The sequence below is a fragment of the Salmo salar genome, chromosome 11 (assembly GCF_965601325.2).
Source record: "Salmo salar chromosome 11, fSalSal1, whole genome shotgun sequence".
Lineage (NCBI taxonomy): Eukaryota > Metazoa > Chordata > Actinopteri > Salmoniformes > Salmonidae > Salmo > Salmo salar.
Window position 1 is genome coordinate 72812275 of NC_138301.1, and position 144179 is coordinate 72956453.

At 43.6% G+C, this 144179-nt stretch overlaps 1 protein-coding gene across 1 annotated transcript; it reads left to right on the plus strand.

Moving 5' to 3' along the window:
* Nucleotides 1-4034: 4034 nt before the first annotated feature.
* Nucleotides 4035-66724, plus strand: LOC106591035 (asc-type amino acid transporter 1). Its single transcript, XM_014182208.3, has 11 exons — nucleotides 4035-4269; nucleotides 12987-13191; nucleotides 27289-27440; nucleotides 36184-36309; nucleotides 43640-43793; nucleotides 45577-45700; nucleotides 53153-53256; nucleotides 53896-53992; nucleotides 56117-56266; nucleotides 57674-57851; nucleotides 59225-66724. The coding sequence occupies exons 1-11, from the start codon at nucleotides 4092-4094 to the stop codon at nucleotides 59326-59328; spliced, it is 1572 nt and encodes a 523-aa protein (XP_014037683.1). The 5' UTR covers nucleotides 4035-4091; the 3' UTR covers nucleotides 59329-66724.
* The last annotated feature ends 77455 nt before the right edge of the window (nucleotides 66725-144179 follow it).

Below are 144179 nucleotides of genomic sequence, written 5' to 3' on the forward strand. Positions count from 1 at the left end.
AAGGAATCTCTACTGTACAGCGTACCTCTGAAAGGAATCTCTACTGGACTGTACAGCGTACCTCTGAAAGGAATCTCTACTGTACTGTACAGCGTACCTCAAAGTAATCTCTACTGTACAGCGTACCTCTGAAAGGAATCTCTACTGGACTGTGCAGCGTACCTCTAAAAGGAATCTCTACTGTACAGCGTACCTCTGAAAGGAATCTCTACTGTAGTGTACAGCGTACCTCTGAAAGGAATCTCTACTGTACAGCGTACCTCTGAAAAGAATCTCTACTGTAGTGTACAGCGTACCTCTGAAAGGAATATCTACTGTGCTGTACACCGTACCTCTGAAAGGAATCTCTACTGTGCTGTACACCGTACCTCTGAAAGGAATCTCTACTGTAGTGTACAGCGTACCTCTGAAAGGAATCTCTACTGTGCTGTACACCGTACTTCTGAAAGGAATCTCTACTGTGCTGTACACCGTACCTCTGAAAGGAATCTCTACTGTAGTGTACAGCGCACCTCTGAAAGGAATCTGGACTGGACTGTACAGCGTACCTCTGAAATGAATCTCTACTGGACTGTACAGCGTACCTCTGAAAGTAATCTGGACTGGACTGTACAGCGTACCTCTGAAAGGAATCTCTACTGGACTGTACAGCATACCTCTGAAAGGAATCTGGACTGGACTGTACAGCGTACCTCTGAAAGGAATCTCTACAGGACTGTACAGCGTACCTCTGAAAGGAATCTGGACTGGACTGTACAGCGTACCTCTGAAAGGAATCTCTACTGTGTTGTACAGCGTACCTCTGAAAGGAATCTGGGCTGGACTGTATAGCGTACCTCTGAAAGGAATCTCTACTGTAGTGTACAGCGTACCACTGAAAGGAATCTCTACTGTACTGTACAGCGTACCTCTAAAAGGAATCTCTACTGTACAGCATACCTCTGAAAGGAATCTCTACTGGACTGTACAGCGTACCTCTGAAAGGAATCTCTACTGTACTGTACAGCGTACCTCTGAAAGGAATCTCTACTGTACTGTACAGCGTACCTCTGAAAGGAATCTCTACTGTACAGCGTACCTCTGAAAGGAATCTCTACTGGACTGTACAGCGTACCTCTGAAAGGAATCTCTACTGTACTGTACAGCGTACCTTAAAGGAATCTCTACTGTACAGCGTACCTCTGAAAGGAATCTCTACTGGACTGTACAGTGTACCTCTGAAAGGAATCTCTACTGTAGTGTACAGCGTACCTCTGAAAGGAATCTCTACTGGACTGTGCAGCGTACCTCTAAAAGGAATCTCTACTGTACAGCGTACCTCTGAAAGGAATCTCTACTGGACTGTGCAGCGTACCTCTAAAAGGAATCTCTACTGTACAGCGTACCTCTGAAAGGAATCTCTACTGTAGTGTACAGCGTACCTCTGAAAGGAATCTCTACTGTACAGCGTAGCTCTGAAAAGAATCTCTACTGTAGTGTACAGCGTACCTCTGACAGGAATCTCTACTGTGCTGTACACCGTACCTCTGAAAGGAATCTCTACTGTGCTGTACACCGTACCTCTGAAAGGAATCTTTACTGGACTGTGCAGCGTACCTCTAAAAGGAATCTCTACTGTACAGCGTACCTCTGAAAGGAATCTCTACTGGACTGTGCAGCGTACCTCTAAAAGGAATCTCTACTGTACAGCGTACCTCTGAAAGGAATCTCTACTGTAGTGTACAGCGTACCTCTGAAAGGAATCTCTACTGTACAGCGTAGCTCTGAAAAGAATCTCTACTGTAGTGTACAGCGTACCTCTGACAGGAATCTCTACTGTGCTGTACACCGTACCTCTGAAAGGAATCTCTACTGTGCTGTACACCGTACCTCTGAAAGGAATCTCTACTGTGCTGTACACCGTACCTCTGAAAGGAATCTCTACTGTAGTGTACAGCGTACCTCTGAAAGGAATCTGGTGGACTGGACTGTACAGCGTACCTCTGAAAGGAATCTGGACTGGACTGTACAGCGTACCTCTGAAAGCAATCATGTAAAGCTGAAAGAAAGGCTAGGATCAGACAATACTGTAGCTTATGTGTGTGAAGGCCAAGGACAACTGGCTTTAACAATGATATAGCTGATTGGACAGAATGCCTGCAGATATAATCTATATAGTTCAGATCATTTTATATATACAATATATTTTAAATGAATAGGCAGCAGTTTCATGGAATATATCGATATAGAAGAGACACAAGGTAAAGCCTAATGTATATGTTTAGTGTCCCATACCACCGCATAGGTGAAGTGTGTTGTTCTACAGGGTCAGCCCTGGAGCAAACTAAGGTTAAGTGTCTTGTTCAAGAGCACATCAAGGTTTTTCACCATGTTGACTCAGGTACTGGAACAATCCACCATTCAGTTACAACACTCTTACCGCTAGGCTACCTGCTGCCATACGGGTTATAACACTCTTATCGCTAGGCTACCTGCTGCCATACGGGTTACAACACTCTTACCGCTAAGCTACCTGCTGCCATACGGGTTACAACACTCTTACCGCTAGGCTACCTGCTGCCATACCTGTATACTGCAGAGACACACATTTAACTACGAGTATTACATCGTTTATTGGCCAGAATACCTGCTGCATTTTGTACATTGCAGATTATTTTAGCCCTTTCTTTCTGCCGATGACCAAAAGTGCCGTCTTTGGCCTGATGGGTGAAATGTTACTAAGATTCTTCATCATTTCATAATTAATAAAAATTAAAAATAAACGAAATTCTGGTGTTTCTATGTCAAAAAGTGTTGTTATATTCCAGTCTTCAGTGATGCATTATAATATATAATATATAAAGTGTTATATTGGGATGAAAACTCAACATTGAAGACGTTTCAACTCTGATGGTAAAGCTGTCTTCTGTCTTTAAGCCCATAGCCATGTATGTGAAGTGGATATTTTGGTTTCAAAGTAGACTGCCAACAATCTCTTTGTGTGACCCTGGTTTAGCCCAACGCAGTAAAAATGGTTAAAGAGTAGCTTATATTATGTTCAAAATAACTGGCTACAAATTCACAATGATAACGATTGAATAGGCCTTAGTGCATTCAGGTCATAAACGAAATGGGCTGCAGTTTCAGTACTGCTGCAGAAACTAAAGGAAAGTTACCTGGTGAAGAAGACAGGCAGGTAGCAGTACTGCTGCAGAAACTAAAGGAAAGTTACCTGGTGAAGAAGACAGGCAGGCAGCAGTACTAATGCAGAAACTAAAGGAAAGTTACCTGGTGAAGACAGGCAGGCAGCAGTACCGCTGCAGAAACTAAAGGAAAGTTACCTGGTGAAGAAGACAGGCAGGTAGCAGTACCGCTGCAGAAACTAAAGGAAAGTTACCTGGTGAAGAAGACAGGCAGGCAGCAGTATCGCTGCAGAAACTAAAGGAAAGTTACCTGGTGAAGAAGACAGGCAGGTAGCAGTACTGCTGCAGAAACTAAAGGAAAGATACCTGATGAAGAAGATAGGCAGGTAGCAGTACTCCTTAACAGTCATAAATCATGCCCTCGAGTGTGTCACAAATGGAAAACAATTCCCTACATAGTGCCCTGCTTTTTACAAGGACCCATAGGGCAGGGCACCCTATTCCCTATATAATGCCCTGCTTTTAACCAGGACCCATAAGGCATGGCACCCTATTCCCTTCATAGTGCCCTGCTTTTAACCAGGACCCATAGGGCATGGCACCCTATTCCCTTCCTTGGACAATTTTCCTGTCCTGCTAAACATTCAAAATACAACTACTACTTTTGGGTGTCAGGGAAAATGTACTGAGTAAGAAAATACATAGTTTTCTCTGGGAATGTAGTGAAGTAAAAGTAGTCAAAATAATTAAATAGTAAAGTACATATACCCCCCCCCCCAAAAAAAAATATACTTTAGTACTTTAAAGTATTTTACACCGCTGATCATTTGCATGCTATTCAAATCAAGCACACTGTCCTACCGCCGCGCATGCGTGTGATGTCCACGGACCTTGGCGTGCATCGATGCTGTATATGAGCTCAGCTGAAGGGACTGAGTGAGGCAGTGTGTTTAGTTGCGCCTCTCAGACATGGATGGGACAGAGAGGAGTCGGCAGAGCTGCGCTGCAGCTCCGCAGGCTGAGACGGACCAGGCGCAACAACAGCCCATGATGGAGCTGAACGGGACGGATCACAGGGACTCGCCGTCTGATAGAGTCACGCTTAAAAAAGAAATCGGACTCCTCAGCGCATGTGCCATTATTATTGGTGAGAAAATAAACAGCTTTTTATTTTTTATCATAGCCTACTTCTTATGTATGTGAACGCAGTGGCTTTGAAAGAGTAAGCAAGGTTGTTGGAGGAAATGTGTAGTTGACTGTCTGGCTGACGGTCTATTGAGGGTTAAAGGAGAGTAGTATAGACTCTAATCTGGTTTCTGTTCTTCCGCTTCATTTCAGACACGCGGAGTTGGTTGTAGTTATGGCGTTGATATCCCGTTGTTTTAGTCTACGTTATTACAGATAGATCATTATCCACGGAGAAAACAACTAACTGTGTGGCGCAACATTACGCACAGACAACATTTTTTTTAGTGGTTCATGAAATCTAATCGTTACCATTGAGGCTCTAGTTTTAACGGTAAAGTACCGGCTACCGGAATATCAGAGTGTCTCTGAATAGGCTACAAGTTCTGGTCGACATAAAGGGGAAACCTCCTAACGATGTTGCATCATGTGAGAGGTGTAGTACGGAGACTTCAGGACTACTTCTACTGTTACAGATAATGCTTACGTGGCTGGATATCTCTCCGCTGATCTCTATGTGGTTGAATGGCCAACTCGACCAGGCAGCGGACTGTATTATAACACGCCGGTGGCCTTTATGATCTGATCTGATGTGAACTGGAGGGATACCTACTTAGAGGAAATGGACCGTGTTCAATTTAGCTGTTGGCGCTAAAAACAAACCTATATATTTTTTGACCATTTTAGTCATTTAGCAGACGCTCTTATCCAGAGCGAATTACAGTAGTGAATGCATACATTTCATTATTATTTTTTTGTCTGTGCTGCCCCCCCGTGGGAATCGAACCCACAACCCTGGCTTTGCAAACACCATGCTCTACCAACTGAGCTACAGGGAAGGCCGTATCCTCTCTGATCACGTTAAAGGTCATTGTTGATCAAATATCATATTTAGGGTATTATTTTTTTAAGTATTCTAATGGTATTGAACACGTATTATTCCACACTTTAGACATTGTATTTATCATTGAACACATTATTCCACTTATCTACTTTGTTGTAACAGCCTGAATTTAAAATTGATTTAAATATATATTTTTCTCACCCATCTACACACAATACCCCCAATAATGACATTTTCTCAAATTTATTTGAAAATGAAATACAGAAATATCTACATGTGTGTGTATATAAGTATTCACACCCCTGAGTCAATACTTTGTAGAAGCACCTTTGGCGGCGATTACTGCTTTGAGTCATCTTGGGTATCTCTATCAGCTGTGAGTCATCTTGGGTATCTCTATCAGCTTTGCACATCTAGATTTGGGGGATTTTCTCTCATTTTTCTTTGCATATTTTCCTCAAGCTCTGTTAAGTTAGATGGGGAGTGGTGGTGAACAGCAATCTTCAAGTCTTTACATGGATTTTCAATGGGATTCAAGTCTGGGCTTTGGCAAGGCCACTCACTTTCACATTGTTGTTCTGAAGCCATTCCAGCGTTGCTTTGGCTGTATGCTTGGGTTCATTGTCTTGTTGGAACGTAAAGTCTTCGCCCCACCCAGTCTAAGGCCGTTTGCACTCTGAAGCAGGTTCTCATCAAGGATTTGTCTGTATTTGGCTCCAGTCATTGTTCCCCCTCTACCCTTACCAGTCTCTCAGTCGCTGCCACTGAAAAGCATTCCCCATAGCATGATGCTGCCGCCACCATGCTTCATGGTAGGGATGGTGTTAGATGGGTGATGCTGCCAACACCATGCTTCACAGTAGAGATGTTGTTAGATGGGTGATGCTGCCACCACCATGCTTCACAGTAGAGATGGTGTTAGATGGGTGATGCTGCCACCACCATGCTTCACGGTAGGGATGGTGTTAGATGGGTGATGCTGCCACCACCATGCTTCACAGTAGAGATGGTGTTAGATGGGTGATGCTGCCACCACCATGCTTCACAGTAGAGATGTTGTTAGATGGGTGATGAGCTGTGTCTGGTTTTCTACAGACATAGCACTTTGCATTCAGGCCAAAGAGTAACATATTTGTCTCGTCAGACCACAGGATCTTTTGCCTTATGATCTCAGAGTCTTTCACGTGCCTTTTTTTGCAAATTCCAGGCGTTCTGTCATGTCCCTTTTTCTCAAGAGTGGCTTCCGTATGGCCGCTCTCCCATAAAGGCCAGATTGGTGAAGTGTTGTAGAGACTGTTGTCCTTCTAGCAGGTTCTCCCATTTCAGACGAGGAACTCCGTAGTTCTGTCATAGTGGTCATTGGGTTGTTGGCCAACTCCCTGACCAAGCAAGGCCCTTCTTGTCCGGTTGCTCAGTTTGGTCGTCCGGCCAGCTCTAGGCAGAATCTGGGTAGTTCCATGTTTTTTAATTTCCCAATAATGTAGTCCACTTTGCTCTCGGAAATGTTCAACACTCTAGAAATTGTTTCCTACCCTTTCCCCCAGATATATGCCTCATCACAATTCTATCTCAGAAATCTACGGACAGTTCCTTGGACTTCACGGTATAGTTTCTGCTCTGACGTGCACTGTCAACTGTGGGACCTTATATAGACAGGTGTGTTTCATTCTAAATCATGTCCAAACAGTTTTAATATGCCACAGGTGGACACCAATCAAGTTGTAGCGACGTCTCAATGATGATCAAAGGAAATTGGACGCACTTGAGCTTAATTTGGAGCGTCATAGCAAAGTGGTGTGAATACTTATGTAAATTAGATATTTCTGTATTTCAATTGCAATACTTTAGAAAAAATATCTAAAATCATGTTTCCACTTTGACAAAATTGAGTATTGTGTGTAGATGGGTGAGAATTAATGGGTTAAAACCCATTGTGAATTCAGGACGTAAAACAACAACATGGAATAAGTCAAGGGATATGAATACTTCCTGAAAGCACTGTACATGTTCTATTCATTATTCCTTACTGTTATTCCTGTTTCATTATTTATGCCTTAGACTACACTAACAGTGACCTGTTTCATTATGAACATCTCAGTAATCATTCCTGCTGTCCACGTTCCGTATAAGGTCCACGTTCCGTATAAGGTCCACGTTCCGTATGTAACAGTATAGCTTCCGTCCCTCTCCTCGCCCCAACCTGGGCTTGAACCAGGGACCCTCTGCACACATCAACAACTGACCCCCCACGAAGCATCGTTACCCATCGCGCCACAAAAGCCACGACCCTTTGCAGAGCAAACTACTTCAAGGTCTCAGAGCGAGTGACTGTCACCCGATTGAAACGCTATTAGCGCGCACCACCGCTAACTAACTAGCCATTTCACATCGGTTACGCGTATAAGGTCCACGTTCCGTATAAGGATCCTATCCTGTGATATCATTGTGATCTCATGATGTCTTGAGATGAGTTCAACAACCTCTTAGAGTGGATGGATTTGCTTGCTATAGAAAACCTTGTTTTGATCGAGCCAAAGACAAACTGAGACAGTATTACTTAAAGACCTTGTTACAAACAGATTGGATGATTTTTGGAGTGAATGTTTTATTAACACAGGCTTCCATCTTTTCACTCTGTCACACAGGCCAGTAATGTGGTGTGAATGCAATGCTAACCCTGGGAATAGAGTTTTTTTGTATTTCAGCAGGTTAATTACACAAATTGCAATGCCAAAGACTCCTGTCCATCAATGATGCCCAACCAAATGTACTGAGCTTGAGCAATTGTGACAAAAACAATGAATATATGTTGCCCTAAAGGAGTTGGTAGAATCGTAATCAAACTGATTCCCAGCTGTAATGGCTGCCACACGTCCGTCCACCCACCAACTATTAACTTTGTGGTGTGAAGACATACACAATCAATACATCTTAATACTGTATATACTGAACAATCAATACATCTTAATACTGTATACACTGATCAATCAATACATCCCTGTTAATTACATTCCTGTTAGTTACATTCCTGTTAGTGTTAGTTACATTCCTGTTAGTTACGTCCCTGTTAGTTACGTCCCTGTTAGTTACGTTCCTGTTAGTTACATCCCTGTTAGTGTTAGTTACGTTCCTGTTAGTTACGTCCCTGTTAGTTACGTCCCCGTTAGTTACATTCCTGTTAGTTACGTCCCTGTTAGTTACATTCCTGTTAGTTACATTCCTGTTAGTTACGTCCCTGTTAGTTACATTCCTGTTAGTTACGTTCTTGTTAGTTACGTCCCTGTTAGTTACGTCCCTGTTAGTTACGTTCTTGTTAGTTATGTCCCTGTTAGTTACATTCCTGTTAGTTACATTCCTGTTAGTTACGTTCCTGTTAGTTACGTTCCTGTTAGTTACATTCCTGTTAGTTACATTCCTGTTAGTTACATTCCATCCTACAATCTAAGCTTGATGTCCTCAATCTCACACAAATTATCAATGAACCTACCAGGTACAACCCCAAAGCCGTAAACACGGGCACACTCATAGATATCATCCTAACCAACTCGCCCTCTAAATACACGTCTGCTGTTTTCAATCAAGATCTCAGCGATCACTGCCTCATTGCCTGCGTCCGTAATGGGTCTGCGGTCAAACGACCACCCCTCATCACTGTCAAACGCTCCCTGAAACACTTCTGCGAGCAGGCCTTTCTAATCGACCTGGCCCGGGTATCCTGGAAGGATATTGACCTCATCCCGTCAGTAGAGGATGCCTGGTTGTTCTTTAAAAGTGCTTTCCTCACCATCATAAATAAGCATGCTCCGTTCAAAAAATGTAGAACCAGGAACAGATATAGCCCTTGGTTCACTCCAGACCTGACTGCTCTCCCACCACTGCGACCTGTATGATCTCGTTGGCTGGCTCTCGCTTCATACTCGTCGCCAAACCCACTGGCTCCAGGTCATCTACAAGTCTCTGCTAGGTAAAGCCCCGCCTTATCTCAGCTCGCTGATCACCATAGCAGCACCCACCCGTAGCACGTGACCCAGCAGGTATATCTCACTGGTCACCCTCCAAAGCCAATTCCTCCTTTGGCCGCCTTTCCTTCCAGTTCTCTGCTGCCAATGACTGGAACGAACTGCAAAAATCTCTGAAGCCGGAGACTCTTACCTCGCTCACTAGCTTTAAGCACCAGCTGTCAGAGCAGCTCACAGATCACTGCACCTGTACATAGCCCATCTGTAAACAGCCCATCTATCTACCTACCTCATCCCCATACTGTATTTATTTATCTTATAGATTTTTCATTAAGGACAGTGTCCCAGTGCTCCTAGTCGTTGTTTGATGTTTGTACCTATTTACTTCAGAATTTGTGCGCCGCTCTACGGGACTCCCGATCATGGCCGGTTGTGATACAGCCCGGGATCGAACCAGGGTCTGTAGTGACGCCTCTAGCACTGCGATACGGTGCCTTAGACCGCTGCGACACACGCGAACAAAATTAAATTCTCTCTGTGACGCTGGTTTCTTGTTGTTGTTGTTGTTGTTGTTATTGACCCTAGAAGAGCTGTCAGGTTCAAGAACCTCTTCTCTCCTGGAAACCTCTTTTTAATGCAACTGCAACGCAGAAGGCAGAAAATGCAGGAGGAGAGCAGTGTAACGTCACTCTCTTCATCTCCATAGCAAATATACAGTACAACTTTTCCCTTCTCTGGTTGAAGGGCCTCATATTCAAAGGCAGAGAGGCAGGAAGTGGTGTAGAACGCTTGTTCTTGAACAGGAAGCTATGATCACAGAATGTATATTAAACCCCTATAGGCTGTGATGTAAATCTATAAGGCTACGTCCGTCTCCACCCAGGCTCAGCAAAGCATCAACTCATTCACCTCCTTCTTCTCATCTGAAGTCCTCAACACAGCTTCAACACAGAGGAGGAGGAGGATGATGATTGGACCACAACAGACATGATCTTCTTCCTGGCTTTCTATCTCTTTCCTCAACTGTCCCACTAAGTACTGCTTCTCAGCCAGGCTCCCCAGCCGTCAGTACAGGCTCCCCAGCCGTCAGTACATCAGATCTGAGCCAGGCTCCCCAGCCGTCAGTACAGGCTCCCCAGCCGTCAGTACTGTAGACATCAGATATGAGCCAGGCTCCCCAGCCGTCAGTACTGTAGACATCAGATCTGAGCCAGGCTCCCCAGCCGTCAGTACTGTAGACGTCAGATCTGAGCCAGGCTCCCCAGCCGTCAGTACTGTAGACGTCAGATCTGAGCCAGGCTCCCCAGCCGTCAGTACTGTAGACGTCAGATCTGAGCCAGGCTCCCCAGCCGTCAGTATTGTAGACGTCAAATCTGAGCCAGGCTCCCCAGCCGTCAGTACAGGCTCCCCAGCCGTCAGTACAGGCTCCCCAGCCGTCAGTACATCAGATCTGAGCCAGGCTCCCCAGCCGTCAGGACTGTAGACATCAGATCTGAGCCAAGCGTTTGTGGGCCACCCATTAAATCTCCACGCCGATGCAACGATTCGTGATGAAAACACAAAAACAAAACACAAGAGCGTTATGTAACATCCTCTCCTCTCCTCCCCGCCCCGCCCCTCCCCTCCGCTCCTCCCATCCCCTCCCCTCCCCTCTCCTCCCTTCTCCTCTCCTCTCCTCTCCCCCCGCTCCTCTCCTCCCCTCTCCTCCCCTCCCCTCTCCTCTCCTCTCCTCTCCTCCCCTCTCCTCCCCTCTCCTCACCATACTCTCTCCAATTCTACTGTTCAGAGTTGTTTCACTGGGAGCATCATTACATTTAGAGAGCTGTTTGTTTCCAGAAAGGCACTGTGATGGATGGCGTGCTTCGCTGGGCCCTCGCTGGAGCTCAGAGCCCCCTCGCTGTCTCACATCAGACAAACTGTTTACAGCGAGGTGACTACCAATTAGACACCCCTATTATCCACGTACTTCTTCTCTTGTTCTGTTCTTCAAAACTTCCCTCTGAGATAGCGGTGATGGCCGTGTCACAAATGGTACCCTGTTCCCTATATAGTGCACTACATTTGACCTGAGCACTATGGGCCCTATATAGTGCACTACATTTGACCTGAGCACTATGGGCCCTATATAGTGCACTACATTTGACCTGAGCACTATGGGCCCTATATAGTGCACTACATTTGACCTGAGCACTATGGGCCCTATATAGTGCACTACATTTGACCTGAGCACTATGAGCCCTATATAGTGCACTACATTTGACCTGAGCACTATGGGCCCTATATAGTGCACTACATTTGACCTGAGCACTATGGGCCCTATATAGTCCACTACATTTGACCTGAGCACTATGGGCCCTATATAGTGCACTACATTTGACCTGAGCACTATGGGCCCTATATAGTGCACTACATTTGACCTGAGCACTATGGGCCCTATATAGTGCACTACATTTGACCTGAGCACTATGGGCCCTATATAGTGAATAGGATGCCATTTGGGGACACGTTGAATGTCTTGCCCGGGGGTCTTTGCTTTGACAGCTGTTTGTTGGATCAGTTGAGGATGTTGTGGACGTGGAAGAGATGGGAACCTCAGCCAGCCTCGGACGCAGAGCCAGGGTTACGTAGTGTAGTAACAGACCTCAGTGTTAGCCAGGGTTACATAGTGTAGTAATAGACCTCAGTGTTAGCCAGGGTTACATAGTGTAGTAACAGACCTCTGTGTTAGCCAGGGTTACGTAGTGTAGTAACAGACCTCAGTGTTAGCCAGGGTTACGTAGTGCAGTAACAGACCTCAGTGTTAGCCAGGGTTACGTAGTGTAGTAACAGACCTCAGTGTTAGCCAGGGTTACATAGTGTAGTAATAGGCCTCAGTGTTAGCCAGGGTTACGTAGTGTAGTAACAGACCTCAGTGTTAGCCAGGGTTACATAGTGTAGTAACAGACCTCAGTGTTAGCCAGGGTTATGTAGTGTAGTAACAGACCTCAGTGTTAGCCAGGGTTACGTAGTGTAGTAACAGACCTCAGTGTTAGCCAGGGTTACATAGTGTAGTAATAGGCCTCAGTGTTAGCCAGGGTTACAGTAACAGACCTCAGTGTTAGCCAGGGTTACATAGTGTAGTAACAGGTCTCAGTGTTAGCCAGGGTTACATAGTGTAGTAACAGACCTCAGTGTTAGCCAGGGTTACATATTGTAGTAACAGACCTCAGTGTTAGCCAGGGTTACATAGTGTAGTAACAGACCTCAGTGTTAGCCAGGGTAACATAGTGTAGTAACAGACCTCAGTGTTAGCCAGGGTTACATAGTGTAGTCCAGTCCAGTTCATTGACCCTGCAGAACAGAGCTCTGTGGTCATTTCAGTCCACTGTGGTGATAACCCAGATCAGAAACAGCTGTGTGATGACATGGGGGTGTTTATCAAATTGATAACAGAAAACAGATTTCTGTCCTCATAAACCCCCTCCAACTATAAAAACAAGGGGACAGGACTGGGAGGTTGTGGAAGTCCAACTATTAGAGTTGATATGAATGTTTTTCTCCACTGTGTTCTTCTTCTCCCTCACAACAAGGGGACAGGACTGGGAGGTTGTTGAAGTTCTTCTTGTCCCTCACAACAAAGGGGACAGGACTGGGAGGTTGTTGAAGTTCTTCTTCTCCCTCACAACAAGGGGACAGGACTGGGAGGTTGTTGAAGTTCTTCTTTTCTCTCACAACAAGTGGACAGGACTGGGAGGTTGTTGAAGTTCTTCTTCTCTCTCACAACAAAGGGGACAGGACTGGGAGGTTGTTGAAGACCATAGGAAACTACTATACCTGATAATAACGTATCTGTCTCTCTCTCTCTCTCTCTCTCTCTCTTGTTCTCCACTCCCCCAGGTAACATCATTGGTTCGGGGATATTCATCTCTCCTAAGGGGGTGTTGGAGCATGCTGGTTCGGTGGGTCTGTCCCTTATCGTATGGGTGTGTGGAGGAGGCATCTGTGCTTTGGGCTCCATGTGTTACGCTGAGCTGGGGGTCACCATTCCCAAGTCAGGAGGAGACTACTCCTACGTCACAGAGATATTCGGAGGACTGGTGGGGTACGTGTCTCTATTTTTATGTCCACAATCCTGATTAGGGAACAATCCAGAAACTTTCCCAGAATTCCCAGGTTTTATCAGAAATGTCCAAAGGCCCCGTCTCAGTGTAGAAGGGAAGGAATTTCATTCCAAAACGCGATATATACATTTTCAGAAATGTCCAGAGCCCGTCTCAGAGTAGAAAGGAAGAATTTCATTCCAAAACGCGATATATACATTTTCAGAAATGTTGGTAAATTGACAATTAAAACACATCTAGTAAAACATATAGAGCTACTATTGTTTCATCTGACTACAACGTGGACTAGTGAGAAGACTGGCAGGATTAATCTGACTACAACATGGACTAGTGAAAAGACTGGCAGGATTAATCTGACTACAACATGGACTAGTGAGAAGACTGGCAGGATTAATCTGACTACAACATGGACTAGTGAAAAGACTGGCAGGATTAATCTGACTACAACGTGGACTAGTGAAAAGACTGGCAGGATTAATCTGACAACAACGTGGACTAGTGAAAAGACTGGCAGGATTAATCTGACTACAACGTGGACTAGTGAAAAGACTGGCAGGATTAATCTGACTACAACGTGGACTAGTGAAAAGACTGGCAGGATTAATCTGACTACAACGTGGACTAGTGAAAAGACTGGCAGGATTAATCTGACTACAACGTGGACTAGTGAAAAGACTGGCAGGATTAATCTGACTACAACGTGGACTAGTGAGAGGATCTGCAGAGGAGAATGTGAGAAACTCCCCAAATACAGGTGTGCCAAGCTTGTAACGTCATACCCAAGAAGACTCGAGGCTGTAATCACTGCCAAAGGTGCTACAACAAAGTACTGAGTAAAGGGTTTGAATACTTATGTAAATGTAATATTTGCGTTTTAGAATTTTTGTATTATTATGCTCAAATTTCTAAAAACCTGTTTTTGCTTTGTTATTATGGGGTATTGTGTGTAGATGTTTTTAAATCAATTTTAGAATAAGGCTTACAGCCAAAATATGGAAAAAGTCAAGGGGTCTGAATACTTTACGAATGCACTGTATACAAAATGTGTTTTCTTTTCAGACATTTAAGCAACTTTTGGAACAATTGTATTGGGGTTTTACTTTTTTAAATTAATTTGCTGGTTAAGGATGAATTGATTTGTGTTGTTGGAGTGACATTGCCCCCTATTTGCCACCTCAGTATGTTTACAGTGTTTCCTGTCGTTGGATCTTGGCTCTCTCCTTTTCATGAGCTGGTTTAGAGTGTTTGCTCTTTCGGGTCAACAGGACCAGATATCACAGTCTCCAAAAGGAACAGATATCCCAGACTCCAACAGGACCAGATATCACAGGCTCCAACAGGACCAGATATCCCAGGCTCCAACAGGACCAGATATCACGTGCTCCAACAGGGCCAGATATCACGTGCTCCAACAGGACCAGATATCACAGGCTCCAACAGGGCCAGATATCACGTGCTCCAACAGGACCAGATATCACAGGCTCCAACAGGACCAGAAATCACAGGCTCCAACAGGGCCAGATATCACGTGCTCCAACAGGACCAGATATCACGTGCTCCAACAGGACCAGATATCACGTGCTCCAACAGGACAAGATATCCCAGGCTCCAACAGGACCAGATATCACAGGCTCCAACAGGACCAGATATCACAGGCTCTAACAGGACCAGATATCACAGGCTCCAACAGGACCAGATATCACAGGCTCCAACAGGACCAGATATCCCAGGCTGCAACAGGACCAGATATCACGTGCTCCAACAGGACCAGATATCACAGGCTCCAACAGGACCAGATATCACAGGCTCCAACAGGACCAGATATCCCTGGCTCCAACAGGACCAGATATCACGTGCTCCAACAGGACCAGATATCACAGGCTCCAACAGGACCAGATATCACGTGCTCCAACAGGACCAGATATCACGTGCTCCAACGGGACCAGATATCACGTGCTCCAACGGGACCAGATATCACGTGCTCCAACAGGACCAGATATCCCAGGCTCCAACAGGACCAGATATCCCAGGCTCCAACAGGACCAGATATCCCAGGCTCCAACAGGACCAGATATCACAGGCTCCAACAGGACCAGATATCACAGGCTCCAACAGGGCCAGATATCACGTGCTCCAACAGGACCAGATATCACGTGCTCCAACAGGACCAGATATCACAGGCTCCAACAGGACCAGATATCACATGCTCCAACAGGACCAGATATCCCAGGCTGCAACAGGACCAGATATCACGTGCTCCAACAGGACCAGATATCACAGGCTCCAACAGGACCAGATATCACAGGCTCCAACAGGACCAGATATCCCTGGCTCCAACAGGACCAGATATCACGTGCTCCAACAGGACCAGATATCACGTGCTCCAACAGGACCAGATATCACGTGCTCCAACAGGACCAGATATCATGTGCTCCAACGGGACCAGATATCATGTGCTCCAACGGGACCAGATATCCCGTGCTCCAACAGGACCAGATATCCCAGGCTCCAACAGGACCAGATATCCCAGGCTCCAACAGGACCAGATATCCCAGGCTCTAACAGGACCAGATATCACAGGCTCCAACAGGACCAGATATCACAGGCTCCAACAGGACCAGATATCCCAGGCTCCAACAGGACCAGATATTACAGGCTCCAACAGGACCAGATATCACAGGCTCCAACAGGACCAGATATCCCTGGCTCCAACAGGACCAGATATCACGTGCTCCAACAGGACCAGATATCACGTGCTCCAACGGGACCAAATATCACGTGCTCCAACGGGACCAGATATCATGTGCTCCAACAGGACCAGATATCCCAGGCTCCAACAGGACCAGATATCCCAGGCACCAACAGGACCAGATATCCCAGGCTCCAACAGGACCAGATATCCCAGGCTCCAACAGGACCAGATATCACAGGCTCCAACAGGACCAGATATCCCAGGCTCCAAAAGGACCAGATATTACAGGCTCCAACAGGACCAGATATCACAGGCTCCAACAGGACCAGATATCCCAGGCTCCAACAGGACCAGATATACAGGCTCCAACAGGACCAGATATACAGGCTCCAACAGGACCAGATATCCCAGGCTCCAACAGCATCAGATATCCCAGGCTCCAACAGGATCAGATATCAAAGGCTCCAACAGGACCAGATATCACAGGCTCCAACAGGACCAGATATCACAGGCTCCAAAAGGCTCTAACAGGACCATATATCACAGGCTCCAACGGGACCAGATATCACAGGCTCCAACAGGACCAGATATCCCAGGCTCCAACAGGACCAGATATACAGGCTCCAACAGGACCAGATATACAGGCTCCAACAGGACCAGATATCCCAGGCTCCAACAGGATCAGATATCCCAGTCTCCAACAGGATAAGATATCCCAGGCTCCAACAGGACCAGATATCACATGCTCCAACAGGACCAGATATCACAGGCTCCAACAGGCTCCAACAGGACCAGATATCACAGGCTCCAACAGGACCAGATATCACAGGCTCCAACAGGACCAGATATCACATGCTCTAACTGGCTCCAACAGGACCAGATATCACAGACTCCAACAGGACCAGATATCACAGGCTCCAACAGGACCAGATATCACAGGCTCCAACAGGACCAGATATCACAGGCTCCAACAGGACCAGATATCACGTGCTCCAACAGGACCAGATATCACGTGCTCCAACAGGACCAGATATCCCAGGCTCCAACAGGACCAGATATCCCAGGCTCCAACAGGACCAGATATCACAGGCTCCAACAGGACCAGATATCACAGGCTCCAACAGGACCAGATATCACAGGCTCCAACAGGACCAGATATCACAGGCTCTAACAGGACCAGATATCACAGGCTCCAACGGGACCAGATATCACAGGCTCCAACAGAACCAGATATCACAGGCTCCAACAGGAACAGATATCACAGGCTCCAACAGGGCCAATATCACAGGCTCCAATAGGCTCTAACAAGACCAGATACCACAGGCTCCAACATTACCAGATATCCCAGGCTCCAACAGGACCAGATATCCCAGGCTCTAACAGGACCAGATATCACAGGCTCCAACAGGACCAGATATCACAGGCTCCAACAGGACCAGATATCCCAGGCTCCAACAGGACCAGATATTACAGGCTCCAACAGGACCAGATATCACAGGCTCCAACAGGACCAGATATCCCTGGCTCCAACAGGACCAGATATCACGTGCTCCAACAGGACCAGAAATCACGTGCTCCAACGGGACCAGATATCACGTGCTCCAACGGGACCAGATATCACGTGCTCCAACAGGACCAGATATCCCAGGCTCCAACAGGACCAGATATCCCAGGCACCAACAGGACCAGATATCCCAGGCTCCAACAGGACCAGATATCCCAGGCTCCAACAGGACCAGATATCACAGGCTCCAACAGGACCAGATATCCCAGGCTCCAACAGGACCAGATATTACAGGCTCCAACAGGACCAGATATCACAGGCTCCAACAGGACCAGATATCCCTGGCTCCAACAGGACCAGATATCACAGGCTCCAACAGGACCAGATATCCCAGGCTCCAACAGGACCAGATATCACAGGCTCCAACAGGACCAGATATCACAGGCTCCAACAGGACCAGATATCCCAGGCTCCAACAGGACCAGATATCACAGGCTCCAACAGGACCAGATATCACAGGCTCCAACAGGACCAGATATCACAGGCTCCAACAGGACCAGATATCACGTGCTCCAACAGGACAAGATATCACGTGCTCCAACAGGACAAGATATCACAGGCTCCAACAGGACCAGATATCACAGGCTCCAACAGGACCAGACATCCCAGGCTCCAACAGGACCAGATATCCCAGGCTCCAACAGGACCAGATATACAGGCTCCAACAGGACCAGATATACAGGCTCCAACAGGACCAGATATCCCAGGCTCCAACAGCATCAGATATCCCAGGCTCCAACAGGATCAGATATCAAAGGCTCCAACAGGACCAGATATCACAGGCTCCAACAGGACCAGATATCACAGGCTCCAAAAGGCTCTAACAGGACCATATATCACAGGCTCCAACGGGACCAGATATACAGGCTCCAACAGGACCAGATATACAGGCTCATACAGGACCAGATATCCCAGGCTCCAACAGGATCAGATATCCCAGGCTCCAACAGGACCAGATATCACATGCTCCAACAGGACCAGATATCACAGGCTCCAACAGGCTCTAACAGAACCAGATATCACAGGCTCCAACAGGACCAGATATCACAGGCTCCAACAGGACCAGATATCACATGTTCCAACTGGCTCCAACAGGACCAGATATCACAGACTCCAACAGGACCAGATATCACAGGCTCCAACAGGACCAGATAACACAGGCTCCAACAGGACCAGATATCACAGGCTCCAACAGGACCAGATATCACGTGCTCCAACAGGACCAGATATCACGTGCTCCAACAGGACCAGATATCCCAGGCTCCAACAGGACCAGATATCCCAGGCTCCAACAGGACCAGATATCACAGGCTCCAACAGGACCAGATATCACAGGCTCCAACAGGACCAGATATCCCAGGCTCCAACAGGACCAGATATACAGGCTCCAACAGGACCAGATATACAGGCTCCAACAGGACCAGATATCCCAGGCTCCAACAGGATCAGATATCCCAGTCTCCAACAGGATAAGATATCCCAGGCTCCAACAGGACCAGATATCACATGCTCCAACAGGACCAGATATCACAGGCTCCAACAGGCTCTAACAGAACCAGATATCACAGGCTCCAACAGGACCAGATATCACAGGCTCCAACAGGACCAGATATCACATGTACCAACTGGCTCCAACAGGACCAGATATCACAGACTCCAACAGGACCAGATATCACAGGCTCCAACAGGACCAGATAACACAGGCTCCAACAGGACCAGATATCACAGGCTCCAACAGGACCAGATATCACGTGCTCCAACAGGACCAGATATCACGTGCTCCAACAGGACCAGATATCCCAGGCTCCAACAGGACCAGATATCACAGGCTCCAACAGGACCAGATATCACAGGCTCCAACAGGACCAGATATCACAGGCTCCAACAGGACCAGATATCACAGGCTCCAACAGGCTCTAACAGGACCAGATATCACAGGCTCCAACAGAACCAGATATCACAGGCTCCAACAGGAACAGATATCACAGGCTCCAACAGGGCCAATATCACAGGCTCCAATAGGCTCTAACAAGACCAGATACCACAGGCTCCAACATTACCAGATATCCCAGGCTCCAACAGGACCAGATATCACAGGCTCCAACAGGACCAGATATCACAGGCTCCAACAGGACCAGATATCACGTGCTCCAACAGGACCAGATATCACGTGCTCCAACAGGACCAGATATCACAGGCTCCAACAGGACCAGATATCAAGTGCTCCAACAGGACCAGATATCACAGGCTCCAACAGAACCAGATATCACGTGCTCCAACAGGACCAGATATCACAGGCTACAACAGGACCAGATATCACGTGCTCCAACAGGACCAGATATCACCTGCTCCAACAGGACCAGATATCCCAGGCTCCAACAGGACCAGATATCCCAGGCTCCAACAGGACCAGATATCCCAGGCTCCAACAGGACCAGATATCCCAGGCTCAAACAGGACCAGATATCACAGGCTCCAACAGGACCAGATATCCCAGGCTCCAACAGGACCAGATATCACAGGCTCCAACAGGACCAGATATCACAGGCTCCAACAGGACCAGATTTCCCAGGCTCCAACAGGACCAGATATCACAGGCTCCAACAGGACCAGATATCACAGGCTCCAACAGGACCAGATATCCCAGGCTCCAACAGGACCAGATATCACAGGCTCCAACAGGACCAGATATCACAGGCTCCAACAGGACCAGATATCCCAGGCTCCAACAGGACCAGATATCCCAGGCTCCAAAAGGACCAGATATCACAGGCTCCAACAGGACCAGATATCACAGGCTCCAACAGGACCAGATATCACAGGCTCCAACAGGCTCTAACAGGACCAGATATCCCAGGCTCCAACAGGACCAGATATCACAGGCTCCAACAGGACCAGATATCACGTGCTCCAACAGGACCAGATATCACAGGCTCCAACAGGACCAGATATCACAGGCTCCAACAGGACCAGATATCACAGGCTCCAACAAGACCAGATATCACAGGCTCCAACAGGACCAGATATCACGTGCTCCAACAGGACCAGATATCACGTGCTCCAACAGGACCAGATATCACAGGCTCCAACAGGACCAGATATCACAGGCTCCAACAGGCTCTAACAGGACCAGATATCACAGGCTCCAACAGAACCAGATATCACAGGCTCCAACAGGAACAGATATCACAGGCTCCAACAGGGCCAATATCACAGGCTCCAATAGGCTCTAACAAGACCAGATACCACAGGCTCCAACATTACCAGATATCCCAGGCTCCAACAGGACCAGATATCACAGGCTCCAACAGGACCAGATATCACAGGCTCCAACAGGACCAGATATCACGTGCTCCAACAGGACCAGATATCACGTGCTCCAACAGGACCAGATATCACAGGCTCCAACAGGACCAGATATCAAGTGCTCCAACAGGACCAGATATCACAGGCTCCAACAGAACCAGATATCACGTGCTCCAACAGGACCAGATATCACAGGCTACAACAGGACCAGATATCACGTGCTCCAACAGGACCAGATATCACCTGCTCCAACAGGACCAGATATCCCAGGCTCCAACAGGACCAGATATCCCAGGCTCCAACAGGACCAGATATCCCAGGCTCCAACAGGACCAGATATCCCAGGCTCAAACAGGACCAGATATCACAGGCTCCAACAGGACCAGATATCCCAGGCTCCAACAGGACCAGATATCACAGGCTCCAACAGGACCAGATATCACAGGCTCCAACAGGACCAGATTTCCCAGGCTCCAACAGGACCAGATATCACAGGCTCCAACAGGACCAGATATCACAGGCTCCAACAGGACCAGATATCCCAGGCTCCAACAGGACCAGATATCACAGGCTCCAACAGGACCAGATATCACAGGCTCCAACAGGACCAGATATCCCAGGCTCCAACAGGACCAGATATCCCAGGCTCCAAAAGGACCAGATATCACAGGCTCCAACAGGACCAGATATCACAGGCTCCAACAGGACCAGATATCACAGGCTCCAACAGGCTCTAACAGGACCAGATATCCCAGGCTCCAACAGGACCAGATATCACAGGCTCCAACAGGACCAGATATCACGTGCTCCAACAGGACCAGATATCACAGGCTCCAACAGGACCAGATATCACAGGCTCCAACAGGACCAGATATCACAGGCTCCAACAAGACCAGATATCACAGGCTCCAACAGGACCAGATATCACGTGCTCCAACAGGACCAGATATCACGTGCTCCAACAGGACCAAATACCCCAGGCTCCAACATGACCAGATATCCCAGGCTCCAACAGGACCAGATATCACAGGCTCCAACAGGCTCTAACAGGACCAGATACCACAGGCTACAACAGGACCAGATATCCCAGGCTCCAACAGGACCAGATATCACAGGCTCCAACAGGACCAGATATCACGTGCTACAACAGGACCAGATATCATGTGCTCCAACAGGCTCCAACAGGACCAGATATCACAGGCTCCAACAGGACCAGATATCACAGGCTCCAACAGGACCAGATATCACAGACTCCAACAGGACCAGATATCACAGTCTCCAACAGGACCAGATATCCCAGGCTCCAACAGGACCAGATATCCCAGGCTCCAACAGGACCAGATATCCCAGGCTCCAACAGGACCAGATATCACGTGCTCCAACCGGAACAGACATCACAGGCTCCAACAGGAACAGATATCACAGACTCCATCAGGACCAGATATCACGTGCTCCAACAGGACCAGATATCACAGGCTCCAACAGGACCAGATATCACAGACTCCAACAGGACCAGATATCACAGGCTCCAACAGGACCAGATATCCCAGGCTCCAACAGGACCAGATATCATGTGCTCCAACAGGACCAGATATTACGTGCTCCAACAGGACCAGATATCCCAGGCTCCAACAGGACCAGATATCCCAGGCTCCAACAGGACCAGATATCCCAGGCTCCAACAGGACCAGATATCACGTGCTCCAACAGGACCAGATATCATGTGCTCCAACAGGACCAGATATCACAGGCTCCAACATGACCAGATATCACGTGCTCCAACAGGACCAGATATCACGTGCTCCAACAGGACCAGATATCACAGGCTCCAACAGGACCAGATATCACGTGCTCCAACAGGACAAGATATCATGTGCTCCAACAGGCTCCAACAGGACCAGATATCACAGGCTCCAACAGGCTCTAACAGGACCAGATACCACAGGCTACAACAGGACCAGATATCCCAGGCTCCAACAGGACCAGATATCACAGGCTCCAACAGGACCAGACATCACGTGCTCCAACAGGACCAGATATCACGTGCTCCAACAGGACCATATATCACAGGCTCCAACAGGACCAGATATCCCAGGCTCCAACAGGGCCAGATATCCCAGGCTCCAACAGGGCCAGATATCACATGCTGCAATAGGACCAGATATCACAGGCTTCAACAGGACCAGATATCACAGGCTCCAACAGGACCAGATATCACGTGCTCCAACAGGACCAGATATCACAGTCTCCAACAGGACCAGATATCACAGGCTCCAACAGGACCAGATATCCCAGGCTCCAACAGGACCAGATATCCCAGGCTCCAACAGGACCAGATATCCCAGGCTCCAACAGGACCAGATATCCCAGGCTCTATCAGGACCAGATATCACAGGCTCCAACAGGACCAGATATCACAGGCTCCAGCAGGACCAGATATCACAGGCTCCAACAGGACCAGATATCACAGGCTCCAACAAGACCAGATATCACAGGCTCCAACAGGACCTGATATCCCAGTCTCCAACAGGGCCAGATATCACAGGGTCCAACAGGACCAGATATCACAGGGTCCAACAGGACCAGATATCCCAGGCTCCAACAGGACCAGATATCACAGGCTCCAACAGGATCAGGAAACTATGCAGTATTTAGTATTTTTTGTGTATTATTTCTTACATTGTTAGCCCAGAAAATCTTAAGTGTTAATACATACAGCCGAGAAGAACTACTGTATATCATAGAGACGTCAACTTACCAGCACTACGACCAGGAATACGACTTTCCCGAAGTGGATCCTTCGTTCGAACCACCCAAGAGGCTGACCCAAAACAAAGTTGCCGCAGGAGAGGTAGACAGAGCGGCCTTCTGGTCAGACTTCAGAGGCACGCACACCACCCACCGCCCAATGTCCAGTCTCTAGATAACAAGGTAGACGGAATTAGGGCTAGGGTTGCTTTCCAGAGAGACCCCCGAGATTGTAACATGCTCTGTTTCACGGAAACATGGCTCTCTGGGGACATGCTGTTGAAGTCGGTACAGCCACCGGGATTCTTTGTGCATCGCGCCGACAGGAATAAACATCTCTCATGGAAGAAGAAAGGCGGGGGGTGTATGTTTCATGATTAACGACTCATGGTGTAATTGTAACAACATACAGGAACTCAAGTCCTTCTGTTCACTGGACCTAGAATTCCTCACAATCAAATGCCGTCCGTATTTTCTCCCAAGAGAATTCTCATCAGTTATTGTCACTGGCTGGCGAAACTCTGGATCACTGCTACTCTAACTTACGCAATGCGGACAAGGCCCTCCCCTGTCCTCCATTCAGAAAATCCGACCATGACTCCATTTTGCTTCTCCCCTCCTATAGGTAGAAACTCAAACAGGATGTACCCGTGACTAGGACCATGCAACGCTGGTCTGACCAATCGGAATCCACGCTGTTTTGATCACGCGGACTGGGACGTGTAACGGGTAGCCTCAGAGAATAATATAGATTTATACGCTGATTCGGTGAGTGAGTTTATAAGGAAGTGCATAGGAGATGTTGTTCCCACTGTGACTATTAAAACCTACCCTAACCAGAAACCGTGGATAATGGGGGGCATTCACGCAAAACTGAAAGCGCGAACCACCGCATTTAACTTCTTGGAAAGATGACCGGGAATATGGCCGCATACAAACAGTGTAGTTATTCCCTCCGCAAGACAATCAAACAAGCGAAACATCAATATATGGACAAAGAGTCGCAATTCAACGGCTCAGACACGAGACGTATGTGGCAGGGTCTACAGTCAACCAACGGACTACAAAAAGAAAACCAGCCACGTCACGGACATCGACGTCTAGCTCCAGACAAACTAAACATCTTCTTTGCTCGCTTTGAGGACAATACAGTGCCACTGACGCGGCCCGCTACCAAGAACTGCGCCCCCCCCCCCCCCCTCCTTCTCCGTGGCCGACGTGAGTAAGACATTTTAAACGTGTTAACCCTCGCAAGGCTGCCGGCCCAGACCAGCAGGCTGGTGTGTTTACGGACATATTCAATCTCTCCCTATCCGAGTCTGCTGTCCCCACATGCTTCAAGATGGCCACCATTGTTCCTGTACCCAAGAAGGCAATGTAACTGAACGGAATAACTACTGCCCTGTAGCACTCACTTCTGTCATCATAAAGTGGTTTGAGAGACTAGTCAAGGATCATATCACCTCCACCCTACCTGTCACCCTAGACCCACTGCAATTTGCATACCGCCCCAATTGGTCCACAGACGATGCAATCACACTGCACACTACACTATCCCATCTGGACAAGAGGAATACCTTTGTAAGAATGCTGTTCATTGACTACAGCTCAGCATTCAACACCATAGTACCCTCCAAGGTCATCATTAAGCTTGAGCCTCTGGGCCTCAACCCTGCCCTGTGCATTTGGGTTCTGGACTTCTTAGCGGGCTACCCCCAGGTGGTGAAGGTAGGAAACAACATCTCCACTTCGCTGATCCTCAACACTGGGGCCCCACAAGGGTGCGTTCTCAGCCCTCTCCTGTACTCCCTGTTCACTCACGACTGCGTGGCCATGCACGCCTCCAACTCAATCATCAAGGTTGCAGACATCACAACAGTGGTAGGCCTGATCACCAACAATGACGAGACAGCCTATAGGGAGGAGGTGAGGGCACTCGGAGTGTGGTGTCAGGAAAACAACTTCTCACTCAACGACAACAAAACAAAAGAGATGATTGTGGACTTCAGCAGAGGGAGCACCCCCCCATCCACATTGTTGGGACAGCAGTGGAGAAAGTGGAACGTTTCAAGTTCCTCTGCGTACAGATCACGGACAAACTGAAATGGTCCACCCACACAGACAGCGTGGTGAAGAAGTCACAACAGCACCTCTTCAACCACAGGAGGCTGAAGAAATGTGGCTTGTCACCTAAAACCCTCACAAACTTCTACAGATGCACAATTGAGAGCATCCTGTCGGGCTGTATCACCGCCTGGTACGGCAACTGCTCTGCCCACAACCGCAAGGCTCTCCAGAGGGTTGTGTGGTCTGCACAACGCATCACCGGGGGCAAACTACCTGCCCTCCAGGACACCTACAGCACCCGATGTCACAGGAATGCCAAAAAGATCATCAAGGACAACAACCACCAAAGCCACTGCCTGTTCACCCCGCTACCATCCAGAAGGCAAGGTCAGTACAGGTGCATCAAAGCTGGGACCTGAGAGACAGAAGATATTTTTCAGTCTCAAGGCCATCAGATTGTTAAACAGCCATCACTAACACAGAGAGGCTGCTGCCTACATACAGACTTGAAATCATTGGCTGCTCTAACAAATGGATCACTAGTCACTTTATTAATGCCACTTTAATAATGATGTTTACATATCTTGCACTACTCATCCCAGATGTGTATATACTGTATTTTATACCATCTATTGCATCTTGTCTATGCCGGTTGGTCATGGCCCATCCATATATTTATATGTACATATTCTTATTCCATCCTTTTACTTAGATTTGTGTGTATTAGTTAGTTGTTGTGAAATTGTTAGATATTACTAGTTAGATATTGCTGCACAGTCGGAACTAGAAGCACAAACATTTTCACTACACCCACAATAACACCAGCCCCTATCCCCTATCCCCAGTTATATTACTTGTTAGATATTGCTGCACTGTCAGAGCTAGAAACACAAGCATTTCACTACACTCGCAAATAACATCTGCTAACCACGTGTAATGTGACCAATAAAATTTGATTCGATTTTGATTTTAAACACATTCTAAAGCAAAAAAAAATGTTTTAAAAGTTTTGATAACTGCCATAATTCATACACAATACAAACCTACCCGTGATCATTAATTTCACATGAAATAAAGCTCACGTAAAATGTTTGAGTATTTTATTGTATTTTGTAATTAGGATCAAGTCCCCTGTGTGCATGTAGTGTTACTCATTCTGATCTAAATAACTGGTCTTAGATCAGTACTCAGGGGGGAGAGAGAGACCGTCTGATTTAAATAACTGGTCTTAGATCAGTACTCAGGGGGGAGAGAGACCGTCTGATCTAAATAACTGGTCTTAGATCAGTACTCAGGGGGGGAGAGAGACCATATGAATACGGCCACAGATCCTGGTCCTTCCTTCGTTCCTCCTCTACATGTTTACCAGTAATCATGTAAAAAAATAAAAAGGCTGTGTTTTAATGTGTAAGTGGATTAGATATAAATTGTACTGGTAGTCCCCATGACACTCGTTACGAGTGAGAGCCTGAGTCCACAAAGATGTCACTTAGGTCTCCGAGGCAGGAGACTCTCTGAGTTCATGGAAAAAAAGTTTTTTTGAGTTTTCCCCAGCACTCTCCACAGCTGCCATACAATATAAACAATGTACATTCTACAGTCTATGCATATTTTGACCCCAACACCCTGGCTGTCTACATACAGTATAAGGTATATATATATATATATAGTTTTAACAGTATATATGTTGTCTTCCTATAGGTTCCTGCTCCTATGGAGTGCGGTTCTCATCATGTACCCCACCACCCTGGCTGTCATAGCTCTCACCTTCTCCAACTATGTCCTGCAGCCGGCCTTCCAGAACTGTGTTCCTCCATACTTGGCCACCAGGCTTCTCTCCACCATCTGCATATGTAAGTCCACAATAATAAACACTATTTAGTTGTAATACAGAATAGTAATGACTATTTAATAGTAGTACAGTATAATAATGACTATTTAGTAGTAGTACAGTACAATAATGACTATTTAATAGTAGTACAGTATAATAATTACTATTTAGTAGTAGTATAGTACAATAATGACTATTTAATAGTAGTACAGTATAGTAATGACTATTTAATAGTAGTACAGTATAATAACAACTATTTAGTTGTAATACAGTATAATAATTACTATTTAGTTGTAATACAGAATAATAATTACTATTTAATAGTAGTACAGTATAATAACGACTATTTAGTAGTAGTACAGTATAATAATTACTATTTAATAGTAGTACAGTATAATAACGACTATTTAGTAGTAGTATAGTATAATAACGACTATTTAGTAGTAGTACAGTATAATAACGACTATTTAGTAGTAGTATAGTATAATAATGACTATTTAGTAGTAGTATAGTACAATAATAACTATTTAGTAGTAGTACAGTATAATAATGACTATTTAATAGTAATACAGTACAATAATGACAGCGTGTAGTGGCATCATATCTAATGAGGGTTGAGGTCCGTATCAGTAGTCAGCGTGTGGTGGCATCATATCTAATGAGGACTGAGGTCCGTATCAGTAGTCAGCGTGTAGTGGCATCATATCTAATGAGGGTTGAGGTTCGTATCAGTAGTCAGCGTGTGGTGGCGTCATATCTAATGAAGGTTGAGGTCCGTATCAGTAGTCAGCGTGTAGTGGCGTCATATCTAATGAGGGTTGAGGTCCGTATCAGTAGTCAGCGTGTAGTGGCGTCATATCTAATGAGGCTTGAGGTCCGTATCAGTAGTCAGCGTGTGGTGGCATCATATCTAATGAGGGTTGAGGTCCGTATCAGTAGTCAGCGTGTAGTGGCATCATATCTAATGAGAGTTGAGGTCCGTATCAGTAGTCAGCGTGTAGTGGCATCATATCTAATGAGGGCTGAGGTCCGTATCAGTAGTCAGCGTGTAGTGGCGTCATATCTAATGAGAGTTGAGGTCTGTATCAGTAGTCAGCATGTGGTGGCATCATATCTAATGAGGGTTGAGGTCCGTATCAGTAGTCAGCGTGCAGTGGCGTCATATCTAATGAGGGTTGAGGTCCGTATCAGTAGTCAGCGTGTAGTGGCATCATATCTAATGAGGGTTGAGGTCCGTATCAGTAGTCAGCGTGTGGTGGCATCATATCTAATGAGGGTTGAGGTCCGTATCAGTAGTCAGCGTGTGGTGGCATCATATCTAATGAGGGTCTGTCTGTCTGTCTGTCTGTCTGTCTGTCTGTCTGTCTGTCTGTCTGTCTGTCTGTCTGTCTGTCTGTCTGTCTGTCTGTCTGTCTGTCTGTCTGTCTGTCTGCTGCTGGTTTGAGCCTGTCTAAACCGGATGGAGCAGGGTTGGAGGAAGGTGTGTGTGTGTGTGTGTGTGTGTGTGTGTGTGTGTGTGTGTGTGTGTGTGTGTGTGTGTGTGTGTGTGTGTGTGTGTGTGTGTGTGTGTGTGTGTGTGTGTACCAGCCGGTGTGTGTGTGTGTCAGACTACGTAATGGTACCAGCCTTTGACTCCACCGATGATAGGTCGTGTCCTCAAGGCCATTGTGTATTGTTTCCACGGTTGCCGTGACAGTTGCTATGACACCCTTGTCACTGGGTGACAGGCAGGAGAAAGTGGGCGGGACGACCCTACTAACCAACCCCGGAGGGACGCGCGGGGACGGTCAAGACCCTATTGGCTATTTGACATTCCGACTGTTTACAACTGATATATCTCTTCTAGACACACAGTACCTCCTTTACAGTACCTCCTTTACAGTACCTCCTTTACAGTACCTCCTTTACAATACCTCCTTTACAGTACCTCCTTTACAGTACCTCCTTTACAAAAGCCCCTTCACAGTACCCCCTTTCCAATATCTGCTTTACAGTACCTCCTTCACAGTACCCCCTTTCCAATATCTGCTTTACAGTACCTCCTTTACAGTACCTCCTTTACAGTACCGCCTTTACAAAAGCCCCTTCACAGTACCTCCTTCACAGTACCCCCTTTACAATACCTGCTTTACAATACCTGCTTTACAATACCTGCTTTACAATACCTGCTCACAGTACCTCCTTTACAATACCTGCTTTACAATACCTCCTTTACAATACCTCCTTTACAATACCTGCTTTACAATACCTGCTTTACAAAATCCCCTTCACAGTACCTCCTTCACAGTACCCCCTTTCCAATATCTGCTTTACAGTACCTCCTTCACAGTACCTCCTTCACAGTACCCCCTTTACAATACCTGCTTTACAATACCTGCTTTACAATACCCCCTTTACAGTACCTCCTCACAGTACCCCCTTTACAATTTCTGCTTTACAGTACCTACTTTACAGTACCTGCTTTACAGTACCTCCTTTACAGTACCTCCTTTACAATACCTCCTTTTACAGTACCTCCTTTTACAGTACCTCCTTTACAGTATCTCCTTTACAGTACCTCCTTTACAGTACCTCCTTTACAGTACCTCCTTCACAGTACCTCCTTTTACAGTACCTCCTTCACAGTACCTCCTTCACAGTACCTCCTTCATAAAACCTCTCTACAGCAGACAAGGAAGGAACATGGTCTGCATCCCAAATTATACCCTATTCCCTATATAGTGCACTACTTTAGACCAGAGCCCTATGGCATCCTATTGCCTATATAGTGCACTACTTTAGACCAGAGCCCTATGGCACCCTATTCCCTATTTATAGTGCAGTACTTTAGACCAGAGCCCTATGGCACCCTATTCCCTATATATAGTGCACTAATTTAGACCAGAGCCCTACGGCACCCTATTCCCTATACTACTTTAGACCAGAGCCCTATGGCACCCTATTCCCTATATATAGTGCACTACTTTATACCAGAGCCCTATGGAACCCTATTCCCTATATAGTGCACTACTTTAGACCAGAGCCCTATGGCACCCTATTCCCTATATAATGCACTACTTTAGGCCAGAGCCCTACGGCACCCTATTCCCTATATAGTGCACTACTGTAGGCCAGAGCCCTATGGCATCCTATTCCCTACATAGTGCACTACTTTAGACCAGAGCCCTATGGCACCCTATTCCCTATATAGTGCACTACTTTAGACCAGAGCCCTATGGCACCCTATTCCCTATATATAGTGCACTACTTTAGACCAGAGCCCTACGGCACCCTATTCCCTATTATATAGTGCACTACTTTAGGCCAGAGCCCTATGGCACCCTATTCCCTACATAGTGCACTACTTTAGACCAGAGCCCTATGGCACCCTATTCCCTATATATAGTGCACTACTTTAGACCAGAGCCCTATGGCACCCTATTCCCTATATATAGTGCACTACTTTAGACCAGAGCCCTATGGCACCCTATTCCCTATATATAGTGCACTACTTTAGACCAGGGGCCATTGGGGATGCAGTATGGTCATGTCAACGCAGGTTAGCGTTTTTTGTCATGAATCTTGTTCTGTAGGCAGCTCTGCAGAGTGGTCACTAGCTGGCACAGCCACAAAGTCATATAACCTGTTTTACAAATTTAAAATAATTCAGGTACTCAGTTCGGCTTTAAACTTCCTCTTGAAAATTGTCGTAGTAGAATGTATAAGGTGGCATTACTAAATTGGTTAGGGCGTCGTCAGTTCTTCTTGTCAGGTTAGTCATTGCATACCTTATATATATATATAAAACTTGTTGTAGCTTGCTATTCACTCAAGTATTTTTACATTGTAGTCATTTAACAGACTCTCTTATCCAGAGAGACTTACAGTAGAGAGTCATTTAACAGACTCTTATCCAGACAGACTTACAGTAGACTTACTGTCTAAGACTTATTGTCTTAGTAGCTACAACTCCTCAGTCCTCGCTGGTTCTAACTACCCTGCCTCTGTCTTAGTAGCTACAACTCCTTAGTCCTCACTGGTTCTAACTACCCTGCCTCTCTGTCTTAGTAGCTACAACTCCTCAGTCCTCACTGGATCTAACTACCCTGCCTCTGTCTTAGTAGCTACAACTCCTCAGTCCTCACTGGATCTAACTACCCTGCCTCTGTCTTAGTAACTTCAACTCCTCAGTCCTCACTGGTTCTAACTACCCTGCCTCTATGTCTTAGTAACTACAACTCCTCAGTCCTCACTGGTTCTAACTACCCTGCCTCTCTGTCTTTGTAGGATACAACTCCTCAGTCCTCACTGGTTCTAACTACCCTGCCTCTCTGTCTTAGTAGGATACAACTCCTCAGTCCTCACTGGTTCTAACTCCCCTGCCTCTCTGTCTTTGTAGGATACAACTCCTCAGTCCTCACTGGTTCTAACTACCCTGCCTCTCTGTCTTAGTAGGATACAACTCCTCAGTCCTCACTGGTTCTAACTACCCTGCCTCTGTCTTAGTAGCTACAACTCCTCAGTCCTCACTGGATCTAACTACCCTGCCTCTGTCTTAGTAGCTACAACTCCTCAGTCCTCACTGGTTCTAACTACCCTGCCTCTATGTCTTAGTAGCTACAACTCCTCAGTCCTCACTGGATCTAACTACCCTGCCTCTGTCTTAGTAGCTACAACTCCTCAGTCCTCAATGGGTCTAACTACCCTGCCTCTATGTCTTGGTAACTACAATTCCTCAGTCCTCACTGGTTCTAACTACCCTGCCTCTCTGTCTTAGTAGCTACAACTCCTCAGTCCTCACTGGATCTAACTACCCTGCCTCTATGTCTTAGTAGCTACAACTCCTCAGTCCTCACTGGATCTAACTACCCTGCCTCTGTCTTAGTAGCTACAACTCCTCAGTCCTCACTGGGTCAAACTACCCTGCCTCTATGTCTTGGTAACTACAACTCCTCAGTCCTCACTGGTTCTAACTACCCTGCCTCTCTGTCTTCGTAGCTACAACTCCTCCTCAGTCCTCACTGGATCTAACTACCCTGCCTCTATGTCTTAGTGGCTACAACTCCTCAGTCCTCACTGGATCTAACTACCCTGCCTCTATGTCTTAGTAGCTACAACTCCTCAGTCCTCACTGGATCTAACTACCCTGCCTCTCTGTCTTAGTAGCTACAACTCCTCAGTCCTCAGGACGTCTGTGTCACTGAGATAATATACTATATCTGGATATGTATCTTGGCCAGGTCATCACAGGCGTGGGTCACAACGTCACAGGGAATGGAAACGTTCTGTACACTGACCCGGTTTGATGGGCTGCCCTTTCCCGGTGCCATAACGTTCAGTACACTGACCCGGTCTGACAGGCTGCCCTTTCCCGGTGCCATAACGTTCTGTACACTGACCCGGTCTGACGGGCTGTCCTTTCCCGGTGCCATAACGTTCTGTACACTGACCCGGTCTGACGGGCTGCCCTTTCCCGGTGCCATAACGTTCTGTACACTGACCCGGTCTGACGGGCTGGCCTTTCCCGGTGCCATAACGTTCAGTACACTGACCCGGTCTGACGGGCTGCCCTTTCCCGGTGCCATAACGTTCAGTACACTGACCCGGTTTGATGGGCTGCCCTTTCCCGGTGCCATAACGTTCTGTACACTGACCTGGTCTGACGGGCTGGCCTTTCCCGGTGCCATAACGTTCAGTACACTGACCCGGTCTGACGGGCTGCCCTTTCCCGGTGCCATAACGTTAATGGGACCACACCGCTGTGACACCGGACCAACGTGCCAACAATCTGGTGGCAGACAGAAAGAGCCCCTTCTTAAAGGCCAGGGTTTTTTCCCAAATGGCACACTATTCCCTATGTAGTGCGCTACTTTTGGATCGTAGTACACTAATATATAGGGAATACGGTGCCATTTCTTGTCCCCTGGGTTTTATTTGTCTGCGTCGGAAGCAGTTTGTTTTGGGGGGGTTAGGGGGTCTGACAGACTCTCTTTGGGGACCCGGCACTTCTGTGATGGATGAAGTAGAGGGAGGGGTGCCTGTCCCAAACCCCCTGCACCCCTCTACCCCTCTCCTGCCATTCTCCTGCCCCCCCCCTCTACCCTCCTCTACCCCTCTCCTGCCCCCCTCTGCCCCTCTCCTGTCCCCCCTCTACCCTCCTCTACCCCTCTCCTGCCCTCCCCTCTACTCCCCTCTACCCCTCTTTCTGCCCCCCCTCTACCCCTCTCTACCCCTCTTCCTGCCCATTCTCTAGCCCCTCTCCTGTCCCCTCATACCCTCCCCTGCCTCCTTCGGGCCCCCCCCCCCCTTTAACCCCTGTGCACCCTCCTCTCCCTGGAGACAGACACCCTACTGTATCCCAGCTTGCTGCTGCTGTTACTAAACACATTCACACCGGAAGTGGTTACATACTTACACTGGACTACACTACACTGAAGCTGGTTAAGTAAACCAATCAGCAGAAACAAAGGAAGTGTTTACAGTCTCTGAGATTATTTTTTTCTACTAATTTTTAAAAAATGGCTTCAGGGGTGACGTTTCCCCTAGGTACAGAGCTGGGATCAGATTCCCCAACCGTAACCTTAACCATTAGCAGGGAAAAGGAAGTAGGTCTTCCCTGTGGCTCAGTTGGTAGAGCATGGTGTGTGCAACACCAGGGTTGTGGGTTTGATTCCCATGGGGGACCAGTAAAAAAATAAAAAAATGCATGAAATGAAATGTATGCATTCACTACTGTAAGTTGCTCTGGATAAGAGCGTCTGCTAAATGACTAAAATGTAAAAAAAACTGACCTGAGACCAGCGTCTTGGGGGTAACTTCACCCTACTCTGTTGTTATGGTCTGTGTGGATAATAATAATATGTAAGTCAGCCTACAGAAACACAACTGATTCAATACTAGGACAATGTTGTGATGCATCTAAACTCATTCACTCCCTGCGATGGAACATGTGATGTGATGTGATGTGATGTGATGTGATGTGATGTGATGTGATGTGATGTGATGTAGAGAGAGTAATATATATATATATATATATATATATATATATATATATATATATATATATATATATATATATATATATATATATATATATATATATAAGGATCAGGCTAAAAATACTTGAATCAGTTATAGAACCCATTGCCCTTTATGGTTCTGGGGGTCCGCTCACCAACCAAGAAATCACAAAATGGGACAAACACCAAATTGAATTCTGCAAAAATATCCTCTGTGTAAAACACAAAATAATGCATGCAGACTAGTGAGTCCTGGGGGTACAGTATATAGGAGTCTACTAGACTAGTGATGCCTGGGGGTACAGTATACAGTAGTGTCTATAGGAGTCTACTAGACTAGAGAGGCCTGGGGGTACAGTATACATTAGTGTCTATAGGAGTCTACTAGACTAGTGATGCCTGGGGGTACAGTAGTGTCTATAGGAGTCTACTAGACTAGAGAGGCCTGGGGGTACAGTAGCGTCTATAGGAGTCTACTAGACTAGTGATGCCTGGGGGTACAGTATACAGTAGTGTCTATAGGAGTCTACTAGACTAGAGAGGCCTGGGGGTACAGTATACAGTAGTGTCTATAGGAGTCTACTAGACTAGTGATAACTGGGGGTACAGTAGTGTCTATAGGAGTCTACTAGACTAGTGAGGCCTGGGGGTACAGTATACAGTAGTGTCTATAGGAGTCTACTAGACTAGTGATGCCTGGGGGTACAGTAGTGTCTATAGGAGTCTACTAGACTAGTGATGCCTGGTGGTACAGTATACAGTAGTGTCTATAGGAGTCTACTAGACTAGTGATGCTTGGGGGTACAGTATACAGTAGTGTCTATAGGAGTCTACTAGACTAGAGAGGCCTGGGGGTACAGTAGTGTCTATAGGAGTCTACTAGACTAGTGATGCCTGGGGGTACAGTAGTGTCTATAGGAGTCTACTAGACTAGAGAGGCCTGGGGGTACAGTATACAGTGGTGTCTATAGGAGTCTCACCATATTAAAACGTGAGTTCAGTTCACCTAACAGGGTTGACCTGAACATGAGGGACAGAATAACAGGGTTGACTTTAAAATGAGGGACAGAATAACAGAGTTTACCTGAACATGAGGGACTGAATAACAGGGTTGACTTTAAAATGAGGGACAGAATAACAGAGTTGACCTGAACATGAGGGACAAAATAACAGGGTTGACTTTAAAATGAGGGACTGAATAACAGGGTTGACTTTAAAATGAGGGACTGAATAACAGGGTTGACCTGAACATGAGGGACTAAATAACAGGGTTGACCCTAAAATGAGGGACAGACGTAAATTAATCACTAATGAAAGAACTAATAATATTCAGAAATCAGTTTGTAGAAGCAACAAAATAACTCTGGCTTTACAATGATGGTGAAACTTAGAGACGTTTTTGGGGATAAATTGGTTAAAATCCTCCTAGAAATTACAGAGAGTCACAACGCTGAATGTTTTAGCAAGTCCTTCTTAATATTAATGTGTAGTCCCCTCTCTCTCTCTGTTCCAGTGTTCCTGGGTTAGAGTGTACATGTGTAGTCCCCTCTCTCTGTTCCAGTGTTTCTGGGTTAGAGTGTACATGTGGAGTCCTCTCTCTCTCTGTTCCAGTGTTCCTGGGTTAGAGTGTACATGTGTAGTCCTCTCTCTCTCTCTGTTCCAGTGTTCCTGGGTTAGAGTGTACATGTGTAGTCCCCTCTCTCTCTCTGTTCCAGTGTTCCTGGGTTAGAGTGTAAATGTGTAGTCCTCTCTCTCTCTCTGTTCCAGTGTTCCTGACGTGGGTAAATTGTTCCAGCGTGCGCTGGGCCACCAGGATCCAGGATGTGTTCACGGTGGCCAAGCTGCTGGCCCTGGGACTCATCATAGTGGTGGGACTGGTGCAGATCTGCAGAGGTGAGGACACACACACACACACACACACACACACACACACACACACACACACACACACACACACACACACACACACACACACACACACACACACACACACACACACACACACACACACAAACACACAGTTCCGTTGCCACATCATTCACATATCTGAAGTCATCAGTTATGTTTAACCAGCGTTTCCCCCAACTTCCCCCTAGGGGGTGCACCTTTTGGTCGTCGTCCCCCCACACACCCACACTACACAGCTGATTCAACTGGTGAACAAGCGAATCAAAAGCCGATAACAAATCTAACGAGACACCGGGACGGCGCAGTCAGTAATGATTACTGATGCTTTACCCTGGTCTCCTGAAACGTATCGTGGCTCGCATGTCATATTACAGGGGATAGAGACACAAACACTACCTGTACCATTACATTCAATTCAGACAGCCCTTCCCTATGGTTAATTCAGACAGCCCTTCCCTATGGTTAATTCAGACAGCCCTTCCCTATGGTTAATTCAGATAGCCCTTCCCTATGGTTAATTCAGACAGCCAGTGTCCTGCTGCAGCCCTTCCCTATGGTTAATTCAGACAGCCCTTCCCTATGGTTAATTCAGACAGCCCTTCCCTATGGTTAATTCAGATAGCCCTTCCCTATGGTTAATTCAGACAGCCAGTGTCCTGCTGCAGCCCTTCCCTATGTTTCATTCAGACAGCCCTTCCCTATGGTTAATTCAGACAGCCCGTCCCTATGGTTAATTCAGACAGCCGGTCCCTATGGTCAATTCAGACAGCCCTTCCCTATGGTTCATTCAGACAGCCAGTGTTCGACTGTAGGGCCCGTCCCTATGGTTAACAAAATGCATCAAAAAGGGCAAAGAAAATAAGTGTTTTGGGTTGAAAAGTATTTTAAAACGTCTTTTTCTCACTGGCTGGGAGGTTTCGTCTGGTTGGAGGTTGGGGACACACAGAGGTTGGGGACACACAGAGGTTGTGGACACACAGAGGTTGGGGACACACAGAGGTTGGGGACACAGAGGTTGGAGACACGGGGACACACAGAGGTTGGGGACACGTGGACAGACACAGAGGTTGGGGACACGTGGACACACAGAGGTTGGGGACACGTGGACAGACACAGAGGTTGGGGACACACAGAGGTTGGGGACACGTGGACACACAGAGGTTGGGGACACGTGGACACACAGAGGTTGGGGACACGTGGACACACAGAGGTTGGGGACACGTGGACACACAGAGGTTGGGGACACGTGGACACACAGAGGTTGGGGACACGTGGACACACAGAGAGGTTGGGGACACGTGGACACACACAGAGGTTGGGGACACGTGGACACACACAGAGGTTGGGGACACGTGGACACACACAGAGGTTGGGGACACGTGGACACACACAGAGGTTGGGGACACGTGGACACACACAGAGGTTGGGGACACGTGGACACACACAGAGGTTGGGGACACGTGGACACACACAGAGGTTGGGGACACGTGGACACACACAGAGGTTGGGGACACGTGGACACACAGAGGTTGGGGACACGTGGACACACACAGAGGTTGGGGACACGTGGACACACACAGAGGTTGGGCACACGTGGACACACACAGAGGTTGGGGACACGTGGACACACACAGAGGTTGGGCACACGTGGACACACAGAGGTTGGGGACACGTGGACACACAGAGGTTGGGGACACGTGGACACACAGAGGTTGGGGACACGTGGACACACAGAGGTTGGGGACACGTGGACACACAGAGGTTGGGGACACGTGGACACACAGAGAGGTTGGGGACACGTGGACACACACAGAGGTTGGGGACACGTGGACACACACAGAGGTTGGGGACACGTGGACACACACAGAGGTTGGGGACACGTGGACACACACAGAGGTTGGGGACACGTGGACACACACAGAGGTTGGGGACACGTGGACACACACAGAGGTTGGGGACACGTGGACACACACAGAGGTTGGGGACACGTGGACACACACAGAGGTTGGGGACACGTGGACACACAGAGGTTGGGGACACGTGGACACACAGAGGTTGGGGACACGTGGACACACACAGAGGTTGGGGACACGTGGACACACACAGAGGTTGGGCACACGTGGACACACACAGAGGTTGGGCACACGTGGACACACACAGAGGTTGGGGACACGTGGACACACACAGAGGTTGGGCACACGTGGACACACACAGAGGTTGGGCACACGTGGACACACACAGAGGTTGGGCACACGTGGACACACACAGAGGTTGGGCACACGTGGACACACACAGAGGTTGGGCACACGTGGACACACACAGAGGTTGGGCACACGTGGACACACACAGAGGTTGGGCACACGTGGACACACACAGAGGTTGGGGACACATGGACACACACAGAGGTTGGGGACACATGGACACACACAGAGGTTGTGACACGTGTAATTTAACCCCTCTGATAAACTAGAGTTAAACATTCGTAAAGTCTTCACTTTTAACCCCAAAAGGAAATCTTAGAGTCACAAATAGAGTCGCTTTTGTTCTCACTTGCCAACTGCTCCCTGTAATTGTCTGTCTCTGAATCCCAGGATAAATGTGAGTTTCAACTGCTTCTGGGTAGCAGCTCCTCGCCCATACCGATTACAGTCGCTAACCTCAGGTCACGTGACAGGGGTCAGGAAATGAATAGTCTCTGCTGCCACCTGGTGGACGTGTCTCTAGACACGACCACAGATGGTACACAGCGAGACCAGATATTTCACCGGATGTATAGATGTGAAGCGTTTTGGTTGGCGTTTCCGTTCACTACCAAATATGGTGATGAGAGGAAGACCAGTGGCTGGCATTTTGGGGAGAAGAAAATGGCGTGGAGATGGATTTTGGTTGAAATTCTGTACGTTTTCTAATTGATGAAACGTTTGATCTCAATACATTTTTTTATTTTTTTTTTGGTTTCCAAAACTCTAGTCTATTACGAACAGAGTGGACTAAGTTTTGTAGACTTTACTCTTTGTCAAAGTAAAAAAAAAAAAATGTGTTCTTCAGAAAGAGTGCAAAGGGCGAATCGAGTTATTTCACACGTTCACTTCACAAAGTAGGCGTTCCCTTAATAGAAATATGCAAATACATGCTAGAATGCACCAATAGAACCCTCTCTAGCTCGTTCTTGGCTCTGCCCACTATGATTCATTTACTCCCATTGGAAACAACAGGCTGTGGTCTATCTTGGGTTAGTTATAAAACATCTTTGATGCTACTGTTTCAGACAACCTGAATCACAGAGACTCTCACTAACCCCTGGTGTGGATGACTTACCAGAGTCATTTCATTTCAGTCATTTAGCAGACACTCTTATCCAGAGCGACTTACAGTAGTGAATGCATACATTTCATACATTTGATTTCATGCTTATTTATTATTATTTTTATTTTTTTCGTACTGTGCCCCCATGGGAATCGAACCCACAACCCTGGCGTTGCAAACACCATGCTCTACCAACTGAGCCACAGGGAAGGCTAGAGTCCAGGGCAGTTCAGCTGAGACTCCGTATTGGACCAGACCAAGTAGCTTATCAATGTTCAAATGGTTAAACAAAACTATATTATACAACAGACAGATCTGATCCTGTCCAAAAAGAAAACCAAAAATACATCCGATATGAATCCTGCCACGTCAGGAGGCTTCCCTCAATCAGTTTCTCAGATCAATAATCACCTGGGAGTAAACACTCCCTTAACAACCCTTCCTTTGCTCCCTCCTGCTCCCTCCTGCTCCTGGCCTGGTGGCTACTGCCTCGTAGAGGTGGGAGATGAGACTCCTGGCCTGGTGGCTGCTGCCTCGTAGAGGTGGGAGATGAGACTCCTGGCCTGGTGGCTGCTGCCTCGTAGAGGTGGGAGATGAGACTCCTGGCCTGGTGGCTGCTGCCTCGTAGAGGTGGGAGATGAAACTCCTGGCCCGGTGGTTGCTGCCTCGTAGAGGTGGGAGATGAGACTCCTGGCCCGGTGGCTGCTGCCTCGTAGAGGTGGGAGATGAGACTCCTGGCCTGGTGGCTGCTGCCTCGTAGAGGTGGGAGATGAGACTCCTGGCCTGATGGCTGCTGCCTCGTAGAGGTGGGAGATGAGACTCCTGGCCTGGCGGCTGCTGCCTCGTAGAGGTGGGAGATGAAAAGGGGAAATTGACTGTCTAACTGTTTTGCTAACCCTAACACTATCATACAGTCACTAGGACCTGTCCAGTGGAGAGAGGCAGGCAGAGAGAGGCAGGCGGAGAGGCAGTTGCAGAGAGAGGCAGTTGCAGAGAGAGGCAGTTGCAGAGAGAGGCAGACGGAGAGAGGCAGTCAGAGACGCAGGCGGAGAGATGCAGTCGGAGAGAGAGGCAGAGAGAGGCAGTTGCAGAGAGAGGCAGAGAGAGGCAGTTGCAGAGAGAGGCAGAGAGAGGCAGTTGCAGAGGCAGAGAGAGGCAGTTGCAGAGGCAGAGAGAGGCAGAGAGAGGCAGTTGCAGGCAGAGAGAGGCACTCAGAGAAGCAGATAGGGAGGCAGACAGAGGAACAGAGAGGAAGACAGAGACCGTTTAGCCTTGTTCACACTAGCAGTTTGAACTGACTCAAATCATATTCTTTTTGCATATCCGATTTGAATCTGATCTTTTCCCTGCAGTCTGAACAGCCAAAAATTACATGGAATCAGAAATTTCAAGCCACATTCATAATGGTTTGAAATCAGATACAAATCTGATTCCTGGCCGTGCGACTTTAATCTGAACGATCAAATCTGATTCCTGGCCGTGCGACTTTACTCTGAATGATCAAATCTGATTCCTGGCCGTGCGACTTTTATCTGAACGATCAAATCTGATTCCTGGCCGTGCAACTTTTATCTGAACGATCAAATCTGATTCCTGGCCGTGCGACTTTTATCTGAACGATCAAATCAGATTTTATTTTTTTTGCCCTCAAGTGGTTTTTAAGATTGTTAACTTATCAATTGCTTGTTAGTCTGTTAACAGTTTGACAAGAACACATGGTAGCTAACTCGCTTGTTAATTGTTTACAAACAAATGAGTGAATGTGTGGTAGCAAACTAAACGGCTAGCTAGATAGCTAGTTGACTGTTGCGGTTTGCCCCCCTCCCCCCCCCCCCCCCCCCCCCCCAAAAACAAAAGGACCTGTTTTTAAAAGTTCTTACACCGTGTGAATTGTGAATGTGCAAAGCAACTGGGAAAATGACGACAGTCTGAACACACACACACAGATCTGATTTCGGTCACTTTGTAACTTACTGTTTAGACGGTAGTCAGTATTCCGAAACGGATTTGAAAAACCAAACTGATTTGAGCACTAAAACAAGTAGTGTGAACAAGGCTTTAAGAGAAGGAGTGTTCGTAGATCTCAATCAAACATACTGTAACGGCCGTCGTTGTGAAGAGACCAAGGTGCGGCGTGGAATTTGTTTATCTTTGTAATTTCATGGAAAAAAAATTAACACTTTACAAATAAACAAAAGACAGCCAAACAGTTCTGTCAGGTAAGATATACTAAACAGAAATGAACTACCCACAAAACCCAAAGGAAAACAGGCTACCTAAGTATGGCTCCCAATCAGAGACAACAATGTACAGCTGTCCCTGCTTGAGAGCCATACCAGGCCAAAACAAAGAAATACAAAACATATAGAAAAAAGGACATAAAATTCCCACCCTAGTCACATCCTGGCCTAACCAAAATAGAGAATAAAACCCTCTCTATGGCCAGGGCGTGACACATACAGACATTGGACCTCATCCGGTTTGGGCTGGATTTTAGGCAGCCAGAGAAGCAGCGTTTGTGACCTGACTGTGTATCCCAGGAGCAGTGCTGTTGTCTCAGCTAATCTTCCAGACTGACGTTGGAAAGAATTTGTAGAAACCAGAGAGACAAAGTGTGAGCCGAACGTGCTCCCCTTTAAACATCACATCAGTCCAACTGTGTGATCTGTCTGCCGTTAAACACGGTGTGATCTGTCTGCCGTTAAACACGGTGTGATCTGTCTGCCGTTAAACACGGTGTGATCTGTCTGCCGTTAAACACGGTGTGATCTGTCTGCCGTTAAACACGGTGTGATCTGTCTGCCGTTAAACACGGTGTGATCTGTCTGCCGTTTAACACGGTGTGATCTGTCTGCCGTTAAACACGGTGTGATCTGTCTGCCGTTAAACACGGTGTGATCTGTCTGCCATTAAACACGGTGTGATCTGTCTGCCATTAAACACGGTGTGATCTGTCTGCTGTTAAACACGGTGTGATCTGTCTGCCATTAAACACGGTGTGATCTGTCTGCCATTAAACACGGTGTGATCTGTCTGCCATTAAACACAGTGTGATCTGTCTGCCATTAAACACAGGGTGATCAGGAACTGGTCTGTCTGCCATTAAACACGGTGTGATCAGGAAGTGGTCTGTCTGCCATTAAACACGGTGTGATCAGGAAGTGGTCTGTCTGCCATTAAACACGGTGTGATCAGGAAGTGGTCTGTCTGCCATTAAACACGGTGTGATCAGGAAGTGGTCTGTCTGCCATTAAACACGTTGTGATCAGGAAGTGGTCTGTCTGCCATTAAACATGGTGTGATCAGGAAGTGGTCTGTCTGGATAGGAATCATGTCCCAGATTGTAACGAGCACCTGGATACTGGAGGTCTCAGTCTGGTCACATGATGGGAATCACTACTGTAGTTGCTGTCACAACTCTTTCATCCTATTGGAATGAAGGGGACGACAGCATTCATTACCACATTACACTGTGCTGATGACTGAGGGCTGGCGATGATGGTGTGTGCGTGTCAGTAAAATCTTAATCACAGCTCTCTCTCTCTCTCTCCCTCCCTCCCTCCTCCCACCCTCCCCTCCCTCCCTCCCTCCCTCCCTCCCTCCCTCCCCCCTCCCTCCCTCCCTCCCCCCTCCCCCCTCCCTCCCTTTCTCCCTCCCTCCCTCCCTCCCTTCCTCTCTCCCCCCTCCCTCCCTCCCTCTCTCCCACCCTCCCACCCCTCTCCCTCCCTCCCACCCTCCCTCCCTCTCTCCCTCCCTCTCTCCCTCCTTCCCCTCCCACCCACCCTCCCTCCCTCCCCTCTCTCCCTCCCTCCCTCCCCACCCTCCCCTCTCTCCCTCCCTCCCCTCCCACCCTCCCTCCCTCCCCTCTCTCCCTCCCACCCTCCCTCCCTCCCTCCCTCCCACCCTCCCTCCCACCCTCTCACCCTCCCTCCCCTCCCTCCCACCCTCCCTCCTTCCCTCCCCTCCCTCCCTCCCTCCCCTCTCTCTCTCCCTCCCTCCCACCCACCAGGTCACTATGATGCTCTGAGACCCAGCCAGGCGTTTGAGTTCACACGGGACCCGTCTGTGGGGCAGATAGCTCTGGCTTTCCTCCAGGCCTCCTTTGCCTTCAGCGGCTGGAACTTCCTGAACTACGTCACTGAGGAGGTGGTCGAGCCACGCAAGTAAGAATAGACCTCTAGATGTAGGCTGCGTCCCAATTTAATCAGGATAGAGCTCTAGACCTCTAGATTCAGGCTACGTCCCAATTTAATCAGGATAGACCTCTAGATTCAGGCTACGTCCCAATTTAATCAGGATAGACCTCTAGACCTCTAGATTCAGGCTACGTCCCAATTTAATCAGGATAGACCTCTAGATTCAGGCTACGTCCCAATTTAATCAGGATAGACCTCTAGATTCAGGCTAGGTCCCAATTTAATCAGGATAGACCTCTAGATTCAGGCTACGTCCCAATTTAATCAGGATAGACATCTAGATTCAGGCTATGTCCCAATTTAATCAGGATAGACCTCTAGATTCAGGCTACGTCCCAATTTAATCAGGATAGTACTCTAGATTCAGGCTACGTCCCAATTTAATCAGGATAGACCTCTAGATTTAGGCTACAAACCAATTGTTAACCCTTCTAACAAAGTGTGCACTTGCACACTCCCTGTCATGAATTTCAAAGCATTGGTCTGCTCTAAACATTAGCCGTAGGGAATTTTCCAAGTGCACACTTCAGGAGGAGGGTGGAGAATCGGAGCGCAATGAACTGTGTCCTCATAGCACCACCTAGTGGTGGAAAGTGGAAGAGCACCTGTTGTCATCCAGTAATATATTGACTTTACGTGTTTTCATGTTGCAGCTGTTATTCATGCAGCTGTTATTCATGTTGCACCTTATTGCCTTCAATGCTCAAATTATATTCATTAACTTTACTGTCTCACTGCTGTCTAACGAGTTGACTGTCTCACTGCTGTCTAACGAGTTGACTGTCTCACTGCTGTCTAATGGGCTGACTGTCTCACTGCTGTCTAATGAGTTGACTGTCTCACTGCTGTCGAATGGGTTGACCGTCTCACTGTTGACTGTCTCACTGATGACTACTGAGTTGACTGTCTCACTGCTGTCTAATGAATTGACTGTGTCACTGCTGTCTAATGAGTTGACTGTCTCACTGCTGCCGAATGGGTTGAGTGTCTCACTGTTGACTGTCTCACTGTTGTCTAATGAGTTGACTGTCTCACTGCTGTCTAATGAGTTGACTGTCTCACTGCTGTCTAATGAGTTGACTGTCTCACTGCTGTCTAATGAGTTGACTGTGTCACTGCTGTCTAATGAGTTGACTGTCTCACTGCTGCCGAATGGGTTGAGTGTCTCACTGTTGACTGTCTCACTGCTGTCTAATGAGTTGACTGTCTCACTGCTGTCTAATGAGTTGACTGTCTCACTGCTGTCTAATGAGTTGACTGTCTCACTGCTGTCGAATGGGTTGACTGTCTCACTGTTGACTGTCTCACTGCTGTCTAATGAGTTGACTGTCTCACTGCTGTCTAATGAGTTGACTGTCTCACTGCTGTCTAACGAGTTGACTGTCTCACTGCTGTCTAACGAGTTGACTGTCTCACTGCTGTCTAATGAGTTGACTGTGTCACTGCTGTCTAACCTCAGGAACCTGCCCCCAGCCATCCACATATTACTATAATATATTATTACAGTACTATATTACTGTAACATAATGTACTCTTTTACAGGAACCTGGTATATTACTGTAAAATATGTCTCTTATCTCAGGAACCTGCCCCGGGCTATCTACATATTACTGTAATATAATGTACTGTTTTACAGGAACCTACTGTAATATAATGTACTGTTTTACAGGAACCAGGCTATATACATTTCCATTCCCCTGGTGACGTTAATCTACAGTCTGACTGACATATTAACTATCTATCTATACAGGAACCTGCCCCGGGCTATCTACATATCCATTCCCCTGGTGACGTTAGTTTACACTCTGACTAACATCGCATACTTCTCCTCCATGACCCCCGAAGAGCTGTTGGCATCCAACGCCGTGGCCGTGGTGAGAATTCATCTAGAAATAAAATAACAGCAAAAGTAATAACACTTAATAATAAAGTCATAATAAATACACAATGAGTAACGATAACATGGTTATATACAGGAAGTACCAGGTAATAACATGGCTATATACAGGAAGTACCAGGTAATAACATGGCTATATACAGGAAGTACCAGGTAATAACATGGCTTTATACAGGAAGTACCAGTTAATAACATGGCTATATACAGGAAGTACCAGGTCATAACATGGCTATATACAGGAAGTACCAGGTTATAACATGGCTTTATACAGGAAGTTCCAGGTAATAACATGGCTTTATACAGGAAGTACCAGGTAATAACATGGCTATATACAGGAAGTACCAGGTAATAACATGGCTATATACAGGAAGTACCAGGTCATAACATGGCTATATACAGGAAGTACCAGGTCATAACATGGCTATATACAGGAAGTACCAGGTCATAACATGGCTATATACAGGAAATAACATGGCTATATACAGGAAGTACCAGGTAATAACATGGCTATATACAGGGAGTACCAGGTAATAACATGGCTATATACAGGAAGTACCAGGTAATAACATGGGTATATACCGGAAGTACCAGGTAATAACATGGCTATATACAGGAAGTACTAGGTAATAACATGGCTATATACAGGAAGAATATGATACGTATACGTGTGACTAGACAACAGGATAGATAGTAGACAGTAACAGCAGTATACTGTAGGTAGGGGTAAAGGATAGATAATAGACAGTAACAGCAGTATACTGTAGGTAGGGGTAAAGGATAGATAATAGACAGTAACAGCAGTATACTGTAGGTAGGGCTAAAGGATAGATAATAGACAGTAAAAGCAGTATACTGCAGGTAGGGGTAAAGGATAGATCATAGACAGTAACAGCAGTATACTGTAGGTAAGGGTAAAGGATAGATAATAGACAGTAACAGCAGTATACTGTAGGTAGCGGTAAAGGATAGATAATAGACAGAAACAGCAGTATACTGTAGGTAGGGGTAAAGGATAGATAATAGACAGTAACAGCAGTATACTGTAGGTAGGGGTAAAGGATAGATAATAGACAGTAACAGCAGTATACTGTAGGTAGGGGTAAAGGATAGATAATAGACAGTAACAGCAGTATACTGTAATAGTCTGGGTAGCTATTGATCAACTATCTAACTAACTATTTATCAGTCTGATGGCTTGAAGGGAGAAGCTGTTCAGGGTCCTGTTGGTTCCAGACCTGGTGCTTTGGTATCGCTTGCCGTGCGGCAGCAGAGAAAACAGTCTATGACTATAGGGTGGCTGGAGTTTTTGGTAATTTTTAGGGCCTTCCTGTGACACCGTCTGATATAGAGGTCCTGGATGGCAGGAAGCTTGGCCCCAGTGATGTACTGGGCCGTACGCACTACCCTCTGTAGCGCCTTACGGTCGGAGGCCGAGCTGTTGCAATACCAGGCGGTGATGCAACCAGTCAGGATGCTCTCGATGGTGCAGATGTAAAACCTTTTGAGGATTTGAGGACCCATGCCAAATCTTTTCAGTCTCCTGAAGGGGGAATAGGCATTGTCGTGCCCTCTTCATGACTGTCTTGATGTGTTTGGACCATGATAGTTTGTTGGTGATGTAGACAACAAGGAACTTGAAGCTCTCAACCTGCTCCACTACAGCCCCGTTGGTGAGAATGGGGGCGTGCTTGGTCCTCCTTTTCCTGTAGTCCACAATCATCTCCTTTGTCTTGATCACATTGAGGGAGATGTTGTTGTCCTGGCACCACACTGCCAGGTCTCTGACCTTCTCCCTATAGGCTGTCTCATCGTTGTCGGTGATCAGGCCTACCGCTGTTGTGTCGTCAGCAAACTTAATGATGGTGTTGGAGTCGTGCTTGGCCACGCAGTCGTGAGTGAACAGGGAGTACAGGAGGGGACTAAGCACGCACCCCTGAGGGGCCCCAGTGTTGAGGATCAGCGTGGCGGATGTGTTATTACCTACCCTTACCACCTGGAGGCGGCCCGTCAGGAAGTCCAGGATCCAGTTTCAGAGGGAGGTGTTTAGTCCCAGGGGTCCATAGCTTAGTGATGAGCTTTGTGGGCCCTATGGTGTTGAACGCTGAGCTGTAGTCAATGAACAGCATTTTCACGTAGGTGTTCCTTTTGTCCAGGTGGGAAAGGGTAGTGTTGTTATGTTTTGTGTTTTTTGTGGACACCAGGAAGAGAAGCTGCTGCTGCTGTAAAAGCTAATGAGGATCCATAATAAACACCAGGAAGAGAAGCTACTGCTGCTTCTGTTAAAGCTAATGAGGATCCATAATAAACACCAGGAAGAGAAGCTACTGCTGCTGCTGTAAAAGCTAATGAGGATCCATAATAAACACCAGGAAGAGAAGCTGCTGCTGCTTCTGGAAAAGCTAATGAGGATCCGTAATAAACACCAGGAAGAGAAGCTGCTGCTTCTGTAAAAGCTAATGAGGATCCATAATAAACACCAGGAAGAGAAGCTACTGCTTCTGTAAAAGCTAATGAGGATCCGTAATAAACACCAGGAAGAGAAGCTGCTTCTGTTAAAGCTAATGAGGATCCATAATAAACACCAGGAAGAGAAGCTGCTGCTGTTAAAGCTAATGAGGATCCATAATAAACACCAGGAAGAGAAGCTGCTGCTTCTGTTAAAGCTAATGAGGATCCATAATAAACACCAGGAAGAGAAGCTGCTGCTGCTTCTGTTAAAGCTAATGAGGATCCATAATAAACACCAGGAAGAGAAGCTACTGCTGCTTCTGTTAAAGCTAATGAGGATCCGTAATAAACACCAGGAAGAGAAGCTTCTGCTGCTTCTGTTAAAGCTAATGAGGATCCATAATAAACACCAGGAAGAGAAGCTGCTGCTGCTTCTGTTAAGGCTAAGGAGGATCCATAATAAACACCAGGAAGAGAAGCTACTGCTTCTGTAAAAGCTAATGAGGATCCGTAATAAACACCAGGAAGAGAAGCTGCTTCTGTTAAAGCTAATGAGGATCCATAATAAACACCAGGAAGAGAAGCTGCTGCTGTTAAAGCTAATGAGGATCCATAATAAACACCAGGAAGAGAAGCTGCTGCTGCTGCTGTAAAAGCTAATGAGGATCCATAATAAACACCAGGAAGAGAAGCTGCTGCTGCTTCTGTAAAAGCTAATGAGGATCCGTAATAAACACCAGGAAGAGAAGCTGCTGCTTCTGTAAAAGCTAATGAGGATCCATAATAAACACCAGGAAGAGAAGCTACTGCTTCTGTAAAAGCTAATGAGGATCCGTAATAAACACCAGGAAGAGAAGCTGCTTCTGTTAAAGCTAATGAGGATCCATAATAAACACCAGGAAGAGAAGCTGCTGCTGTTAAAGCTAATGAGGATCCATAATAAACACCAGGAAGAGAAGCTGCTGCTTCTGTTAAAGCTAATGAGGATCCATAATAAACACCAGGAAGAGAAGCTGCTGCTGCTTCTGTTAAAGCTAATGAGGATCCATAATAAACACCAGGAAGAGAAGCTACTGCTTCTGTAAAAGCTAATGAGGATCCATAATAAACACCAGGAAGAGAAGCTGCTGCTGCTTCTGTTAAAGCTAATGAGGATCCATAATAAACACCAGGAAGAGAAGCTGCTGCTGTTAAAGCTAATGAGGATCCATAATAAACACCAGGAAGATAAGATACTGCTGCTTCTGTTAAAGCTAATGAGGATCCATAATAAACACCAGGAAGAGAAGCTGCTGCTGCTTCTGTTAAGGCTAAGGAGGATCCATAATAAACACCAGGAAGAGAAGCTACTGCTTCTGTAAAAGCTAATGAGTATCCGTAATAAACACCAGGAAGAGAAGCTGCTTCTGTTAAAGCTAATGAGGATCCATAATAAACACCAGGAAGAGAAGCTGCTGCTGTTAAAGCTAATGAGGATCCATAATAAACACCAGGAAGAGAAGCTACTGCTGCTGCTGTAAAAGCTAATGAGGATCCATAATAAACACCAGGAAGAGAAGCTGCTGCTGCTTCTGTAAAAGCTAATGAGGATCCATAATAAACACCAGGAAGAGAAGCTGCTGCTTCTGTAAAAGCTAATGAGGATCCATAATAAACACCAGGAAGAGAAGCTACTGCTTCTGTAAAAGCTAATGAGGATCCGTAATAAACACCAGGAAGAGAAGCTGCTTCTGTTAAAGCTAATGAGGATCCATAATAAACACCAGGAAGAGAAGCTGCTGCTGTTAAAGCTAATGAGGATCCATAATAAACACCAGGAAGAGAAGCTGCTGCTTCTGTTAAAGCTAATGAGGATCCATTATAAACACCAGGAAGAGAAGCTGCTGCTGCTTCTGTAAAAGCTAATGAGGATCCATAATAAACACCAGGAAGAGAAGCTACTGCTGCTTCTGTTAAAGCTAATGATGATCCATAATAAACACCAGGAAGAGAAGCTACTGCTGCTTCTGTTAAAGCTAATGAGAATCCATAATAAAATCCAGTAAGAGAAGCTGTTGCTGCTTCTGTTAAAGCTAATGAGGATCCATAATAAACACCAGGAAGAGAAGCTACTGCTGCTTCTGTTAAAGCTAATGAGGATCCATAATAAAATCCAGTAAGAGAAGCTGTTGCTGCTTCTGTTAAAGCTAATGAGGATCCATAATAAACACCAGGAAGAGAAGGTTCTGCTGCTTCTGTTAAAGCTAATGAGGATCCATAATAAACACCAGGAAGAGAAGCTACTGCTGCTTCTGTTAAAGCTAATGAGGATCCATAATAAACACCAGGAAGAGAAGCTGCTGCTGCTTCTATTAAGTCTAAGGAGGATCCATAATAAACACCAGGAAGAGAAGCTACTGCTTCTGTAAAAGCTAATGAGGATCCGTAATAAACACCAGGAAGAGAAGCTGCTTCTGTTAAAGCTAATGAGGATCCATAATAAACACCAGGAAGAGAAGCTACTGCTGCTGCTGTAAAAGCTAATGAGGATCCATAATAAACACCAGGAAGAGAAGCTGCTGCTGCTTCTGTAAAAGCTAATGAGGATCCGTAATAAACACCAGGAAGAGAAGCTGCTGCTTCTGTAAAAGCTAATGAGGATCCATAATAAACACCAGGAAGAGAAGCTACTGCTTCTGTAAAAGCTAATGAGGATCCGTAATATACACCAGGAAGAGAAGCTGCTTCTGTTAAAGCAAATGAGGATCCATAATAAACACCAGGAAGAGAAGCTGCTGCTGTTAAAGCTAATGAGGATCCATAATAAACACCAGGAAGAGAAGCTGCTGCTTCTGTTAAAGCTAATGAGGATCCATAATAAACACCAGGAAGAGAAGCTGCTGCTGCTTCTGTTAAAGCTAATGAGGATCCATAATAAACACCAGGAAGAGAAGCTACTGCTTCTGTAAAAGCTAATGAGGATCCATAATAAACACCAGGAAGAGAAGCTGCTGCTGCTTCTGTTAAAGCTAATGAGGATCCATAATAAACACCAGGAAGAGTAGCTGCTGCTGTTAAAGCTAATGAGGATCCATAATAAACACCAGGAAGAGAAGATACTGCTGCTTCTGTTAAAGCTAATGAGGATCCATAATAAACACCAGGAAGAGAAGCTGCTGCTGCTTCTGTTAAGGCTAAGGAGGATCCATAATAAACACCAGGAAGAGAAGCTACTGCTTCTGTAAAAGCTAATGAGGATCCGTAATAAACACCAGGAAGAGAAGCTGCTTCTGTTAAAGCTAATGAGGATCCATAATAAACACCAGGAAGAGAAGCTGCTGCTGTTAAAGCTAATGAGGATCCATAATAAACACCAGGAAGAGAAGCTACTGCTGCTGCTGTAAAAGCTAATGAGGATCCATAATAAACACCAGGAAGAGAAGCTGCTGCTGCTTCTGTAAAAGCTAATGAGGATCCATAATAAACACCAGGAAGAGAAGCTGCTGCTTCTGTAAAAGCTAATGAGGATCCATAATAAACACCAGGAAGAGAAGCTACTGCTTCTGTAAAAGCTAATGAGGATCCGTAATAAACACCAGGAAGAGAAGCTGCTTCTGTTAAAGCTAATGAGGATCCATAATAAACACCAGGATGAGAAGCTGCTGCTTCTGTTAAAGCTAATGAGGATCCATAATAAACACCAGGAAGAGAAGCTGCTGCGGCTTCTGTTAAAGCTAATGAGGAGCCATAATAAACACCAGGAAGAGAAGCTGCTGCTTCTGTTAAAGCTAATGAGGATCCATAATAAACACCAGGAAGAGAAGCTGCTGCTGTTAAAGCTAATGAGGATCCATAATAAACACCAGGAAGAGAAGCTGCTGCTTCTGTTAAAGCTAATGAGGATCCATAATAAACACCAGGAAGAGAAGCTGCTGCTGCTTCTGTTAAAGCTAATGAGGAGCCATAATAAACAGCAGGAAGAGAAGCTGCTGCTTCTGTAAAAGCTAATGAGGATCCATAATAAACACCAGGAAGAGAAGCTACTGCTTCTGTAAAAGCTAATGAGGATCCGTAATAAACACCAGGAAGAGAAGCTGCTTCTGTTAAAGCTAATGAGGATCCATAATAAACACCAGGATGAGAAGCTGCTGCTTCTGTTAAAGCTAATGAGGATCCATAATAAACACCAGGAAGAGAAGCTGCTGCGGCTTCTGTTAAAGCTAATGAGGAGCCATAATAAACACCAGGAAGAGAAGCTGCTGCTTCTGTTAAAGCTAATGAGGATCCATAATAAACACCAGGAAGAGAAGCTGCTGCTGTTAAAGCTAATGAGGATCCATAATAAACACCAGGAAGAGAAGCTGCTGCTTCTGTTAAAGCTAATGAGGATCCATAATAAACACCAGGAAGAGAAGCTGCTGCTGCTTCTGTTAAAGCTAATGAGGAGCCATAATAAACAGCAGGAAGAGAAGCTGCTGCTTCTGTAAAAGCTAATGAGGATCCATAATAAACACCAGGAAGAGAAGCTACTGCTTCTGTAAAAGCTAATGAGGATCCATAATAAACACCAGGAAGAGAAGCTTCTGCTGCTTCTGTTAAAGGTAATGAGGATCCATAATAAACACCAGGAAGAGAAGCTGCTGCTGTTAAAGCTAATGAGGATCCATAATAAACACCAGGAAGAGAAGCTACTGCTGCTTCTGTTAAAGCTAATGAGGATCCATAATAAACACCAGGAAGAGAAGCTGCTGCTGCTTCTGTTAAAGCTAATGAGGATCCATAATAAACACCAGGAAGAGAAGCTACTGCTTCTGTTAAAGCTAATGAGGATTCATAATAAACACTAGGAAGAGAAGCTGCTGCTGCTTCTGTTAACGCTAATGAGAATCCATAATAAACAAATAAAATGTTGTTATGTGATTTTTGTGTGGTTATTTAACAGTTAACTATCTGTGGTTGTTTTAAAAGTTGTTTTAATGATTGTTGAATGTTTTTTTTACAGACATTTGGTGAGAAGTTGCTGGGTGTTTTTTCCTGGGTGATGCCTATCTCTGTAGCTCTGTCGACATTCGGAGGAATCAACGGCTACCTCTTCACTTCTTCCAGGTACTCATAGTCTCATAATATATATAGTCAGTGGTTCTCATAACCTCATAACCGTTATTGTCCTGTACTCATAGTCTCATAATACAATGGGGGGAAAATTTATTTGATCCCCTGCTGATTTTGTACGTTTGCCCACTGACAAAGAAATGTAGGTTTATTTGAACAGTGAGAGACAGAATAACAACAAAAAAATCCTGAAAAACGCATGTCAAAAAATGTTATATACTGATTTGCATTTTAATGAGGGATCAAATACTTTTTCCCCCCACTGTATATAGTCAGTGGTTCTCCTAACCTCTCCTCGGGGGGGGACCGCCTCACCAGGAAACGTCCACGTTATTGTCCTGTACCAACAGAGCTGATTCACTTTATCAAGGACTTGCTGATGCTCTAGTTCTGGAATAGATTAAAACACATGGAACAACACATGGAATAACACATGGAACTACACAGACACTGTAACCTAAAGCAATATACAGTCCACTTCATTCATAACCCCAAATCAATATACAGTCCACTTCATTCATAGCGTATCTGTGGTGTGTTGCTAGCATCACCCTCCAACCAACTGCAAACACACCAAACGCTATTGTCCCTTTTTCTATTGTCCCTTTTTCTATTGTCCCTTTTTCTCCTCAGGTTGTGTTTCTCTGGAGCCAGAGAGGGTCACCTGCCTTACCTGTTGGCCATGATCCACCTGAAAAACTGCACCCCTATTCCCGCTCTACTAGTCTGTGTAAGTTACTGCACCCCTATTCCCGCTCTGCTAGTCTGTGTAAATTACTGCACCCCTATTCCCACTCTACTAGTCAGTGTAAATTACTGCACCCCTATTCCCACTCTACTAGTCTGTGTAAGTTACTGCACCCCTATTCCCACTCTGCTAGTCTGTGTAAATTACTGCACCCCTATTCCCTCTCTGCTAGTCTGTGTAAGTTACTGCACCCCTATTCCCACTCTGCTAGTCTGTGTAAATTACTGCACCCCTATTCCCACTCTGCTAGTCTGTGTAAATTACTGCACCCCTTTTCCCACTCTGCTAGTCTGTGTAAATTACTGCACCCCTATTCCCACTCTGCTAGTCTGTGTAAATTACTGCACCCCTATTCCCACTCTGCTAGTCTGTGTAAATTACTGCACCCCTATTCCCTCTCTGCTAGTCTGTGTAAGTTACTGCACCCCTATTCCCGCTCTGCTAGTCTGTGTAAATTACTGCACCCCTATTCCCACTCTGCTAGTCTGTGTAAATTACTGCACCCCTATTCCCACTCTGCTAGTCTGTGTAAATTACTGCACCCCTATTCCTTCTCTGCTAGTCTGTGTAAATTACTGCACCCCTATTCCCGCTCTGCTAGTCTGTGTAAATTACTGCACCCCTATTCCCTCTCTGCTAGTCTGTGTAAATTACTGCACCCCTATTCCCGCTCTGCTAGTCTGTGTAAATTACTGCACAACTATTCCCACTCTGCTAGTCTGTGTAAATTACTGCACCCCTACTCCCACTCTGCTAGTCTGTGTAAATTACTGCACCCCTATTCCTTCTCTGCTAGTCTGTGTAAATTACTGCACCCCTATTCCCGCTCTGCTAGTCTGTGTAAATTACTGCACCCCTATTCCCTCTCTGCTAGTCTGTGTAAATTTCTGCACCCCTATTCCCGCTCTGCTAGTCTGTGTAAATTACTGCACCCCTATTCCCACTCTGCTAGTCTGTGAAAGTTACTGCACACCTATTCCCACTCTGCTAGTCTGTGTACATTACTGTGCTACCCATTCTTGCCTGCATTTTCCCACAATTCCACAGCCCCAAACCCCAGGGCTGCACTAGTTCCTATAGCCCCAAACCCCAGGGCTGTGCTAGTTCCTATAGCCCCAAACCCCAGGGCTGCTCTAGTTCCTATAGCCCCAAACCCCAGGGCTGCACTAGTTCCTATAGCCCCAAACCCCAGGGCTGCGCTAGTTCCTACAGCCCCAAACCCCAGGGCTGCTCTAGTTCCTATAGCCCCAAACCCCAGGGCTGCTCTAGTTCCTATAGCCCCAAACCCCAGGGCTGCGCTAGTTCCTATAGCCCCAAACCCCAGGGCTGCGCTAGTTCCTATAGCCCCAAACCCCAGGCTGCACTAGTTCCTATAGCCCCAAACCCCAGGGCTGTGCTAGTTCCTATAGCCCCAAACCCCAGGGCTGCACTAGTTCCTATAGCCCCAAACCCCAGGGCTGTGCTAGTTATTATAGCCCCAAACCCCAGGGCTGCACTAGTTCCTATAGCCCCAAACCCCAGGGTTGCGCTAGTTCCTATAGCCCCAAACCCCAGGGCTGCTCTAGTTCCTATAGCCCCAAACCCCAGGGCTGCTCTAGTTCCTATAGCCCCAAACCCCAGGGCTGCGCTAGTTCCTATAGCCCCAAACCCCAGGGCTGCGCTAGTTCCTATAGCCCCCACCCCAGGCTGCACTAGTTCCTATAGCCCCAAACCCCAGGGCTGTGCTAGTTCCTATAGCCCCAAACCCCAGGGCTGCACTAGTTCCTATAGCCCCAAACCCCAGGGCTGTGCTAGTTATTATAGCCCCAAACCCCAGGGCTGCACTAGTTCCTATAGCCCCAAACCCCAGGGCTGCACTAGCCCCAAACCCCAGGGCTGCTCTAGTTCCTATAGCCCCAAACCCCAGGGCTGCTCTAGTTCCTATAGCCCCAAACCCCAGGGCTGCACTAGCCCCAAACCCCAGGGCTTCACTAGCCCCAAACCCCAGGGCTGCACTAGCCCCAAACCCCAGGGCTGTGCTATATAGCTTTGTGTATAATGTTATAGTCTCCCAAAGTGTATGTTACGTCTATATTCATTGACCTCTGTTTCCCTCCTCCTCCACAGTGCGGAGCCACCATAGTGATCCTGTGTATCGGAGAGACTCACAACCTGATCAACTATGTCTCCTTTATTAACTTCCTGTCCTATGGAGTGACCATCGCTGGCCTGCTGTACTATCGCTGGAAGAGACCCAACCTGCTACGACCCATCAAGGTACAGCAGGCCTATATCTGGTGCTACTATATCTGGGAACTATTTACTAGTGCACACCGTAACCAGGAAATGAACTGTTGTTCTATTATTGAGTGGGGAAACCAGGAAATGAACTGTCATTCTATTACTGAGAGGGAAACCAGGAAATGAACTGGTCATTCTATTATTGAGTGGGGAAACCAGGAAATGAACTGTCATTCTATTACTGAGAGGGAAACCAGGAAATGAACTGGTCATTCTATTATTGAGTGGGGAAACCAGGAAATGAACTGGTCATTCTATTATTGAGTGGGGAAACCAGGAAATGAACTGGTCATTCTATTACTGAGAGGGGAAACCAGGAAATGAAATGGTCATTCTATTATTGAGTGGGGAAACCAGGAAATGAACTGGTCATTCTATTACTGAATGGGAAACCAGGAAATGAACTGGTCATTCTATTACTGATGGGAAACCAGGAAATGGACTGTCATTCTATTACTGAGTGGGAAACCAGGAAATTAACTGGTCAATCTGTTACTGAATGGGAAACCAGGAAATGAACTGGTCATTCTATTACTGAATGGGAAACCAGGAAATGAACTGGTCATTCTATTACTGAGAGGGAAACCAGGAAATGAACTGGTCATTCTATTACTGAGTGGGAAACCAGGAAATTAACTGGTCAATCTATTACTGAGAGGGAAACCAGGAAATGAACTGGTCATTCTATTACTGAATGGGAAACCAGGAAATGAACTGGTCATTCTATTACTGAGTGGGAAACCAGGAAATGAACTGGTCATACTATTACTGAGAGGGAAACCAGGAAATGAACTGGTCTTTCTATTACTGAGTGGGAAACCAGGAAATGAACTGGTCATTCTATTACTGCGAGGGAAACCAGGAAATGAACTGGACATTCTATTACTGAGAGGGAAACCAGGAAATGAACTGGTCATTCTATTACTGAGTGGGAAACCAGGAAATGAACTGGTCATTCTATTACTGAGAGGGAAACCAGGAAATGAACTGGTCATTCTATTACTGAATGGGAAACCAGGAAATGAACTGGTCATTCTATTACTGAGAGGGAAACCAGGAAATGAACTGGTCATTCTATTACTGAGTGGGAAACCAGGAAATGAACTGGTCATTCTATTACTGAATGGGAAACCAGGAAATGAACTGGTCATTCTATTACTGAATGGGAAACCAGGAAATGAACTGGTCATTCTATTACTGAGAGGGAAACCAGGAAATGAACTGGTCATTCTATTACTGATGGGAAACCGGACGTTGTGCTGTGGTGTATTACGATTGGATTTTTATCTCTTCCTCCCTTCCCCCCATCGTCCCTCGTCTCTCCCCCTCCCTCTATCCTCTCCCCCATTACCCTTCACTCCTCTCCTCCCCATCTCCCTTCAGGTGAGTGTGTTGGTCCCAATCAGTTACCTGGTGTTCTGGGCGGTGCTGCTGGGGTTCAGCCTGTACTCGGAGCCCGTGGTGTGTGGCATGGGGATCGTCATCATGCTCACCGGGGTACCCGTCTACTTCGTGGGAGTCCACTGGAAGAACAAACCTAGATGTGTCTACAGGGTCGTTGGTGAGTGACTCCTCCACTCCTTGTATTGCATGGCCATGTAGGTCACCAGACGCTCTTATTCAGAGCAAACTTACAGTCATTCAACTAAGGGAGGTAAGACAACCACAGTCACAGTCATGCTGCCGTCTCTGCGTCGACACTGATAAGGCAGCAGAGTGACATGCTGCCGTCTCTGCGTCGACACTGATAAGGCAGCAGAGTGACATGCTGCCGTCTCTGCGTCGACACTGATATGGCAGCAGAGTGACATGCTGCCGTCTCTGCATCGACACCGATATGGCAGCAGAGTGACATGCTGCCGTCTCTGTATCGACACCGATAAGGCAGCAGAGTGACATGCTGCCGTCTCTGCGTCGACACCGATAAGGCAGCAGAATGACATGCTGCCGTCTCTGCATCGACACCGATAAGGCAGCAGAATGATTGTCTGCCGTCTCTGTATCGACACTGATAAGGCAGCAGAGTGACATGCTGCCGTCTCTGTATCGACACTGATAAGGCAGCAGAGTGACATGCTGCCGTCTCTGTATCGACACTGATAAGGCAGCAGAGTGACATGCTGCCGTCTGCAGAATATGTGTCTGTCACGAGAATTTTCCATCCCAATGATAATAACTAACAATTATTAAAGCTTTGACTAATTCCCGAGGTTTGTAAGACCCTGGGTTTAATAATAATTAGGCAAAGACTCAGGTTATGCAAAAGGTTCGTACAGTTTATTCACGAGAACGTTCTAAAGTCCATTTTATAACTCACTCCCTACTTACGCACATACATACACACGAACAGTAGGTAGATTGTATCCTTCCCCATGGTGCTCACCACTGTTTATCAATACCAAACTGGCAGTTCCATTCCCCTGAGATTAGAGGAACCTTGAAAGGACTCCCTGTCCTATCGTAAGTTTCTCAGAGTTCTAGCCAGGTTCAGGTCATACACAGTTGAATTGTTCTCGGTATTTTCTTAGTCACACACACACACATTTCTACTTGTCTCGACCAAACCTTTTTAGACTGAAGTTTATCATTCTAAATGTTACAGAATCGAATGATTACTAATAGTTACGTTTGTCTAATTATTCATTATATATGTTACATAATGTCATAATTACGTTTCAGGGTGGAATTGTTTAGTCATTACCTTTAAGCATATAAATTCCCTTATCAGTGTCTTACAGCAGAATGAAATGCTGCCATCTGCAGAATATGGGTCTTACAGCAGAATTACATTTTTGTCATGAAGTTGTGATCTACCACTAGAGGGCCGTACAAGTCTGCTTTTCCAGAAGACACCCAAACATTATCATGTTGAGTTGAAGTCAGTGACTTTACTGTATACGTCTCTGACCCCGCTGCCTGTCTGTTCTGTTCCAGAGTGTGTGACCTACGTGGGTCAGAAGCTGTGTTTCGTGGTGTTCCCCCAAGAAGACCTGTCAGAGATCACCCCCCTCACAGCCTCGGATAAACACAATGACTGAACGACCCCCCTCACAGCCTCGGATAAACACAACAACTGAACGAGCCCCTTCCTCACAGCCTCGGATAAACACAACGACTGGACGAGCCCCCTCACAGCCTCGGATAAACACAACGACTGGACGAGCCCCCTCCTCACAGCCTCCAATAAACACAACGACTGAACGAGCCCCCTCACAGCCTCCAATAAACACAACGACTGAACGAGCTCCCTCCTCACAGCCTCGGATAAACACAACAACTGAACGAGCCCCTCCCTCACATCCTACGATAAACACAACGACTGAACGAGCCCCCTCACAGCCTCGGATAAACACAACAACTGAATGAGCCCCCTCACAGCCTCGGATAACACAACAACTGAACGAGCCCCTCCTCACAGACTCGGATAAACACAACGACTGAACGAGCCCCCTCACAGCCTCGGATAAACACAACAACTGAACGACCCCCCTCACAGCCTCGGATAAACCCAACAACTGAACAAGCCCACTCACATCCTCGGATAAACACAACGACTGAACGTCTCTCCCCCTCCGTCCATCTAACAGGGGATGAGCTGCCAGAACGGTCTGATCCGTCTGCCTATCAGGAACTTTTTAAACCTCTTTCTGTTCGTTGCCTTCTGCTCCCTGGATGCGTCCCCAACTGGCACCCTATTCCCTATATAGTGCACTACTTTTGACCAAAGCACCATGGGCCCTGGTGTAAAGTAGTGCACTACATAGGGAATAGAGTACTATTTTGGGCCACACAAGGGTCACTCCTCAACAGTAAAGAGAGCGTTTCCATCCTGGTACTTCTGAGAGGCTGTCTCCAGACTCTTCCATCCTGGTACTTCTGAGAGGCTGTCTCCAGGCTCTTCCATCCTGGTACTTCTGAGAGGCTGTCTCCAGACTCTTCCATCCTGGTACTTCTGAGAGGCTGTCTCCAGGCTCTTCCATCCTGGTACTTCTGAGAGGCTGTCTCCAGACTCTTCCATCCTGGTACTTCTGAGAGGCTGTCTCCAGGCTCTTCCATCCTGGTACTTCTGAGAGGCTGTCTCCAGGCTCTTCCATCCTGGTACTTCTGAGAGGCTGTCTCAGGCTGTGTTTAGTGGGAGGGGCATCAGGGATCAGTAAAGGTTGTATTGGTCGATACACCCTCCCCTTCTCTTCACTAGACAGCCAATGCCAAGTCACCATACTCAAGGAACTTTTGTTTTATGAGATATTTGTTTTCTTTTTTTTAATTAGTATTTGTTTTTGAAATGAGTCTAATCTTTGTCAATTTTATTGTGCCTTACAAGTGGGGATAGTTTAAAAAAAAAGTTATGTTTATTTGATGCGGCCTATTGATTTTGTGGTGATATTAAGTTTAAACTGTGTACTATTCCATGAGGTACAGTAGTAGTTGCAGTGGTTTTCTTTTGGCTGTACTTCCTACTACTTCCTATGACTTCCACTGAGCTGTTTTCCCTGTAATAACTGACCTGTACTAACTTCTAGAGTTTGGTGGTGATGGGATACGGTCTGACCTGTAGTAACTTCTAGAGTTTGGTGTTGACGGGATACGGTCTGACCTGTAGTAACTTCTAGAGTTTGGTGTTGATGGGATACGGTCTGACCTGTAGTAACCTCTAGAGTTTGGTGGTGATGGGATATGGTCTGACCTGTAGTAACTTCTAGAGTTTGGTGTTGATGGGATACGGTCTGACCTGTAGTAACCTCTAGAGTTTGGTGGTGATGGGATATGGTCTGACCTGTAGTAACTTCTAGAGTTTGGTGTTGATGGGATACGGTCTGACCTGTAGTAACTTCTAGAGTTTGGTGTTGATGGGATACGGTATGACCTGTAGTAACTTCTAGAGTTTGGTGTTGACGGGATACGGTCTGACCTGTAGTAACTTCTAGAGTTTGGTGTTGATGGGATACGGTCTGACCTGTAGTAACCTCTAGAGTTTGGTGGTGATGGGATATGGTCTGACCTGTAGTAACTTCTAGAGTTTGGTGTTGATGGGATACGGTCTGACCTGTAGTAACTTCTAGAGTTTGGTGTTGATGGGATACGGTCTGACATGTAGTAACTTCTAGAGTTTGTTGTTGATGGGATACGGTCTGACCTGTAGTAACTTCTAGAGTTTGGTGTTGATGGGATACGGTCTGACCTGTAGTAACTTCTAGAGTTTGGTGTTGACGGGATACGGTCTGACCTGTAGTAACTTCTAGAGTTTGGTGTTGATGGGATACGGTCTGACCTGTAGTAACTTCTAGAGTTTGGTGTTGACGGGATACAGTCTAACCTGTAGTAACTTCTAGAGTTTGGTGGTGATGGGATACGGTCTGACCTGTAGTAACTTCTAGAGTTTGGTGTTGATGGGATACGGTCTGACCTGTAGTAACTTCTAGAGTTTGGTGTTGATGGGATACGGTCTGACCTGTACTAACTGACCTGTATTAACTTCTAGAGTTTGGTGGTGATGGGATACGGTCTGACCTGTAGTAACTTCTAGAGTTTGGTGTTGATGGGATACGGTCTGACCTGTAGTAACTTCTAGAGTTTGGTGTTGATGGGATACGGTCTGACCTGTACTAACTGACCTGTATTAACTTCTAGAGTTTGGTGTTGATGGGATACGGTCTGACCTGTAGTAACTTCTAGAGTTTGGTGTTGATGGGATACGGTCTGACCTGTAGTAACTTCTAGAGTTTGGTGTTGACGGGATACGGTCTGACCTGTAGTAACTTCTAGAGTTTGGTGTTGATGGGATACGGTCTGACCTGTAGTAACTTCTAGAGTTTGGTGTTGACGGGATACAGTCTAACCTGTAGTAACTTCTAGAGTTTGGTGGTGATGGGATACGGTCTGACCTGTAGTAACTTCTAGAGTTTGGTGTTGATGGGATACGGTCTGACCTGTAGTAACTTCTAGAGTTTGGTGTTGATGGGATACGGTCTGACCTGTACTAACTGACCTGTATTAACTTCTAGAGTTTGGTGGTGATGGGATACGGTCTGACCTGTAGTAACTTCTAGAGTTTGGTGTTGATGGGATATGGTCTGACCTGTAGTAACTTCTAGAGTTTGGTGTTGATGGGATACGGTCTGACCTGTAGTAACTTCTAGAGTTTTGGTGTTGACGGGATACCATCAACGTCCCAAATGGCACCCTATTCCCTTGATAGTGCATTACTTTTGTGCACTACATAGGGAATAGGGTGCCATCATTGACACCACCATGGTCTCTCTCTATCTCTTCCTAAAAGAAGGATGCTTCGGTTAAGCCCCAAGGCATTCAGCAGGGAAAGCTTCCAATCTAAACCCCAGCAGCACTTACTCCACTTGCTTCAATCGACTTGCTTCACAAGGCAATATAAGATGTTAAGTTAACCTGTTAGGGCTAGGGGGCAGTATTTGCACGGCTGGATAAAAAAAATGTACCCGATTTAATCTGGTTACTAATCCTACCCAGTAACTAGAATATGCATATACTTATTATATATGGATAGAAAACACTCTAAAGTTTCTAAAACTGTTTGAATGGTGTCTGTGAGTATAACAGAACTCATTTGGCAGGCAAAACCCTGAGACATTTTCTGACAGGAAGTGGATACCTGATGTGTTGTATTACCTTTAAACCTATCCCATTGAAAAACACAGGGGCTGAGGAATATTTTGGCACTTCCTATTGCTTCCACTAGATGTCACCAGCCTTTACAAAGTGTTTTGAGTCTTCTGGAGGGAGATCTGACCGAACAAGAGCCATGGAACGATGATGGCCCATTAGACACCTGGCGCGCGAGTTCATGTTGGGTACCCTCGTTCCAATACGTTATAAAAGAGTATGCATTCGTCCACCTTGAATATTATTCATGTTCTGGTTAAAAAAGGCCCTAATGATTTATGCTATACAACGTTTGACATGTTTGAACGAACGTAAATATATTTTTTCCCCTCGTTCATGACGAGAAGTCCGGCTGGCTTAGATCATGTGCTAACAAGACGGAGATTTTTGGACATAAATGATGAGCTTTTTTGAACAAAACTACATTCGTTATGGACCTGTGATACCTGGAAGTGACATCTGATGAAGAGAATCAAAGGTAATGGATTATTTACATAGTATTTTCGATTTTAGATCTCCCCAACATGCCGTCTAGTCTGTATCGCAACGCGTATTTTTCTGGGCGCAGTGCTCAGATTATTGCAAAGTGTGATTTCCCAGTAAGGTTATTTTTAAATCTGGCAAGTTGATTGCGTTCAAGAGATGTAAATCTATAATTCTTTAAATGACAATATAATATTTTACCAATGTTTTCTAATTTTAATTATTTAATTTGTGGTGTTGACTTGACTGCCGGTTATTGGAGGGAAACGATTTCCTCAACATCAATGCCATAGTAAAACGCTGTTTTTGGATATAAATATGAACTTGATAGAACTAAAAATGCATGCATTGTCTAACATAATGTCCTAGGAGTGTCATCTGATGGAGATTGTAAAAGGTTAGTGCATCATTTTAGCTGGTTTTATGGTTTTGGTGACCCTGTCTTTGAATTGACAAAACATTACACACAACTCTTGTAAATGTACTGTCCTAACATACTCTAAATTTATGCTTTCGCCGTAAAACCTTTTTGAAATCGTAAAACGTGGTTAGATTAAGGAGATGTTTATCTTTCAAAGGGTGTAAAATAGTTGTATGTTTGAAAAATTTGAATTTTGACATTTATTTGGATTCAAATTTGCCGCTCTTGAAATGCACCTGCTGTTGATGGAGTGCACCACGGGGGGGACGCTAGCGTCCCACCTAGCCCATAGAGGTTAAATGCCTTTTTTTTAATACCAGACGCCAAGTACATAGAGTCAATAGTTACTTTGACATTGACGCACAAGTAAAATGTCCACAACTAGTGAAACTCCTGAAAAGATAAGAGAGGAGATTGAAAACTATTGAAAACTCCTGAAAAGATAAGAGAGGAGATTGAAAAATATTGAAAACTGTTGAAAAGACAGAGAGGAGATTGAAAACTATTGAAAACTGTTGAAAAGACAACAGAGGAGATTGAAAACTATTGAAAACTCCTGAAAAGACAAGAGAGAAGATTGAAAACTATTGAAAACTGTTGAAAAGACAAGAGAGGAGATTGAAAACTATTGAAAACTCCTGAAAAGACAGAGAGGAGATTGAAAACTATTGAAAACTCTCTGGAAGTCATTTTAGTCTATGCAAAACAGTGTTTGGGATTCCATACTAGATGTGCGCCTCAAATGGCACCACATTCCCTACGTAGTGCACTACTTTTGACCAGGGTCAATAGGGTAGTAGTGCACTACTTTTTGACCAGGGTGCATACAGCTCAGCTCAAACGCAGTGCACTACATAGGGAATAGGGTACCGTTAGGAACGAAGCCTAGGAATGTTCATGCTTTTTATAGCCTGCAACACTAGATAGTGAGGACTGAGGTTTTGCACTTTGAATCTCTCTGCAGGGTTTTTTTAAATGCAGAGGGGTAAGTAACTATGCCACTAATACCAAGGGATGCTTCCTGCCCATCTGCCTATAAACAGCACTGCCAATCATTATGAAATGATGAGTCCACAGAGTTAATTCACTGTGTTCCAGACGGTACTTTCAGAATTGGATCGACTTCCTTATCTAATTCGCTGTGTTCCAGACGGTACTTTCAGAATTGGATCGACTTCCTTATCTAATTCGCGGTGTTCCAGACAGTACTTTCAGAATTGGATCCACTTCCTTATCTTATTCACTGTGTTCCAGACAGTACTTTCAGAAATCGCTTCACTGGAAGCATATTCCACCCACTGTGGAAGCATATTCCACCCACTATGGAAGCATATTCCACCCACTGTGGAAGCATATTCCACCCACTATGGAAGCATATTCCCATTCTCACAAACATAACAGCATGAAATCCTTGTTTTGTCCTCTGTGTGAATAACTAGCTATATTGTTACAGATGTTACAGATCATGCATGTGTCTTAAAGGCCTTACACAGAGTCACACACAGAGACCAATATCAGGCTAAAGATATGGCTCTGGTTCTACAAATGCTGTCCATTTCTGGTCTCACAGACAGTCACTGTGTGTCCCTAGTCCCTCTTCCTCTACAGACAGTCACTGTGTGTCCCTCCTCCGCTACAGACAGTCACTGTGTGACCCTCCTCCTCTACAGACAGTCACTGTGTGTCCCTAGTCCCTCCTCCTCTACAGACAGTCACTGTGTGTCCCTCCTCCTCTACAGACAGTCACTGTGTGTCCCTCTTCCTCTACAGACAGTCACTGTATGTCCCTAGTCCCTCCTCTACAGTCTCTGTGTGTCCCTCCTCCTATACAGACAGTCACTGTGTGTCCCTCCTCCTCTACAGACAGTCACTGTGTGTCCCTAGTCCCTCCTCTACAGTCTCTGTGTGTCCCTAGTCCCTCCTCCTCTACAGACAGTCACTGTGTGTCCCTCCTCCTCTACAGACAGTCTCTGTGTGTCCCTCCTCCTCTACAGACAGTCTCTGTGTGTCCCCAGTCCTCTACAGACAGTCTCTGTGTGTCCCTAGTCCCTCCTCTACTTTCCTCTGCATGCTGTGGAGTTCACCAGGACTTCTCCATGAACGGTGTGGGTCTGCTTCTTCACACACACTGGGTGTGTTCCAGGTGGTCTGTTTTGCAGTCATGATGCACATCTCAGAAGATTACAATACGTCATATTTATGAGCTGCCTGAGATGTTAAAAAAACCTCTCGGGAACACACCCACACCCTCAATGATAATACTGTAAACATGTCTGTGTGTTTTTTGCAGTTTCCTTCATCAATGCTAATACTGTAAACATTTCTGTGTGTTTTCTGCAGTTTCCTTCCTAATACTGTAAACATGTCTGTGTGTTTTCTGCAGTTTCCTTCCTAATACTGTAAACATGTCTGTGTGTTTTTCTGCAGTTTACCTTCCTAATACTGTAAACATGTCTGTGTGTTTTTTGCAGTTTCCTTCCTAATACTGTAAACATGTCTGTGTGTTTTTCTGCAGTTTCCTTCCTCAATGATAATACTGTAAACATGTCTGTGTGTTTTTCTGCAGTTTCCTTCCTAATACTGTAAACATGTCTGTGTGTTTTCTGCAGTTTCCTTCCTAATACTGTAAACATGTCTGTGTGTTTTTCTACCACAGTGAGGCGCATTGTTAGCTCAACACAACAGTGTAAATATTGTGTAAAGTAAAAGTGTCAGGGATTCATGGTAAACATCGCATTCCTCCGACGTCTTGTGATACATGCTATACACACGTACTGTAACTATGGTGTAATTTTTGGTGAACTTTTCTGTTTTGTAAAATAATATAAAATGTATGAGGATAACAATAATAGCTTATTAAATATAATTGTGAAAAACAAAAGTGATATTTATATTTTCCAAATTATTTGTGTGTGTTTATGTGTGCATAGAGGTACCTCTACTATCATCAGTGGTACCTCTACTATCATCAGTGGTACCTCTACTATCATCAGTGGTAGGTACCTCTACTATCATCAGTGGTAGGTACCTCTACTATCATCAGTGGTACCTCTACTATCATCAGTGGTAGGTACCTCTACTATCATCAGTGGTAGGTCCCTCTACTATCATCAGTGGTATCTCTACTATCATCAGTGGTAGGTACCTCTACTATCATCAGTGGTACCTCTACTATCATCAGTGGTACCTCTACTATCATCAGTGGTACCTCTACTATCATCAGTGGTATCTCTACTATCAGCAGTGGTATCTCTACTATCATCAGTGGTAGGTATCTCTACTATCATCAGTGGTATATCTACTATCATCAGTGGTAGGTATCTCTACTATCATCAATGGTACCTCTACTATCAGCAGTGGTATCTCTACTATCATCAGTGGTAGGTATCTCTACTATTATCAGTGGTACCTCTACTATCATCAGTGGTACCTCTACTATCATCAGTGGTAACTCTTCTATCATCAGTGGTATCTCTACTATCATCAGTGGTATCTCTACTATCATCAGTGGTACCTCTACTATCATCAGTGGTAGGTACCACTACTATCATCAGTGGTACCTCTACTATCATATGGTAGGTACCTCTACTATCATCAGTGGTAGGTACCTCTACTATCATCAGTGGTAATTCTACTATCATCAGTGGTACCTCTACTATCATCAGTGGTAAATACCTCTACTATCATCAGTGGTACCTCTACTATCATCAGTGGTAGGTATCTCTACTATCATCAGTGGTAGGTACCTCTACTATCATCAGTGGTAGGTACCTCTACTATCATCAGTGGTACCTCTACTATCATCAGTGGTTCCTCTACTATCATCAGTGGTACCTCTAATATCATCAGTGGTACCTCTACTATCATCAGTGGTAGGTATCTCTACTATCATCAGTGGTACCTCTACTATCATCAGTGGTACCTCTACTATCATCAGTGGTACCTCTTCTATCATCAGTGGTAGGTATCTGTAGCGGGTTTCTTATGCACCACAGGAGAACCAAGAAATGAAGAGCGACACCACGGCTGTCTTTTAGGCTTTTATGTTGATCTGCAATAGTATTGTGAAAAGACAGGACAGGAACACATCAGTCTCCAATGCACCACCTGACAAGTTGTTCTTTCTCTCTCAGTGTTTTCTCAGACTCTCACAATCACACTCATACATAAAGCCATAATGTATAGTATAAAATAATAACCAGTCCTTAATACAAAGAATGTATAATCTTAATTCTTAGACAATAGAACCACACCTGCAATAGTATTGTGAAAAGACAGGACAGGAACACATCAGTCTCCAATGCACCACCTGACAAGTTGTTCTACACAGGAGCATGAAGCAAGGTAAAACACATATCCTGTCTCACATCCCCAATACATTGCTAGGTGCTTTCAGTGTTGATAGTAGCAACAACTCATGTACAAAACCACTGCAACACAAACAAGTTACAACGTAAAATCGCCTTAGAGGGCAAAAACTACATCCCCCATAATGCAACACCATCACTAGTCGGCAGCTCAGCTAGCCGTCTGCATCACAGAAAGAAAGTCATGCTAGCTAGCAACACTTTTAGCACTCTGTAACTATATTAATAACAACAATAAAACTCTGAAAGTTACGTGTTTCGATAGTCTCACATCCCCTTCTAACAATATCTACAGCATTAACCTTGGGACGTTTTATTTATTTCACGTTACGGACTTCTACAAAGGAGTAATCTGCAACCCGTACCTTTCTCTCTCAGTGTTTTCTCAGCCTGAGAAGAGCGGGAGCTATGGGTAGTACCAGGGTGTTAGTAGGTGACGTAAGCACCCAGATAAAATAAAAAACATTTAATGATACAAAACCTGAAGATGTTAACATCATTCAGCTACTGTAGCTGCCTACTTAACATCAACAGGCATCACCAGTAGCGCAACAATTAAAATTAGAAACCAAAAGTAAAGTTCCTGGCGATCTGACTCCCCCCTTCTGACTGAACTTGGAATATTCCTGTTCGTGGGCTTTGAACACTGACCCTCAACCTGATTGTTCTGTTCTGCGTTGTGTACTATTCTAATAATTTGAAGTTTGCTGGAATAACCATTTTAACTCTACTACATATCTCTACTATCATCAGTGGTAACTCTACTATCATCAGGGGTACCTCTACTATCAGTGGTACCTCTACTATCATCAGTGGTAGGTACCTCTACTATCATCAGTGGTAGGTACCTCTACTATCATCAGTGGTAGGTATCTCTACTATCATCAGTGGTACCTCTACTATCATCAGTGGTATCTCTACTATCATCAGTGGTGTCTCTACTATCATCAGTGGTAGGTACCTCTACTATCATCAGTGGTACCTCTACTATCATCAGTGGTTCCTCTACTATCATCAGTGGTACCTCTACTATCATCAGTGGTACCTCTACTATCATCAGTGGTACCTCTACTATCATCATTGGTAGGTACCTCTACTATCATCAGTGGTAGGTACCTCTACTATCATCAGTGGTAGGTACCTCTACTATCATCAGTGGTACCTATACTATCATCAGTGGTATCTCTACTATCATCAGTGGTACCTCTACTATCATCAGTGGTATCTCTACCATCATCAGAGGTAGGTACCTCTACTATCATCAGTGGTAGGTACCTCTACTATCATCAGTGGTAGGTACCTCTACTATCATCAGTTTTTCCTCTACTATCATCAGTGGTACCTCTACTATCATCAGTGGTATCTCTACTATCATCAGTGGTGTCTCTACTATCATCAGTGGTAGGTACCTCTACTATCATCAGTGGTACCTCTACTATCATCAGTGGTTCCTCTACTATCATCAGTGGTACCTCTACTATCATCAGTGGTACCTCTACTATCATCAGTGGTACCTCTACTATCATCATTGGTAGGTACCTCTACTATCATCAGTGGTAGGTACCTCTACTATCATAAGTGGTAGGTACCTCTACTATCATCAGTGGTACCTATACTATCATCAGTGGTATCTCTACTATCATCAGTGGTACCTCTACTATCATCAGTGGTATCTCTACCATCATCAGAGGTAGGTACCTCTACTATCATCAGTGGTAGGTACCTCTACTATCATCAGTGGTAGGTACCTCTACTATCATCAGTTTTTCCTCTACTATCATCAGTGGTACCTCTACTATCATCAGTGGTACCTCTACTATCATCAGTGGTAGGTACCTCTACTATCATCAGTGGTACCTCTACTATCATCAGTGGTACCTCTACTATCATCAGTGGTACCTCTACTATCATCAGTGGAATCTCTACTATCATCAGTGGTATCTCTACAATCATCAGTGGTACCTCTACTATCATCAGTGGTACCTCTACTATCATCAGTGGTAGGTGCCTCTACTATCATCAGTGGTATCGCTACTATAATCAGTGGTACCTCTACTATCATCAGTGGTACCTCTACTATCATCAGTGGATGGTACCTCTACTATCATCAGTGGTAGGTGCCTCTAATATCATCAGTGGTATCTCTACTATCACCAGTGGTACCTCCACTATCATCAGTGGTACCTCTACTATCATCAGTGGTACCTCTACTATCATCAGTGGTAGGTACCTCTACTATCATCAGTGGTACCTCTACTATCATCAGTGGTACCTCTACTATCATCAGTGGTACCTCTATTATCATCAGTGGTACCTCTACTATCATCAGTGGTATCTCTACTATCATCAGTGGTATCTCTACAATCATCAGTGGTACCTCTACTATCATCAGTGGTAGGTTCCTCTACTATCATCAGTGGTAGGTGCCTCTACTATCATCAGTGGTATCGCTACTATAATCAGTGGTACCTCTACTATCATCAGTGGTACCTCTACTATCATCAGTGGTAGGTACCTCTACTATCATCAGTGGTAGGTGCCTCTACTATCATCAGTGGTACCTCTACTATCATCAGTGGTACCTCTACTATCATCAGTGGTACCTCTACTATCATCAGTGGTACCTCTACTGTCATCAGTGGTATCTCTACTATCATCAATGGTAGGTACCTCTACCATCATCAGTGGTACCTCTACTATCATCAGTGGTAGGTACCTCTACTATCATCAGTGGTACCTCTACTATCATCAGTGGTAGGTACCTCTACTATAATCAGTGGTAGCTCTATTATCATCAGTGGTAGGTACCTCTACTATAATCAGTGGTACCTCTACTATCATCAGTGGTAGGTACCTCTACTATCATCAGTGGTACCTCTAATATCATCAGTGGTATCTCTACTATCATCAGTGGTAGGTACCTCTACTATCATCAGTGGAAGGTACCTCTACTATCATCAGTGGTAGGTACCTCTACTATCATCAGTGGTAGGTACCTCTACTATCATCAGTGGTTCCTCTACTATCATCAGTGGTACCTCTACTATTATCTGTGGTACCTCTACTATCATCAGTGGTAGGTATCTCTACTATCATCAGTGGTACCTCTACTATCATCAGTGGTACCTCTACTATCATCAGTGGTACCTCTACTATCATCAGTGGTACCTCTACTATCATCAGTGGTATCTCTACTATCATCAGTGGTATCTCTACTATCATCAGTGGTACCTCTACTATCATCAGTGGTACCTCTACTGTCATCAGTGGTATCTCTACTATCATCAATGGTAGGTACCTCTACCATCATCAGTGGTACCTCTACTATCATCAGTGGTAGGTACCTCTACTATCATCAGTGCTACCTCTACTATCATCAGTTGTAGGTACCTCTACTATAATCAGTGGTAGCTCTATTATCATCAGTGGTAGGTACCTCTACTATAATCAGTGGTACCTCTACTATCATCAGTGGTAGGTACCTCTACTATCATCAGTGGTACCTCTACTATCATCAGTGGTCGGTACCTCTACTATAATCAGTGGTACCTCTACTATCATCAGTGGTATCTCTACTATCATCAGTGGTACCTCTACTATCATCAGTGGTACCTCTACTATAATCAGTGGTACCTCTACTATCATCAGTGGTATCTCAACTATCATCAATGGTAGGTACCTCTACTATAATCAGTGGTACCTCTACTATCATCAGTGGTAGGTACCTCTACTATAATCAGTGGTACCTCTACTATAATCAGTGGTAGGTACCTCTACTATAATCAGTGGTACCTTTACTATAATCAATGGTAGGTACCTCTACTATCATCAGTGGTACCTCTACTATCATCAGTGGTATCTCTACTATCATCAGGGGTACCTCTAATATAATCAGTGTTATCTCTACTATCATCAGTGGTAGGTACCTCTACTATCATCAGTGGAAGGTACCTCTACTATCATCAGTGGTAGGTACCTCTACTATCATCAGTGGTACCTCTACTATCATCAGTGGTTCCTCTACTATCATCAGTGGTACCTCTACTATTATCTGTGGTACCTCTACTATCATCAGTGGTAGGTACCTCTACTATCATCAGTGGTACCTCTACTATCATCAGTGGTACCTCTACTATCATCAGTGGTACCTCTATTATCATCAGTGGTACCTCTACTATCATCAGTGGTATCTCTACTATCATCAGTGGTATCTCTACAATCATCAGTGGTACCTCTACTATCATCAGTGGTAGGTTCCTCTACTATCATCAGTGGTAGGTATCTCTACTATCATCAGTGGTACCTCTACTATCATCAGTGGTACCTCTACTATCATCAGTGGTACCTCTACTATCATCAGTGGTACCTCTACTATCATCAGTGGTACCTCTACTATCATCAGTGGTACCTCTACTGTCATCAGTGGTATCTCTACTATCATCAATGGTAGGTACCTCTACCATCATCAGTGGTACCTCTACTATCATCAGTGGTAGGTACCTCTACTATCATCAGTGGTACCTCTACTATCATCAGTGGTAGGTACCTCTACTATAATCAGTGGTAGCTCTATTATCATCAGTGGTAGGTACCTCTACTATAATCAGTGGTACCTCTACTATCATCAGTGGTAGGTACCTCTACTATCATCAGTGGTACCTCTAATATCATCAGTGGTATCTCTACTATCATCAGTGGTAGGTACCTCTACTATCATCAGTGGAAGGTACCTCTACTATCATCAGTGGTAGGTACCTCTACTATCATCAGTGGTAGGTACCTCTACTATCATCAGTGGTTCCTCTACTATCATCAGTGGTACCTCTACTATTATCTGTGGTACCTCTACTATCATCAGTGGTAGGTATCTCTACTATCATCAGTGGTACCTCTACTATCATCAGTGGTACCTCTACTATCATCAGTGGTACCTCTACTATCATCAGTGGTACCTCTACTATCATCAGTGGTATCTCTACTATCATCAGTGGTATCTCTACTATCATCAGTGGTACCTCTACTATCATCAGTGGTACCTCTACTATCATCAGTTGTACCTCTACTGTCATCAGTGGTATCTCTACTATCATCAATGGTAGGTACCTCTACCATCATCAGTGGTACCTCTACTATCATCAGTGGTAGGTACCTCTACTATCATCAGTGCTACCTCTACTATCATCAGTTGTACCTCTACTATCATCAGTGGTACCTCTACTATCATCAGTGGTACCTCTACTATCATCAGTGGTACCTCTACTATCATCAGTGGTACCTCTACTATCATCAGTGGTACCTCTACTGTCATCAGTGGTATCTCTACTATCATCAATGGTAGGTACCTCTACCATCATCAGTGGTACCTCTACTATTATCTGTGGTACCTCTACTATCATCAGTGGTAGGTACCTCTACTATCATCAGTGGTACCTCTACTATCATCAGTGGTACCTCTACTATCATCAGTGGTACCTCTATTATCATCAGTGGTACCTCTACTATCATCAGTGGTATCTCTACTATCATCAGTGGTATCTCTACAATCATCAGTGGTACCTCTACTATCATCAGTGGTAGGTTCCTCTACTATCATCAGTGGTAGGTATCTCTACTATCATCAGTGGTACCTCTACTATCATCAGTGGTACCTCTACTATCATCAGTGGTACCTCTACTATCATCAGTGGTACCTCTACTATCATCAGTGGTACCTCTACTATCATCAGTGGTACCTCTACTATCATCAGTGGTACCTCTACTGTCATCAGTGGTATCTCTACTATCATCAATGGTAGGTACCTCTACCATCATCAGTGGTACCTCTACTATCATCAGTGGTAGGTACCTCTACTATCATCAGTGGTACCTCTACTATCATCAGTGGTAGGTACCTCTACTATAATCAGTGGTAGCTCTATTATCATCAGTGGTAGGTACCTCTACTATAATCAGTGGTACCTCTACTATCATCAGTGGTAGGTACCTCTACTATCATCAGTGGTACCTCTAATATCATCAGTGGTATCTCTACTATCATCAGTGGTAGGTACCTCTACTATCATCAGTGGAAGGTACCTCTACTATCATCAGTGGTAGGTACCTCTACTATCATCAGTGGTAGGTACCTCTACTATCATCAGTGGTTCCTCTACTATCATCAGTGGTACCTCTACTATTATCTGTGGTACCTCTACTATCATCAGTGGTAGGTATCTCTACTATCATCAGTGGTACCTCTACTATCATCAGTGGTACCTCTACTATCATCAGTGGTACCTCTACTATCATCAGTGGTACCTCTACTATCATCAGTGGTATCTCTACTATCATCAGTGGTATCTCTACTATCATCAGTGGTACCTCTACTATCATCAGTGGTACCTCTACTATCATCAGTGGTACCTCTACTGTCATCAGTGGTATCTCTACTATCATCAATGGTAGGTACCTCTACCATCATCAGTGGTACCTCTACTATCATCAGTGGTAGGTACCTCTACTATCATCAGTGCTACCTCTACTATCATCAGTTGTAGGTACCTCTACTATAATCAGTGGTAGCTCTATTATCATCAGTGGTAGGTACCTCTACTATAATCAGTGGTACCTCTACTATCATCAGTGGTAGGTACCTCTACTATCATCAGTGGTACCTCTACTATCATCAGTGGTCGGTACCTCTACTATAATCAGTGGTACCTCTACTATCATCAGTGGTATCTCTACTATCATCAGTGGTACCTCTACTATCATCAGTGGTACCTCTACTATAATCAGTGGTACCTCTACTATCATCAGTGGTATCTCAACTATCATCAATGGTAGGTACCTCTACTATAATCAGTGGTACCTCTACTATCATCAGTGGTAGGTACCTCTACTATAATCAGTGGTACCTCTACTATAATCAGTGGTAGGTACCTCTACTATAATCAGTGGTACCTTTACTATAATCAATGGTAGGTACCTCTACTATCATCAGTGGTACCTATACTATCATCAGTGGTATATCTACTATCATCAGTGGTACCTCTAATATAATCAGTGTTATCTCTACTATCATCAGTGGTAGGTACCTCTACTATCATCAGTGGAAGGTACCTCTACTATCATCAGTGGTAGGTACCTCTACTATCATCAGTGGTACCTCTACTATCATCAGTGGTTCCTCTACTATCATCAGTGGTACCTCTACTATTATCTGTGGTACCTCTACTATCATCAGTGGTAGGTACCTCTACTATCATCAGTGGTACCTCTACTATCATCAGTGGTACCTCTACTATCATCAGTGGTACCTCTATTATCATCAGTGGTACCTCTACTATCATCAGTGGTATCTCTACTATCATCAGTGGTATCTCTACAATCATCAGTGGTACCTCTACTATCATCAGTGGTAGGTTCCTCTAATATCATCAGTGGTAGGTGCCTCTACTATCATCAGTGGTATCGCTACTATAATCAGTGGTACCTCTACTATCATCAGTGGTACCTCTACTATCATCAGTGGTAGGTACCTCTACTATCATCAGTGGTAGGTGCCTCTAATATCATCAGTGGTATCTCTACTCTCACCAGTGGTACCTCTACTATCATCAGTGGTACCTCTACTATCATCAGTGGTACCTCTACTATCATCAGTGGTATCTCAACTATCATCAATGGTAGGTACCTCTACTACAATCAGTGGTACCTCTACTATCATCAGTTGTAGGTATCTCTACTATCATCAGTGGTAGGTACCTCTACTATCATCAGTGGTAGGTACCTCTACTATCATCAGTGGTACCTTTACTATCATCAATGGAAGGTACCTCTACTATCATCAGTGGTACCTATACTATCATCAGTGGTATCTCTACTATCATCAGTGGTACCTCTAATATCATCAGTGGTATCTCTACTATCATCAGTGGTAGGTACCTCTACTATCATCAGTGGAAGGTACCTCTACTATCATCAGTGGTAGGTACCTCTACTATCATCAGTGGTAGGTACCTCTACTATCATCAGTGGTTCCTCTACTATCATCAGTGGTACCTCTACTATTATCTGTGGTACCTCTACTATCATCAGTGGTAGGTATCTCTACTATCATCAGTGGTACCTCTACTATCATCAGTGGTACCTCTACTATCATCAGTGGTACCTCTACTATCATCAGTGGTACCTCTACTATCATCAGTGGTATCTCTACTATCATCAGTGGTATCTCTACTATCATCAGTGGTACCTCTACTATCATCAGTGGTACCTCTACTATCATCAGTGGTACCTCTACTGTCATCAGTGGTATCTCTACTATCATCAATGGTAGGTACCTCTACCATCATCAGTGGTACCTCTACTATCATCAGTGGTAGGTACCTCTACTATAATCAGTGGTACCTTTACTATAATCAATGGTAGGTACCTCTACTATCATCAGTGGTACCTATACTATCATCAGTGGTATCTCTACTATCATCAGTGGTACCTCTAATATAATCAGTGTTATCTCTACTATCATCAGTGGTAGGTACCTCTACTATCATCAGTGGAAGGTACCTCTACTATCATCAGTGGTAGGTACCTCTACTATCATCAGTGGTACCTCTACTATCATCAGTGGTTCCTCTACTATCATCAGTGGTACCTCTACTATTATCTGTGGTACCTCTACTATCATCAGTGGTAGGTACCTCTACTATCATCAGTGGTACCTCTACTATCATCAGTGGTACCTCTACTATCATCAGTGGTACCTCTATTATCATCAGTGGTACCTCTACTATCATCAGTGGTATCTCTACTATCATCAGTGGTATCTCTACAATCATCAGTGGTACCTCTACTATCATCAGTGGTAGGTTCCTCTAATATCATCAGTGGTAGGTGCCTCTACTATCATCAGTGGTATCGCTACTATAATCAGTGGTACCTCTACTATCATCAGTGGTACCTCTACTATCATCAGTGGTAGGTACCTCTACTATCATCAGTGGTAGGTGCCTCTAATATCATCAGTGGTATCTCTACTCTCACCAGTGGTACCTCTACTATCATCAGTGGTACCTCTACTATCATCAGTGGTACCTCTACTATCATCAGTGGTATCTCAACTATCATCAATGGTAGGTACCTCTACTACAATCAGTGGTACCTCTACTATCATCAGTGGTACCTCTACTATCATCAGTGGTACCTCTATTATCATCAGTGGTACCTCTACTATCATCAGTGGTATCTCTACTATCATCAGTGGTATCTCTACAATCATCAGTGGTACCTCTACTATCATCAGTGGTAGGTGCCTCTAATATCATCAGTGGTATCTCTACTCTCACCAGTGGTACCTCTACTATCATCAGTGGTACCTCTACTATCATCAGTGGTACCTCTACTATCATCAGTGGTATCTCAACTATCATCAATGGTAGGTACCTCTACTATCATCAGTGGTACCTCTACTATCATCAGTGGTACCTCTACTATCATCAGTGGTACCTCTATTATCATCAGTGGTACCTCTACTATCATCAGTGGTATCTCTACTATCATCAGTGGTATCTCTACAATCATCAGTGGTACCTCTACTATCATCAGTGGTAGGTTCCTCTACTATCATCAGTGGTAGGTATCTCTACTATCATCAGTGGTACCTCTACTATCATCAGTGGTACCTCTACTATCATCAGTGGTACCTCTACTATCATCAGTGGTACCTCTACTATCATCAGTGGTACCTCTACTATCATCAGTGGTACCTCTACTGTCATCAGTGGTATCTCTACTATCATCAATGGTAGGTACCTCTACCATCATCAGTGGTACCTCTACTATCATCAGTGGTAGGTACCTCTACTATCATCAGTGGTACCTCTACTATCATCAGTGGTAGGTACCTCTACTATAATCAGTGGTAGCTCTATTATCATCAGTGGTAGGTACCTCTACTATAATCAGTGGTACCTCTACTATCATCAGTGGTAGGTACCTCTACTATCATCAGTGGTACCTCTAATATCATCAGTGGTATCTCTACTATCATCAGTGGTAGGTACCTCTACTATCATCAGTGGAAGGTACCTCTACTATCATCAGTGGTAGGTACCTCTACTATCATCAGTGGTAGGTACCTCTACTATCATCAGTGGTTCCTCTACTATCATCAGTGGTACCTCTACTATTATCTGTGGTACCTCTACTATCATCAGTGGTAGGTATCTCTACTATCATCAGTGGTACCTCTACTATCATCAGTGGTACCTCTACTATCATCAGTGGTACCTCTACTATCATCAGTGGTACCTCTACTATCATCAGTGGTATCTCTACTATCATCAGTGGTATCTCTACTATCATCAGTGGTACCTCTACTATCATCAGTGGTACCTCTACTATCATCAGTTGTACCTCTACTGTCATCAGTGGTATCTCTACTATCATCAATGGTAGGTACCTCTACCATCATCAGTGGTACCTCTACTATCATCAGTGGTAGGTACCTCTACTATCATCAGTGCTACCTCTACTATCATCAGTTGTACCTCTACTATCATCAGTGGTACCTCTACTATCATCAGTGGTACCTCTACTATCATCAGTGGTACCTCTACTATCATCAGTGGTACCTCTACTATCATCAGTGGTACCTCTACTGTCATCAGTGGTATCTCTACTATCATCAATGGTAGGTACCTCTACCATCATCAGTGGTACCTCTACTATTATCTGTGGTACCTCTACTATCATCAGTGGTAGGTACCTCTACTATCATCAGTGGTACCTCTACTATCATCAGTGGTACCTCTACTATCATCAGTGGTACCTCTATTATCATCAGTGGTACCTCTACTATCATCAGTGGTATCTCTACTATCATCAGTGGTATCTCTACAATCATCAGTGGTACCTCTACTATCATCAGTGGTAGGTTCCTCTACTATCATCAGTGGTAGGTATCTCTACTATCATCAGTGGTACCTCTACTATCATCAGTGGTACCTCTACTATCATCAGTGGTACCTCTACTATCATCAGTGGTACCTCTACTATCATCAGTGGTACCTCTACTATCATCAGTGGTACCTCTACTATCATCAGTGGTACCTCTACTGTCATCAGTGGTATCTCTACTATCATCAATGGTAGGTACCTCTACCATCATCAGTGGTACCTCTACTATCATCAGTGGTACCTCTAATATAATCAGTGTTATCTCTACTATCATCAGTGGTAGGTACCTCTACTATCATCAGTGGAAGGTACCTCTACTATCATCAGTGGTAGGTACCTCTACTATCATCAGTGGTACCTCTACTATCATCAGTGGTTCCTCTACTATCATCAGTGGTACCTCTACTATTATCTGTGGTACCTCTACTATCATCAGTGGTAGGTACCTCTACTATCATCAGTGGTACCTCTACTATCATCAGTGGTACCTCTACTATCATCAGTGGTACCTCTATTATCATCAGTGGTACCTCTACTATCATCAGTGGTATCTCTACTATCATCAGTGGTATCTCTACAATCATCAGTGGTACCTCTACTATCATCAGTGGTAGGTTCCTCTAATATCATCAGTGGTAGGTGCCTCTACTATCATCAGTGGTATCGCTACTATAATCAGTGGTACCTCTACTATCATCAGTGGTACCTCTACTATCATCAGTGGTAGGTACCTCTACTATCATCAGTGGTAGGTGCCTCTAATATCATCAGTGGTATCTCTACTCTCACCAGTGGTACCTCTACTATCATCAGTGGTACCTCTACTATCATCAGTGGTACCTCTACTATCATCAGTGGTATCTCAACTATCATCAATGGTAGGTACCTCTACTACAATCAGTGGTACCTCTACTATCATCAGTGGTAGGTATCTCTACTATCATCAGTGGTAGGTACCTCTACTATCATCAGTGGTAGGTACCTCTACTATCATCAGTGGTACCTTTACTATCATCAATGGAAGGTACCTCTACTATCATCAGTGGTACCTCTAATATCATCAGTGGTATCTCTACTATCATCAGTGGTAGGTACCTCTACTATCATCAGTGGAAGGTACCTCTACTATCATCAGTGGTAGGTACCTCTACTATCATCAGTGGTAGGTACCTCTACTATCATCAGTGGTTCCTCTACTATCATCAGTGGTACCTCTACTATTATCTGTGGTACCTCTACTATCATCAGTGGTAGGTATCTCTACTATCATCAGTGGTACCTCTACTATCATCAGTGGTACCTCTACTATCATCAGTGGTACCTCTACTATCATCAGTGGTACCTTTACTATCATCAGTGGTATCTCTACTATCATCAGTGGTATCTCTACTATCATCAGTGGTACCTCTACTATCATCAGTGGTACCTCTACTATCATCAGTGGTACCTCTACTGTCATCAGTGGTATCTCTACTATCATCAATGGTAGGTACCTCTACCATCATCAGTGGTACCTCTACTATCATCAGTGGTAGGTACCTCTACTATCATCAGTGCTACCTCTACTATCATCAGTTGTAGGTACCTCTACTATAATCAGAGGTAGCTCTATTATCATCAGTGGTAGGTACCTCTACTATAATCAGTGGTACCTCTACTATCATCAGTGGTAGGTACCTCTACTATCATCAGTGGTACCTCTACTATCATCAGTGGTCGGTACCTCTACTATAATCAGTGGTACCTCTACTATCATCAGTGGTATCTCTACTATCATCAGTGGTACCTCTACTATCATCAGTGGTACCTCTACTATAATCAGTGGTACCTCTACTATCATCAGTGGTATCTCAACTATCATCAATGGTAGGTACCTCTACTATAATCAGTGGTACCTCTACTATCATCAGTGGTAGGTACCTCTACTATAATCAGTGGTACCTCTACTATAATCAGTGGTAGGTACCTCTACTATAATCAGTGGTACCTTTACTATAATCAATGGTAGGTACCTCTACTATCATCAGTGGTACCTATACTATCATCAGTGGTATCTCTACTATCATCAGTGGTACCTCTAATATAATCAGTGTTATCTCTACTATCATCAGTGGTAGGTACCTCTACTATCATCAGTGGAAGGTACCTCTACTATCATCAGTGGTAGGTACCTCTACTATCATCAGTGGTACCTCTACTATCATCAGTGGTTCCTCTACTATCATCAGTGGTACCTCTACTATTATCTGTGGTACCTCTACTATCATCAGTGGTAGGTATCTCTACTATCATCAGTGGTACCTCTACTATCATCAGTGGTACCTCTACTATCATCAGTGGTACCTCTACTATCATCAGTGGTACCTCTACTATCATCAGTGGTACCTCTACTATCATCAGTGGTACCTCTACTGTCATCAGTGGTATCTCTACTATCATCAATGGTAGGTACCTCTACCATCATCAGTGGTACCTCTACTATCATCAGTGGTAGGTACCTCTACTATCATCAGTGGTACCTCTACTATCATCAGTGGTAGGTACCTCTACTATAATCAGTGGTAGCTCTATTATCATCAGTGGTAGGTACCTCTACTATAATCAGTGGTACCTCTACTATCATCAGTGGTAGGTACCTCTACTATCATCAGTGGTACCTCTAATATCATCAGTGGTATCTCTACTATCATCAGTGGTAGGTACCTCTACTATCATCAGTGGAAGGTACCTCTACTATCATCAGTGGTAGGTACCTCTACTATCATCAGTTGGTGGTACCTCTACTATCATCAGTGGTTCCTCTACTATCATCAGTGGTACCTCTACTATTATCTGTGGTACCTCTACTATCATCAGTGGTAGGTATCTCTACTATCATCAGTGGTACCTCTACTATCATCAGTGGTACCTCTACTATCATCAGTGGTACCTCTACTATCATCAGTGGTACCTCTACTATCATCAGTGGTATCTCTACTATCATCAGTGGTATCTCTACTATCATCAGTGGTACCTCTACTATCATCAGTGGTACCTCTACTATCATCAGTGGTACCTCTACTGTCATCAGTGGTATCTCTACTATCATCAATGGTAGGTACCTCTACCATCATCAGTGGTACCTCTACTATCATCAGTGGTAGGTACCTCTACTATCATCAGTGCTACCTCTACTATCATCAGTTGTAGGTACCTCTACTATAATCAGTGGTAGCTCTAATATCATCAGTGGTAGGTACCTCTACTATAATCAGTGGTACCTCTACTATCATCAGTGGTAGGTACCTCTACTATCATCAGTGGTACCTCTACTATCATCAGTGGTAGGTACCTCTACTATCATCAGTGGTACCTCTACTATCATCAGTGGTTCCTCTACTATCATCAGTGGTACCTCTACTATTATCTGTGGTACCTCTACTATCATCAGTGGTAGGTATCTCTACTATCATCAGTGGTACCTCTACTATCATCAGTGGTACCTCTACTATCATCAGTGGTACCTCTACTATCATCAGTGGTACCTCTACTATCATCAGTGGTACCTCTACTATCATCAGTGGTACCTCTACTATCATCAGTGGTACCTCTACTGTCATCAGTGGTATCTCTACTATCATCAATGGTAGGTACCTCTACCATCATCAGTGGTACCTCTACTATCATCAGTGGTAGGTACCTCTACTATCATCAGTGGTACCTCTACTATCATCAGTGGTAGGTACCTCTACTATAATCAGTGGTAGCTCTATTATCATCAGTGGTAGGTATCTCTACTATCATCAGTGGTACCTCTACTATCATCAGTGGTATCTTTACTATCATCAGTTGTACCTCTACTATCATCAGTGGTATCTCTACTATCATCAGTGGTATCTCTACAATCATCAGTGGTACCTCTACTATCATCAGTGGTAGGTTCCTCTACTATCATCAGTGGTAGGTGCCTCTACTATCATCAGTGGTATCGCTACTATAATCAGTGGTACCTCTACTATCATCAGTGGTACCTCTACTATCATCAGTGGTAGGTACCTCTACTATCATCAGTGGTAGGTATCTCTACTATCATCAGTGGTACCTTTACTATAATCAATGGTAGGTACCTCTACTATCATCAGTGGTACCTATACTATCATCAGTGGTATCTCTACTATCATCAGTGGTACCTCTAATATAATCAGTGTTATCTCTACTATCATCAGTGGTAGGTACCTCTACTATCATCAGTGGAAGGTACCTCTACTATCATCAGTGGTAGGTACCTCTACTATCATCAGTGGTACCTCTACTATCATCAGTGGTTCCTCTACTATCATCAGTGGTACCTCTACTATTATCTGTGGTACCTCTACTATCATCAGTGGTAGGTATCTCTACTATCATCAGTGGTACCTCTACTATCATCAGTGGTACCTCTACTATCATCAGTGGTACCTCTACTATCATCAGTGGTACCTCTACTATCATCAGTGGTACCTCTACTATCATCAGTGGTACCTCTACTATCATCAGTGGTACCTCTACTGTCATCAGTGGTATCTCTACTATCATCAATGGTAGGTACCTCTACCATCATCAGTGGTACCTCTACTATCATCAGTGGTAGGTACCTCTACTATCATCAGTGGTACCTCTACTATCATCAGTGGTAGGTACCTCTACTATAATCAGTGGTAGCTCTATTATCATCAGTGGTAGGTACCTCTACTATAATCAGTGGTACCTCTACTATCATCAGTGGTAGGTACCTCTACTATCATCAGTGGTACCTCTACTATCATCAGTGGTCGGTACCTCTACTATAATCAGTGGTACCTCTACTATCATCAGTGGTATCTCTACTATCATCAGTGGTACCTCTACTATCATCAGTAGCACCTCTACTATCATCAGTGGTATCTCTACTATCATCAATGGTAGGTACCTCTACTATCATCAGTGGTAGGTACCTCTACTATCATCAGTGGTAGGTACCTCTACTATCATCAGTGGTAGGTACCTCTACTATCATCAGTGGTAGGTATCTCTACTATCATCAGTGGTACCTCTACTATCATCAGTGGTATCTTTACTATCATCAGTGGTACCTCTACTATCATCAGTGGTATCTCTACTATCATCAGTGGTATCTCTACAATCATCAGTGGTACCTCTACTATCATCAGTGGTAGGTTCCTCTACTATCATCAGTGGTAGGTGCCTCTACTATCATCAGTGGTATCGCTACTATAATCAGTGGTACCTCTACTATCATCAGTGGTACCTCTACTATCATCAGTGGTAGGTACCTCAACTATCATCAGTGGTAGGTGCCTCTAATATCATCAGTGGTATCTCTACTCTCACCAGTGGTACCTCTACTATCATCAGTGGTACCTCTGCTATCATCAGTGGTACCTCTACTATCATCAGTGGTATCTCAACTATCATCAATGGTAGGTACCTCTACTATAATCAGTGGTACCTCTACTATCATCAGTGGTAGGTATCTCTACTATCATCAGTGGTAGGTACCTCTACTATCATCAGTGGTAGGTACCTCTACTATCATCAGTGGTACCTTTACTATCATCAATGGTAGGTACCTCTACTATCATCAGTGGTACCTATACTATCATCAGTGGTATCTCTACTATCATCAGTGGTACCTCTAATATCATCAGTGGTATCTCTACTATCATCAGTGGTAGGTACCTCTACTATCATCAGTGGAAGGTACCTCTACTATCATCAGTGGTAGGTACCTCTACTATCATCAGTGGTACCTCTACTATCATCAGTGGTACCTCTACTATTATCTGTGGTACCTCTACTATCATCAGTGGTAGGTATCTCTACTATCATCAGTGGTACCTCTACTATCATCAGTGGTACCTCTAGTATCATCAGTGGTACCTCTACTATCATCAGTGGTACCTCTACTATCATCAGTGGTATCTCTACTATCATCAGTGGTATCTCTACTATCATCAGTGGTACCTCTACTATCATCAGTGGTACCTCTACTATTATCAGTGGTACCTCTACTGTCATCAGTGGTATCTCTACTATCATCAATGGTAGGTACCTCTACCATCATCAGTGGTACATCTACTATCATCAGTGGTAGGTACCTCTACTATCATCAGTGGTACCTCTACTATCATCAGTGGTAGGTACCGCTACTATAATCAGTGGTAGCTCTATTATCATCAGTGGTAGGTACCTCTACTATAATCAGTGGTACCTCTACTATCATCAGTGGTAGGTACCTCTACTATCATCAGTGGTACCTCTACTATCATCAGTGGTCGGTACCTCTACTATAATCAGTGGTACCTCTACTATCATAAGTGGTATCTCTACTATCATCAGTGGTACCTCTACTATCATCAGTGGTACCTCTACTATCATCAGTGGTACCTCTACTATCATCAGTGGTATCTCAACTATCATCAATGGTAGGTACCTCTACTATAATCAGTGGTACCTCTACTATCATCAGTGGTAGGTACCTCTACTATAATCAGTGGTACCTCTACTATAATCAGTGGTAGGTACCTCTACTATAATCAGTGGTACCTTTACTATCATCAATGGTAGGTACCTCTACTATCATCAGTGGTACCTATACTATCATCAGTGGTATCTCTACTATCATCAGTGGTACCTCTACTATCATCAGTGGTATCTCTACTATCATCAGTGGTACCTCTACTATCATCAGTAGCACCTCTACTATCATCAGTGGTATCTCTACTATCATCAATGGTAGGTACCTCTACTATCATCAGTGGTAGGTACCTCTACTATCATCAGTGGTAGGTACCTCTACTATCATCAGTGGTAGGTACCTCTACTATCATCAGTGGTAGGTATCTCTACTATCATCAGTGGTACCTCTACTATCATCAGTGGTATCTTTACTATCATCAGTGGTACCTCTACTATCATCAGTGGTATCTCTACTATCATCAGTGGTATCTCTACAATCATCAGTGGTACCTCTACTATCATCAGTGGTAGGTTCCTCTACTATCATCAATGGTAGGTGCCTCTACTATCATCAGTGGTATCGCTACTATAATCAGTGGTACCTCTACTATCATCAGTGGTACCTCTACTATCATCAGTGGTAGGTACCTCAACTATCATCAGTGGTAGGTGCCTCTAATATCATCAGTGGTATCTCTACTCTCACCAGTGGTACCTCTACTATCATCAGTGGTACCTCTGCTATCATCAGTGGTACCTCTACTATCATCAGTGGTATCTCAACTATCATCAATGGTAGGTACCTCTACTATAATCAGTGGTACCTCTACTATCATCAGTGGTAGGTATCTCTACTATCATCAGTGGTAGGTACCTCTACTATCATCAGTGGTAGGTACCTCTACTATCATCAGTGGTACCTTTACTATCATCAATGGTAGGTACCTCTACTATCATCAGTGGTACCTATACTATCATCAGTGGTATCTCTACTATCATCAGTGGTACCTCTAATATCATCAGTGGTATCTCTACTATCATCAGTGGTAGGTACCTCTACTATCATCAGTGGAAGGTACCTCTACTATCATCAGTGGTAGGTACCTCTACTATCATCAGTGGTACCTCTACTATCATCAGTGGTTCCTCTACTATCATCAGTGGTACCTCTACTATTATCTGTGGTACCTCTACTATCATCAGTGGTAGGTATCTCTACTATCATCAGTGGTACCTCTACTATCATCAGTGGTACCTCTACTATCATCAGTGGTACCTCTACTATCATCAGTGGTACCTCTACTATCATCAGTGGTATCTCTACTATCATCAGTGGTATCTCTACTATCATCAGTGGTACCTCTACTATCATCAGTGGTACCTCTACTATCATCAGTGGTACCTCTACTGTCATCAGTGGTATCTCTACTATCATCAATGGTAGGTACCTCTACCATCATCAGTGGTACATCTACTATCATCAGTGGTAGGTACCTCTACTATCATCAGTGGTACCTCTACTATCATCAGTGGTAGGTACCGCTACTATAATCAGTGGTAGCTCTATTATCATCAGTGGTAGGTACCTCTACTATAATCAGTGGTACCTCTACTATCATCAGTGGTAGGTACCTCTACTATCATCAGTGGTACCTCTACTATCATCAGTGGTCGGTACCTCTACTATAATCAGTGGTACCTCTAGTATCATAAGTGGTATCTCTACTATCATCAGTGGTACCTCTACTATCATCAGTGGTACCTCTACTATCATCAGTGGTACCTCTACTATCATCAGTGGTATCTCAACTATCATCAATGGTAGGTACCTCTACTATAATCAGTGGTACCTCTACTATCATCAATGGTAGGTACCTCTACTATCATCAGTGGTACCTATACTATCATCAGTGGTATCTCTACTATCATCAGTGGTACCTCTAATATCATCAGTGTTATCTCTACTATCATCAGTGGTAGGTACCTCTACTATCATCAGTGGTAGGTACCTCTACTATCATCAGTGGTACCTCTACTATCATCAGTGGTACCTCTACTATCATCAGTGGTACCTCTACTGTCATCAGTGGTATCTCTACTATCATCAATGGTAGGTACCTCTACCATCATCAGTGGTACCTCTACTATCATCAGTGGTAGGTACCTCTACTATCATCAGTGGTACCTCTACTATCATCAGTGGTAGGTACCTCTACTATAATCAGTGGTAGCTCTATGTTCATCAGTGGTAGGTACCTCTACTATAATCAGTGGTACCTCTACTATCATCAGTGGTAGGTACCTCTACTATCATCAGTGGTACCTCTACTATCATCAGTGGTCGGTACCTCTACTATAATCAGTGGTACCTCTACTATCATCAGTGGTATCTCTACTATCATCAGTGGTACCTCTACTATCATCAGTAGTACCTCTACTATCATCAGTGGTATCTCTACTATCATCAATGGTAGGTACCTCTACTATCATCAGTGGTAGGTACCTCTACTATCATCAGTGGTAGGTACCTCTACTATCATCAGTGGTAGGTACCTCTACTATCATCAGTGGTAGGTATCTCTACTATCATCAGTGGTACCTCTACTATCATCAGTGGTATCAATACTATCATCAGTGGTACCTCTACTATCATCAGTGGTACCTCTACTATCATCAATGGTAGGTACCTCTACCATCATCAGTGGTACCTCTACTATCATCAGTGGTTGGTACCTCTACCATCATCAGTGGTACCTCTACTATCATCAGTGGTAGGTACCTCTACTATAATCAGTGGTAGCTCTATTATCATCAGTGGTAGGTACCTCTACGATAATCAGTGGTACCTCTACTATCATCAGTGGTAGGTACCTCTACTATCATCAGTTGTACCTCTACTATCATCAGTGGTCGGTACCTCTACTATAATCAGTGGTACCTCTACTATCATCAGTGGTATCTCTACTATCATCAGTGGTACCTCTACTATCATCAGTGGTAGGTACCTCTACTATAATCAGTGGTACCTTTACTATCATCAATGGTAGGTACCTCTACTATCATCAGTGGTACCTATACTATCATCAGTGGTATCTCTACTATCATCAGTGGTACCTCTAATATCATCAGTGGTATCTCTACTATCATCAGTGGTAGGTACCTCTACTATCATCAGTGGAAGGTACCTCTACTATCATCAGTGGTAGGTACCTCTACTATCATCAGTGGTAGGTACCTCTACTATCATCAGTGGTTCCTCTACTATCATCAGTGGTACCTCTACTATTATCTGTGGTACCTCTACTATCATCAGTGGTAGGTATCTCTACTATCATCAGTGGTACCTCTACTATCATCAGTGGTACCTCTACTATCATCAGTGGTACCTCTACTATCATCAGTGGTACCTCTACTATCATCAGTGGTATCTCTACTATCATCAGTGGTATCTCTACTATCATCAGTGGTACCTCTACTATCATCAGTGGTACCTCTACTATCATCAGTGGTACCTCTACTGTCATCAGTGGTATCTCTACTATCATCAATGGTAGGTACCTCTACCATCATCAGTGGTACCTCTACTATCATCAGTGGTAGGTACCTCTACTATCATCAGTGCTACCTCTACTATCATCAGTTGTAGGTACCTCTACTATAATCAGTGGTAGCTCTATTATCATCAGTGGTAGGTACCTCTACTATAATCAGTGGTACCTCTACTATCATCAGTGGTAGGTACCTCTACTATCATCAGTGGTACCTCTACTATCATCAGTGGTCGGTACCTCTACTATAATCAGTGGTACCTCTACTATCATCAGTGGTATCTCTACTATCATCAGTGGTACCTCTACTATCATCAGTGGTACCTCTACTATAATCAGTGGTACCTCTACTATCATCAGTGGTATCTCAACTATCATCAATGGTAGGTACCTCTACTATAATCAGTGGTACCTCTACTATCATCAGTGGTAGGTACCTCTACTATAATCAGTGGTACCTGTACTATAATCAGTGGTAGGTACCTCTACTATAATCAGTGGTACCTTTACTATAATCAATGGTAGGTACCTCTACTATCATCAGTGGTACCTATACTATCATCAGTGGTATCTCTACTATCATCAGTGGTACCTCTAATATAATCAGTGTTATCTCTACTATCATCAGTGGTAGGTACCTCTACTATCATCAGTGGAAGGTACCTCTACTATCATCAGTGGTAGGTACCTCTACTATCATCAGTGGTACCTCTACTATCATCAGTGGTTCCTCTACTATCATCAGTGGTACCTCTACTATTATCTGTGGTACCTCTACTATCATCAGTGGTAGGTATCTCTACTATCATCAGTGGTACCTCTACTATCATCAGTGGTACCTCTACTATCATCAGTGGTACCTCTACTATCATCAGTGGTACCTCTACTATCATCAGTGGTACCTCTACTATCATCAGTGGTACCTCTACTATCATCAGTGGTACCTCTACTGTCATCAGTGGTATCTCTACTATCATCAATGGTAGGTACCTCTACCATCATCAGTGGTACCTCTACTATCATCAGTGGTAGGTACCTCTACTATCATCAGTGGTACCTCTACTATCATCAGTGGTAGGTACCTCTACTATAATCAGTGGTAGCTCTATTATCATCAGTGGTAGGTACCTCTACTATAATCAGTGGTACCTCTACTATCATCAGTGGTAGGTACCTCTACTATCATCAGTGGTACCTCTACTATCATCAGTGGTCGGTACCTCTACTATAATCAGTGGTACCTCTACTATCATCAGTGGTATCTCTACTATCATCAGTGGTACCTCTACTATCATCAGTAGCACCTCTACTATCATCAGTGGTATCTCTACTATCATCAATGGTAGGTACCTCTACTATCATCAGTGGTAGGTACCTCTACTATCATCAGTGGTAGGTACCTCTACTATCATCAGTGGTAGGTACCTCTACTATCATCAGTGGTAGGTATCTCTACTATCATCAGTGGTACCTCTACTATCATCAGTGGTATCTTTACTATCATCAGTTGTACCTCTACTATCATCAGTGGTATCTCTACTATCATCAGTGGTATCTCTACAATCATCAGTGGTACCTCTACTATCATCAGTGGTAGGTTCCTCTACTATCATCAGTGGTAGGTGCCTCTACTATCATCAGTGGTATCGCTACTATAATCAGTGGTACCTCTACTATCATCAGTGGTACCTCTACTATCATCAGTGGTAGGTACCTCTACTATCATCAGTGGTAGGTATCTCTACTATCATCAGTGGTACCTTTACTATAATCAATGGTAGGTACCTCTACTATCATCAGTGGTACCTATACTATCATCAGTGGTATCTCTACCATCATCAGTGGTACCTCTAATGTAATCAGTGTTATCTCTACTATCATCAGTGGTAGGTACCTCTACTATCATCAGTGGAAGGTACCTCTACTATCATCAGTGGTAGGTACCTCTACTATCATCAGTGGTACCTCTACTATCATCAGTGGTTCCTCTACTATCATCAGTGGTACCTCTACTATTATCTGTGGTACCTCTACTATCATCAGTGGTAGGTATCTCTACTATCATCAGTGGTACCTCTACTATCATCAGTGGTACCTCTACTATCATCAGTGGTACCTCTACTATCATCAGTGGTACCTCTACTATCATCAGTGGTACCTCTACTATCATCAGTGGTACCTCTACTATCATCAGTGGTACCTCTACTGTCATCAGTGGTATCTCTACTATCATCAATGGTAGGTACCTCTACCATCATCAGTGGTACCTCTACTATCATCAGTGGTAGGTACCTCTACTATCATCAGTGGTACCTCTACTATCATCAGTGGTAGGTACCTCTACTATAATCAGTGGTAGCTCTATTATCATCAGTGGTAGGTACCTCTACTATAATCAGTGGTACCTCTACTATCATCAGTGGTAGGTACCTCTACTATCATCAGTGGTACCTCTACTATCATCAGTGGTCGGTACCTCTACTATAATCAGTGGTACCTCTACTATCATCAGTGGTATCTCTACTATCATCAGTGGTACCTCTACTATCATCAGTAGCACCTCTACTATCATCAGTGGTATCTCTACTATCATCAATGGTAGGTACCTCTACTATCATCAGTGGTAGGTACCTCTACTATCATCAGTGGTAGGTACCTCTACTATCATCAGTGGTAGGTACCTCTACTATCATCAGTGGTAGGTATCTCTACGATCATCAGTGGTACCTCTACTATCATCAGTGGTATCTTTACTATCATCAGTGGTACCTCTACTATCATCAGTGGTATCTCTACTATCATCAGTGGTATCTCTACAATCATCAGTGGTACCTCTACTATCATCAGTGGTAGGTTCCTCTACTATCATCAGTGGTAGGTGCCTCTACTATCATCAGTGGTATCGCTACTATAATCAGTGGTACCTCTACTATCATCAGTGGTACCTCTACTATCATCAGTGGTAGGTACCTCAACTATCATCAGTGGTAGGTGCCTCTAATATCATCAGTGGTATCTCTACTCTCACCAGTGGTACCTCTACTATCATCAGTGGTACCTCTGCTATCATCAGTGGTACCTCTACTATCATCAGTGGTATCTCAACTATCATCAATGGTAGGTACCTCTACTATAATCAGTGGTACCTCTACTATCATCAGTGGTAGGTATCTCTACTATCATCAGTGGTAGGTACCTCTACTATCATCAGTGGTAGGTACCTCTACTATCATCAGTGGTACCTTTACTATCATCAATGGTAGGTACCTCTACTATCATCAGTGGTACCTATACTATCATCAGTGGTATCTCTACTATCATCAGTGGTACCTCTAATATCATCAGTGGTATCTCTACTATCATCAGTGGTAGGTACCTCTACTATCATCAGTGGAAGGTACCTCTACTATCATCAGTGGTAGGTACCTCTACTATCATCAGTGGTACCTCTACTATCATCAGTGGTTCCTCTACTATCATCAGTGGTACCTCTACTATTATCTGTGGTACCTCTACTATCATCAGTGGTAGGTATCTCTACTATCATCAGTGGTACCTCTACTATCATCAGTGGTACCTCTACTATCATCAGTGGTACCTCTACTATCATCAGTGGTACCTCTACTATCATCAGTGGTATCTCTACTATCATCAGTGGTATCTCTACTATCATCAGTGGTACCTCTACTATCATCAGTGGTACCTCTACTATCATCAGTGGTACCTCTACTATCATCAGTGGTACCTCTACTATCATCAGTGGTACCTCTACTATCATCAGTGGTACCTCTACTGTCATCAGTGGTATCTCTACTATCATCAATGGTAGGTACCTCTACCATCATCAGTGGTACCTCTACTATCATCAGTGGTAGGTACCTCTACTATCATCAGTGGTACCTCTACTATCATCAGTGGTAGGTACCTCTACTATAATCAGTGGTAGCTCTATTATCATCAGTGGTAGGTACCTCTACTATAATCAGTGGTACCTCTACTATCATCAGTGGTAGGTACCTCTACTATCATCAGTGGTACCTCTACTATCATCAGTGGTCGGTACCTCTACTATAATCAGTGGTACCTCTACTATCATCAGTGGTATCTCTACTATCATCAGTGGTACCTCTACTATCATCAGTAGCACCTCTACTATCATCAGTGGTATCTCTACTATCATCAATGGTAGGTACCTCTACTATCATCAGTGGTAGGTACCTCTACTATCATCAGTGGTAGGTACCTCTACTATCATCAGTGGTAGGTACCTCTACTATCATCAGTGGTAGGTATCTCTACGATCATCAGTGGTACCTCTACTATCATCAGTGGTATCTTTACTATCATCAGTGGTACCTCTACTATCATCAGTGGTATCTCTACTATCATCAGTGGTATCTCTACAATCATCAGTGGTACCTCTACTATCATCAGTGGTAGGTTCCTCTACTATCATCAGTGGTAGGTGCCTCTACTATCATCAGTGGTATCGCTACTATAATCAGTGGTACCTCTACTATCATCAGTGGTACCTCTACTATCATCAGTGGTAGGTACCTCAACTATCATCAGTGGTAGGTGCCTCTAATATCATCAGTGGTATCTCTACTCTCACCAGTGGTACCTCTACTATCATCAGTGGTACCTCTGCTATCATCAGTGGTACCTCTACTATCATCAGTGGTATCTCAACTATCATCAATGGTAGGTACCTCTACTATAATCAGTGGTACCTCTACTATCATCAGTGGTAGGTATCTCTACTATCATCAGTGGTAGGTACCTCTACTATCATCAGTGGTAGGTACCTCTACTATCATCAGTGGTACCTTTACTATCATCAATGGTAGGTACCTCTACTATCATCAGTGGTACCTATACTATCATCAGTGGTATCTCTACTATCATCAGTGGTACCTCTAATATCATCAGTGGTATCTCTACTATCATCAGTGGTAGGTACCTCTACTATCATCAGTGGAAGGTACCTCTACTATCATCAGTGGTAGGTACCTCTACTATCATCAGTGGTACCTCTACTATCATCAGTGGTTCCTCTACTATCATCAGTGGTACCTCTACTATTATCTGTGGTACCTCTACTATCATCAGTGGTAGGTATCTCTACTATCATCAGTGGTACCTCTACTATCATCAGTGGTACCTCTACTATCATCAGTGGTACCTCTACTATCATCAGTGGTACCTCTACTATCATCAGTGGTATCTCTACTATCATCAGTGGTATCTCTACTATCATCAGTGGTACCTCTACTATCATCAGTGGTACCTCTACTATCATCAGTGGTACCTCTACTGTCATCAGTGGTATCTCTACTATCATCAATGGTAGGTACCTCTACCATCATCAGTGGTACATCTACTATCATCAGTGGTAGGTACCTCTACTATCATCAGTGGTACCTCTACTATCATCAGTGGTAGGTACCGCTACTATAATCAGTGGTAGCTCTATTATCATCAGTGGTAGGTACCTCTACTATAATCAGTGGTACCTCTACTATCATCAGTGGTAGGTACCTCTACTATCATCAGTGGTACCTCTACTATCATCAGTGGTCGGTACCTCTACTATAATCAGTGGTACCTCTACTATCATAAGTGGTATCTCTACTATCATCAGTGGTACCTCTACTATCATCAGTGGTACCTCTACTATCATCAGTGGTACCTCTACTATCATCAGTGGTATCTCAACTATCATCAATGGTAGGTACCTCTACTATAATCAGTGGTACCTCTACTATCATCAGTGGTAGGTACCTCTACTATAATCAGTGGTACCTCTACTATAATCAGTGGTAGGTACCTCTACTATAATCAGTGGTACCTTTACTATCATCAATGGTAGGTACCTCTACTATCATCAGTGGTACCTATACTATCATCAGTGGTATCTCTACTATCATCAGTGGTACCTCTACTATCATCAGTGGTATCTCTACTATCATCAGTGGTACCTCTACTATCATCAGTAGCACCTCTACTATCATCAGTGGTATCTCTACTATCATCAATGGTAGGTACCTCTACTATCATCAGTGGTAGGTACCTCTACTATCATCAGTGGTAGGTACCTCTACTATCATCAGTGGTAGGTACCTCTACTATCATCAGTGGTAGGTATCTCTACTATCATCAGTGGTATCTTTACTATCATCAGTGGTACCTCTACTATCATCAGTGGTATCTCTACTATCATCAGTGGTATCTCTACAATCATCAGTGGTACCTCTACTATCATCAGTGGTAGGTTCCTCTACTATCATCAGTGGTAGGTGCCTCTACTATCATCAGTGGTATCGCTACTATAATCAGTGGTACCTCTACTATCATCAGTGGTACCTCTACTATCATCAGTGGTAGGTACCTCAACTATCATCAGTGGTAGGTGCCTCTAATATCATCAGTGGTATCTCTACTCTCACCAGTGGTACCTCTACTATCATCAGTGGTACCTCTGCTATCATCAGTGGTACCTCTACTATCATCAGTGGTATCTCAACTATCATCAATGGTAGGTACCTCTACTATAATCAGTGGTACCTCTACTATCATCAGTGGTAGGTATCTCTACTATCATCAGTGGTAGGTACCTCTACTATCATCAGTGGTAGGTACCTCTACTATCATCAGTGGTACCTTTACTATCATCAATGGTAGGTACCTCTACTATCATCAGTGGTACCTATACTATCATCAGTGGTATCTCTACTATCATCAGTGGTACCTCTAATATCATCAGTGGTATCTCTACTATCATCAGTGGTAGGTACCTCTACTATCATCAGTGGAAGGTACCTCTACTATCATCAGTGGTAGGTACCTCTACTATCATCAGTGGTACCTCTACTATCATCAGTGGTTCCTCTACTATCATCAGTGGTACCTCTACTATTATCTGTGGTACCTCTACTATCATCAGTGGTAGGTATCTCTACTATCATCAGTGGTACCTCTACTATCATCAGTGGTACCTCTACTATCATCAGTGGTACCTCTACTATCATCAGTGGTACCTCTACTATCATCAGTGGTATCTCTACTATCATCAGTGGTATCTCTACTATCATCAGTGGTACCTCTACTATCATCAGTGGTACCTCTACTATCATCAGTGGTACCTCTACTGTCATCAGTGGTATCTCTACTATCATCAATGGTAGGTACCTCTACCATCATCAGTGGTACATCTACTATCATCAGTGGTAGGTACCTCTACTATCATCAGTGGTACCTCTACTATCATCAGTGGTAGGTACCGCTACTATAATCAGTGGTAGCTCTATTATCATCAGTGGTAGGTACCTCTACTATAATCAGTGGTACCTCTACTATCATCAGTGGTAGGTACCTCTACTATCATCAGTGGTACCTCTACTATCATCAGTGGTCGGTACCTCTACTATAATCAGTGGTACCTCTAGTATCATAAGTGGTATCTCTACTATCATCAGTGGTACCTCTACTATCATCAGTGGTACCTCTACTATCATCAGTGGTACCTCTACTATCATCAGTGGTATCTCAACTATCATCAATGGTAGGTACCTCTACTATAATCAGTGGTACCTCTACTATCATCAGTGGTAGGTACCTCTACTATAATCAGTGGTACCTCTACTATAATCAGTGGTAGGTACCTCTACTATAATCAGTGGTACCTTTACTATCATCAATGGTAGGTACCTCTACTATCATCAGTGGTACCTATACTATCATCAGTGGTATCTCTACTATCATCAGTGGTACCTCTAATATGATCAGTGTTATCTCTACTATCATCAGTGGTAGGTACCTCTACTATCATCAGTGGTAGGTACCTCTACTATCATCAGTGGTACCTCTACTATCATCAGTGGTACCTCTACTATCATCAGTGGTACCTCTACTGTCATCAGTGGTATCTCTACTATCATCAATGGTAGGTACCTCTACCATCATCAGTGGTACCTCTACTATCATCAGTGGTAGGTACCTCTACTATCATCAGTGGTACCTCTACTATCATCAGTGGTAGGTACCTCTACTATAATCAGTGGTAGCTCTATGTTCATCAGTGGTAGGTACCTCTACTATAATCAGTGGTACCTCTACTATCATCAGTGGTAGGTACCTCTACTATCATCAGTGGTACCTCTACTATCATCAGTGGTCGGTACCTCTACTATAATCAGTGGTACCTCTACTATCATCAGTGGTATCTCTACTATCATCAGTGGTACCTCTACTATCATCAGTAGTACCTCTACTATCATCAGTGGTATCTCTACTATCATCAATGGTAGGTACCTCTACTATCATCAGTGGTAGGTACCTCTACTATCATCAGTGGTAGGTACCTCTACTATCATCAGTGGTAGGTACCTCTACTATCATCAGTGGTAGGTATCTCTACTATCATCAGTGGTACCTCTACTATCATCAGTGGTATCAATACTATCATCAGTGGTACCTCTACTATCATCAGTGGTACCTCTACTATCATCAATGGTAGGTACCTCTACCATCATCAGTGGTACCTCTACTATCATCAGTGGTTGGTACCTCTACTATCATCAGTGGTACCTCTACTATCATCAGTGGTAGGTACCTCTACTATAATCAGTGGTAGCTCTATTATCATCAGTGGTAGGTACCTCTACGATAATCAGTGGTACCTCTACTATCATCAGTGGTAGGTACCTCTACTATCATCAGTTGTACCTCTACTATCATCAGTGGTCGGTACCTCTACTATAATCAGTGGTACCTCTACTATCATCAGTGGTATCTCTACTATCATCAGTGGTACCTCTACTATCATCAGTGGTAGGTACCTCTACTATAATCAGTGGTACCTTTACTATCATCAATGGTAGGTACCTCTACTATCATCAGTGGTACCTATACTATCATCAGTGGTATCTCTACTATCATCAGTGGTACCTCTAATATCATCACTGTTATCTCTACTATCATCAGTGGTAGGTACCTCTACTATCATCAGTGGAAGGTACCTCTACTATCATCAGTGGTACCTCTACTATCATCAGTGGTCGGTACCTCTAATATAATCAGTGGTACCTCTACTATCATCAGTGGTATCTCTACTATCATCAGTGGTACCTCTACTATCATCAGTGGTACCTCTACTATAATCAGTGGTACCTCTACTATCATCAGTGGTATCTCAACTATCATCAATGGTAGGTACCTCTACTATAATCAGTGGTACCTCTAGTATCATCAGTGGTAGGTACCTCTACTATAATCAGTGGTACCTCTACTATAATCAGTGGTAGGTACCTCTACTATAATCAGTGGTACCTTTACTATAATCAATGGTAGGTACCTCTACTATCATCAGTGGTACCTATACTATCATCAGTGGTATCTCTACCTTCATCAGTGGTACCTCTAATATAATCAGTGTTATCTCTACTATCATCAGTGGTAGGTACCTCTACTATCATCAGTGGAAGGTACCTCTACTATCATCAGTGGTAGGTACCTCTACTATCATCAGTGGTACCTCTACTATCATCAGTGGTTCCTCTACTATCATCAGTGGTACCTCTACTATTATCTGTGGTACCTCTACTATCATCAGTGGTAGGTATCTCTACTATCATCAGTGGTACCTCTACTATCATCAGTGGTACCTCTACTATCATCAGTGGTACCTCTACTATCATCAGTGGTACCTCTACTATCATCAGTGGTACCTCTACTATCAACAGTGGTACCTCTACTATCATCAGTGGTACCTCTACTGTCATCAGTGGTATCTCTACTATCATCAATGGTAGGTACCTCTACCATCATCAGTGGTACCTCTACTATCATCAGTGGTAGGTACCTCTACTATCATCAGTGGTACCTCTACTATCATCAGTGGTAGGTACCTCTACTATAATCAGTGGTAGCTCTATTATCATCAGTGGTAGGTACCTCTACTATAATCAGTGGTACCTCTACTATCATCAGTGGTAGGTACCTCTACTATCATCAGTGGTACCTCTACTATCATCAGTGGTCGGTACCTCTACTATAATCAGTGGTACCTCTACTATCATCAGTGGTATCTCTACTATCATCAGTGGTACCTCTACTATCATCAGTAGCACCTCTACTATCATCAGTGGTATCTCTACTATCATCAATGGTAGGTACCTCTACTATCATCAGTGGTAGGTACCTCTACTATCATCAGTGGTAGGTACCTCTACTATCATCAGTGGTAGGTACCTCTACTATCATCAGTGGTAGGTATCTCTACGATCATCAGTGGTACCTCTACTATCATCAGTGGTATCTTTACTATCATCAGTGGTACCTCTACTATCATCAGTGGTATCTCTACTATCATCAGTGGTATCTCTACAATCATCAGTGGTACCTCTACTATCATCAGTGGTAGGTTCCTCTACTATCATCAGTGGTAGGTGCCTCTACTATCATCAGTGGTATCGCTACTATAATCAGTGGTACCTCTACTATCATCAGTGGTACCTCTACTATCATCAGTGGTAGGTACCTCAACTATCATCAGTGGTAGGTGCCTCTAATATCATCAGTGGTATCTCTACTCTCACCAGTGGTACCTCTACTATCATCAGTGGTACCTCTGCTATCATCAGTGGTACCTCTACTATCATCAGTGGTATCTCAACTATCATCAATGGTAGGTACCTCTACTATAATCAGTGGTACCTCTACTATCATCAGTGGTAGGTATCTCTACTATCATCAGTGGTAGGTACCTCTACTATCATCAGTGGTAGGTACCTCTACTATCATCAGTGGTACCTTTACTATCATCAATGGTAGGTACCTCTACTATCATCAGTGGTACCTATACTATCATCAGTGGTATCTCTACTATCATCAGTGGTACCTCTAATATCATCAGTGGTATCTCTACTATCATCAGTGGTAGGTACCTCTACTATCATCAGTGGAAGGTACCTCTACTATCATCAGTGGTAGGTACCTCTACTATCATCAGTGGTACCTCTACTATCATCAGTGGTTCCTCTACTATCATCAGTGGTACCTCTACTATTATCTGTGGTACCTCTACTATCATCAGTGGTAGGTATCTCTACTATCATCAGTGGTACCTCTACTATCATCAGTGGTACCTCTACTATCATCAGTGGTACCTCTACTATCATCAGTGGTACCTCTACTATCATCAGTGGTATCTCTACTATCATCAGTGGTATCTCTACTATCATCAGTGGTACCTCTACTATCATCAGTGGTACCTCTACTATCATCAGTGGTACCTCTACTGTCATCAGTGGTATCTCTACTATCATCAATGGTAGGTACCTCTACCATCATCAGTGGTACATCTACTATCATCAGTGGTAGGTACCTCTACTATCATCAGTGGTACCTCTACTATCATCAGTGGTAGGTACCGCTACTATAATCAGTGGTAGCTCTATTATCATCAGTGGTAGGTACCTCTACTATAATCAGTGGTACCTCTACTATCATCAGTGGTAGGTACCTCTACTATCATCAGTGGTACCTCTACTATCATCAGTGGTCGGTACCTCTACTATAATCAGTGGTACCTCTACTATCATAAGTGGTATCTCTACTATCATCAGTGGTACCTCTACTATCATCAGTGGTACCTCTACTATCATCAGTGGTACCTCTACTATCATCAGTGGTATCTCAACTATCATCAATGGTAGGTACCTCTACTATAATCAGTGGTACCTCTACTATCATCAGTGGTAGGTACCTCTACTATAATCAGTGGTACCTCTACTATAATCAGTGGTAGGTACCTCTACTATAATCAGTGGTACCTTTACTATCATCAATGGTAGGTACCTCTACTATCATCAGTGGTACCTATACTATCATCAGTGGTATCTCTACTATCATCAGTGGTACCTCTACTATCATCAGTGGTATCTCTACTATCATCAGTGGTACCTCTACTATCATCAGTAGCACCTCTACTATCATCAGTGGTATCTCTACTATCATCAATGGTAGGTACCTCTACTATCATCAGTGGTAGGTACCTCTACTATCATCAGTGGTAGGTACCTCTACTATCATCAGTGGTAGGTACCTCTACTATCATCAGTGGTAGGTATCTCTACTATCATCAGTGGTACCTCTACTATCATCAGTGGTATCTTTACTATCATCAGTGGTACCTCTACTATCATCAGTGGTATCTCTACTATCATCAGTGGTATCTCTACAATCATCAGTGGTACCTCTACTATCATCAGTGGTAGGTTCCTCTACTATCATCAGTGGTAGGTGCCTCTACTATCATCAGTGGTATCGCTACTATAATCAGTGGTACCTCTACTATCATCAGTGGTACCTCTACTATCATCAGTGGTAGGTGCCTCTAATATCATCAGTGGTATCTCTACTCTCACCAGTGGTACCTCTACTATCATCAGTGGTACCTCTGCTATCATCAGTGGTACCTCTACTATCATCAGTGGTATCTCAACTATCATCAATGGTAGGTACCTCTACTATAATCAGTGGTACCTCTACTATCATCAGTGGTAGGTATCTCTACTATCATCAGTGGTAGGTACCTCTACTATCATCAGTGGTAGGTACCTCTACTATCATCAGTGGTACCTTTACTATCATCAATGGTAGGTACCTCTACTATCATCAGTGGTACCTATACTATCATCAGTGGTATCTCTACTATCATCAGTGGTACCTCTAATATCATCAGTGGTATCTCTACTATCATCAGTGGTAGGTACCTCTACTATCATCAGTGGAAGGTACCTCTACTATCATCAGTGGTAGGTACCTCTACTATCATCAGTGGTACCTCTACTATCATCAGTGGTTCCTCTACTATCATCAGTGGTACCTCTACTATTATCTGTGGTACCTCTACTATCATCAGTGGTAGGTATCTCTACTATCATCAGTGGTACCTCTACTATCATCAGTGGTACCTCTACTATCATCAGTGGTACCTCTACTATCATCAGTGGTACCTCTACTATCATCAGTGGTATCTCTACTATCATCAGTGGTATCTCTACTATCATCAGTGGTACCTCTACTATCATCAGTGGTACCTCTACTATCATCAGTGGTACCTCTACTGTCATCAGTGGTATCTCTACTATCATCAATGGTAGGTACCTCTACCATCATCAGTGGTACATCTACTATCATCAGTGGTAGGTACCTCTACTATCATCAGTGGTACCTCTACTATCATCAGTGGTAGGTACCGCTACTATAATCAGTGGTAGCTCTATTATCATCAGTGGTAGGTACCTCTACTATAATCAGTGGTACCTCTACTATCATCAGTGGTAGGTACCTCTACTATCATCAGTGGTACCTCTACTATCATCAGTGGTCGGTACCTCTACTATAATCAGTGGTACCTCTAGTATCATAAGTGGTATCTCTACTATCATCAGTGGTACCTCTACTATCATCAGTGGTACCTCTACTATCATCAGTGGTACCTCTACTATCATCAGTGGTATCTCAACTATCATCAATGGTAGGTACCTCTACTATAATCAGTGGTACCTCTACTATCATCAGTGGTAGGTACCTCTACTATAATCAGTGGTACCTCTACTATAATCAGTGGTAGGTACCTCTACTATAATCAGTGGTACCTTTACTATCATCAATGGTAGGTACCTCTACTATCATCAGTGGTACCTATACTATCATCAGTGGTATCTCTACTATCATCAGTGGTACCTCTAATATCATCAGTGTTATCTCTACTATCATCAGTGGTAGGTACCTCTACTATCATCAGTGGTAGGTACCTCTACTATCATCAGTGGTACCTCTACTATCATCAGTGGTACCTCTACTATCATCAGTGGTACCTCTACTGTCATCAGTGGTATCTCTACTATCATCAATGGTAGGTACCTCTACCATCATCAGTGGTACCTCTACTATCATCAGTGGTAGGTACCTCTACTATCATCAGTGGTACCTCTACTATCATCAGTGGTAGGTACCTCTACTATAATCAGTGGTAGCTCTATGTTCATCAGTGGTAGGTACCTCTACTATAATCAGTGGTACCTCTACTATCATCAGTGGTAGGTACCTCTACTATCATCAGTGGTACCTCTACTATCATCAGTGGTCGGTACCTCTACTATAATCAGTGGTACCTCTACTATCATCAGTGGTATCTCTACTATCATCAGTGGTACCTCTACTATCATCAGTAGTACCTCTACTATCATCAGTGGTATCTCTACTATCATCAATGGTAGGTACCTCTACTATCATCAGTGGTAGGTACCTCTACTATCATCAGTGGTAGGTACCTCTACTATCATCAGTGGTAGGTACCTCTACTATCATCAGTGGTAGGTATCTCTACTATCATCAGTGGTACCTCTACTATCATCAGTGGTATCAATACTATCATCAGTGGTACCTCTACTATCATCAGTGGTACCTCTACTATCATCAATGGTAGGTACCTCTACCATCATCAGTGGTACCTCTACTATCATCAGTGGTTGGTACCTCTACTATCATCAGTGGTACCTCTACTATCATCAGTGGTAGGTACCTCTACTATAATCAGTGGTAGCTCTATTATCATCAGTGGTAGGTACCTCTACGATAATCAGTGGTACCTCTACTATCATCAGTGGTAGGTACCTCTACTATCATCAGTTGTACCTCTACTATCATCAGTGGTCGGTACCTCTACTATAATCAGTGGTACCTCTACTATCATCAGTGGTATCTCTACTATCATCAGTGGTACCTCTACTATCATCAGTGGTAGGTACCTCTACTATAATCAGTGGTACCTTTACTATCATCAATGGTAGGTACCTCTACTATCATCAGTGGTACCTATACTATCATCAGTTGTATCTCTACTATCATCAGTGGTACCTCTAATATCATCACTGTTATCTCTACTATCATCAGTGGTAGGTACCTCTACTATCATCAGTGGAAGGTACCTCTACTATCATCAGTGGTACCTCTACTATCATCAGTGGTCGGTACCTCTAATATAATCAGTGGTACCTCTACTATCATCAGTGGTATCTCTACTATCATCAGTGGTACCTCTACTATCATCAGTGGTACCTCTACTATAATCAGTGGTACCTCTACTATCATCAGTGGTATCTCAACTATCATCAATGGTAGGTACCTCTACTATAATCAGTGGTACCTCTAGTATCATCAGTGGTAGGTACCTCTACTATAATCAGTGGTACCTCTACTATAATCAGTGGTAGGTACCTCTACTATAATCAGTGGTACCTTTACTATAATCAATGGTAGGTACCTCTACTATCATCAGTGGTACCTATACTATCATCAGTGGTATCTCTACTATCATCAGTGGTACCTCTAATATAATCAGTGTTATCTCTACTATCATCAGTGGTAGGTACCTCTACTATCATCAGTGGTATCTCTACTATCATCAGTGGTACCTCTAATATCATCAGTGTTATCTCTACTATCATCAGTGGTAGGTACCTCTACTATCATCAGTGGTAGGTACCTCTACTATCATCAGTGGTACCTCTACTATCATCAGTGGTACCTCTACTATCATCAGTGGTACCTCTACTGTCATCAGTGGTATCTCTACTATCATCAATGGTAGGTACCTCTACCATCATCAGTGGTACCTCTACTATCATCAGTGGTAGGTACCTCTACTATCATCAGTGGTACCTCTACTATCATCAGTGGTAGGTACCTCTACTATAATCAGTGGTAGCTCTATGTTCATCAGTGGTAGGTACCTCTACTATAATCAGTGGTACCTCTACTATCATCAGTGGTAGGTACCTCTACTATCATCAGTGGTACCTCTACTATCATCAGTGGTCGGTACCTCTACTATAATCAGTGGTACCTCTACTATCATCAGTGGTATCTCTACTATCATCAATGGTAGGTACCTCTACTATCATCAGTGGTAGGTACCTCTACTATCATCAGTGGTAGGTACCTCTACTATCATCAGTGGTAGGTACCTCTACTATCATCAGTGGTAGGTATCTCTACTATCATCAGTGGTACCTCTACTATCATCAGTGGTATCAATACTATCATCAGTGGTACCTCTACTATCATCAGTGGTACCTCTACTATCATCAATGGTAGGTACCTCTACCATCATCAGTGGTACCTCTACTATCATCAGTGGTTGGTACCTCTACTATCATCAGTGGTACCTCTACTATCATCAGTGGTAGGTACCTCTACTATAATCAGTGGTAGCTCTATTATCATCAGTGGTAGGTACCTCTACGATAATCAGTGGTACCTCTACTATCATCAGTGGTAGGTACCTCTACTATCATCAGTGGTACCTCTACTATCATCAGTGGTCGGTACCTCTACTATAATCAGTGGTACCTCTACTATCATCAGTGGTATCTCTACTATCATCAGTGGTACCTCTACTATCATCAGTGGTAGGTACCTCTACTATGATCAGTGGTACCTTTACTATCATCAATGGTAGGTACCTCTACTATCATCAGTGGTACCTATACTATCATCAGTGGTATCTCTACTATCATCAGTGGTACCTCTAATATCATCACTGTTATCTCTACTATCATCAGTGGTAGGTACCTCTACTATCATCAGTGGAAGGTACCTCTACTATCATCAGTGGTACCTCTACTATCATCAGTGGTCGGTACCTCTAATATAATCAGTGGTACCTCTACTATCATCAGTGGTATCTCTACTATCATCAGTGGTACCTCTACTATCATCAGTGTTACCTCTACTATAATCAGTGGTACCTCTACTATCATCAGTGGTATCTCAACTATCATCAATGGTAGGTACCTCTACTATAATCAGTGGTACCTCTACTATCATCAGTGGTAGGTACCTCTACTATAATCAGTGGTACCTCTACTATAATCAGTGGTAGGTACCTCTACTATAATCAGTGGTACCTTTACTATAATCAATGGTAGGTACCTCTACTATCATCAGTGGTACCTATACTATCATCAGTGGTATCTCTACTATCATCAGTGGTACCTCTAATATAATCAGTGTTATCTCTACTATCATCAGTGGTAGGTACCTCTACTATCATCAGTGGAAGGTACCTCTACTATCATCAGTGGTAGGTACCTCTACTATCATCAGTGGTACCTCTACTATCATCAGTGGGTCCTCTACTATCATCAGTGGTACCTCTACTATTATCTGTGGTACCTCTACTATCATCAGTGGTAGGTACCTCTACTATCATCAGTGGTATCTCTACTATCATCAGTGGTACCTCTACTATCATCAGTGGTAGGTACCTCTACTATAATCAGTGGTACCTTTACTATCATCAATGGTAGGTACCTCTACTATCATCAGTGGTACCTATACTATCATCAGTGGTATCTCTACTATCATCAGTGGTACCTCTAATATCATCACTGTTATCTCTACTATCATCAGTGGTAGGTACCTCTACTATCATCAGTGGAAGGTACCTCTACTATCATCAGTGGTACCTCTACTATCATCAGTGGTCGGTACCTCTAATATAATCAGTGGTACCTCTACTATCATCAGTGGTATCTCTACTATCATCAGTGGTACCTCTACTATCATCAGTGGTACCTCTACTATAATCAGTGGTACCTCTACTATCATCAGTGGTATCTCAACTATCATCAATGGTAGGTACCTCTACTATAATCAGTGGTACCTCTAGTATCATCAGTGGTAGGTACCTCTACTATAATCAGTGGTACCTCTACTATAATCAGTGGTAGGTACCTCTACTATAATCAGTGGTACCTTTACTATAATCAATGGTAGGTACCTCTACTATCATCAGTGGTACCTATACTATCATCAGTGGTATCTCTACTATCATCAGTGGTACCTCTAATATAATCAGTGTTATCTCTACTATCATCAGTGGTAGGTACCTCTACTATCATCAGTGGTATCTCTACTATCATCAGTGGTACCTCTAATATCATCAGTGTTATCTCTACTATCATCAGTGGTAGGTACCTCTACTATCATCAGTGGTAGGTACCTCTACTATCATCAGTGGTACCTCTACTATCATCAGTGGTACCTCTACTATCATCAGTGGTAGGTACCTCTACTATCATCAGTGGTACCTCTACTATCATCAGTGGTAGGTACCTCTACTATAATCAGTGGTAGCTCTATGTTCATCAGTGGTAGGTACCTCTACTATAATCAGTGGTACCTCTACTATCATCAGTGGTAGGTACCTCTACTATCATCAGTGGTACCTCTACTATCATCAGTGGTCGGTACCTCTACTATAATCAGTGGTACCTCTACTATCATCAGTGGTATCTCTACTATCATCAGTGGTACCTCTACTATCATCAGTAGTACCTCTACTATCATCAGTGGTATCTCTACTATCATCAATGGTAGGTACCTCTACTATCATCAGTGGTAGGTACCTCTACTATCATCAGTGGTAGGTACCTCTACTATCATCAGTGGTAGGTACCTCTACTATCATCAGTGGTAGGTATCTCTACTATCATCAGTGGTACCTCTACTATCATCAGTGGTATCAATACTATCATCAGTGGTACCTCTACTATCATCAGTGGTACCTCTACTATCATCAATGGTAGGTACCTCTACCATCATCAGTGGTACCTCTACTATCATCAGTGGTTGGTACCTCTACTATCATCAGTGGTACCTCTACTATCATCAGTGGTAGGTACCTCTACTATAATCAGTGGTAGCTCTATTATCATCAGTGGTAGGTACCTCTACGATAATCAGTGGTACCTCTACTATCATCAGTGGTAGGTACCTCTACTATCATCAGTGGTACCTCTACTATCATCAGTGGTCGGTACCTCTACTATAATCAGTGGTACCTCTACTATCATCAGTGGTATCTCTACTATCATCAGTGGTACCTCTACTATCATCAGTGGTAGGTACCTCTACTATGATCAGTGGTACCTTTACTATCATCAATGGTAGGTACCTCTACTATCATCAGTGGTACCTATACTATCATCAGTGGTATCTCTACTATCATCAGTGGTACCTCTAATATCATCACTGTTATCTCTACTATCATCAGTGGTAGGTATCTCTACTATCATCAGTGGTACCTCTACTATCATCAGTGGTACCTCTACTATCATCAGTGGTACCTCTACTATCATCAGTGGTACCTCTACTATCATCAGTGGTATCTCTACTATCATCAGTGGTATCTCTACTATCATCAGTGGTATCTCTACTATCATCAGTGGTACCTCTACTATCATCAGTGGTACCTCTACTGTCATCAGTGGTATCTCTACTATCATCAATGGTAGGTACCTCTACCATCATCAGTGGTACCTCTACTATCATCAGTGGTAGGTACCTCTACTATCATCAGTGCTACCTCTACTATCATCAGTTGTAGGTACCTCTACTATAATCAGAGGTAGCTCTATTATCATCAGTGGTAGGTACCTCTACTATAATCAGTGGTACCTCTACTATCATCAGTGGTAGGTACCTCTACTATCATCAGTGGTACCTCTACTATCATCAGTGGTCGGTACCTCTACTATAATCAGTGGTACCTCTACTATCATCAGTGGTATCTCTACTATCATCAGTGGTACCTCTACTATCATCAGTGGTACCTCTACTATAATCAGTGGTACCTCTACTATCATCAGTGGTATCTCAACTATCATCAATGGTATGTACCTCTACTATAATCAGTGGTACCTCTACTATCATCAGTGGTAGGTACCTCTACTATAATCAGTGGTACCTCTACTATAATCAGTGGTAGGTACCTCTACTATAATCAGTGGTACCTTTACTATAATCAATGGTAGGTACCTCTACTATCATCAGTGGTACCTATACTATCATCAGTGGTATCTCTACTATCATCAGTGGTACCTCTAATATAATCAGTGTTATCTCTACTATCATCAGTGGTATGTACCTCTACTATCATCAGTGGAAGGTACCTCTACTATCATCAGTGGTAGGTACCTCTACTATCATCAGTGGTACCTCTACTATCATCAGTGGTTCCTCTACTATCATCAGTGGTACCTCTACTATTATCTGTGGTACCTCTACTATCATCAGTGGTAGGTATCTCTACTATCATCAGTGGTACCTCTACTATCATCAGTGGTACCTCTACTATCATCAGTGGTACCTCTACTATCATCAGTGGTACCTCTACTATCATCAGTGGTACCTCTACTATCATCAGTGGTACCTCTACTGTCATCAGTGGTATCTCTACTATCATCAATGGTAGGTACCTCTACCATCATCAGTGGTACCTCTACTATCATCAGTGGTAGGTACCTCTACTATCATCAGTGGTACCTCTACTATCATCAGTGGTAGGTACCTCTACTATAATCAGTGGTAGCTCTATTATCATCAGTGGTAGGTACCTCTACTATAATCAGTGGTACCTCTACTATCATCAGTGGTAGGTACCTCTACTATCATCAGTGGTACCTCTAATATCATCAGTGGTATCTCTACTATCATCAGTGGTAGGTACCTCTACTATCATCAGTGGAAGGTACCTCTACTATCATCAGTGGTAGGTACCTCTACTATCATCAGTGGTAGGTACCTCTACTATCATCAGTGGTTCCTCTACTATCATCAGTGGTACCTCTACTATTATCTGTGGTACCTCTACTATCATCAGTGGTAGGTATCTCTACTATCATCAGTGGTACCTCTACTATCATCAGTGGTACCTCTACTATCATCAGTGGTACCTCTACTATCATCAGTGGTACCTCTACTATCATCAGTGGTATCTCTACTATCATCAGTGGTATCTCTACTATCATCAGTGGTACCTCTACTATCATCAGTGGTACCTCTACTATCATCAGTGGTACCTCTACTGTCATCAGTGGTATCTCTACTATCATCAATGGTAGGTACCTCTACCATCATCAGTGGTACCTCTACTATCATCAGTGGTAGGTACCTCTACTATCATCAGTGCTACCTCTACTATCATCAGTTGTAGGTACCTCTACTATAATCAGTGGTAGCTCTATTATCATCAGTGGTAGGTACCTCTACTATAATCAGTGGTACCTCTACTATCATCAGTGGTAGGTACCTCTACTATCATCAGTGGTACCTCTACTATCATCAGTGGTCGGTACCTCTACTATAATCAGTGGTACCTCTACTATCATCAGTGGTATCTCTACTATCATCAGTGGTACCTCTACTATCATCAGTGGTACCTCTACTATAATCAGTGGTACCTCTACTATCATCAGTGGTATCTCAACTATCATCAATGGTAGGTACCTCTACTATAATCAGTGGTACCTCTACTATCATCAGTGGTAGGTACCTCTACTATAATCAGTGGTACCTCTACTATAATCAGTGGTAGGTACCTCTACTATAATCAGTGGTACCTTTACTATAATCAATGGTAGGTACCTCTACTATCATCAGTGGTACCTATACTATCATCAGTGGTATCTCTACTATCATCAGTGGTACCTCTAATATAATCAGTGTTATCTCTACTATCATCAGTGGTAGGTACCTCTACTATCATCAGTGGAAGGTACCTCTACTATCATCAGTGGTAGGTACCTCTACTATCATCAGTGGTACCTCTACTATCATCAGTGGTTCCTCTACTATCATCAGTGGTACCTCTACTATTATCTGTGGTACCTCTACTATCATCAGTGGTAGGTATCTCTACTATCATCAGTGGTACCTCTACTATCATCAGTGGTACCTCTACTATCATCAGTGGTACCTCTACTATCATCAGTGGTACCTCTACTATCATCAGTGGTACCTCTACTATCATCAGTGGTACCTCTACTATCATCAGTGGTACCTCTACTGTCATCAGTGGTATCTCTACTATCATCAATGGTCGGTACCTCTACCATCATCAGTGGTACCTCTACTATCATCAGTGGTAGGTACCTCTACTCTCATCAGTGGTACCTCTACTATCATCAGTGGTAGGTACCTCTACTATAATCAGTGGTAGCTCTATTATCATCAGTGGTAGGTACCTCTACTATAATCAGTGGTACCTCTACTATCATCAGTGGTAGGTACCTCTACTATCATCAGTGGTACCTCTACTATCATCAGTGGTCGGTACCTCTACTATAATCAGTGGTACCTCTACTATCATCAGTGGTATCTCTACTATCATCAGTGGTACCTCTACTATCATCAGTAGCACCTCTACTATCATCAGTGGTATCTCTACTATCATCAATGGTAGGTACCTCTACTATCATCAGTGGTAGGTACCTCTACTATCATCAGTGGTAGGTACCTCTACTATCATCAGTGGTAGGTACCTCTACTATCATCAGTGGTAGGTATCTCTACTATCATCAGTGGTACCTCTACTATCATCAGTGGTATCTTTACTATCATCAGTGGTACCTCTACTATCATCAGTGGTATCTCTACTATCATCAGTGGTATCTCTACAATCATCAGTGGTACCTCTACTATCATCAGTGGTAGGTTCCTCTACTATCATCAGTGGTAGGTGCCTCTACTATCATCAGTGTTATCGCTACTATAATCAGTGGTACCTCTACTATCATCAGTGGTACCTCTACTATCATCAGTGGTAGGTACCTCTACTATCATCAGTGGTAGGTATCTCTACTATCATCAGTGGTACCTTTACTATAATCAATGGTAGGTACCTCTACTATCATCAGTGGTACCTATACTATCATCAGTGGTATCTCTACTATCATCAGTGGTACCTCTAATATAATCAGTGTTATCTCTACTATCATCAGTGGTAGGTACCTCTACTATCATCAGTGGAAGGTACCTCTACTATCATCAGTGGTAGGTACCTCTACTATCATCAGTGGTACCTCTACTATCATCAGTGGTTCCTCTACTATCATCAGTGGTACCTCTACTATTATCTGTGGTACCTCTACTATCATCAGTGGTAGGTATCTCTACTATCATCAGTGGTACCTCTACTATCATCAGTGGTACCTCTACTATCATCAGTGGTACCTCTACTATCATCAGTGGTACCTCTGCTATCATCAGTGGTACCTCTACTATCATCAGTGGTACCTCTACTGTCATCAGTGGTATCTCTACTATCATCAATGGTAGGTACCTCTACCATCATCAGTGGTACCTCTACTATCATCAGTGGTAGGTACCTCTACTATCATCAGTGGTACCTCTACTATCATCAGTGGTAGGTACCTCTACTATAATCAGTGGTAGCTCTATTATCATCAGTGGTAGGTACCTCTACTATAATCAGTGGTACCTCTACTATCATCAGTGGTAGGTACCTCTACTATCATCAGTGGTACCTCTACTATCATCAGTGGTCGGTACCTCTACTATAATCAGTGGTACCTCTACTATCATCAGTGGTATCTCTACTATCATCAGTGGTACCTCTACTATCATCAGTGGTAGGTACCTCTACTATCATCAGTGGTAGGTATCTCTACTATCATCAGTGGTACCTCTACTATCATCAGTGGTATCTTTACTATCATCAGTGGTACCTCTACTATCATCAGTGGTATCTCTACTATCATCAGTGGTATCTCTACAATCATCAGTGGTACCTCTACTATCATCAGTGGTAGGTTCCTCTACTATCATCAGTGGTAGGTGCCTCTACTATCATCAGTGGTATCGCTACTATAATCACTGGTACCTCTACTATCATCAGTGGTACCTCTACTATCATCAGTGGTAGGTACCTCAACTATCATCAGTGGTAGGTGCCTCTAATATCATCAGTGGTATCTCTACTCTCACCAGTGGTACCTCTACTATCATCAGTGGTACCTCTGCTATCATCAGTGGTACCTCTACTATCATCAGTGGTATCTCAACTATCATCAATGGTAGGTACCTCTACTATAATCAGTGGTACCTCTACTATCATCAGTGGTAGGTATCTCTACTATCATCAGTGGTAGTTACCTCTACTATCATCAGTGGTATGTACCTCTACTATCATCAGTGGTACCTTTACTATCATCAATGGTAGGTACCTCTACTATCATCAGTGGTACCTATACTATCATCAGTGGTATCTCTACTATCATCAGTGGTACCTCTAATATCATCAGTGGTATCTCTACTATCATCAGTGGTAGGTACCTCTACTATCATCAGTGGAAGGTACCTCTACTATCATCAGTGGTAGGTACCTCTACTATCATCAGTGGTACCTCTACTATCATCAGTGGTTCCTCTACTATCATCAGTGGTACCTCTACTATTATCTGTGGTACCTCTACTATCATCAGTGGTAGGTATCTCTACTATCATCAGTGGTACCTCTACTATCATCAGTGGTACCTCTACTATCATCAGTGGTACCTCTACTATCATCAGTGGTATCTCTACTATCATCAGTGGTATCTCTACTATCATCAGTGGTACCTCTACTATCATCAGTGGTACCTCTACTGTCATCAGTGGTATCTCTACTATCATCAATGGTAGGTACCTCTACCATCATCAGTGGTACATCTACTATCATCAGTGGTAGGTACCTCTACTATCATCAGTGGTACCTCTACTATCATCAGTGGTAGGTACCGCTACTATAATCAGTGGTAGCTCTATTATCATCAGTGGTAGGTACCTCTACTATAATCAGTGGTACCTCTACTATCATCAGTGGTAGGTACCTCTACTATCATCAGTGGTACCTCTACTATCATCAGTGGTCGGTACCTCTACTATAATCAGTGGTACCTCTACTATCATAAGTGGTATCTCTACTATCATCAGTGGTACCTCTACTATCATCAGTGGTACCTCTACTATCATCAGTGGTACCTCTACTATCATCAGTGGTATCTCAACTATCATCAATGGTAGGTACCTCTACTATAATCAGTGGTACCTCTACTATCATCAGTGGTAGGTACCTCTACTATAATCAGTGGTACCTCTACTATAATCAGTGGTAGGTACCTCTACTATTATCAGTGGTACCTTTACTATCATCAATGGTAGGTACCTCTACTATCATCAGTGGTACCTATACTATCATCAGTGGTATCTCTACTATCATCAGTGGTACCTCTAATATCATCAGTGTTATCTCTACTATCATCAGTGGTAGGTACCTCTACTATCATCAGTGGTAGGTACCTCTACTATCATCAGTGGTACCTCTACTATCATCAGTGGTACCTCTACTATCATCAGTGGTACCTCTACTGTCATCAGTGGTATCTCTACTATCATCAATGGTAGGTACCTCTACCATCATCAGTGGTACCTCTACTATCATCAGTGGTAGGTACCTCTACTATCATCAGTGGTACCTCTACTATCATCAGTGGTAGGTACCTCTACTATAATCAGTGGTAGCTCTATGTTCATCAGTGGTAGGTACCTCTACTATAATCAGTGGTACCTCTACTATCATCAGTGGTAGGTACCTCTACTATCATCAGTGGTACCTCTTCTATCATCAGTGGTCGGTACCTCTACTATAATCAGTGGTACCTCTACTATCATCAGTGGTATCTCTACTATCATCAGTGGTACCTCTACTATCATCAGTAGTACCTCTACTATCATCAGTGGTATCTCTACTATCATCAATGGTAGGTACCTCTACTATCATCAGTGGTAGGTACCTCTACTATCATCAGTGGTAGGTACCTCTACTATCATCAGTGGTAGGTACCTCTACTATCATCAGTGGTAGGTATCTCTACTATCATCAGTGGTACCTCTACTATCATCAGTGGTATCAATACTATCATCAGTGGTACCTCTACTATCATCAGTGGTACCTCTACTATCATCAATGGTAGGTACCTCTACCATCATCAGTGGTACCTCTACTATCATCAGTGGTTGGTACCTCTACTATCATCAGTGGTACCTCTACTATCATCAGTGGTAGGTACCTCTACTATAATCAGTGGTAGCTCTATTATCATCAGTGGTAGGTACCTCTACGATAATCAGTGGTACCTCTACTATCATCAGTGGTAGGTACCTCTACTATCATCAGTGGTACCTCTACTATCATCAGTGGTCGGTACCTCTACTATAATCAGTGGTACCTCTACTATCATCAGTGGTATCTCTACTATCATCAGTGGTACCTCTACTATCATCAGTGGTAGGTACCTCTACTATAATCAGTGGTACCTTTACTATCATCAATGGTAGGTACCTCTACTATCATCAGTGGTACCTATACTATCATCAGTGGTATCTCTACTATCATCAGTGGTACCTCTAATATCATCACTGTTATCTCTACTATCATCAGTGGTAGGTACCTCTACTATCATCAGTGGAAGGTACCTCTACTATCATCAGTGGTAGGTACCTCTACTATAATCAGTGGTAGCTCTATTATCATCAGTGGTAGGTACCTCTACGATAATCAGTGGTACCTCTACTATCATCAGTGGTAGGTACCTCTATTATCATCAGTGGTACCTCTACTATCATCAGTGGTCGGTACCTCTAATATAATCAGTGGTACCTCTACTATCATCAGTGGTATCTCTACTATCATCAGTGGTACCTCTACTATCATCAGTGGTACCTCTACTATCATCAGTGGTACCTCTACTATCATCAGTGGTATCTCAACTATCATCAATGGTAGGTACCTCTAATATAATCAGTGTTATCTCTACTATCATCAGTGGTAGGTACCTCTACTATCATCAGTGGAAGGTACCTCTACTATCATCAGTGGTAGGTACCTCTACTATCATCAGTGGTACCTCTACTATCATCAGTGGTTCCTCTACTATCATCAGTGGTACCTCTACTATTATCTGTGGTACCTCTACTATCATCAGTGGTTGGTATCTCTACTATCATCAGTGGTACCTCTACTATCATCAGTGTTACCTCTACTATCATCAGTGGTACCTCTACTATCATCAGTGGTACCTCTACTATCATCAGTGGTACCTCTACTATCATCAGTGGTACCTCTACTATCATCAGTGGTACCTCTACTGTCATCAGTGGTATCTCTACTATCATCAATGGTAGGTACCTCTACCATCATCAGTGGTACCTCTACTATCATCAGTGGTAGGTACCTCTACTATCATCAGTGGTACCTCTACTATCATCAGTGGTAGGTACCTCTACTATCATCAGTGGTACCTCTACTATCATCAGTGGTCGGTACCTCTACTATAATCAGTGGTACCTCTACTATCATCAGTGGTATCTCTACTATCATCAGTGGTACCTCTACTATCATCAGTAGCACCTCTACTATCATCAGTGGTATCTCTACTATCATCAATGGTAGGTACCTCTACTATCATCAGTGGTAGGTACCTCTACTATCATCAGTGGTAGGTACCTCTACTATCATCAGTGGTAGGTACCTCTACTATCATCAGTGGTAGGTATCTCTACTATCATCAGTGGTACCTCTACTATCATCAGTGGTATCTTTACTATCATCAGTGGTACCTCTACTATCATCAGTGGTTCCTCTACTATCATCAGTGGTACCTCTACTATTATCTGTGGTACCTCTACTATCATCAGTGGTAGGTATCTCTACTATCATCAGTGGTACCTCTACTATCATCAGTGGTACCTCTACTATCATCAGTGGTACCTCTACTATCATCAGTGGTACCTCTACTATCATCAGTGGTATCTCTACTATCATCAGTGGTATCTCTACTATCATCAGTGGTACCTCTACTATCATCAGTGGTACCTCTACTATCATCAGTGGTACCTCTACTGTCATCAGTGGTATCTCTACTATCATCAATGGTAGGTACCTCTACCATCATCAGTGGTACATCTACTATCATCAGTGGTAGGTACCTCTACTATCATCAGTGGTACCTCTACTATCATCAGTGGTAGGTACCGCTACTATAATCAGTGGTAGCTCTATTATCATCAGTGGTAGGTACCTCTACTATAATCAGTGGTACCTCTACTATCATCAGTGGTAGGTACCTCTACTATCATCAGTGGTACCTCTACTATCATCAGTGGTCGGTACCTCTACTATAATCAGTGGTACCTCTACTATCATAAGTGGTATCTCTACTATCATCAGTGGTACCTCTACTATCATCAGTGGTACCTCTACTATCATCAGTGGTACCTCTACTATCATCAGTGGTATCTCAATTATCATCAATGGTAGGTACCTCTACTATAATCAGTGGTACCTCTACTATCATCAGTGGTAGGTACCTCTACTATAATCAGTGGTACCTCTACTATAATCAGTGGTAGGTACCTCTACTATAATCAGTGGTACCTTTACTATCATCAATGGTAGGTACCTCTACTATCATCAGTGGTACCTATACTATCATCAGTGGTATCTCTACTATCATCAGTGGTACCTCTAATATCATCAGTGTTATCTCTACTATCATCAGTGGTAGGTACCTCTACTATCATCAGTGGTAGGTACCTCTACTATCATCAGTGGTACCTCTACTATCATCAGTGGTACCTCTACTGTCATCAGTGGTATCTCTACTATCATCAATGGTAGGTACCTCTACCATCATCAGTGGTACCTCTACTATCATCAGTGGTAGGTACCTCTACGATAATCAGTGGTACCTCTACTATCATCAGTGGTAGGTACCTCTACTATCATCAGTGGTACCTCTACTATCATCAGTGGTCGGTACCTCTACTATAATCAGTGGTACCTCTACTATCATCAGTGGTATCTCTACTATCATCAGTGGTACCTCTACTATCATCAGTGGTAGGTACCTCTACTATAATCAGTGGTACCTTTACTATCATCAATGGTAGGTACCTCTACTATCATCAGTGGTACCTATACTATCATCAGTGGTATCTCTACTATCATCAGTGGTACCTCTAATATCATCACTGTTATCTCTACTATCATCAGTGGTAGGTACCTCTACTATCATCAGTGGAAGGTACCTCTACTATCATCAGTGGTAGGTACCTCTACTATAATCAGTGGTAGCTCTATTATCATCAGTGGTAGGTACCTCTACGATAATCAGTGGTACCTCTACTATCATCAGTGGTAGGTACCTCTACTATCATCAGTGGTACCTCTACTATCATCAGTGGTCGGTACCTCTAATATAATCAGTGGTACCTCTACTATCATCAGTGGTATCTCTACTATCATCAGTGGTACCTCTACTATCATCAGTGGTACCTCTACTATCATCAGTGGTACCTCTACTATCATCAGTGGTATCTCAACTATCATCAATGGTAGGTACCTCTAATATAATCAGTGTTATCTCTAATATCATCAGTGGTAGGTACCTCTACTATCATCAGTGGAAGGTACCTCTACTATCATCAGTGGTAGGTACCTCTACTATCATCAGTGGTACCTCTACTATCATCAGTGGTTCCTCTACTATCATCAGTGGTACCTCTACTATTATCTGTGGTACCTCTACTATCATCAGTGGTTGGTATCTCTACTATCATCAGTGGTACCTCTACTATCATCAGTGGTACCTCTACTATCATCAGTGGTACCTCTACTATCATCAGTGGTACCTCTACTATCATCAGTGGTACCTCTACTATCATCAGTGGTACCTCTACTATCATCAGTGGTACCTCTACTGTCATCAGTGGTATCTCTACTATCATCAATGGTAGGTACCTCTACCATCATCAGTGGTACCTCTACTATCATCAGTGGTAGGTACCTCTACTATCATCAGTGGTACCTCTACTATCATCAGTGGTAGGTACCTCTACTATAATCAGTGGTAGCTCTATTATCATCAGTGGTAGGTACCTCTACTATAATCAGTGGTACCTCTACTATCATCAGTGGTAGGTACCTCTACTATCATCAGTGGTACCTCTACTATCATCAGTGGTCGGTACCTCTACTATAATCAGTGGTACCTCTACTATCATCAGTGGTATCTCTACTATCATCAGTGGTACCTCTACTATCATCAGTAGCACCTCTACTATCATCAGTGGTATCTCTACTATCATCAATGGTAGGTACCTCTACTATCATCAGTGGTAGGTACCTCTACTATCATCAGTGGTAGGTACCTCTACTATCATCAGTGGTAGGTACCTCTACTATCATCAGTGGTAGGTATCTCTACTATCATCAGTGGTACCTCTACTATCATCAGTGGTATCTTTACTATCATCAGTGGTACCTCTACTATCATCAGTGGTATCTCTACTATCATCAGTGGTATCTCTACAATCATCAGTGGTACCTCTACTATCATCAGTGGTAGGTTCCTCTACTATCATCAGTGGTAGGTGCCTCTACTATCATCAGTGGTATCGCTACTATAATCAGTGGTACCTCTACTATCATCAGTGGTACCTCTACTATCATCAGTGGTAGGTACCTCAACTATCATCAGTGGTAGGTGCCTCTAATATCATCAGTGGTATCTCTACTCTCACCAGTGGTACCTCTACTATCATCAGTGGTACCTCTGCTATCATCAGTGGTACCTCTACTATCATCAGTGGTATCTCAACTATCATCAATGGTAGGTACCTCTACTATAATCAGTGGTACCTCTACTATCATCAGTGGTAGGTACCTCTACTATCATCAGTGGTAGGTACCTCTACTATCATCAGTGGTACCTTTACTATCATCAATGGTAGGTACCTCTACTATCATCAGTGGTACCTATACTATCATCAGTGGTATCTCTACTATCATCAGTGGTACCTCTAATATCATCAGTGGTATCTCTACTATCATCAGTGGTAGGTACCTCTACTATCATCAGTGGAAGGTACCTCTACTATCATCAGTGGTAGGTACCTCTACTATCATCAGTGGTACCTCTACTATCATCAGTGGTTCCTCTACTATCATCAGTGGTACCTCTACTATTATCTGTGGTACCTCTACTATCATCAGTGGTAGGTATCTCTACTATCATCAGTGGTACCTCTACTATCATCAGTGGTACCTCTACTATCATCAGTGGTACCTCTACTATCATCAGTGGTATCTCTACTATCATCAGTGGTATCTCTACTATCATCAGTGGTACCTCTACTATCATCAGTGGTACCTCTACTATCATCAGTGGTACCTCTACTGTCATCAGTGGTATCTCTACTATCATCAATGGTAGGTACCTCTACCATCATCAGTGGTACATCTACTATCATCAGTGGTAGGTACCTCTACTATCATCAGTGGTACCTCTACTATCATCAGTGGTAGGTACCTCTACTATAATCAGTGGTAGCTCTATTATCATCAGTGGTAGGTACCTCTACTATAATCAGTGGTACCTCTACTATCATCAGTGGTAGGTACCTCTACTATCATCAGTGGTACCTCTACTATCATCAGTGGTCGGTACCTCTACTATAATCAGTGGTACCTCTACTATCATAAGTGGTATCTCTACTATCATCAGTGGTACCTCTACTATCATCAGTGGTACCTCTACTATCATCAGTGGTACCTCTACTATCATCAGTGGTATCTCAACTATCATCAATGGTAGGTACCTCTACTATAATCAGTGGTAGGTACCTCTACTATAATCAGTGGTACCTTTACTATCATCAATGGTAGGTACCTCTACTATCATCAGTGGTACCTATACTATCATCAGTGGTATCTCTACTATCATCAGTGGTACCTCTAATATCATCAGTGTTATCTCTACTATCATCAGTGGTAGGTACCTCTACTATCATCAGTGGAAGGTACCTCTACTATCATCAGTGGTAGGTACCTCTACTATCATCAGTGGTACCTCTACTATCATCAGTGGTACCTCTACTATCATCAGTGGTACCTCTACTGTCATCAGTGGTATCTCTACTATCATCAATGGTAGGTACCTCTACCATCATCAGTGGTACCTCTACTATCATCAGTGGTAGGTACCTCTACTATCATCAGTGGTACCTCTACTATCATCAGTGGTAGGTACCTCTACTATAATCAGTGGTAGCTCTATTATCATCAGTGGTAGGTACCTCTACTATAATCAGTGGTACCTCTACTATCATCAGTGGTAGGTACCTCTACTATCATCAGTGGTACCTCTACTATCATCAGTGGTCGGTACCTCTACTATAATCAGTGGTACCTCTACTATCATCAGTGGTATCTCTACTATCATCAGTGGTACCTCTACTATCATCAGTAGCACCTCTACTATCATCAGTGGTATCTCTACTATCATCAATGGTAGGTACCTCTACTCTCATCAGTGGTAGGTACCTCTACTATCATCAGTGGTAGGTACCTCTACTATCATCAGTGGTAGGTACCTCTACTATCATCAGTGGTAGGTATCTCTACTATCATCAGTGGTACCTCTACTATCATCAGTGGTATCTTTACTATCATCAGTGGTACCTCTACTATCATCAGTGGTATCTCTACTATCATCAGTGGTATCTCTACAATCATCAGTGGTACCTCTAATATCATCAGTGGTAGGTTCCTCTACTATCATCAGTGGTAGGTGCCTCTACTATCATCAGTGGTATCGCTACTATAATCAGTGGTACCTCTACTATCATCAGTGGTACCTCTACTATCATCAGTGGTAGGTACCTCAACTATCATCAGTGGTAGGTGCCTCTAATATCATCAGTGGTATCTCTACTCTCACCAGTGGTACCTCTACTATCATCAGTGGTACCTCTGCTATCATCAGTGGTACCTCTACTATCATCAGTGGTATCTCAACTATCATCAATGGTAGGTACCTCTACTATAATCAGTGGTACCTCTACTATCATCAGTGGTAGGTATCTCTACTATCATCAGTGGTAGGTACCTCTACTATCATCAGTGGTAGGTACCTCTACTATCATCAGTGGTACCTTTACTATCATCAATGGTAGGTACCTCTACTATCATCAGTGGTACCTATACTATCATCAGTGGTATCTCTACTATCATCAGTGGTACCTCTAATATCATCAGTGGTATCTCTACTATCATCAGTTGTAGGTACCTCTACTATCATCAGTGGAAGGTACCTCTACTATCATCAGTGGTAGGTACCTCTACTATCATCAGTGGTACCTCTACTATCATCAGTGGTTCCTCTACTATCATCAGTGGTACCTCTACTATTATCTGTGGTACCTCTACTATCATCAGTGGTAGGTATCTCTACTATCATCAGTGGTACCTCTACTATCATCAGTGGTACCTCTACTATCATCAGTGGTACCTCTACTATCATCAGTGGTATCTCTACTATCATCAGTGGTATCTCTACTATCATCAGTGGTACCTCTACTATCATCAGTGGTACCTCTACTATCATCAGTGGTACCTCTACTGTCATCAGTGGTATCTCTACTATCATCAATGGTAGGTACCTCTACCATCATCAGTGGTACATCTACTATCATCAGTGGTAGGTACCTCTACTATCATCAGTGGTACCTCTACTATCATCAGTGGTAGGTACCTCTACTATAATCAGTGGTAGCTCTATTATCATCAGTGGTAGGTACCTCTACTATAATCAGTGGTACCTCTACTATCATCAGTGGTAGGTACCTCTACTATCATCAGTGGTACCTCTACTATCATCAGTGGTCGGTACCTCTACTATAATCAGTGGTACCTCTACTATCATAAGTGGTATCTCTACTATCATCAGTGGTACCTCTACTATCATCAGTGGTACCTCTACTATCATCAGTGGTACCTCTACTATCATCAGTGGTATCTCAACTATCATCAATGGTAGGTACCTCTACTATAATCAGTGGTAGGTACCTCTACTATAATCAGTGGTACCTTTACTATCATCAATGGTAGGTACCTCTACTATCATCAGTGGTACATATACTATCATCAGTGGTATCTCTACTATCATCAGTGGTACCTCTAATATCATCAGTGTTATCTCTACTATCATCAGTGGTAGGTACCTCTACTATCATCAGTGGAAGGTACCTCTACTATCATCAGTGGTAGGTACCTCTACTATCATCAGTGGTACCTCTACTATCATCAGTGGTACCTCTACTATCATCAGTGGTACCTCTACTGTCATCAGTGGTATCTCTACTATCATCAATGGTAGGTACCTCTACCATCATCAGTGGTACCTCTACTATCATCAGTGGTAGGTACCTCTACTATCATCAGTGGTACCTCTACTATCATCAGTGGTAGGTACCTCTACTATAATCAGTGGTAGCTCTATTATCATCAGTGGTAGGTACCTCTACTATAATCAGTGGTACCTCTACTATCATCAGTGGTAGGTACCTCTACTATCATCAGTGGAAGGTACCTCTACTATCATCAGTGGTAGGTACCTCTACTATAATCAGTGGTACCTTTACTATCATCAATGGTAGGTACCTCTACTATCATCAGTGGTACCTATACTATCATCAGTGGTATCTCTACTATCATCAGTGGTACCTCTAATATCATCAGTGTTATCTCTACTATCATCAGTGGTAGGTACCTCTACTATCATCAGTGGAAGGTACCTCTACTATCATCAGTGGTAGGTACCTCTACTATCATCAGTTGTACCTCTACTATCATCAGTGGTACCTCTACTATCATCAGTGGTACCTCTACTGTCATCAGTGGTATCTCTACTATCATCAATGGTAGGTACCTCTACCATCATCCGTGGTACCTCTACTATCATCAGTGGTAGGTACCTCTACTATCATCAGTGGTACCTCTACTATCATCAGTGGTAGGTACCTCTACTATAATCAGTGGTAGCTCTATTATCATCAGTGGTAGGTACCTCTACTATAATCAGTGGTACCTCTACTATCATCAGTGGTAGGTACCTCTACTATCATCAGTGGTACCTCTACTATCATCAGTGGTCGGTACCTCTACTATAATCAGTGGTACCTCTACTATCATCAGTGGTATCTCTACTATCATCAGTGGTACCTCTACTATCATCAGTGGTATCTCTACTATCATCAGTGGTACCTCTAATATCATCAGTGTTATCTCTACTATCATCAGTGGTAGGTACCTCTACTATCATCAGTGGAAGGTACCTCTACTATCATCAGTGGTAGGTACCTCTACTATCATCAGTGGTACCTCTACTATCATCAGTGGTACCTCTACTATCATCAGTGGTACCTCTACTGTCATCAGTGGTATCTCTACTATCATCAATGGTAGGTACCTCTACCATCATCAGTGGTACCTCTACTATCATCAGTGGTAGGTACCTCTACTATCATCAGTGGTACCTCTACTATCATCAGTGGTAGGTACCTCTACTATAATCAGTGGTAGCTCTATTATCATCAGTGGTAGGTACCTCTACTATAATCAGTGGTACCTCTACTATCATCAGTGGTAGGTACCTCTACTATCATCAGTGGTACCTCTACTATCATCAGTGGTCGGTACCTCTACTATAATCAGTGGTACCTCTACTATCATCAGTGGTATCTCTACTATCATCAGTGGTACCTCTACTATCATCAGTGGTATCTCTACTATCATCAGTGGTACCTCTAATATCATCAGTGTTATCTCTACTATCATCAGTGGTAGGTACCTCTACTATCATCAGTGGAAGGTACCTCTACTATCATCAGTGGTAGGTACCTCTACTATCATCAGTGGTACCTCTACTATCATCAGTGGTACCTCTACTATCATCAGTGGTACCTCTACTGTCATCAGTGGTATCTCTACTATCATCAATGGTAGGTACCTCTACCATCATCAGTGGTACCTCTACTATCATCAGTGGTAGGTACCTCTACTATCATCAGTGGTACCTCTACTATCATCAGTGGTAGGTACCTCTACTATAATCAGTGGTAGCTCTATTATCATCAGTGGTAGGTACCTCTACTATAATCAGTGGTACCTCTACTATCATCAGTGGTAGGTACCTCTACTATCATCAGTGGTACCTCTACTATCATCAGTGGTCGGTACCTCTACTATAATCAGTGGTACCTCTACTATCATCAGTGGTATCTCTACTATCATCAGTGGTACCTCTACTATCATCAGTAGTACCTCTACTATCATCAGTGGTATCTCTACTATCATCAATGGTAGGTACCTCTACTATCATCAGTGGTAGGTACCTCTACTATCATCAGTGGTAGGTACCTCTACTATCATCAGTGGTAGGTACCTCTACTATCATCAGTGGTAGGTATCTCTACTATCATCAGTGGTACCTCTACTATCATCAGTGGTATCTTTACTATCATCAGTGGTACCTCTACTATCATCAGTGGTACCTCTACTATCATCAATGGTAGGTACCTCTACCATCATCAGTGGTACCTCTACTATCATCAGTGGTAGGTACCTCTACTATCATCAGTGGTACCTCTACTATCATCAGTGGTAGGTACCTCTACTATAATCAGTGGTAGCTCTATTATCATCAGTGGTAGGTACCTCTACGATAATCAGTGGTACCTCTACTATCATCAGTGGTAGGTACCTCTACTATCATCAGTGGTACCTCTACTATCATCAGTGGTCGGTACCTCTACTATAATCAGTGGTACCTCTACTATCATCAGTGGTATCTCTACTATCATCAGTGGTACCTCTACTATCATCAGTGGTACCTCTACTATCATCAGTGGTACCTCTACTATCATCAGTGGTATCTCAACTATCATCAATGGTAGGTACCTCTACTATAATCAGTGGTACCTCTACTATCATCAGTGGTAGGTACCTCTACTATAATCAGTGGTACCTCTACTATAATCAGTGGTAGGTACCTCTACTATAATCAGCGGTACCTTTACTATCATCAATGGTAGGTACCTCTACTATCATCAGTGGTACCTATACTATCATCAGTGGTATCTCTACTATCATTAGTGGTACCTCTAATATCATCACTGTTATCTCTACTATCATCAGTGGTAGGTACCTCTACTATCATCAGTGGAAGGTACCTCTACTATCATCAGTGGTAGGTACCTCTACTATAATCAGTGGTAGCTCTATTATCATCAGTGGTAGGTACCTCTACGATAATCAGTGGTACCTCTACTATCATCAGTGGTAGGTACCTCTACTATCATCAGTGGTACCTCTACTATCATCAGTGGTCGGTACCTCTACTATAATCAGTGGTACCTCTACTATCATCAGTGGTATCTCTACTATCATCAGTGGTACCTCTACTATCATCAGTGGTACCTCTACTATCATCAGTGGTACGTCTACTATCATCAGTGGTATCTCAACTATCATCAATGGTAGGTACCTCTACTATAATCAGTGGTACCTCTACTATCATCAGTGGTAGGTACCTCTACTATAATCAGTGGTACCTCTACTATAATCAGTGGTAGGTACCTCTACTATAATCAGTGGTACCTTTACTATCATCAATGGTAGGTACCTCTACTATCATCAGTGGTACCTATACTATCATCAGTGGTATCTCTACTATCATCAGTGGTACCTCTAATATCATCACTGTTATCTCTACTATCATCAGTGGTAGGTACCTCTACTATCATCAGTGGTACCTCTACTATCATCAGTGGTACCTCTACTGTCATCAGTGGTATCTCTACTATCATCAATGGTAGGTACCTCTACCATCATCAGTGGTACCTCTACTATCATCAGTGGTAGGTACCTCTACTATCATCAGTGGTACCTCTACTATCATCAGTGGTAGGTACCTCTACTATAATCAGTGGTAGCTCTATTATCATCAGTGGTAGGTACCTCTACTATAATCAGTGGTACCTCTACTATCATCAGTGGTAGGTACCTCTACTATCATCAGTGGTCGGTACCTCTACTATAATCAGTGGTACCTCTACTATCATCAGTGGTATCTCTACTATCATCAGTGGTACCTCTACTATCATCAGTAGTACCTCTACTATCATCAGTGGTATCTCTACTATCATCAATGGTAGGTACCTCTACTATCATCAGTGGTAGGTACCTCTACTATCATCAGTGGTAGGTACCTCTACTATCATCAGTGGTAGGTACCTCTACTATAATCAGTGGTAGGTATCTCTACTATCATCAGTGGTACCTCTACTATCATCAGTGGTATCTTTACTATCATCAGTGGTACCTCTACTATCATCAGTGGTACCTCTACTATCATCAATGGTAGGTACCTCTACCATCATCAGTGGTACCTCTACTATCATCAGTGGTAGGTACCTCTACTATCATCAGTGGTACCTCTACTATCATCAGTGGTAGGTACCTCTACTATAATCAGTGGTAGCTCTATTATCATCAGTGGTAGGTACCTCTACGATAATCAGTGGTACCTCTACTATCATCAGTGGTAGGTACCTCTACTATCATCAGTGGTACCTCTACTATCATCAGTGGTCGGTACCTCTACTATAATCAGTGGTACCTCTACTATCATCAGTGGTATCTCTACTATCATCAGTGGTACCTCTACTATCATCAGTGGTACCTCTACTATCATCAGTGGTACCTCTACTATCATCAGTGGTATCTCAACTATCATCAATGGTAGGTACCTCTACTATCATCAGTGGTAGGTACCTCTACTATAATCAGTGGTACCTCTACTATAATCAGTGGTAGGTACCTCTACTATAATCAGTGGTACCTTTACTATCATCAATGGTAGGTACCTCTACTATCATCAGTGGTACCTATACTATCATCAGTGGTATCTCTACTATCATTAGTGGTACCTCTAATATCATCACTGTTATCTCTACTATCATCAGTGGTAGGTACCTCTACTATCATCAGTGGAAGGTACCTCTACTATCATCAGTGGTAGGTACCTCTACTATAATCAGTGGTAGCTCTATTATCATCAGTGGTAGGTACCTCTACGATAATCAGTGGTACCTCTACTATCATCAGTGGTACCTCTACTATCATCAGTGGTCGGTACCTCTACTATAATCAGTGGTACCTCTACTATCATCAGTGGTATCTCTACTATCATCAGTGGTACCTCTACTATCATCAGTGGTACCTCTACTATCATCAGTGGTACGTCTACTATCATCAGTGGTATCTCAACTATCATCAATGGTAGGTACCTCTACTATAATCAGTGGTACCTTTACTATCATCAATGGTAGGTACCTCTACTATCATCAGTGGTACCTATACTATCATCAGTGGTATCTCTACTATCATCAGTGGTACCTCTAATATCATCACTGTTATCTCTACTATCATCAGTGGTAGGTACCTCTACTATCATCAGTGGAAGGTACCTCTACTATCATCAGTGGTAGGTACCTCTACTATAATCAGTGGTACCTCTACAATCATCAGTGGTTCCTCTACTATCATCAGTGGTACCTCTACTATTATCTGTGGTACCTCTACTATCATCAGTGGTAGGTATCTCTACTATCATCAGTGGTACCTCTACTATCATCAGTGGTACCTCTACTATCATCAGTGGTACCTCTACTATCATCAGTGGTATCTCTACTAACATCAGTGGTATCTCTACTATCATCAGTGGTACCTCTATTATCATCAGTGGTACCTCTACTATCATCAGTGGTACCTCTACTGTCATCAGTGGTATCTCTACTATCATCAATGGTAGGTACCTCTACCATCATCAGTGGTACCTCTACTATCATCAGTGGTAGGTACCTCTACTATCATCAGTGGTACCTCTACTATCATCAGTGGTAGGTACCTCTACTATAATCAGTGGTAGCTCTATTATCATCAGTGGTAGGTACCTCTACTATAATCAGTGGTACCTCTACTATCATCAGTGGTAGGTACCTCTACTATCATCAGTGGTACCTCTACTATCATCAGTGGTCGGTACCTCTACTATAATCAGTGGTACCTCTACTATCATCAGTGGTATCTCTACTATCATCAGTGGTACCTCTAATATCATCAGTAGTACCTCTACTATCATCAGTTGTATCTCTACTATCATCAATGGTAGGTACCTCTACTATCATCAGTGGTAGGTACCTCTACTATCATCAGTGGTAGGTACCTCTACTATCATCAGTGGTAGGTACCTCTACTATCATCAGTGGTAGGTACCTCTACTATCATCAGTGGTACCTCTACTATCATCAGTGGTCGGTACCTCTACTATAATCAGTGGTACCTCTACTATCATCAGTGGTATCTCTACTATCATCAGTGGTACCTCTACTATCATCAGTGGTACCTCTACTATCATCAGTGGTACCTCTACTATCATCAGTGGTATCTCAACTATCATCAATGGTAGGTACCTCTACTATAATCAGTGGTACCTCTACTATCATCAGTGGTATCTTTACTATCATCAGTGGTACCTATACTATCATCAGTGGTACCTCTACTATCATCAGTGGTAGGTGCCTCTACTATCATCAGTGGTATCGCTACTATAATCAGTGGTACCTCTACTATCATCAGTGGTACCTCTACTATCATCAGTGGTAGGTACCTCTACTATCATCAGTGGTAGGTGCCTCTAATATCATCAGTGGTATCTCTACTCTCACCAGTGGTACCTCTACTGTCATCAGTGGTATCTATACTATAATCAGTGGTACCTCTACTATAATCAGTGGTACCTCTACTATCATCAGTGGTACCTCTACTATCATCAGTGGTAGGTATCTCTACTATCATCAGTGGTACATCTACTATCATCAGTGGTAGGTACCTCTACTATCATCAGTGGTAGGAACTCTACTATCATCAGTGGTATCTCTACTATCATCAGTGGTACCTCTACTATCATCAGTGGTACCTCTACTATCATCAGTGGTAGGTACCTCTACTATAATCAGTGGTACCTCTACTATCATCAGTGGTACCTCTACTATCATCAGTGGAACCTCTACTATAATCAGTGGTACCTCTACTATCATCAGTGGTACCTCTACTATCATCAGTGGTATCTCTACTATCATCAGTGGTAGGTATTTCTACTGTCATCAGTGGTACCTCTACTATCATCAGTGGTAGGTACCTCTACTATCATCAGTGGTAGGTATCTCTACTATCATCAGTGGTAGGTACCTCTACTATCATCAGTGGTAGGTACCTCTACTATCATTAGTGGTAAGTACCTCTACTATCATTAGTGGTACCTCTACTATCATCAGTGGTAGGTATCTCTACTATCATCAGTGGTACCTCTACTATCATCAGTGGTAGGTACCTCTACTATCATCAGTGGTATATCTACTATCATCAGTTGTTCCTCTACTATCATCAGTGGTACCTCTACTATCATCAGTGGTACCTCTACTATCATCAGTGGTACCTCTACTATCATCAATGGTAGGTACCTCTACCATCATCAGTGGTACCTCTACTATCATCAGTGGTAGGTACCTCTACTATCATCAGTGGTACCTCTACTATCATCAGTGGTAGGTACCTCTACGATAATCAGTGGTACATCTACTATCATCAGTGGTAGGTACCTCTACTATCATCAGTGGTACCTCTACTATCATCAGTGGTCGGTACCTCTACTATAATCAGTGGTACCTCTACTATCATCAGTGGTATCTCTACTATCATCAGTGGTACCTCTACTATCATCAGTGGTACCTCTACTATCATCAGTGGTACCTCTACTATCATCAGTGGTATCTCAACTATCATCAATGGTAGGTACCTCTACTATAATCAGTGGTACCTCTACTATCATCAGTGGTAGGTACCTCTACTATAATCAGTGGTACCTCTACTATAATCAGTGGTAGGTACCTCTACTATAATCAGTGGTACCTTTACTATCATCAATGGTAGGTACCTCTACTATCATCAGTGGTACCTATACTATCATCAGTGGTATCTCTACTATCATTAGTGGTACCTCTAATATCATCACTGTTATCTCTACTATCATCAGTGGTAGGTACCTCTACTATCATCAGTGGAAGGTACCTCTACTATCATCAGTGGTAGGTACCTCTACTATAATCAGTGGTAGCTCTATTATCATCAGTGGTAGGTACCTCTACGATAATCAGTGGTACCTCTACTATCATCAGTGGTAGGTACCTCTACTATCATCAGTGGTACCTCTACTATCATCAGTGGTACCTCTACTATCATCAGTGGTATCTCAACTATCATCAATGGTAGGTACCTCTACTATAATCAGTGGTACCTCTACTATCATCAGTGGTTGGTACCTCTACTATAATCAGTGGTACCTCTACTATAATCAGTGGTAGGTACCTCTACTATAATCAGTGGTACCTTTACTATCATCAATGGTAGGTACCTCTACTATCATCAGTGGTACCTATACTATCATCAGTGGTATCTCTACTATCATCAGTGGTACCTCTAATATCATCAGTGTTATCTCTACTATCATCAGTGGTAGGTACCTCTAACATCATCAGTGGAAGGTACCTCTACTATCATCAGTGGTAGGTACCTCTACTATCATCAGTGGTACCTCTACTATCATCAGTGGTACCTCTACTATCATCAGTGGTACCTCTACTGTCATCAGTGGTATCTCTACTATCATCAATGGTAGGTACCTCTACCATCATCAGTGGTACCTCTACTATCATCAGTGGTAGGTACCTCTACTATAATCAGTGGTAGCTCTATTATCATCAGTGGTAGGTACCTCTACTATAATCAGTGGTACCTCTACTATCATCAGTGGTAGGTACCTCTACTATCATCAGTGGTACCTCTACTATCATCAGTGGTCGGTACCTCTACTATAATCAGTGGTACCTCTACTATCATCAGTGGTATCTCTACTATCATCAGTGGTACCTCTACTATCATCAGTAGTACCTCTACTATCATCAGTGGTATCTCTACTATCATCAATGGTAGGTACCTCTACTATCATCAGTGGTAGGTACCTCTACTATCATCAGTGGTAGGTACCTCTACTATCATCAGTGGTAGGTACCTCTACTATCATCAGTGGTAGGTATCTCTACTATCATCAGTGGTACCTCGACTATCATCAGTGGTATCTTTACTATCATCAGTGGTACCTCTACTATCATCAGTGGTACCTCTACTATCATCAATGGTAGGTACCTCTACCATCATCAGTGGTACCTCTACTATCATCAGTGGTAGGTACCTCTACTATCATCAGTGGTACCTCTACTATCATCAGTGGTAGGTACCTCTACTATAATCAGTGGTAGCTCTATTATCATCAGTGGTAGGTACCTCTACGATAATCAGTGGTACCTCTACTATCATCAGTGGTAGGTACCTCTACTATCATCAGTGGTACCTCTACTATCATCAGTGGTCGGTACCTCTACTATAATCAGTGGTACCTCTACTATCATCAGTGGTATCTCTACTATCATCAGTGGTACCTCTACTATCATCACTGGTACCTCTACTATCATCAGTGGTACCTCTACTATCATCAGTGGTATCTCAACTATCATCAATGGTAGGTACCTCTACTATAATCAGTGGTACCTCTACTTTCATCAGTGGTAGGTACCTCTACTATAATCAGTGGTACCTCTACTATAATCAGTGGTAGGTACCTCTACTATAATCAGTGGTACCTTTACTATCATCAATGGTAGGTACCTCTACTATCATCAGTGGTACCTATACTATCATCAGTGGTATCTCTACTATCATTAGTGGTACCTCTAATATCATCACTGTTATCTCTACTATCATCAGTGGTAGGTACCTCTACTATCATCAGTGGAAGGTACCTCTACTATCATCAGTGGTAGGTACCTCTACTATAATCAGTGGTAGCTCTATTATCATCAGTGGTAGGTACCTCTACGATAATCAGTGGTACCTCTACTATCATCAGTGGTAGGTACCTCTACTATCATCAGTGGTACCTCTACTATCATCAGTGGTCGGTACCTCTACTATAATCAGTGGTACCTCTACTATCATCAGTGGTATCTCTACTATCATCAGTGGTACCTCTACTATCATCAGTGGTACCTCTACTATCATCAGTGGTACGTCTACTATCATCAGTGGTATCTCAACTATCATCAATGGTAGGTACCTCTACTATAATCAGTGGTACCTCTACTATCATCAGTGGTAGGTACCTCTACTATAATCAGTGGTACCTCTACTATAATCAGTGGTAGGTACCTCTACTATAATCAGTGGTACCTTTACTATCATCAATGGTAGGTACCTCTACTATCATCAGTGGTACCTATACTATCATCAGTGGTATCTCTACTATCATCAGTGGTACCTCTAATATCATCACTGTTATCTCTACTATCATCAGTGGTAGGTACCTCTACTATCATCAGTGGTACCTCTACTATCATTAGTGGTACCTCTACTATCATCAGTGGTACCTCTACTGTCATCAGTGGTATCTCTACTATCATCAATGGTAGGTACCTCTACCATCATCAGTGGTACCTCTACTATCATCAGTGGTAGGTACCTCTACTATCATCAGTGGTACCTCTACTATCATCAGTGGTAGGTACCTCTACTATAATCAGTGGTAGCTCTATTATCATCAGTGGTAGGTACCTCTACTATAATCAGTGGTACCTCTACTATCATCAGTGGTAGGTACCTCTACTATCATCAGTGGTACCTCTACTATCATCAGTGGTTGGTACCTCTACTATAATCAGTGGTACCTCTACTATCATCAGTGGTATCTCTACTATCATCAGTGGTACCTCTACTATCATCAGTAGTACCTCTACTATCATCAGTGGTATCTCTACTATCATCAATGGTAGGTACCTCTACTATCATCAGTGGTAGGTACCTCTACTATCATCAGTGGTAGGTACCTCTACTATCATCAGTGGTAGGTACCTCTACTATCATCAGTGGTAGGTATCTCTACTATCATCAGTGGTACCTCTACTATCATCAGTGGTATCTTTACTATCATCAGTGGTACCTCTACTATCATCAGTGGTACCTCTACTATCATCAATGGTAGGTACCTCTACCATCATCAGTGGTACCTCTACTATCATCAGTGGTAGGTACCTCTACTATCATCAGTGGTACCTCTACTATCATCAGTGGTAGGTACCTCTACTATAATCAGTGGTAGCTCTATTATCATCAGTGGTAGGTACCTCTACGATAATCAGTGGTACCTCTACTATCATCAGTGGTAGGTACCTCTACTATCATCAGTGGTACCTCTACTATCATCAGTGGTCGGTACCTCTACTATAATCAGTGGTACCTCTACTATCATCAGTGGTATCTCTACTATCATCAGTGGTACCTCTACTATCATCAGTGGTACCTCTACTATCATCAGTGGTACCTCTACTATCATCAGTGGTATCTCAACTATCATCAATGGTAGGTACCTCTACTATAATCAGTGGTACCTCTACTATCATCAGTGGTAGGTACCTCTACTATAATCAGTGGTACCTCTACTATAATCAGTGGTAGGTACCTCTACTATAATCAGTGGTACCTTTACTATCATCAATGGTAGGTACCTCTACTATCATCAGTGGTACCTATACTATCATCAGTGGTATCTCTACTATCATTAGTGGTACCTCTAATATCATCACTGTTATCTCTACTATCATCAGTGGTAGGTACCTCTACTATCATCAGTGGAAGGTACCTCTACTATCATCAGTGGTAGGTACCTCTACTATAATCAGTGGTAGCTCTATTATCATCAGTGGTAGGTACCTCTACGATAATCAGTGGTACCTCTACTATCATCAGTGGTACCTCTACTATCATCAGTGGTCGGTACCTCTACTATAATCAGTGGTACCTCTACTATCATCAGTGGTATCTCTACTATCATCAGTGGTACCTCTACTATCATCAGTGGTACCTCTACTATCATCAGTGGTACGTCTACTATCATCAGTGGTATCTCAACTATCATCAATGGTAGGTACCTCTACTATAATCAGTGGTACCTCTACTATCATCAGTGGTAGGTACCTCTACTATAATCAGTGGTACCTCTACTATAATCAGTGGTAGGTACCTCTACTATAATCAGTGGTACCTTTACTATCATCAATGGTAGGTACCTCTACTATCATCAGTGGTACCTATACTATCATCAGTGGTATCTCTACTATCATCAGTGGTACCTCTAATATCATCACTGTTATCTCTACTATCATCAGTGGTAGGTACCTCTACTATCATCAGTGGAAGGTACCTCTACTATCATCAGTGGTAGGTACCTCTACTATAATCAGTGGTACCTCTACAATCATCAGTGGTTCCTCTACTATCATCAGTGGTACCTCTACTATTATCTGTGGTACCTCTACTATCATCAGTGGTAGGTATCTCTACTATCATCAGTGGTACCTCTACTATCATCAGTGGTACCTCTACTATCATCAGTGGTACCTCTACTATCATCAGTGGTATCTCTACTAACATCAGTGGTATCTCTACTATCATCAGTGGTACCTCTACTATCATCAGTGGTACCTCTACTATCATCAGTGGTACCTCTACTGTCATCAGTGGTATCTCTACTATCATCAATGGTAGGTACCTCTACCATCATCAGTGGTACCTCTACTATCATCAGTGGTAGGTACCTCTACTATAATCAGTGGTAGCTCTATTATCATCAGTGGTAGGTACCTCTACTATAATCAGTGGTACCTCTACTATCATCAGTGGTAGGTACCTCTACTATCATCAGTGGTACCTCTACTATCATCAGTGGTCGGTACCTCTACTATAATCAGTGGTACCTCTACTATCATCAGTGGTATCTCTACTATCATCAGTGGTACCTCTAATATCATCAGTAGTACCTCTACTATCATCAGTGGTATCTCTACTATCATCAATGGTAGGTACCTCTACTATCATCAGTGGTAGGTACCTCTACTATCATCAGTGGTAGGTACCTCTACTATCATCAGTGGTAGGTACCTCTACTATCATCAGTGGTAGGTATCTCTACTATCATCAGTGGTACCTCTACTATCATCAGTGGTATCTTTACTATCATCAGTGGTACCTATACTATCATCAGTGGTACCTCTACTATCATCAGTGGTAGGTGCCTCTACTATCATCAGTGGTATCGCTACTATAATCAGTGGTACCTCTACTATCATCAGTGGTACCTCTACTATCATCATTGGTAGGTACCTCTACTATCATCAGTGGTAGGTGCCTCTAATATCATCAGTGGTATCTCTACTCTCACCAGTGGTACCTCTACTGTCATCAGTGGTATCTATACTATAATCAGTGGTACCTCTACTATAATCAGTGGTACCTCTACTATCATCAGTGGTACCTCTACTATCATCAGTGGTAGGTATCTCTACTATCATCAGTGGTACATCTACTATCATCAGTGGTAGGTACCTCTACTATCATCAGTGGTAGGAACTCTACTATCATCAGTGGTATCTCTACTATCATCAGTGGTACCTCTACTATCATCAGTGGTACCTCTACTATCATCAGTGGTAGGTACCTCTACTATAATCAGTGGTACCTCTACTATCATCAGTGGTACCTCTACTATCATCAGTGGAACCTCTACTATCATCAGTGGTACCTCTACTATCATCAGTGGTACCTCTACTATCATCAGTGGTATCTCTACTATCATCAGTGGTAGGTATTTCTACTGTCATCAGTGGTACCTCTACTATCATCAGTGGTAGGTACCTCTACTATCATCAGTGGTAGGTATCTCTACTATCATCAGTGGTAGGTACCTCTACTATCATCAGTGGTAGGTACCTCTACTATCATTAGTGGTAAGTACCTCTACTATCATTAGTGGTACCTCTACTATCATCAGTGGTAGGTATCTCTACTATCATCAGTGGTACCTCTACTATCATCAGTGGTAGGTACCTCTACTATCATCAGTGGTATATCTACTATCATCAGTTGTTCCTCTACTATCATCAGTGGTATCTCTACTATCATCAGTGGTTCCTCTACTATCATCAGTGGTAGGTAGCCCTACTATCATCAGTGGTACCTCTACTATCATCAGTGGTATCTCTACTATCATCAGTGGTATCTCTACTATCATACGTGGTACCTCTACTATCATCAGTGGTACCTCTACTATCATCAGTGGTAGGTATCTCTACTATCATCAGTGGTACATCTACTATCATCAGTGGTAGGTACCTCTACTATCATCAGTGGTAGGGAACTCTACTATCATCAGTGGTATCTCTACTATCATCAGTGGTACCTCTACTATCATCAGTGGTACCTCTACTATCATCAGTGGTAGGTACCTCTACTATAATCAGTGGTACCTCTACTATCATCAGTGGTACCTCTACTATCATCAGTGGAACCTCTACTATCATCAGTGGTACCTCTACTATCATCAGTGGTACCTCTACTATCATCAGTGGTATCTCTACTATCATCAGTGGTAGGTATTTCTACTGTCATCAGTGGTACCTCTACTATCATCAGTGGTAGGTACCTCTACTATCATCAGTGGTAGGTATCTCTACTATCATCAGTGGTAGGTACCTCTACTATCATCAGTGGTAGGTACCTCTACTATCATTAGTGGTAAGTACCTCTACTATCATTAGTGGTACCTCTACTATCATCAGTGGTAGGTATCTCTACTATCATCAGTGGTACCTCTACTATCATCAGTGGTAGGTACCTCTACTATCATCAGTGGTATATCTACTATCATCAGTTGTTCCTCTACTATCATCAGTGGTATCTCTACTATCATCAGTGGTTCCTCTACTATCATCAGTGGTAGGTAGCCCTACTATCATCAGTGGTACCTCTACTATCATCAGTGGTATCTCTACTATCATCAGTGGTATCTCTACTATAATCAGTGGTACCTCTACTATCATCAGTGGTACCTCTACTATCATCAGTGGTATCTCTACTATCATCAGTGGTAGGTACCTCTACTATCATCAGTGGTACCTCTACTATCATCAGTGGTACCTCTACTGTCATCAGTGGTAGGTATCTCTACTATCATTAGTGGTACCTCTACTATCATCAGTGGTAGGTACCTTCACTATCATCAGTGGTACCTCTACTATCATCAGTGGTAGGTACCTCTACTATCATCAGTGGTAGGTATCTCTACTATCATCAGTGGTACCTCTACTATCATCAGTGGTAGGTACCTCTACTATCATCAGTGGTATCTCTACTATCATCAGTGGTTCCTCTACTATCATCAGTGGTAGGTACCTCTACTATCATCAGTGGTACCTCTACTAACATCAGTGGTATATCTACGATCATCAGTGGTACCTCTACTATCATCAGTGGTATCTCTACTATCATCAGTGGTAGGTACCTCTACTATCATCAGTAGTACCTCTACTATCATCAGTGGTATCTCTACTATCATCAATGGTAGGTACCTCTACTATCATCAGTGGTAGGTACCTCTACTATCATCAGTGGTAGGTACCTCTACTATCATCAGTGGTAGGTACCTCTACTATCATCAGTGGTAGGTATCTCTACTATCATCAGTGGTACCTCTACTATCATCAGTGGTATCTTTACTATCATCAGTGGTACCTATACTATCATCAGTGGTACCTCTACTATCATCAGTGGTAGGTGCCTCTACTATCATCAGTGGTATCGCTACTATAATCAGTGGTACCTCTACTATCATCAGTGGTACCTCTAATATCATCAGTGGTAGGTACCTCTACTATCATCAGTGGTAGGTGCCTCTAATATCATCAGTGGTATCTCTACTCTCACCAGTGGTACCTCTACTGTCATCAGTGGTATCTATACTATAATCAGTGGTACCTCTACTATAATCAGTGGTACCTCTACTATCATCAGTGGTACCTCTACTATCATCAGTGGTAGGTATCTCTACTATCATCAGTGGTACATCTACTATCATCAGTGGTAGGTACCTCTACTATCATCAGTGGTAGGGAACTCTACTATCATCAGTGGTATCTCTACTATCATCAGTGGTACCTCTACTATCATCAGTGGTACCTCTACTATCATCAGTGGTAGGTACCTCTACTATAATCAGTGGTACCTCTACTATCATCAGTGGTACCTCTACTATCATCAGTGGAACCTCTACTATCATCAGTGGTACCTCTACTATCATCAGTGGTACCTCTACTATCATCAGTGGTATCTCTACTATCATCAGTGGTAGGTATTTCTACTGTCATCAGTGGTACCTCTACTATCATCAGTGGTAGGTACCTCTACTATCATCAGTGGTAGGTATCTCTACTATCATCAGTGGTAGGTACCTCTACTATCATCAGTGGTAGGTACCTCTACTATCATTAGTGGTAAGTACCTCTACTATCATTAGTGGTACCTCTACTATCATCAGTGGTAGGTATCTCTACTATCATCAGTGGTACCTCTACTATCATCAGTGGTAGGTACCTCTACTATCATCAGTGGTATATCTACTATCATCAGTTGTTCCTCTACTATCATCAGTGGTATCTCTACTATCATCAGTGGTTCCTCTACTATCATCAGTGGTAGGTAGCCCTACTATCATCAGTGGTACCTCTACTATCATCAGTGGTATCTCTACTATCATCAGTGGTATCTCTACTATAATCAGTGGTACCTCTACTATCATCAGTGGTACCTCTACTATCATCAGTGGTATCTCTACTATCATCAGTGGTAGGTACCTCTACTATCATCAGTGGTACCTCTACTATCATCAGTGGTACCTCTACTGTCATCAGTGGTAGGTATCTCTACTATCATTAGTGGTACCTCTACTATCATCAGTGGTAGGTACCTTCACTATCATCAGTGGTACCTCTACTATCATCAGTGGTAGGTACCTCTACTATCATCAGTGGTAGGTATCTCTACTATCATCAGTGGTACCTCTACTATCATCAGTGGTAGGTACCTCTACTATCATCAGTGGTATCTCTACTATCATCAGTGGTTCCTCTACTATCATCAGTGGTAGGTACCTCTACTATCATCAGTGGTACCTCTACTAACATCAGTGGTATATCTACGATCATCAGTGGTACCTCTACTATCATCAGTGGTATCTCTACTATCATCAGTGGTAGGTACCTCTACTATCATCAGTAGTACCTCTACTATCATCAGTGGTATCTCTACTATCATCAATGGTAGGTACCTCTACTATCATCAGTGGTAGGTACCTCTACTATCATCAGTGGTAGGTACCTCTACTATCATCAGTGGTAGGTACCTCTACTATCATCAGTGGTAGGTATCTCTACTATCATCAGTGGTACCTCTACTATCATCAGTGGTATCTTTACTATCATCAGTGGTACCTATACTATCATCAGTGGTACCTCTACTATCATCAGTGGTAGGTGCCTCTACTATCATCAGTGGTATCGCTACTATAATCAGTGGTACCTCTACTATCATCAGTGGTACCTCTACTATCATCAGTGGTAGGTACCTCTACTATCATCAGTGGTAGGTGCCTCTAATATCATCAGTGGTATCTCTACTCTCACCAGTGGTACCTCTACTGTCATCAGTGGTATCTATACTATAATCAGTGGTACCTCTACTATAATCAGTGGTACCTCTACTATCATCAGTGGTACCTCTACTATCATCAGTGGTAGGTATCTCTACTATCATCAGTGGTACATCTACTATCATCAGTGGTAGGTACCTCTACTATCATCAGTGGTAGGGAACTCTACTATCATCAGTGGTATCTCTACTATCATCAGTGGTACCTCTACTATCATCAGTGGTACCTCTACTATCATCAGTGGTAGGTACCTCTACTATAATCAGTGGTACCTCTACTATCATCAGTGGTACCTCTACTATCATCAGTGGAACCTCTACTATCATCAGTGGTACCTCTACTATCATCAGTGGTACCTCTACTATCATCAGTGGTATCTCTACTATCATCAGTGGTAGGTATTTCTACTGTCATCAGTGGTACCTCTACTATCATCAGTGGTAGGTACCTCTACTATCATCAGTGGTAGGTATCTCTACTATCATCAGTGGTAGGTACCTCTACTATCATCAGTGGTAGGTACCTCTACTATCATTAGTGGTAAGTACCTCTACTATCATTAGTGGTACCTCTACTATCATCAGTGGTAGGTATCTCTACTATCATCAGTGGTACCTCTACTATCATCAGTGGTAGGTACCTCTACTATCATCAGTGGTATATCTACTATCATCAGTTGTTCCTCTACTATCATCAGTGGTATCTCTACTATCATCAGTGGTTCCTCTACTATCATCAGTGGTAGGTAGCCCTACTATCATCAGTGGTACCTCTACTATCATCAGTGGTATCTCTACTATCATCAGTGGTAGGTACCTCTACTATCATCAGTGGTACCTCTACTATCATCAGTGGTACCTCTACTGTCATCAGTGGTAGGTATCTCTACTATCATTAGTGGTACCTCTTCTATCATCAGTGGTAGGTACCTTCACTATCATCAGTGGTACCTCTACTATCATCAGTGGTAGGTACCTCTACTATCATCAGTGGTAGGTATCTCTACTATCATCAGTGGTACCTCTACTATCATCAGTGGTAGGTACCTCTACTATCATCAGTGGTATCTCTACTATCATCAGTGGTTCCTCTACTATCATCAGTGGTAGGTACCTCTACTATCATCAGTGGTACCTCTACTAACATCAGTGGTATATCTACAATCATCAGTGGTACCTCTACTATCATCAGTGGTATCTCTACTATCATCAGTGGTAGGTACCTCTACTATCATCAGTGGTATCTCTACTATCATCAGTGGTTCCTCTACTATCATCAGTGGTAGGTACCTCTACTATCATCAGTGGTACCTCTACTATCATCAGTGGTATATCTACTATCATCAGTGGTATCTCTACTATAATCAGTGGTACCTCTACTATAATCAGTGGTACCTCTACTATCATCAGTGGTACCTCTACTATCATCAGTGGTAGGTATCTCTACTGTCATCAGTGGTACCTCTACTATCATCAGAGGTACCTTTACTATCATCAGTGGTAGGTACCTCCACTATCATCAGTGGTACCTCTACTATCATCAGTGGTAGGTACCTCTACTATCATCAGTGGTAGGGACCTCTACTATCATCAGTGGTAACTCTACTATCATCAGTGGTACCTCTACTATCATCAGTGGTACCTCTACTATCATCAGTGGTATCTCTACTATAATCAGTGGTACCTCTACTATAATCAGTGGTACCTCTACTATCATCAGTGGTACCTCTACTATCATCAGTGGTAGGTATCTCTACTTTCATCAGTGGTAACCTCTACTATCACCAGTGGTACCTTTACTATCATCCGTGGTAGGTACCTCCACTATCATCAGTGGTACCTCTACTATCATCAGTGGTAGGTACCTCTACTATCATCAGTGGTAGGTATCTCTACTATCACCAGTGGTACCTCTACTATCATCAGTGGTATGTACCTCTTCTATCATCAGTGGTATCTCTACTATCATCAGTGGTAGGTACCTCTACTATCATCAGTGGTAGGTACCTCTACTATCATCAGTGGTAGGTCCCTCTACTATCATCAGTGGTAGGTACCTCTACTATAATCAGTGGTACCTCTACTATCACCAGTGGTACCTCTACTATCACCAGTTGTAGGTACCTACTATCATCAGTGGTATCTCTACTATCATCAGTGGTAGGTAACTCAACTATCATCAGTGGTAGGTACCTCTACTATCATCAGTGGTACCTCTACTATCATCAGTGGTACCTCTACTATCATCAGTGGTACCACTACTATCATCAGTGGTACCTCTAATATCATCAGTGGTACCTCTACGTTCATCAGTGGTAGGTACCTCTACTATCATCAGTGGTATCTCTACTATCATCAGTGGTAGGTATCTCTTCTATCATCAGTGGTACCTCTACTATCATCAGTGGTAGGTATCTCTACTATCATCAGTGGTAGGTACCTCCACTATCATCAGTGGTTCCTCTACTATCATCAGTGGTAGGTACCTCTACTATCATCAGTGGTAGGTATCTCTACTATCATCAGTGGTAGGGACCTCTACTATCATCAGTGGTATCTCTACTATCATCAGTGGTACCTCTACTATCATCAGTGGTACCTCTACTATCATCAGTGGTATCTCTACTATAATCAGTGGTACCTCTACTATAATCAGTGGTACCTCTACTATCATCAGTGGTACCTCTACTATCATCAGTGGTAGGTATCTCTACTGTCATCAGTGGTAACCTCTACTATCACCAGTGGTACCTTTACTATAATCAGTGGTAGGTACCTCCACTATCATCAGTGGTACCTCTACTATCATCAGTGGTAGGTACCTCTACTATCATCAGTGGTAGGTATCTCTACTATCACCAGTGGTACCTCTACTATCATCAGTGGTATGTACCTCTTCTATCATCAGTGGTATCTCTACTATCATCAGTGGTAGGTACCTCTACTATCATCAGTGGTAGGTACCTCTACTATCATCAGTGGTAGGTCCCTCTACTATCATCAGTGGTAGGTACCTCTACTATAATCAGTGGTACCTCTACTATCACCAGTGGTACCTCTACTATCACCAGTTGTAGGTACCTACTATCATCAGTGGTATCTCTACTATCATCAGTGGTAGGTAACTCAACTATCATCAGTGGTAGGTACCTCTACTATCATCAGTGGTACCTCTACTATCATCAGTGGTACCTCTACTATCATCAGTGGTACCACTACTATCATCAGTGGTACCTCTAATATCATCAGTGGTACCTCTACGTTCATCAGTGGTAGGTACCTCTACTATCATCAGTGGTATCTCTACTATCATCAGTGGTAGGTATCTCTTCTATCATCAGTGGTACCTCTACTATCATCAGTGGTAGGTATCTCTACTATCATCAGTGGTAGGTACCTCCACTATCATCAGTGGTTCCTCTACTATCATCAGTGGTAGGTACCTCTACTATCATCAGTGGTAGGTATCTCTACTATCATCAGTGGTAGG

What these genes read in the sequence shown, in the direction of transcription:
- LOC106591035 (XM_014182208.3), top strand. Translation starts at nt 4,092, where the DNA reads ATGGATGGGACAGAGAGGAGTCGGCAGAGCTGCGCTGCAGCTCCGCAG. An exon ending in TCTCTCCACCATCTGCATAT is followed by an intron (nt 27,441 to 36,183) that starts GTAAGTCCACAA and finishes TCTCTGTTCCAG; the next exon opens with TGTTCCTGACGTGGGTAAAT. An exon ending in GAGGTGGTCGAGCCACGCAA is followed by an intron (nt 43,794 to 45,576) that starts GTAAGAATAGAC and finishes CTATCTATACAG; the next exon opens with GAACCTGCCCCGGGCTATCT.